Source organism: Microcebus murinus, chromosome 18, assembly GCF_040939455.1.
Source record: "Microcebus murinus isolate Inina chromosome 18, M.murinus_Inina_mat1.0, whole genome shotgun sequence".
Lineage (NCBI taxonomy): Eukaryota > Metazoa > Chordata > Mammalia > Primates > Cheirogaleidae > Microcebus > Microcebus murinus.
In genome coordinates, this window is record NC_134121.1 from 18709266 (window position 1) to 18841662 (window position 132397).

Sequence of the window (132397 nt, forward strand, 5' to 3'; positions counted from 1 at the left end):
TGCTAAACATTTTATAAATATTTGTGATACAATTATACCTTATAACAACTCTGTGACTAAGGTACAATTATTTTATTGTTTTATAGATTAGGAAACTGAGACTCAGGTAGGTTACATAATTTGCCCAAAGTCACAGTGAAGAACTGTCATAGCAAAGATCGGACTCTGGGTTGCTGGCTTGAGAGTCTATTCATAATCACTATCCTAAACCAAAATACCACTATCAGCAGGGGAAAGGGACAAATATTCCTGAGAGTCTGAGAGAGTAAGGCCCAAAGCTGCAATTACAATTTCTTCAAAACCTCATATTTTACCCTTAAACATCATTATAAGTTGTTTTTCTGTGCCATAATATATGCACATTTGTTTTAAAATAAAATAATGCATGGGCAGGCACAGTGTCTCAAGTCTGTAATCCCAGCACTTTAGGAGGCCAAGGTAGGAGAATCGCTTGATGCCAGGAGTTTGAGACCAGCCTGGGCAGCATAGCAAGAATCCATCTCTACAAAAAATAAAAATTAGCCAGGCATGGTGGTGTGTACCTGTAGTCCCAGCTACTCAGGAGGCTGAGACAGGAGACTTGCTTGAGCCCAGGGATTCAAGATTACAGTGAGCTATGATTGGGCCACTGCACTCCAGCCTGAGTGACAGAGTGAGACCGTGTCTCTAAAATAAATAAATTAAATAAAATAATGCAAATTATTTCCCATCAAGCCAAATGACTGTCCCCATTTTTATCCTGGAAACTATTTGTCTCAAGTTGAGAAACACAGACAAAACCAGTTCTCCATTGTCTCTGGCATTCCCTGGTAGATCAACAAAGTCAGACTGTTTTCCTAAGATCCTGGGAGTGGTCAGACATCGGTTAACTCTGGTCTCTACCCTGGTTTCAGTTCAATGGATAATTCTTCCTCTTAAGCACACCAAATGACCTAACCAGTGACAGCTGACAGATCTGCAGACCTGCTGGCCTATGTGTGACATTCCTCAGGCTGGTCTTAGCTGTTTCTGACTTGGTCAACTCCTCCCACAGTCCAGAGCCCACTTTCTAGGAATTCACACACAATGACTGCTGCAATGACGTGGTTCACTCCAGCACACAGTTGTTAAATGACTAGTAAGTGCAAGAATTTATCCACAAAAACTTTGGAAATAGTAGTGATTGTTGCACAACATTGTGCATATAAATTAAAACCATTGAATTGTATACTTAAAAATAGTTAAAATGGCAAATTTTATGTATTATATATATTTCGCTATAATTAAAAGAATAATTAAAAAAAAAAAAAAAGGCAGGTGTATGTGACCCTGTGTGGTTATCTTCCCAATCTCATTTTGTGCTACTTCCCTCCTTGTTTTTGCTGTCGCAGCCATCCTGGCCTTCCTTCTCTTCCTTTGAACATGCCAAGCTCCTTTGCACCCCAGGGCCTTTGCACAGGATTTCCCTTTTGCTTGAAAACCCTTTCCATCTCACTCTGTTCCTAACTCAATCCAAGTGTCACTTCCTCAGAAAAGACCCCCAGTCTGGGTCAAGTTTTATGTTGTAAACGCTTATAGAACCACATCTTCCTGTTATATCTGAAAATCACAGAAACCTCCCCAAATAACAGTGGCTTAAACAAAATCAAAGCCCATTTCTGTATGTTCAGAAGTCCTGAGATCCATGGTGCCTGGAACCTAGGCTTCTTTTAATTCCTTTGCTCCAATACACATGGCTTTCATTCCCAAGTTCACCTGATAGTCCAAGAGGAAGTCCAGCCACTATGTCCACATTTCCACAAGTGGGAGGAAGAAAGGGGGGAAAAGGGCGAAGTTCTTCCCTTTGCAGACATTTCCTAGAAGTTGAACATTCCACTTCTGCATACGGCCCATTGGCCAGGATTTAGCCATCGCCACATCTAGTTGCGAAAAAGCTGGTAAATACAGTTTTTATTCTAGTACTCGTAGATTCACCTGGAAGTCGAAGGTTCTCTTACTCAATGAGAAGGGGGGGTGGACATTGGGGGACCACTAGAACCTCTGCCACAGTAGCACTTGCACTTGTCAATTTTGTAATCACACACATTCATTTAAGGTGCTAAGCTCCACGAGAGCAGGGCTTTGTCTGCTTTTGTTTACCATTGTATTCGCGTGCCCAGCACAGTACTTTGTGCATTCCAGAAAGATTTGTGGACCACATGTGGGAAGGAGGTCTCCATGCCATTTGCGTGGGCCTGAAAGCTATAGTACTTCCTGGCGAGAGTTAATAAAAATAGATAACATGTATCGAGTGCCTACCACGTACTGGACATTGACATCTAATCCTCAGAACAGCCCTGGAAGGTTGGATTATTCTATGTATTTTAGAGGAAGAAGCTGTGGTTCAGAGCTTGAGCTAATGCCTTGCTCAAAGCTCTGGCTCTGAAGTCCGTGTCATGCCCCGTCACGCAAGTCTGTTTCAGGACTAGGCTGCAAGGTGGTAAGTTCCATCTCCCCTTGTCCTCCCTCACAGTCCCAGGCTTGCTCAGTGTCCCCCAGGGCAGCTTTGGCACCTCAGGCCAGATCAGCCTCATTCAACTCAGAGTCTTTCTTTCTTTCTTTTTTTTTTTTAAGGAATTTTATTTATTTATTTATTTTGGAGACAGAGTCTCACTCTGTTGCCCAGGCTAGAGTGCGGTGGTGTCAGCCTAGCTCACAGCAACCTCAGACTCCTGGGCTCAAGTGATTCTCCTGCCTCAGGCTCCCGAGTAGCTGGGACTACAGGCATGCGCCACCATGCCAGGCTAATTTTTTCTATATATATTAGTTGGCCAATTAATTTCTTTCTACTTAATAGTAGAGGGGGGGGGGTCTCACTCTTGCTCAGGGTGGTTTCGAACTCCTGACCTCAAGCAATCCGCCTGCCTCAGCCTCCCAAAGTGCTAGGATTACAGGCATGAGCCTGGCCAACATTAATTTTTTTTATCTTTAATAAAATCATATAGGCACAGCATTTTAAAAAATGCCAAAAAGTCAAACAAGAGAAAAAGGCTTAAAAAACCCCTTCTGCGGCCGGGCGCGGTGGCTCATGCCTATAATCCTAGCACTCTGGGAGGCCGAGGCGGGCAGACTGCTCAAGGTCAGGAGTTCAAAACCAGCCTGAGCCAAAAGCTAAACCCCCGTCTCTACTATAAATGGAAATAAATTAATTGGCCAACTAAAAATATATACAAAAAAAAAAAAAGTTAGTCGGGCATGGTGGCTCATGCCTGTAGTCCCAGCTATTCGGGAGGCTGAGGCAGAAGGATCGCTTGAGCCCAGGAGTTTGAGGTTGCTGTGAGCTAGGCTGACACCACGGCACTCACTCTAGCCTGGGCAACAAAGTGAGACTCTGTCTCAAAAACAACAAACAAAAAAACCCCTTCTGCTCCCTTGCTCCCAACCCAAGCCCAGCTCCTCAGATCCAAACACTTTTAACTCCTTTTTGGCTGTCTCTTGTGGTATTTGCGCCCATATCTCTAATGACAAACATATACTGGTATTTCTTAAAATTTCAGTTGCCCATATTACCCATGGGCTTCCTATTAAGGACCTGGAGGATTTAACTGTCTTACTTTACCTCTTCCCCTACCTTCTCGGTGTCTTTCAATGTAGTTTTAGGTTAAAGCCATACTTAGCGTCTTCCTTATTTACAACTATGTAGATATTGATAACAAGTACATTTTCTCTTTGTTTTCCCTGGAGTGAATTTCCTCTTTTTTTCATGTGCACAGCTTTGTTTAGAACGGTGAGTCTTCCCACCCTCTCCAACAACTCTGCAAATCCCTCTTAATCCAATTTTCCGCACAGTCAAACTTGGTGGGTAATCCCTCGGTTCCATCTTCGCTCGAGGACCCCTCCTGCAGCCCCTCACCCCACCTGAACAGGCTGCTCTCTGGGCTGCAGAGAGAATTATTTCATAACAATTTTTATATTAATATGATTTCAAAGGGCCTACCTCTTCATTGTAGAAAAATTTTGAAGTCGTGAGAAAGAAAATAGAGGTGATGTGTAATTTTTCTACCCAGACATAACCATTAACATTTTGATGTATACCTTTCCAGTCTCTTTTCTACATATCAATATACATCAAAAAGGGGGAAATGCTATCTCCAAAACAAAGCCCTGGACTGCTGTTTTTTCTAGCCCTGGGAGAGCAGCGTGATGATTCTCCTATGGAAGAAAATAGCTCGTTGGGCCCCATAAATTGATGAATATCTAAAGTCTCCCTGCCCCAGAACACCGTTTTGAAAAGACAAGGAGAGAAAATGTTTTTGAAAAAACAAAGAGAGCCATAAAATGCTCTACCAGGAGGAAGGGGAAGGAATTGAAGCATTGAAGATCCACAGTGTGAGAGGGAAGAAGGATCTAGAGCCACGTGGCCCAGTGTGGTAGCCACCAGCCACGTGAGGCTATTTAAATTTAATAAAATTCAAAATTCCCTTTATCAAAAAGTCCCCAAACAACAAGTGCTGGCGTGGATGCGGAGAGAGAGGAAAACTCCTACACTGCTGGTGGGACTGTAAACTAGTTCAACCTCTGTGGAAAGCAATATGGAGATACCTTAAAGCGATACAAGTGGATCTACCATTTGATCCAGCAATCCCATTGCTGGGCATCTACCCAAAAGATCCAATGACACTCTACAAAAAAGACACCTGCACTCGAATGTTTATAGCAGCACAATTCATAATTGCAAGGCTGTGGAAACAGCCCAAGTGCCCATCAATCCAAGAATGGATTAATAAAATGTGGTATATGTATCCCATGGAGTACTATTCAGCTCTAAGAAACAACGGTGATATAGCACATCTTATATTTTCCTGGTTAGAGCTGGAACCCATACTACTAAGTGAAGTATCCCAAGAATGGAAAAACAAGCACCACATATACTCACCAGCAAACTGGTATTAACTGAGCAGCACCTAAGTGGACACATAGGTACTACAGTAATAGGGTATTGGGCAGGGGGGAGGGCGGAGGGGCGCGGGTATATACATACATAATGAGTGAGATGTGCACCATCTGGAGGATGGTCACGCTGGAGACTCAGACTTGTGGAGGGAAGGGGGGAAAGGGCATTTATTGAAACCTTAAAATCTATACCCCCATAATATGCCAAAATAAAAAAATAATAATAATAAAATAAAATTCAGTTCCTCAGTTGCACTAGCCATATCTCAAGTGCCCAATAGCTATATTTGGCTAGTGGCTACTATATTAGATAATGCAGAATAAAACATTTCCATCATTGCAGGAAGTTCTATTGGTCTCTAATAAAGATCAAAACCTTGTAGTGCATGAGCAAAATTTAATGCACACCAGTAAAACATGATGATTAAGAGGGTAGTCTCTGGAGCCAGACACCTGGGGTCAAATCTTGCTCTGCCATTTATTATTCATATGACTTTCGACAACTTAATCTCTGTGCCTCAGTGTCCTCATCTGTAAAATGGAGATAATGATAGTAACTACCTCATAGGTTGTTATAAAGATCAAATAATTAATACCTATAAAGTGCTTAGGAAAGTTCCCAACACATAGTAAGCACTTAGTAACATTTTTTCCCCAGTTTTTAGTTACTAAAGAATGAAGTTGATTATTTCAAAATACAAATCTAGGTTTTTGGCTTTTTTCTTTGTTTGTTTTTGCAAGGCCCTACAACCTTGACTCACATTCCTGCAGTGCTACAATTGGCTAGAACTGAGTCGCAGCTGCCTGGGTAAGATGGAGTATAAACTCTCCAGTTGTCCACATTTGTTTTAGGGGATGTGGGATCAGCCCAACTCAGTGGACGTATTTTTCCAATTTGCCCAAAAGCATAGTATAGGCTAGTGGGCCAGCCCAGGGGAGGTGGCAAACACCAGGACATCAAGAAGTGTCTTAAGGCAAGAGTGGCAGGTGATTATTTAGGACAGTGATATCTAATATTCAATTTTGAGCCATACCCTAGACTGTAGAGTGTTGTCATTCTGTGCCACAAATCTTCAGTAAAGTCTGCGGCACACACAGTTTGAGGTTAATGGTACAGTAGTTGGGGAAATGAAGGAATGAAGTGGTGCATCATGGAAAAAATGTGGGGCAAACAGAATAGGAATTGCAAAGTGAAGACATAATTTCAAGTGTCCAGGGGAACAATGAGCTCCTTGAAAAATCTTAGGAGCTTTTTGAGGGTGGGTACTGGGGTATGTGGAATACAGGCTGGATTCATTCTACTGGAATAATCAGGAAAAGCATGATCCTTGCAGGCTGGAAATGATAGCACTCACCCAGACAGACCTCCGGGTTATAGGCTTACACACAAAGGGGCAGGAGAACAGAGAATCAGACTTTCGCAACTTTAAAATTTCCTTTGATCTCTTAATGTATCGTGTACATCTTTTCATATCATTACTCTTTCACATCAGTGAGGAGGGGAGGCATCAGAACCAAACCACCTAAGTGCTTCTTCAAGCCACACAGATGTATCAGTCAGGGATCAGATGAGGAAACAAAATCACTTCCAGTATTTAAAAACAGGATGGACGTTTGGGGGATGGACACGCTTAAAGCTCTTACTGGAGGGGGGTGGAGGGGCATGGGCAATATATGTAACCTTAACACTTGTACCCCCATAATACGCTAAAATAAAAAAATAAAAATAAAAACAGAATGGATACCCATAATATACTGAAAATAAATAAATGAAAACAGAATGGATTAAACACAAAGATTGTGTGACACACATCATCTATGTAATACAAAGATTGCCAAAGTCCTGGAAGGGCGGGAGGAGTAGGCTCAAGGCTTGCCATCAGGAATGACTCCCAAGACACTCCCACGGGAGCCATTACCTCTGTCACCCTCAAGAACGTTGGCTCTAGGACATGCTGTTCTAGCTACAATCCAGGTACCAGGAAGCTGGAGCCAAGAGGTTGCTCCCACAGCCCCAACCTAGACACTAGAAGGTGGAATTCCGCCACTGCTACCTCCATAGCTTCCTCTCAACATCCGGGAACCAGAGATTTGACACTGGCATCTCATGGCCTTGCTTGCCAGGAAGTAAACAGCCAAAAACAACATGAATATGGCATGGCCTCCGCCTCACTTCCACTTCTCAAGAGTCAAGAAATGCATCAGGCTGGGCTCGGTGGCTCACGCCTGTCATCCTAGCACTCTGGGAGGCCAAGGCGGGCAGATTGCTCGAGGTCAGGAGTTCAAAACCAGCCTGAGCGAGACCCCGTCTCTACCATAAAAATAGAAAGAAATTAATTGGCCAACTAATATATATAGAAAAAAATTAGCTGGGCATGGTGGCACATGCCTGTAGTCCCAGCTACTCGGGAGGCTAAAGCAGAAGGATTGCTTGAGCCCAGGAGTTTGAGGTTGCTGTGAGCTAGGCTGATGCCACGGCACTCACTCTAGTCTGGGCAACAAAGTGAGACTCTGTCTCAAAAAAAAAAAAAGAAATGCATCTATGTGGTGACCTAGAACCCTATTTGCACCCAGAATCCGAGCTGCATGCAATGTGGGAAGTGTAGCTTTATCTTTCCAGCCTCTGCAGCACAGGAATAAATGCCTAGGGTAAACCTACCATATTCAGCAGGGAGATTCTGCTAAGGTCACTGCTAAGAAATCATTAATCAGCTGGGCATGGTGGCGCGTGCCTGTAGTCCCAGCTACTCCGGAGGCTGAGAGAGAAGAATTGCTTGAGCCCAGGAGTGTGAGGTTGCTGTGAGCTAAGCTGACATCACGGCACTCTAGCCTGCGTAACAGAACAAGACTCCGTCTCAAAAAAAAAAAAGAAAAGAAATCATCATTGTCTCTGTTATGGGCGGAGCTATTTTTGCCCTTCCTGCAATCCATGTCCCCTTCTATCCATGCCCCCTTCCTCTAATAATGCTCCCGGGATTTTCCTTTGATGAACCACCTCTCCCACTTGCAATGCACGTGGTTGAGTAAGGCTTTCCCTCAGGCCCCAGTCCTGGGGAAAGAACAATTCCTGGGCAGCTAGTGTACTCAGTCTCTTGTTCTTGCTCAGCGTGGAATTCCTTAGAGAATATGTGAAGGGATGTGATATCAGGTCCCTAGTGACAGCCAAGAAGAGAAAGGACAGCCATTTATCTTGGACCGTTGAGACATTTCCCAACCTAGAAGCTGGGGCAGAATACTATGATTCATTGCCATTTTCTGGTCTAAGATTTGGCAATTGTTTGCCTCAGCAATCCAGATGAGCAAATCATTTGACAGATTTCTTTGAAAATTTGAAACTATCTACAAAGAAGACAGTTCTGATTTTAAATATAGTATTCTGCACTTTAATTAAAAGAAGCATTAGACCACAGTCTCAATATTTTATTGGGAAAGTATGGCCCCCATGACACCATCAGACTCAGCCTAACCCTTGCCCCAACACACACACATGCTCATTCTAGCTCTGCCTCTCACTTTCATTCTTCCTAGGCTTGGATCTCTATTCCTCAGCACCACCATCCACAGAAGCTGGGTCACTTGCCTTTCCAGAAATTGAATGCATGAACATGCCACTAAAATAAGGAAGAAAGAGTGGCAGAGAAGAGCTACCTGCTTACAAAGTTCCTGGTGACTGTGTGTACCTCAAGACACAAGTGTGCTTTCCACAGTGTTCAGTCCTATCTGGGTGAGGGCCTTGGCAATCTATAATGAAAACAACTGTGGGTGGGACCAGAGGTCTAGTTCCAATCCTGAACAGCCAAGTGACCCTGGGTGATCTCTCTGGGCCTCAGTTTTTCATTTGTAAAATAAATGGGTTGGACTCAAAGAAATGGGTAGTTTTGATGGTTACAGTCATATATTGGGTCATCATCGATTTAGGGGTAAGATGACCCAAACCATAAGACAACTTGCTTTATAAATACCCTATTTGTGAAGAAGACAAATAGTATTGTATGAAAGCAAGAGCCCTGAGTTTAGGAGTCAGGAAATCTGGACTCTGATATGTGCTGCCTCATAAACTGAGTATCACTGGGCAAGTCATTTGGCCTCTCTGCTCTATAAAGCATGGGGGTTGGAACAGATGATCTCTAATGGCCTTTCCACCTCTGAGATCCTATATGAATGAGCCCTTGATCCAAAGTCACGAAGAAGATGTCACCCAAAATTGTTTCGTTAGCTGGGCATGGTGGCGCATGCCTGTAGTCCCAGCTACTCGAGAGGCTGAGGCAGCAGGATTGCTTGAACCCAGGAGTTTGAGGTTGCTGTGAGTTAGGCTGATGCCATGGTACTCACTGTAGCCTGGGCAACAAAGCAAGACTCTGTCTCAAAAAAACCAAAAAATGTTTCACTAGGGAAGTAAATCAGAAGGGAATGTGAGGCCTGGCACAGTGGCTCACGCCTGTAATCCTAGCACTCTGGGAGGCCAAGACGGGAAGATCGCTCAAGGTCAGGAGTTCAAAACCAGCCTGAGCAAGAGCAAGACCCCGTCTCTACTATAAATTGAAAGAAATTAATTGGCCAACTAAAAATATATAGAAAAATTAGCCGGGCATGATGGTCCATGTCTGCCATCCCAGCTACTTGGGAGGCTGAGGCATCTGCTGTCCCAGCTACTTGGGAGGCTGAGGCAGGAGGATTACTTGAGCCCAGGAATTTGAGGTCGCTGTGAGCTAGGCTGACACCATGGCACTGTAGCCCAGGCAACAGAATGAGCCTCTGTCTCAAAAAAATAAAAATGAAAAACAATAAATAAAAGAAAGGAACATGAGTGCACTCAGTTGCTAGAAGGGCTGCACTTCAGAGATTTGATGCCTCCTGTATGCATAGGCACCTTCCCAGGCATTTGTCCCCATCTGAGTCCTAAATTTAGGGCTGGCAGCTTACAGCTGGCACATCTGAGACCTGAAGCCAGATAAATGAGCAGGACCTTGCGTTCCTCCCATGGCTAGAGTCCAAGGGTTGAAGACTAGACTTTCCCAGTAGCTTATCAGGGCTTGATACTGGCCCAGCCCAGCTGACTACTTGGCAGTGGACTTTGTTTGATCTATCGGTAAGTACCCCAGAGGTGCCACTTTGGCTGGCACCGTCACCTATGCCAGGCCCCACGCTCCAGGCTACCTGTGACCTCCAAATCTAGCTGTAGGGAAGGTCAGGAAAGGGCAATGCTCCTGGAAGCTTTTCCAGGCTGAGCCACTTAAGAGCTGTGTGACAAAGGGCAAAGCCCACATTTGAGAAGAATGTTGACTAAGGAAACCTGGTTGAGAGAGAATAGGGGTTTGTACAAAGAAGCAGAGACAGTGAGGGGGATGAGAGCTGGAGTTACCCACAAAGGAAGGGCAGGGCTTGAGCTAAGTGAAAGTGAAACGAGGCATGGAGTCCAAGAAAGGTAATTCATTGCAGGCAGATCCTTATGTGACTAACAGATAAAAATGTACAAGATGTCAAAACATTGCGTGGTACACAATCAGCACATACAATTTTATGAGGCAATTTAAAAATGAATAAATAGAGGCCAGGCATAGTGGCTCACGCCTGTGTTCCTAGCACTCTGGGAGGCCAAGGTGGGCGGATCGCTCAAGGTCAGGAGTTCGAGACCAGCCTGAGCAAGAGTGAGAACCCTGTCTCTCTACTAAAAAGACAAACAAATTAATTGGCCAACTAAAAATATATAGAAAAAATTAGCCGGGCGTGGTGGTGCATGCCTGTAGTCCCAGCTACTCGGGAGGCTGAGGCAGAAGGATTGCTTGAGCCCAGGAGTTTGACATTGCTGTGAGCTAGGTTGATGCCACGCACTATAGCCCGAGCAACAGAGTGAGACTCCGACTCAAAGAAGAAAAAAAAAAAAAAATACATAGGCCGGGCGCGGTGGCTCACACCTGTAATCCTAGCACTCTGGGAGGCTGAGGCAGGAGTGCTTGAGGTCAGGAGTTCGAGACCAGCCTGAGCAAGAGGGAGACTACAAACATAGAAAAATTAGCTGGGTATGGTAGCACATGCCTGTAGTCCCAGCTACCATGGAGGCTGAGGCAGGAGGATCAGTTGAGCCCGGGAGTTTGAGGTTGCAGTGAGCTATGATGACACCACTGCACTCTAGCCTGGGCAACAAAGCAAGACTCTGCCTCAAAATGAATTAATTATATTAAATTAAAATATACAAACTAATATTCCAAGTAGCCTGATTACATATGCTCTCTTTCAATGTTTTTCTGACTTTAGAAATAATGTAACATAAGGTAAAAAAAAATATATATGGGAGGCCGGGCGTGGTGGCTCATGCCTATAATCCTACCACTTTGGGAGGCTGAGGCAGGAGTATTGCTCAAGGTCAGGAGTTCAAAACCAGCCTGAGCAAGAGTGAGGCCCCCGTCTCTACTAAAAATAGAAAGAAATTAATTGACCCACCAAATATATATATATATATATATATATATATATATGCAAAAAAAACTAGCCGGGCATGGTGGCACATGCCTGTAGTCCCAGCTACTCGGGAGCCTGAGGCAGGAGGATCGCTTGAGCCCAGGAGTCTGAGGTTGCTGTGAGCTAGGCTGACGCCATGGCACTCACTCTAGCCTGGGCAACAAAGCGAGACTCTGTCTCAAAAAAAAAAAACCAACATATATATATATATGTATATATATATATGAAAGAATAACCAAGAAAAAAGACATCAGCCCTAATCCTACCACCTAGTGATTACCACTGTTAACATGCTAGTGTGTTTCCCTCTGGTGTTTTACTCCATGCATTTATACAAAATACAATTTGCTAAGGGATAATACTGTATATGCTTTGTTCTAACCTGCTCTTTCCACTGAGTACTATTGTTCCGGCAGGTGTGAACAGCTCTTGGCCGAAGAAAAACCCGAGTAGCACACAGAGAGTAGGAGAGTCAGCTTTATTTCGCTGGCGGGCTCAGAGAGGCATATCTGCCACCAAACTCTGAACGCCTCTTTTTCGGTTTCTTTTAATTTTATACCTTTTTGGGGGTTACAGTTAGCCAATGGCAAGTTTTCACAAAAGTCACCTGATTTACATAGTAGTCAGCCAATCAGAAGTATGTCCCAAAAGTTACTTCATTTACATGGTAGTCAGCCAATCAGAAGTATGTTCCGAAAGTTACTTCATTTACATGGTAGTCAACCAATCAGAAGTATGACCCCAAATCACTTCATCAGCTGTGAGTATTAGCAGCTGCTCAATTTAGGAGCGGGATAAGCAAAACAGGTGGGATTTGGTGGAATGCCCTGACACTATATCATGAATATTTTTTCTTTTCCATCAATATTGATTCTTGTTATAATTTGTAATGACTGCATGATATTTTGTCATATGGATGCCTAATTTTTAATCAAAAGTGTAGTTTATTATATCTCAAACAAGAAGCAGTACAATTTTTTTTTTAAGTGACTGCAATCATCTGGCATATTTTTTTTTTTACTTTGTCTTAATTTATTTTTTATTTTTTACTATTATTATTTTTTTTATTTTAGCATATTATGGGGGTACAAGTGTTAAGGTTACTTATATTGCCCATGTCCCCCCCCAAGCAGTACAATTAATCAGAGTATAAGCCTAAACTATCAACACAGTTTTGCCATCTTAACAGTAGCTTATTTATGCCAGTAGCAAAGAAGCCTGGAGAGCCAGTGGTGATGAAATCAGAAAAGGCATTTTCTACAGCTTGTTGAGAATTGAATATTTTTCCTTGTAAGAAGTGGTCCAGGCTGGGTGCGGTAGCTCACGCCTGTAATCCTAGCACTCTGGGAGGCCGAGGTAGGTGGATTGCTCGAGGTCAGGAGTTTGAAACCAGCCTGAGCAAGAGCGAGACCCCATCTCTACTATAAATAGAAAGAAATTAATTGGCCAACTAATATATAGAGAAAAAATTAGCCGGGCATGGTGGCACATGCCTGTGGTCCCAGCTACTCGGGAGGCTGAGGCATCAGGATTGCTTGAGCCCAGGAGTTTGAGGTTGCTGTGAGCTAGGCTGATGCCACGGCACTCACTCTAGCCTGGGCAACAAAGTGAGACTCTGTCTCACAAAAAAAAAAAAAGAAGTGGTCCAAAGCCTGGAAAAAGTGGTAGTCAATTGGTGCAAAGACTGGTGAATATGGTGGATGACAGAGTTTCCAAGTCCAGTTTCTGTCGTTTAAGCAGCATTGTTTGTGTGACATGAACTCAAGCGTTGTCTTGCAAGAGGATTGATCTGTTTCTATTAACCGATCTCGGCTGCTTCATCACAAGCATCCCATCGTTTCATCCAGCTGGTTGCAGTAGACATCAGCTGTAATCGCTTGACCAGGTTTCATGAAGCTGTAGTGGATAATTCAAGCCCTGGACCACCAAACAGACACCAGTACCTTTTTTCATGACTATTCAGTTTTTATTTTTGTTTTTTTTTTGAGACAGAGTCTCATTTTGTTGCCTGGGCTAGAGTGCTGTGGTGTCAGCTTAGCTCACAGCAACCTCAAACTCCTGGGCTCAAGCAATCCTACTGCCTCAGCCTTCCGAATAGTTGGGACTACAGGCTCGCCCCAGCATGTCCGGCTAATTTTTTATATATATTTTTAGTTGTCCAGCTAATTTCTTTCTATTTTTAGTAGAGACAGGGGTCTCACTCTTTTTTTTTTTTTTTTTGAGACAGAGTCTCGCTTTGTTGCCCAGGCTAGAGTGAGTGCCATGGCGTCAGCCTAGCTCACAGCAACCTCAAACTCCTGGCTCAAGCAATCCTGCTGCCTCAGCCTCCCAAGTAGCTGGGACTACAGGCATTCGCCACCATGCCCGGCTAATTTTTTGTATATATATTAGTTGGCCAATTAATTTCTTTCTATTTATAGTAGAGACGGGGTCTCACTCTTGCTCAGGCTGGTTTCGAACTCCTGACCTCGAGCAATCTGCCCGCCTCAGCCTCCCAGAGAGCTAGGATTACAGGCGTGAGCCACCGCGCCCGGCTTTAGGGGTCTCACTCTTGCTCAGGCTGGTCTCGAACTCCTGAGCTCAAAGGATCTGCCCCCCTCGGCCTCCCAGAGTGCTAGGATTACAGGCGTGAGCCACCGCGCCCAGCTACTATTCATTTTTCGACTGTGTTTCAGCACTTCATCTTTACCCAACCATTGTGCTGAATGCTTGCGACTGTCAAAAAGAATCCATTTTTCATCACGCACAACAATATGGTATATAAATGGTTTGCGTTTATGTTGTGACAGCAAAGAAAGGCAAGCTTCCAGACGATTTCTCTTCTCATTTAATTCATGTAGTACCCATCTATTCAGCTTCTTTACCTTGCCAATTTGTTTCAAATGGTCCAATATTGTTGGAATAGTAATGTCAAACTTTGCTGCTAACTCATGAGTAGGTTGTGATGGATTTGCTTCCACTACAGCTTTCAGCTCATTATTATCCACCTTGGTTTCAGGTTGCCCACCTGGATCATTTTCAAGATTAAAATAACCAGAAAGGGATGGGCGCGGTGGCTCACGCCTGTAATCCTAGCACTCTGGGAGGCCCAGGTGACAGAGCAAGACTCTGTCTCAAATAAACAAAACAAAACAAAAAACCTCAAAATACATAGTTCAAATACAATCTGAGAAGTAAATAGACCAAAATGTGAAGTGATGGCCTTTAAGAAGCTGTGAATAATTTTTTTCTTCTTTCTACTTTTCTCTAATTTTCATCTGTGAGCATATATTTCTTTATATAGATTGAGTATCCCTTATCCAAAATGCTTGGGATCAGAAGTGTTTCAGCTTTCGGATTTTTTCCGATTTTGGAATATTTGCATTGTACTTATGGGTTGAACATCCCAAATCCAATGCTCCAAAATCTTAACTGCTCCAATGAGGATGTCCTTTGAGCACCATATTGGCACTCAAAAAGTTTTGGATTTTGGAACATCTCAGATTTTATGTTTTTGGATTTGGGATGATTGACCTGTAATGAGATTTATGCACATGACATATATGTATTATATATGTAATATATACGTATTTAATTATGTAAGTGTGCATATTATTTTCAGCATGGTTTGATCCATGGCCTAGAGCTTTGAAGAGGTTGGAGAAATGGAGGAGAGTAAAAGATTTTCCAGGCCCTGCTTACCTCTGTCTTGCTGAGTTACTTCAAATCAGTCATCACTTGTCTCTTTCTTCTTGCCTAGTAGGTAAATGTTGGGTGATGTCATGGACAGAGTGAGCCAAGAAATGATAGACCATGATGAATGAGAGCCTTTGTCCGTAGAAGAAACAGGAAACCTGGGTACTAGTTTAAATTTTAAGTCAGCGGTTCATTCTCAAAGTGTGATCCTGAGATCAGTAGTCTCAGCATTGCTTGTTAGAAATGCAACTTCTCTGGCCCCAACCCAGACCTACTGAATCAGCAGCTCTGGGGCTGGGGCTCAGCAATGTGTATTCTAACAAGCCTTCCAGGGGATTCTGCTAATGTTTGATGACCACATTCTTTTTTTTTTAGTTTTATTTTTAAAATTTTTTCAATAAACTATTTTGAACAGTTAGAAAAATTGCAAAGATAGTACAGAGAGTGCCATATGCTCTGCACTCAGTTTCTCCTTTTAACATCTTAGATGAATATGGTATGTTTGGAGAAGCACTTTTCAAATTTATAATCACTGAAAAGCTGGCTTTAGATTAGTCACTGGGGTAGCTATCAGTCGGGAGACTGAAAGGAACTAAGAGAGATACTTATTGTCACCTTCACCACCGTGTTGAAGTGGTAATATATTATATTATTGATATAGTATAATCATTTCTATTTCATTTTAGGGTTTTTTTTTTGCTTTTTTTTTTTTTTTAAAAAAGATGGTAGGGTCTCAATCTTGCTCAGTCTGGTCTCAAACTCCTGACCTCAAGCAACCCTCCTACCTCGGCCTCCCAGAGTGCTAGGATTACAGGAATGAGCCACTGACCTGGCCCTTTTCTATTTCATTTTGATTATGTATTGTATTTGATCCTCAATACACATCTGTGAAATAGGCCAAGGAAGTTATCCGCATCTTACAAATAAAAAATTGAGAACCAGAATGTTTAAATGGTTTGCCCAAGGTTGCACAAATAATAATAGCTGATTTTTTTTGAAATTTTCCAGTGAGACAAGTCTTTTTTTTTTTTTTTTTTTTTTTGAGACAGAGTCTCACTTTGTTGCCCAGGCTAGAATGAATGCCGTGGCATCAGCCTAGCTCACAGCAACCTCAATCTCCTGGGCTCAAGCAATCCTCCTGCCTCAGCCTTCCGAGTAGCTGGGACTACAGGCATGCACCACCATGCCCGGCTAATCTTTTTTGTATATATATTTTTAGTTGGTCAATTAATTTCTTTCTATTTTTAGTAGAGACGGAGTCTCGCTCAGGCTAGTTTCGAACTCCTGACCTTGAGCAATCTGCCCACCTCGGCCTCCCAGAGTGCTAGGATTACAGGCATGAGCCACCACTCCTGGCCTGGGACAAGTCTTATTGATAATCTATCATTAATATATTAACAGCTTATGTGTATTAACTCATTTAAACCTCAAACTGTTCTTATAAGTAAGTATTATTATTATATCTTCATTTTATAGACAAGCAAAGTGAAGCACAGAAATACTAAGAAACCTACCCTTGGACACATAGCTTGAAATAAAGGACCCACAACTCAAACCTGAGAAGTCTGACTCCAGGACCTTCATGAATAACCATTCATCTGTGCAGTAAGTATGACGGCTTTGTAATGTATCAACTTGGTCAGGTGGAACTACATTTTCCAGAATTCCGTGTGTGTGTGTGTGTGTGTGTGTGTGTGTGTGTGTGTGTGTGTGTGTGTGTTTACAGTTAGCATTGGCCACAAGAGATTCTCCTGTGAGATTTAGAGGATGGAAGTGAAGCAGCAGCCATACTAGCTGACATATGTTGTTGGTCATTTGCTGTCTCACCTCACTGGCATGAGACAGCAGCCATACCTGTAACTGCTTCACCTTCCCCTGAATCTTCCTTTAGCTTCTCTGATTCCTGGGCACAGAGAAGTGAGTGTTTATCTCTGTGCAAAGAGACCTGGCTTCTCCAGGACAGCAACAATCACCAACATTAGAATGAGCTGAGGCGGGGCGTGGTGGCTCACGCCTGTAATCCTAGCACTCTGAGAGGCCAAGACGGGCAGATTGCTCGAGGTCAGGAGTTCGAAACCAGCCTGAGCAAGAGCGAGACCCCGTTTCTACTATAAATAGAAAGAAATTAATTGGTCAACTAATATATATAGAAAATATTAGCCAGGCAAGGTGGTGCATGCCTATAGTCCCAGCTACTCAGAAGGCTGAGGCAGCAGGATTGTTTGAGCCCAGGAGTTTGAGGTTGTTGTGAGCTAGGCTGACGCCACGGCACTCACTCTAGCCTGGGCAACAAAGCGAGACTCTGTCTCAAAAAAAAAAAAAAAAAAAGAACTTAGAATGAGCTGACCTGGGCTTCACTCTATCTTCATCACTCCGGCTCATGCTTGAAAGTTCCAGCTTACTCTTACTCTCCTCCACTTTATCAACTGCTTGCTCTGTGGACTTCAAGCTCCAGCATCAGATGTGAAGACAACGGCCTTCTAGAAACTGCTTAACCAGCAGTCTTCACGTGGCATGGCAGTGCAGGCCCATAAATATGACTGTGCAAGCTGAAACCATGCAGAGCAATGTTAATAATCAATGAGAAAATACATGATTGTTCTGTGACCTTGGAATATTTTGGTCAAAACATTAAAAACAGGCCGGTCGCAGTGGCTCACGCCTGTAATCCTAGCATTCTGGGAGGCCGAGGCGGAAGGATGGCTCAAGGTCAGGAGTTCAAAACTAGCCTGAGCAAGAGTGAGACACCTGTCTCTACTAAAAATAGGAAGAAATTAATTGTCCAACTAAAAATATATAGAAAAAATTAGCCAGGCATGGTGGTGCATACTTATAGTCCCAGCTTCCCCCCCTTTTTTTTTTCTTTGAGCCAGAGTCTCCCTTTGTTGCCCAGGCTAGAGTGAGTGCTGTGGCATCAGCCTAGCTCACAGCAACCTCAAACTCCTGGGCTCAAGCAATCCTTCTGCCTCAGCCTCCCAAGTAGCTGGGACCACAGGTATGAGCCACCATGCCTGGCTAATTTTTTCTATATATATTAGTTGGCCAATTAATTTCTTTCTATTTCTAGTAGAGACGAGGTCTCACTCTTGCTCAGGCTGGTTTTGAACTCCTGACCTCAAGCAATTAGCCCGCCTCGGCCTCCCAGAGAGCTAGGATTACAGGCGTGAGCCACCGCGCCCGCCCGTCCCAGCTACTTTTGGGAGGCTGAGGCAGGAGGATCGCTTGAGCCCAGGAGTTTGAGGTTGCTGTGAGCTAGGCTGACACCACGACACTCTAGCCCGGGCAACAGAGTGAGACTCTGTCTCAAAAAAAATAAAAAAAATAAAAAAACATGAAAAACTCTCTTGTCATTTGCAAATATATAGGAAAATGGAAAGAAAGTAAAGCTAATATTTATTTAGTATTTTTTATTCATGATAATGGTTATTTAAACTTTTTGTCTTTTTATTGATCAACCACGCCAGGGGTTTAGCAATTAGTCTCTTCGAAATACCAACTGTAGCAGTTTTCAGATATATCCACAAATTCCTTGATTGTTCCTTCTTTCAAAAAATGGAGCCTAATTTCCCTGGCCTTGAGTGTTGGCTGGACTTAGTGGCTTTCTTCTAATTAATAACATATAGTGGAAGTAATAGTATGTGACTACTGAGAATAAGTCATAATTCATCCTTGCTTTCTTGTATTACTCACTCTGGAGGATACTGTGGTCTACCATGATGTGAGGCTACTCAAGCAAACCTATGAAAATGTCTGCATGGCAAGGAACCAAGGCCTTCTACCAACAGCCATGTGAATGAGATATCATAGAAGCGAAGTCCCAGTCAAGCCTTGATATCTAGATATCTTGACTGCAACCTCATGAGAAACCATGAGCCAGACCACCCAACTAAGCTCCTCCCAAATTCCTGCCCTCAGAAGATGTGTGATGTGTGAGATAGTAAATGTTTATTGTTTTCTAAGCTCCTGTGTTTTGGGGTAATTTGTTATGCAGCAAAATATGACAATCAGTAATTACTATTATTAATAACCTAATTATTATTAATACAGTTAGGCTAACTACTCCAATTACGAGAAGAGGATTCTCCAACTGGATTTTAAAAAAAGCATATGCTTCTTACATGTGCTTCTTTTTTTTTTTTTTTTTATTTTTATTCCCAATTCTCAGCATCTAGTTACATGTGCTTCTTATAACAGGCACGCTTTAAATATAAGGATGCAAGTGAAAGAATGCCAAAAGGTATGCTATGCACTCAACGACAAAATAAACCAAGAAACCCAATTTAAAAAATAGGCAAAAGACTTCCATAGATATTTCTCCAAAGAAGATATACAAATGGCCAACAGGTACATGAAAAGACATTCAACATCACTAATCATGAGGAAAATGTGAATCAAAACCACAATAAGATAACTACCTCATACCCATTAGGATGGCCACTATAAAAAAATAATAATAATAATGAGTGTTGGAAAAGATGAGGAAAAATTGGAACCCTAGTGCACTGTTGATGGGAATGTAAAATGGTAGAAAATAGTATGGCAGTTCCTCAAACATTTTTAAACTGTATTACAAACAACTTTATTTCAAATAATTACTACATTTTGTTAAAATGAGCAAATTCTAAGAAAAAGAAAACTTACCAAAATTGGCACAAGAAGAAATGGTGAAAGTGATGAATGTCACAAGAAAGAAATAGTAATGAAATTAAATCCATACTTAGAAGAATTCATACAGAATAACTCTAGGCCCAGATGGCTTTATCATTGAATTCCACCAAAGTTTATTTACTTATATATTTATTTATTTATTTATTTTGAGGCAGACTATATTGCCTAGACTAGAGTACAGTGGTGCCATCATAGCTCACTGCAACCTTTAACTCCTGGGCTTAAGAGATCCTTCTGCCTCAGCCTCCCAAGTAGCTGGGACTATAAGTATGCACTGCCACACCTGGCTAATTTTTCTGTTTAGTAGAGACGGGGTCTTGCTCTTGCTCAGGCTGGTCTCGAACTCCTGGGCTCAAGTGATCCTCTCACCTCGGCTTTCCAAAGTGCTAGGATTACAGATGTGAACCCCTGCACCTGGCCCCGAAATATTTAAGGTAGAAATAATGCTGATTTTACACTAACTTCATGAGTGGGCCTCAGTTTCCTCATTTGTATAAGGCAGGTGTTGGACCAGCTAATCTCAAAGGTCTTATCCAGTGTCAGCCCTTGATATCTCTCTTGGCTTCTTCTGGCAGGCCCAGTCCAAGGGCAAAGTTGAGGACATTTTGGCACCATGAGAAAAGGTTCCAGAATTCTGTGGTTTGGTACCCACCGACCATCACTCTGTAGCCCACAGTCTGTAATCTGCTATGGGTGTTGCCATCTGAACTGAGATGGGTCCTCCCTCAGTGGCCCTATAGTCACCACCACTGCTATTTACTCCTAGGGACACAAAAAGCTTAAAAGTACCCTGTAAGAACCCCAGGATTAAGGGGGCATTGGGTCTTGGGTGTAATATTAATTTCAAAACATCAACTATCCAGAACTTGCAGAGTTACCCCTTTAAGCAGCAAAACTTTTAATTTTAACCATCTTGCTTGAAAACTACCCACCTCTTCTTTCCTAAGTGTAGCATCCATTCTTTAGCTTTTTCTTCAGAATATAGAGTTATAGTGATGAATATCACTGATTATAATCTCAGAGGAATAATCAGCAGGAACATTAAAATAATTATCTGCTCCTACACCAACTGAATCTTTCCAATTTTCTGGTATTTTTGAATTCTTGTCTGCCATTAAGAAAAACCTTGTGTGGGCCAGGTGTGGTGCCTTGCAGCAGTAATCCTAGCATTCTGGAAGGCCAAGATGGGAGCATTGCTTAAGGTCAGGAGTTCGAGACTAACCTGAGCAAGAGCGAGACCCTGTCTCTACTAAGGGAAAAAAAAAATTAGCCAGGCAACTAAAAATAGAAAAAATTAGTTGGGCATGGTGATGGCATATGCCTGTAGTTCCCGCTACTCAGGAGGCTGAGGCAGAAGGATTGCTTGAGCCCAGGAGTTTGAGGTTGCTGTGAGCCAGGATAATACCACAGCACTCTAGGCCTGGGAAACAGAGTGAGACTGTTTCCAAAAACAGAACAAAACAACACACACACACACATACACACAAACCTTCTGTGTACATTTCAGGCCATTTGCAGTTACCTTAGTTATTATGTGTGTGTGTGCTTTTTTTTGTTTTTTTGTTTTTTGTTTTTTGAGACAGAGGCTCATTTTGTTGCCCAGCCTAGCTCACAGCAACCTCAAACTCCTGGGCTCAAGCCATCCTACTGCCTCAGCCTCCCGAGTAGCTGGGACTACAGGCATGCACCACCATGCCCGGCTCATTTTTTCTATATAATTAGTTGGCCAATTAATTTCTTTCTATTTATAGTAGAGACGGGGGTCTCGCTCCTGCTCAGGCTGGTTTCGAACTCCTGACATCTAGCAATCTGCCTGCCTCGGCCTCCCAGAGTGCTAGGATTACAGGCGTGAGCCAGCGCACCCGGCCTTATTATGTGTTTTCCTAGCAGTTGCTGATCAGACTTTTCTAATCTGCTGCTTCTATTTTTCTGTTAAAAGAGATTATCAAGCATGTTAGGACTGTGCATAAACCAGGAGTAAATACATCCCAATGAAGGTAACACGGCAAAATTTTACTGAGATATTAACCATCAGTGGCTCCCTCTCATCCACTGGTGGTCAGTGAGGATCAAACCACAGAATTCTGGGATCTTTTCCAACCCAAGCCAAATGCCCTCAACTTTTCCCCCTTGGACTGGGGCCTGCCAGAAGGGAACCAAGAAAGACATCAAGGGCTGACACTTCCTTGCCCTTCATTCAAGGAGATGATATGTCTTATGCTACAAGTCTCAGGGAGGATTTGTGGCTCCTATAGAAGAAGTAGGAATTGAGAAGAGATGAATTTCCTCTGACCAAGGATATTGGTCTTGTGACTTGGATCCTTGAACTTGGGTGTGAAAAAAAAATTACGTCTTTATTTTCACTAAGTTATATCTGAAATATAGCATTTCCTTCAGTTATGAATGTAGGCAACAAACTACTCTGGTATTAACAGTACCTGAGCCTTTGCCGTCAGCAGAAATCAGACATTTTCGTTATCATATTATGGTTGTTACAGTATGTTGAAATACTGTTTACACTTAACCACTACTTCAAAAGCACGAAGTTATTAGATCCATCACTAGATCTTGATATTTAATGTGCTTTTTTTTTAAAAAAAAAATCATACATCACAATATCATGTTTGTTTTTTAAATATTTTGATCATCAAACACCAGTATTTCCCCCGAGGCTGGTAGAAAAATAAAAAGGAAAGAACAGAGAGGGCTCTGAGACTGAGAGCAGGAGCTTTGGGTCCTCAGAGAGAGCGTCTGCTCAGTGCGTCTAGGGACATGAGAGCCCTGTGTCACCAATTTGGGCATGGAAACAGCTGACACAACCACTGCAACCTGTGGCGACCAGTGCCTGAGAGTCTGATGAGCCTCCTAAAAAAGCACCGCCCTAGCACTCTGGGAGGCCGAGGCGGGCGGATTAGTCGAGGTCAGGAGTTCGAAACCAGCCTGAGCAAGAGCGAGACCCCGTCTCTACTATAAATAGAAAGAAATTAATTGGCCAACTAACATATATAGAGAAAAAATTAGCCGGGCATGGTGGCGCATACCTGCAGTTTCAGCTACTCGGGAGGCTGAGGCAGGAGGATCGCTTGAGCCCAGGAGTTTGAGGTTGCTGTGAGCTAGGCTGACGCCACAGCACTCACTCTGGCCTGGGCAACAGAGCGAGACTCTGTCTCAAAAAAAAAAAAAAAGCACGGCCAATGTTGTACATAACCCATAGAAAGAAAAGACCCCCAAAAAACCCAAGCTCTATTTCCTGCACAACTAGTGTAGGAGTGAAGATTGTGGCAGCTACAAAAGCCTCTCTAGTGACTAGCAGGCATAGCTTTAGCTACAGGACTTCTGTGCACTGTAGTAATAAACAGCATGGAAAAGGTTAAATACCGGCCGGGCGCGGTGGCTCACGCCTGTAATCCTAGCTCTCTGGGAGGCCGAGGCGGGCGGATTGCTCGAGGTCGGGAGTTCGAAACCAGCCTGAGCAAGAGCGAGACCCCGTCTCTACTATAAATAGAAAGAAACTAATTGGCCAACTAATATATATAGAAAAAATTAGCCGGGCGTGGTGGCTCATGCCTGTAGTCCCAGCTACTCGGGAGGCTGAGACAGAAGGATCGCTTGAGCCCAGGAGTGTGAGGTTGCTGTGAGCTAGGCTGAAGCCACGGCACTCACTCTAGCCTGGGCAATAAAGCGAGACTCTGTCTCAAAAAAAAAAAAAAAAAAGGTTAAATACCTGTGCTCAGATTGTAGGATCTAGTTTGGACTTCCTGTGCATGCTGTAACATTAAATAAAAAATTAACCCTCCTACATCTGTATTATAGCCATACAGTCTTATATATGATAAACAATCGAATTATTTCAAAAGACAAAAACCTGTCATCAGATTGCTCGGGGGCCTTTGATGGAATTTCTGAATAGTGGCTATTTAAGATTCAGGCTAAAGTATGGCAGTCATCATGCCACAGCTGGAAAAGGCCATGTCCCTGGCAGAGGCAGTCCTGGGCTCTCCATCTGCTGCATCACAGGTCAGGGACAAAGAGGGGCCCCAGACATTTGGGCACTGAATCCAGTCTCTGATGCCTCCATTAAAGGCTACACTGGCAGCCTCACAGAGCAACTCAGTTCTCTGTCTCACCTCTCATTTCTCCACTTCATAGATAGATTCTCAACTCATGAGCTGAAAGACACACACAAACTCCTTCTCTAAAATAGAAGACCCCTTTAGAAGTGAGGAAGAGTACTGGCTCTGCTCCCTGCGACTCCAGCAGAGAACTTCCTTTCCCACCCCCAACCCCTCCTTGGGCTTCTCTTACCCTCAACCCACCCCAGCCCCTGCAGGGTGAGGGGGCAGGGGCTGAGGGAAAGGTGGGGCTAGTATCCAATTCTCTTGTTATTCCCTGTACCCTGAACTTTCCCCTCTACAGCTGGGCCTAGTGTGGGAAGAAGTGTCCCCGGCCTCAACTTGCCAAGTTGTGCAATGGACCAGCTGACAGGTGAGGCAGGCTCTTCCCGCCCCCAGATGGTGTCAGCCTCATCAGTTTCAATAGGCAGCATCTTCCAAGGGTTGAGTGTTTTGGCCTTGGATGGAGCAGGGGCAGGACTAAGCTAGTGGCTGTAGTTCCTGCCCCCTCACCTCTATGCTTCAGCAAGCAACAGGGAGGCAAGGTGATGGAGAGACAGGAGAATCAGGTTCTGGTACAACACCTGCCACCAAAGAGCTAAGCATCCCTGGCCCGTCCAAGTCTCCTCCCAACTCTAGCCTTAGTTTTTCCATTTTTAAGACATGTGGGTAAAACTAGATGAACTTTAAAGTCCCTTCACCTTTTGATCGTGCACATACATTATCCAAGTCTCAGATAAAATACTCTCTCTCTCATAGGCAAGTCAACAGGCTTGGAGGGGATTAGGGGCCTACCACATAGTCAGGCAGGGGGAGAAGGAGGATTGGAACTCACCTGTTTTGAATCCCAGTCTACTGTTCAAGGTACACCTCACCTCAGGAGCTCTGCTCCTCTTCCAAAAATTGGGTGGCTTTTGAGTTAAGAAACATACAGAGTAAGAACATTCAAGGCCCAGAAGAGCTCTAGAGGAGCTCACAGCAGCTGAGCTCACAAACAATGAAAGAGACCAAAGGAGGCTCATCACCAGGGGTGCAAAGGAAACCTGGAGGCTCAGGCAGACGTGAGACTGGCAGATGGAAAAGAGTGGGTGCTGGGGATGCTTTGGAGACATTAGGGGAGGAAAAGGTAGACACTGGGGCCAACACAGTGGCTCATGCCTGTAATCCCAGCACTTTGGGAGGCAGAGGCAGGAACATCATTTGAGGCCAGGAGTTCGAGACCAGCCTGGACAAAATTTTATAAAAAAAAATTTTTAAAAATTAGCCAGGCATGGGGATGCATGCTTCTAGCTACTCAGGAGGCCTAGGTCAGAGGATCACTTGAGCCCAGGAGGTGGAGGCTGCAGTGAGCTATGATTGCACCACTGCACTCCAGCCTGGGTGACAGAGCGAGACCTTGTTTCTAAAAAAAAATTAAAATTAAATATAAAAAGGAAAAGGTAAACACTGAGGTGGCTTGCTTGTTCAGAAAACAGTGTCCCAAGCATCGTCCTGTTGTCATAAGAGAAAAATGCATTATTAGCTTGGCTGGAAAATATAATCAGCTTGGCTGGGAAATGAGGCCATGACTTTGTGACTGGTACAGTTTATGAGTAACAGACTGGGAAAGGGTAGAACAGGAGCTTGCCCCAGTCTCTGCATGGGGGAGGTGGAGGTGGATTTTACAAGCTTCCATTGGCCTTTGGAGGCCTAACATCTTGCTTCCTGTTGTTAGTGCCTGTTGGAGGAGAGATGGGGAACAGGGGGAAAATAGCCTTGCAAGGCCACAGTGGTGGCCAGGAGATTTTGTCTTTCTCTTGTTTTTTTTTTTTTTTTATATTTTAAATTTTGAAATATTTGATGTCGTCAAAAATACATTTTATGCATTGGTAGTTTGTATGCATAATAAACCAAGACCTGTGACCCCAACACCCAACTTAACAACTAGAACACTACCAGTGCTCCGAAGCTGTCATCCCTGGCCTTACCCAAAGGTGACCACTATTTTGAATTTGTCCCACAACCTTTTGTTTCCTTTATATTTTTCTCCATGCAGATCCCCAAACAACAAATTGTTCAGTTTTGCTTATTTTTGAATTCAACAAGAATGTATTTAATCTATGAATTACTTTTTTTTCACTCATTATGTTTCTAAGATCCATCCAAGTTGATCTGCGTATAGTTCATTCATTTGTATTATGGCTAGTCTTCCATTGTGTAAATATACCACAATTTATTTATCTATTCTCCTGTCCAAAGGCATTTGAATTCTTTCTAGTTTTTCACTGTTTGAACAATGCTGCTAAGAACATCCTGGATGTTTATGTTTCCTAGAAACCAGTAAGAATTTCTCTGGGGTGAATACTCTGGAGCGGAATTACTGAGTCAAATTATTTTTCAGAGTGGTTGGCCTCATTCACATTCCCCTATCAATGTTCCTGTTGTGCCCCATCCTCACCAAGACTCCACGTCATTCTTCCACTTTTCAGTGGCACATCTCTGCAGGTGACCCTAGTGCGGCTCTCACCTTTCCCGGCCAGAGCCAGTAGACATTTTAATGCCCCAGTGAACATACTGAGATATTTCTATGACCCCTGTATTCCTAAGTGAATAACATTGACACAAGGGAGGGGAAGAAATGACAAGTTAGGGAGAGACTAGGGAACTTGGGGTCTTTCTATATGGCTATCAGAATCCCTGGACTTGGAGAATGGAGGCCAGCTGGTGGATTTGTGAGTTCTGCCCCAGCTCTAAGCACACTACAGCCTGGTCCCCTGGGGTGATTGAAGATGCCTAATTAATTTTCCTCCCTATCAGCTCACCATACCCTGTCCTGTTTCTCAGGTGAATACTACTTACCTCCCTCTACACTCTAAGTCAGTGTTTCTCCAAGTGTGGTCCACAGGCCACTGACATCAGAACCAGATACAGATTCTTGGACCATTCCCCAGACCGAATCAGACTCTCTGGGGTGCTGCTTGGGAATGTGCTGTTTAACGAGTTCCCCAGGCTCTTTGCACAGGGAGATTTGAGGGCTGCTGCTCTAAGCAATGCCATCAAGGAGGTCAGGCCAAGGTCATCTCTAGGCAGGTTCAGACACTCCTTCCCCACCCCCCACAGCTCTTCCATAAGAGATAAGTTGAATCCCATCTTTCCCTGACTCTACCCCTATTTCTACTGTCCCCTTAAATTGTAGCATCTGTGTGTACAAGATGTACATCCCGCCATTGTGTAGGGTAAAGAGAAACTGAAAACAGCTCCTTGCTATTAGAGGCCTGATAAAATATATGATAGTACATCTTTCCAATGAAATGATATGCAACTATTAAAAGTGACTTTATGCTCTTATTATTGGATATCCACTTTGATTTGATCTTTTTTTTTTTTTTTTTTGAGACAGAGTCTCGCTTTGTTGCCTAGGCTATAGTGAGTGCCATGGCGTCAGCCTAGCTCACAGCAACCTCAAACTCCTGGGCTCAAGCGATCCTTCTGTCTCAGCCTCCCAAGTAGCTGGGACTACAGGCATGAGCCACCATGCCCGGCTAATTTTTTTATATATATTAGTTGGCCAATTAGTTTCTTTCTATTTATAGTAGAGACGGGGTCTCGCTCTTGCTCAGGCTGGTTTCGAACTCCCGACCTCGAGCAGTCTGCCTGCCTCAGCCTCCCAGAGAGCTAGGATTACAGGCGTGAGCCACCGCGCCTGGCCTGATTTGATCTTTTAAAAAATTATTTTTAAAAACATGTTAAATTTTACAGTTTTAGTATTGTTTGAGTTTTCTCCCTAAGTATATATTATCTGTATAGTCAGAAAAACACAATGAAATTATTTTATTTGGGAAATAAAATACAAAACACAGAAACATCCAGAAGTGTTTGAGATATATATATATATACATATATATATCTTTTCATATATATATGTTTATATATATCTTTTATATATATATCTTTTTTTATATATCTATCTATATATACACACACACAAACAAACACACACACACATACACACATATAGAGGAGCTAGTTGAGATTATTCTTCCAGCTCTGGTAACAAAAATCTGTTTAAATTATCAAAGGAAATTCTATAGGAAGTTTTCCCAGATCTGAAGGATGTGAGTTTCCAAATGGAAAGAGTTTACCAAAAGCCTAACACAACAAACAAAAAAAAGATGCACATATTTGTCATAAAATTTCAGAATAACACCAAGAAGAGAAGATCCTAAGAGCTTCCAAAGGGGGGGGGAGGGGTGGGGGAAACAGGTCAAAGAAAAAGCATGAGGAATCAGAGTGGTATGTGGGCTCCTACAAAAAGCATTGGATATTAGATGGCCATGAAGCTTTGCCTTCAAAATTATGAGGAAACTTATTTCTATACCTATCCTAAACAGCCAAGCATGTGAGGGTAGAATAAAGACATGCTGAGACATACAAGTGCTCCAATATTTCACTTCTTAAGCACTCAATCTTAGGATACTCCTGGAGGATATATTTTCAGGAAATGAGGATGTGCAATGTGAAAGAGGAGGCCGCGGACCCTGGAACTGGATGGAGATCCAGCCCAGGGCACAGTGAGGGCAGGCCCCGCAGGACCCAGGGCTGCCCGGGCCCCAGGCAGGCACAGCTAGTTCAGATTAGAACAGGAGGCAGGGACTCTGGAATGGATACCTTCAGATTCAAAAGGTAAATAGAACCCACAAATGGGTTCAAACTGTGTCTGAGAGTATGGAAAAACTATTGACAGCCATGTGACAGATCTTTTGGAGCATTTGGGGAAAAGGGGTGAAGTAGGCACATGGAAAAGTAAACAAATGAGAATATAACTGATAATTTCAGGAAAACCAAAAAGTAGTACACGGTGGCGCATGCCTGTAGTCCCAGGAGTTTGAGGTTGCTGTGAGCTAGGCTGACACCATGGCATTCTAGCCCGGTAACAGAGTGAGACTCTGTCTGAAAAAGGAAGGAAGGAAAGAAAGAAAGAAAGAAAGAAAGAGAGAAAGAGAGAAAGAGAGAGAAAGGAAGGAAGGAAGGAAGGAAGGAAGGAAGGAAGGAAGGAAGGAAGGAAGGAAGGAAGGAAGGAAGGAAGGAAGGAAGGGAGGGAAAGAAAGTTGGTTGCCTCTTGGGCATGAGTGAAGGACGGTTGTGTTTCATCATAAGCCTTGTAGCGCTGTTTTTTTTAACTACGTGCATTTTTTAAAGTTTCGTTTTGTCTTTAATTAACATAATAATTGTACATTTTTGTGGGGTACAGGGTGATGTTTTGATAAATGCATACATAACGATCTAATCAGAGCGATTAGCATATCCAGCACCTCAAACACTTATTTCTTGGTGGTGAGAACACTGGAGACCCTCTCTTCTGGCTATGTTGAAATATACAGGTAGTTTGAGTCGCGGTGCAAGCAAGAAGTAGGAGGTGACATCTCTGTGTGTGTCTGATTAGCCCTTTCTCCGCCTTGCTTGATTGAGCTGCAGCTGAATCCGAAATGACGGGCTCCGGAAAGGCCAAGACAAAGGCGGTTTCCCGCTGGCAGACAGCTGGGCTGCAGTGACCGGTGGGCCGTATTCACAGACACCCGGAATCTGGGACGACCAGTCACGGCCGCGTGGGTTTGACTGCAGCTGTGCTCAGCGTAGCCATCCCGGACTCCCTCACCGCAGAGGTTCTGGAACTGGCAGGAAATGCATCAACACACTTAAAGAAAGGTGCAGCGTGTCACCCCTGTCACCTGCAGCTTGCTATTCGTGGAGATGAAGAATTGGACTCTCTCATCAAGGCTACAGTTGTTGGTGGTGCTGTCATTCCGCACATCCACAGATCTCCGATTGGGAAGAAAGGACAACAGAAGACTGTCTAAAGGATGCCTTGAGGTCCTTGGTATCTCAGGACTCTAAATTCTCTAACCGCTGTCCAGTGTTGGTGATGCCGGTGGACTGTATCTCTGTGAAAAATACAATTTTGCCTTTTTGTAATTCTGTTTGAGCAAGTTGGAAGTTTAATGAGCTTTCCAACCAACCGCATTTCTGCATTTGAGTCTTAACCATATGTTAAGTGTTACTGTGGCTTCAAAAAAGCTATTGATTCTGAGGCAGCGGGTTTTGATTGAGTTGACTGTTTTGTTTTTAAAAAACTGTTCGGATTTTAATTGCGATGCAGAAGTTAGAGTAACAAACATTTGGTTTTGTACAGACATTATTTCCACTCTAGTGGATGAGCTCAATAAAGGTCATATCCCAAACTAAAAAAAGAAAGAAAAGAAAGAAAGAAAGAAAGAAAGAAAGAAAGAAAGAAAGAAAGAAAGAAAGAAAGAAAGAAGAAAGAAACATTTTTGTTAACTGTAGTCACTCTACTGTACCATAGAATACCAGAATTTATTCCTCCTATTTAACTGTAACTTTGTACCCATTAACCAACCTCTCCCCATCCCTCCCCTACACACCCCCAACCTCTAGTAACCACTATTCTACTCTCTACTTCCATGAAATCAACTTTTTTAGATTCTACATATGAGATACATCATGGGGTATTTGTCCTTCTGTGCCTAGCTTATTTCACTTAACATAATGTTCTCTAGGTTCATCCATGTTGTCATAAATGACAGGATTTCATTCTATTTTATGGCCAAATAGTATTCCACTGTGTATATGTACCACATTTTTTTATCCATTCATCTGTTGATGGACACTCAGGTTGATTCTATATCTTGCCTATTATGAATAATGCTGCAATCATAGTAGTGCAGATACCTCTTCAACATTCTGATTTCATTTCCTTTGGCTATATATCCAGCAGTGAGATTGTTGGTAGTTCTATTTTTAATTTTTTTTTTTTTTTTTTGAGACAGTCTCACTCTATTGCCTGGGCTAGAGTGCTGCCGTGGTGTCAGCCTAGTTCACAGCAATCTCAAACTCCTGGGCTCGAGCAATCCCTCTGCCTCAGGCTCCTGAGTAGGTAGGACTATAGGCATGCACCACTATGCCCGGCTAATTTTTTCTATATATCTTTAGTTGGCCAATTATTTTCGTTCTATTTTTAGTAGAGACGGGGTCTCGCTCTTGCTCAGGCTGGTTTCAAACTCCTGACCTTGAGCGATCCTCCCGCCTCAGCCTCCCAGAGTGCTAGGATTACAGGCAAGAGCCACTGCGCCCAGCCCCTATTTTTAATTTTTTGAGAAACCTCCAAACTGGGAGTGGGGAACCTGTGTCCTTCTAGGTCCTTTTGACTGAACCCACATTTTACAGAACAAATCCATTTATTTTTATTAATACATTTTTATTTGTCTTTTATATTTTTATTTTATTTTTTAAACGAACATATGTAAAATATCAAAGAATAAAATAAGTTTCAATGAAATAATCCTCCCAGATTGCCTGGCACAATTAGAACATTACTAAGCCATAAAGGCTAAATTGACAGCTGCTACACTCATGATTTGGTTCTAACTTCCCTGCCTGACTGGTGCTACTAGTGCACAAGGCTGGTTGGTGAGAGTGTGTGAGGGTTGAGTAGCCAGTCTGTTATCAGTTTTTGATATCAATGCATTGTGTTTCTCTTCTTTTTGAGTTAGAGTCTCACTCTTGTTGCCCTGGTTGGAGTGCCGTGGCGTCAGCCTAGCTCACAGCAACCTCAAACTCCTGGGCTCAAGCGAACCGCCTGCCTCAGCCTCCTGAGTAGCTGGGACTACAGGCATGCGCCACCATGCCCGGCTAATTTTTTCTATATATTTTTAGTTGGCCAATTAATTTCTTTCTATTTTTAGTAGAGATGGGGTCTCGCTCTTGCTCAGGCTGGTCTCAAACTCCTGAACTCAAACAATCCCCCCGCCTTGGCCTCCCAAAATGCTAGGATTACAGGCGTGAGCCACCGTGCCCTGCCAGTGCACTGTGTTTCTGTTTGAAGTGGAATTTGTGAATAGTTGCACAGCTCAACAGTATTTTTTAATTCTGTCTGCTAAATAGCCCATCATGTCAAAGAAGACCGAGACAATGCTGAAGAAAACAGATTTTTTAATGAGGACTGGGAATTGTAATATTATCTTGTTTCTGTTAAAGATAAGATGATTTGCTTGCTTTGTGATACTGCAATATCAACATTAAAGAAATTCAGGCCGGGTCTGGTGGCTCATGGCTGTAATCCTAGAACTCTGGGAGGCCGAGGGGGGCAGCGAGGCAGGCAGATTGCTCGAGGTCAGGAGTTTGAAAACAGTCTGAGCAAGAGCAAGACCCTGTCTCTACTATAAATAGAAAGAAATTAATTGGCCAACTAATATATATAGAAAAAATTAGCTGGGCATGGTGGTGCATGCCTGTAGTCCCAGCTACTGGGGAGGCTGAGGCAGCAGGATTGCTTGAGCCCAGGAGTTTGAGGTTGCTGTGAGCTAGGCTGATGCCACGGTACTTACTCTAGCCTGGGCAACAAAGTGGGACTCTGTCTCAAAAAAGAAAGAAAGAAAGAAAGAAATTCAATGCTCATCAGCATTATAACACTCAGAAGGACCACAGATATTTTAAATTAGAGGGGATGACATGAAAGGTTGTATTGCAGAAATTAAAAGATGAAAAGCAAAAGCGAATACAGTTCTTTCAAGCAGCAATAAGACCTGAAAATAATGCCACTGAAGCAACTTATAAAGTAGCTTTTTTTTTTTTTTTTTTGAGACAGAGTCTCACTTTGTTGCCCTGGCTAGAGTTAGTGCCGTGGCATCAGCCCAGCTCACAGCAACCTCAAACTCCTGGGCTCAAGCAATCCTGCTGCCTCAGCCTCCCGAGTAGCTGGGACTACAGGCATGCACCACCATGCCCGGCTAATTTTTTCTATGTATGTTAGTTGGCCAATTAATTTCTTTCTATTTATAGTAGAAACGGGCTCTCGCTCTTGCTCAGGCTGGTTTTGAACTCCTGACCTCGAGCAATCCACCTGCCTTGGCCTCCCAGAGTGCTAGGATTACAGGTGTGAGCCACCTCACCCCGTCATAAAGTAGCTTGCATACTCGGAGGGGGGAAAAAAGGGAAGCCATTCAGTGATGTAGAAATTGTGAAAGAATGCATTATTGAAGTAGTATGATGCTTACACCTTGATAATATTTCAAAGTACAAACAACTGCCTCTTTCAAGGAGAACCATAACTGATCGGCAGCATGAATTAGCCTTCAACTTAACAGAACAACTTCATGCAATACTTCAAAAGGAAAATATATATTATTCAATCACTTTGGATGAATCAACTGATACTAGTGACTTGGCACAGGTTTTATATTTCATTTCGGTCATAACAGAAGATTTTCTTTGCTATGAAGAGTTACTTTGGGCACTCTTGCAAACAGAACATGGGGAATAGATATCTTTGACAACTTTCAAGATAAATGTCATTCAGTTGGACTGAATTTGATAAATTTAGATGGTGCACCTTCCATGACAGGAAAACATGAAGGGTTTATTGTACAGATTTTTAAAAAGTATTAACAGATCCAGATGCTCTAATTTCTTTTCATTGTATCTTGCATCAGCAAAATCTCTGTGCTAAAGCTTCTATTTTAAGTGATACTTTGCAACAAATTATAAGTATTGTTAATTATATTTGTTCAAAGGCAACATGACATAGTTTCATAACATGCTAAAGTTGAATAATGAGGCATTCGGTGTGGATTTACCCTAACAGTCTGAAGTGCATTGGCTATTGCAGGGACCTATGAGAACAGATAGTTAAATTTTATGAAGAACAGAATCAGAGCACAATGTGAATTATTGAAAGAAGCTTTCTATAAGGATGCAGCATATCTGTATGATATCATGTCAAATCAAAATGACTTGAATATTTCTTTGCACGGTAAACTAAGTCTATGTATGATATGTGGCAAAAAAAAATCCAAGCATTGCATAAAAAGCTATCTTTTTTCAAAACATTTCTTCTTCAAAGGGAATTTTTTTTTTTTTTTTTTTTTTTTGAGACAGAGTCTCACTTGTTGCCCAGGTTATAGTGAGTGCCGTGGCGTCAGCCTAGCTCACAGCAACCTCAAACTCCTGGGCTCAAATAATCCTTCTGCCTCAGCCTCCCGAGTAGCTGGGACTACAGGCATGCGCCACCATGCCCGGCTAATTTTATATATATATATATGTTAGTTGGCCAATTAATTTCTTTCTATTTATAGTAGAGACGGGGTCTCGCTCTTGCTCAGGCTGGTTTCAAAGGGAAATTTTGGATGAACATTTTCCCCAGTTAGCAAAGGTCATTGATGAGCAGGATGATATATGCAAATCATTTGAAGACTACGTAGCTGTTATAGACCTATTAATTGGAGAATACAATGAAAGGCTCACTGACTTTGAGGACCATAACATCACACTCAAATTAGCATTTCAGCCTCAGTTGATATCACCACGGCACCTAAAGAACCACAGATGGAATTGGTTGAGCTCTCAGTAGATTCCATTTTAAAGTCATTGATGCTAAGAAAGATCCCACTGAAATAAGGAAAAATAAAGTAGAATACCCACGACTTTAGCAACATCCCCGAAAAAAATGCTTTCTTGCTTTTCACCACTTATTGCTGTGAATCTACATTCTCCTACCTAACCCAAGTGAAGATGCCCTTAAGGTCACAAATGACTGATACCCATCTGGAGGATCAACTGAAACTGCAGACCTCTATGCTGTGCTGCAACCAAATATTCAAATACTTTCCAACAAAAAGCAGACACAAGAAAGTCATTAAAAGGTTATTTAATTTTAAAATTAACAAATAGGCCGGGCGCGGTGGCTCACACCTGTAATCCTAGCTCTCTGGGAGGCTGAGGCGGGTGGATTGCTCAAGGTCAGGAATTCGAAACCAGCCTGAGCAAGAGTGAGACCGCCGTCTCTACTATAAATAGAAATAAATTAATTGGCCAACTAATATATATAGAAAAAATTAGCCGGGCATGGTGGCACATGCCTGTAGTCCCAGCTACTCGGGAGGCTGAGGCAGGAGGATCACTTGAGTCCAGGAGTTTGAGGTTGCTGTGAGCTAGGCACTCACTCTAGCCTAGGCAACAAAGTGAGACAGTCTCAAAAAAAATAAAAAAATAAAATTAACAAATAGTTTTCATTTTTGAAATTATTAAGTACATAGTACTTAGATTTTTACAAAATAATGCACATTTAAAAGTATATCTAGGCCAGGTACTGTGGCTCACGCCTGTAATTCTAGCACTCTGAGAGGCCGAGGAGGGCAGATGGCTCAAGGTCAGGAGTTCAAAACCAGCCTGAGCAAGAGCAAGATCCCCATCTCTACTAAAAAAAAAAAAAAATGAAAGAAATTAATTGGCCAACTAAAAATATATAGAGAAAAAATTAGCCGGGCACAGTGGTGCATGCATGTAGTCCCAGCTACTCAGGAGGCTGAGGCAGTAGGATCGCTTGAGCCCAGGAGATTGAGGTTGCTGTGAGCTAGGCTGACACCACAGCACTCACTCTAGCCTGGGCAACAAAGGGAGACTCTGGCTCAAAGAAAAAAAGAAAAACTGGAGCGAGATGATATTTCCTTGTAGTTTTTTGTTTTTGTTTTTTTTTTTTTTTTTTTTTTTTTTTTGAGACAGAGTCTCACTTTGTTGCCCAGGCTAGAGTTAGTGCTGTGGCGTCAGCCTAGCTCACAGCAATCTCAAACTCCTGGGCTCAAGCAATCCTGCTGCCTCAGCCTCCCAAGTAACTGGGACTACAGGCATGTGCCACCATACCCAGCTAAATTTTTTTTCTATATGTATATTAGTTGGCCAACCAATTTCTTTCTATTTATAGTAGAGACGATGTCTTGCTCTTGCTCAGACTGTTTTCAAACTCCTGCCTTGGCCTCCGAGAGAGCTAGGATTACAGGCGTCAGCCACCGCCTCCGGCCTTTCCTTGTAGTTTTGATTTGCATTTCCTGGATGGTTAGTGATGTTAAGCATTTTTTCATATATCTGTTGGCCATCTGTGTGTCTTCTTATGAGAAACATCTATGGTCATACCACCTTGAATGCACCTGATCTGGGCTGATCTCGTGAAGCTAAGCAGAGTTGGGGCTGGTTAGTACTTGGATGGGAGAAATGTCTATTGAGATCTTTTGCCCATTTTAAAGTCAGATTATTTGGTTTTTTTGCTAGTGAGTTGTTTGAGATGCTTGCATATTCTGAATATTAACCCCTTGTTGGATATATAGTTTGTGAATATTTTCCCCTATTCTGTAGGTTGTCTCTTCATTCTGTTGATTGTTTCCTTTGCTATGTAGAAGTTTTTCGGTTTGATAAAATCCCATTTGTCTATTTTTGCTTTGTTGCCTACGCTTTTGAGGTCTTATCCAAAAAATCCTTGCCAAGAGCAATGCCATGAAGCATTTCCCCTACGTTCTCTTCTCACAGTTTCATAGTTTCAGGACTTACATTTAAGTCTTTAATCCATTTTGAGTTGTTTTTTTGTATGTGGTAAGAGATAGGGGTCTAGTTGCATTTTTCCGCATGTAGTTATCCACTTTTCCCAGCACCATTTATTGAAGAGACTGTCCTTTGAACAGACTGTCCTTTCCCCAATGTATGTCCTTGTCACCTTTGTTGAAAATCAATTGGCTGTAAATGTGTGGATTTATTTCTGAGTTCTCTATTCTGTTCCATTGGTCTATGTGTTTGCTTTTATGCCAGTGTCCTGCTGTTTTGGTTACTACTGCAGTATCTTTTAAAGCCCAGTAGTGTAATGCCTCCAGCTTTGTTCTTTTTGTTCAAGATTGCTTTGGCTATTCAGGGTTTTTTTGTAGTTCCATATGAATTTTAGGATTTTTTTTATCTTTCTGTGAAAAAAATGTCATTAATATTTATAGCAATTGCACTGAATCTCTAGATGGCTTTGGGTAGTATGGACATTTTAAAAATATTAATTCTTCTAATTGGCCAGGCGTGGTGGCTCACCCCTGTAATCCTAGCACTTTGGGAGGCTGAGGCAGGTGGATTGTTTGAGCTCAGGAGTTCAAGACCAGCCTGAGCAAGAGCAAGGCCCTGTCTCTACCAAAAATAGAAAGAAATTAATTGGCCAACTAAAAATATATAGAAAAAATTAGCCAGGCATGGTAGCGCATGCCTATAGTCCCAGCTACTCGGGAGGCTGAGGCAGAAGGATTGCTTGAGCCCAGGAGTTTGAGGTTGCTGTGAGCCAGGCTGACGCCACGGCACTCTAGCCTGGGCAACAGAATGAGACTTTGTCTCAAAAAATTATAATAAAAATAAAAAATAAATAAAATAAATAAAAATATTAATTCTTCCAACCCACGGACATGGGGTATATTTCCATTTATTTGTGTCCTTTTCAACCTCTTTCATTAATGTTTTATAGTTTTCATTGCAGAGATCTTTCATCTTCTTGGTTAAATTTATTCTTAGATTTTTCTTTCTTTTCGTAGCTATTAAAAATGGGATTGTTTTCTTGATTTCTATTTTCCCCCCTATCCTCTCAGAGATCATGATTTCCTTTCTAAATAGTTTGATGTTGACTTATAGAAACACTACCGATTTTTGTATGTTGATCTTTGCATCCTTGTGCATTCATAGTTTTGATAATAAAAATTGGAACACTTACATACTACTGATCAAATGTAAAATGGTATAGCCATTAACTTTAAAAAGTTAAACATAGAGTTACTATGTGACCTGGCAAATCCATTCCTAGGGAAATATGCAAGAGAACTGAAAACAAGTGTCCAAACAAAAACGTGTACAGTTCAACACTATTCACAATAGCCAAAAAATAGAAACAACCTGAATGACCATCAATTGATGAATGAAAAAGTAAAACATGGAGGTAGGAGGTTCTAGGTGACTTTGGACATCTCCAGAGCTTCGGTGCAGACAGTCCAGGGTTTGCCAAGCAGGTTTGTTTTTCTCCCCTTTTAGACCTGAGGCCCTGCCGCAAACATGCTTTGCCAGATCCTCAGCAGGCCAAGAAACATCTGAGCTTGATCTCCCTCTTCGTATTTATTGGAACTGGCAGTACTGGAGCAGCACTGTATGTCTTAGGTCTGGCATTGTTCAATCCAGATGTTAAGAATCCAGACAGAAAGAATAACCCAGAACCCTGGAACAAGCTGGATCCCAATGATCAATACAAGTTCTACTCTGTGCATGTGGATTATAGCAAACAGAACAAAGAAGGTCCAGACTTCTAAACCAAATGTCTCACTATAAAGTTTCTTAGAATGAAGCCAAAAGCCATCTGCACAATTTTTCACTTAACCAGGAAATATTTCTCCTCTAAATGCATGAAATCATGTTGATGTATTGTGTTGAGGATTACACTGATTAATAAATATCTGAAACTTGAAGGAAAAAAAAAAAAGTAAAGTATGGTATATCCATACAATAGACTATTATTCTGCCATAAAAAGGAATGAAGTTCTGATACATACTGCAGTATGGATGTAACTTGAGAACATTATGCTAAGTTGAGGAAGCCAGACACAAAAGGCCACATATTGTATGATTTCATTTATGTGAAACGTCCAGGATAGGCAAATCCATAGAGTTAGGAAGTAGTTAAGTGGTTGCCTGGGGTTTGGGGAGAAAGAGATGAGGAGTGACTGCTTAATGGGAATAGAGTTTCTTTTTGAGTAATGAAAATATCTGGTGATGGTTGCACAACATTGTGAATATATTAATACCCAATTGCACATTTTAAAATGGTCGCATGGTGAATTTTATGTTATGAAAATGCTACCTCAATTAAAGATACATTCAATTGTAACAGAAAACCCAATTCAAACTGCCTTAAACAATAAAGAGATGTGTTTTGAGTTGAGAGTATTTAAAAACAAAACAAGACAAAACACGGTATGAGCATGTTTTCCCTCTACTCTTCCAGGATTTAAAATCCATGGAACCCCAGGTCCCCTGCACACAGGGCGTGGGAAGTAACTCGAGAGCCCGGCCTGCAGAGGCGCTGGGGAGGACAATACAGCCTGAGAGCCAGGCAGTCCCTAGAGTCTGGTTCTGCCACTTACTGGCTGCAAGACCTGCAGAATTCTTAATCTAAGTCTTAGTTTCCTCGTCACTAAAATGGGGCAATAACAGTCCCTATCTTATCCAGTGGTTGTGAAATTAGAAGAGATAACAAGCCCCAGGAACGGTGCCTGGCCCACAGAAAACACTTAGATCAGGGCTTAAAGCTGCTATTAGACAAACCGCCAAACGCCTCTCCTGCGCTCAGACAGAACTAGGCTTCCTTAAGCACAAGCAGGGCAGGTAGAAGGAGGAGATTTCAGGAAAAAGCAATGACATCTAACCCTTACTGGACACTTATTCGGAAGGCCTTTCCGCGTACTGGCGCGTCGCCCTGGGCCCCCGAGCCCGCAGGCCAGCCCCTGGCCCTGGGAGATGCGGGCGGTCGCGCGGGTGGCCGCAGGGCGGAGGGCGGGCGCGGGAGCGACGCTGGGGCGGTGGCCCGCGCGGCGCCAGCGGCAGCCGGGGGCGGAGGGCGCGGAGACGCCCCGCGGGCTGCTGCGGCCTCAGCCCTGGCCCCGAGCATCGCGGGCCGGCGGGGAGCCCCTCGTGCACTCCCGTCCGGGCCGCGTGCGGAAGGGCCTGGGGGACAACCAGGGACCGGAGGCGGGGGCGCCAGGGCCAGAGAGGGCGGGATCCTGGGGACGCGGGGGTCCGGGGGCGCGGGCACCTGCAGGGACGCGGGAACCCGAGGGGGGTCGGGTGGCGGGGCGGCGTCTCAGGACCCTGCCCCGCGCTCTGGGCTCTGCGCTAACCCACTTGGCCCGCAGGGCTTGGTCCGTATTCATGGGTCTCCTCCTTCGTTCGCGAAGGTGCTTTTCCCCTCCGTTTTAAACAACGGACAAAGCATCCAAACTGTGTCCCTCTCATGGGCTCCTGGAGGGCGGCGCTGATCTTCCATCTCGGAATCCCCAGGGCCCGGCCCACGGTAGGCTCTCAGCACGGAGTGGTGGGATACACCCTGACCCGCTGTGCCACTCGCTGAACTGGCTTTTTTCGCTTGTGGCGCAGGTCTCAGCCCTGGGACTCTAGAAGCGGAGGTGCAGGGCTGTGATTGGGAGCCTCGGCCCAGAAAAGTAACATGTCACCTGCTATAATCCCTTACCTGTATGTAGGACCAGACAATGTCAAAGCTCACGCATTGTTCTTTTCTCTTCTGAGCCTCACACCATCTTTTGGGAAGCGGATGTGGCTAATGCTGTTACTGTCATTTTACAGGCGAGGAAACTGAGGCTCAGAGGAGTAACCCAGGTAGATGTGGTCTACCTGAATGCAGTCTTGTCTGCTTTCTGGGGCCCGGTTTACCAGGCTTGTAGCTATGGATGAGTATAGGGCTGGCATTCTCCTGCTTGTCCCTTTGCCCACTGCAGGAGTCAAGGCTACAGGGGGCAAGAGGAGGGCTCTGGGCTGGGGACTGTGGCCCATAGCAAGGGGTGTGGTGGTCAGGGTATTGTCGTTTAATGCCAGTCCAGGTTTGACACAAGGCAGGTGTGCTTACCAAACCTCTATTGGGCAAGGCATTTGGGAAGGGGCACAATGATGAATGAGACACAGGCCTTGTAGTCCAGGAGCCAAAACTTGGTTTCAAACTCCTGACCCCGAGCAATCCTCCCGCCTTGGCCTCCCGGAGTGCTAGGATTACAGGCGTGAACCACTGCGCCTGGCCCAGGAGCCAAAACTTGGTAGGACAATTGTTTATATATGTAGGCTATTCAGTCAGGGGTTTGTGAGGTTTATCTACAATACCAGTTCTCAGCCAGAGGTTCGCAGAATACCTGTGGGGATTTCTGAGAATTCACAAGCAAAATACAGATGTCAGAGTCTCACTTCAGGCCTACTGGGTTACAATGTCCTATAATGGAATCCAGAAATCCATTTGGATTTTTAAAAACGCTTTTCCTGGATTCTGATGTGCACTCCTGGTTGAGACCTGTTGCTCTAATGCAAAATTGTTGCTGATTGTGGGCCCATAAGAGAAGCAAACAAATAACTACAACAGAAGGCAAATCAGGGTGAAAACCTTAAGAAAGTGACAAACCCAGTGCTATGGATTCCAAAGGAGGGAGAGATCACATCTGGATGGAGAAATCAAGAAGGCTTTAGGGTAGCTCATGCCTGTAGTCCTAGCACTTTGGGAGGCCCAGGTGAGAGGCTTGCTTGAGATCAGGAGTTTGAGACCAGCCTGAGCAAGAGCAAGACCCAGAGACGCTGTCTCTACACAAAACCAAAAAATTAGCCAAGTGTGGTGCCACTCACCTGTAGTCCCAGCTACTTGGGAGGCTGAGGCAAGAGAATCACTTGAGCCCAGGAGTTGGAGGTTGCAGTGAGCTATGATGACACCACTGCACTCTAGCTGGGACGACAGAGTGAGAACTTGTCTCAAAAAAAAAAAAAAAAAAAAAAAAGAAAGAAGAGAAAAAAGGAAAGAAGGCATTATGGGTGAAGTGGCAATTTCTAATGTGACTTAATACATAGGATACGGACCAGTAGAAATTGTGGGAAGGAGAAGAGGAGGACAGTCAGGAAGAGAACCAACTTGAGCAAAGAGTGAGGCAGAAAAGAACATAGAGTGTGTTTAGGCACCAGATAATAGTGAGTTTGGCTGAAGGTGGGTACACATTGGAAGAGAAGGAAGATTGGAACTGTTGTGAATGGTCTTGTATTCTGGAGTGAAGTTTTATTAAATATGAATGGAATAGTCAATATTGTAGAAATACCAATCCTCTCAAAATTGATCTATATATTTAATTGATCTGTATATTTAATGTAATAACAATTTAAAAATCCCCAAAGGATTTTTTGTAGAAAACTTAATAAAATGGTTCTAGAGTTTGTTTAGAAGCATTAACATGTAACAAAAGCCAGGCAAATTCTGAAAAATAAGATTAACATAGTTGCCATATGTGATATTATACTGTATAGTAATAGAAGCTACAATAATTAATGTATGCATGTATAGAAATAGGCAGATCAATTAAACAAGTCTAGAAATAAACCCAAGCATATGTGGGAACTACATAAATTACCAAGAGAACAATTTAAATCAATGTGTTAACAATGGTATTCAATATTCTAGTGAAATAAGCCAGTCATGAAAAGACAAATACTGCATGATTTCCATTATATAGGGCATCTCAAGTTAGTCTAATTCATAGAAACAGAAAGTAGAATGTTGGTTATTAGGGACTTGGGGAGGCCGGGTGGGGGGGGGAGTTGTTTAATGGATATAGACTTTCAGTTTTGCATGATGAAAAAGTTCTGGAGATCTTTTTCATCACAACAATGTGAATATATGTAACATTATTGAACTATACACTTAAAAAAAATGGTTATTATGATGTAGATTTTATGTGTGTGCCTTTTACCACCACAATAAAAAAGCTTTTTGACGACATGCAAACATACAGCTAGTCATTTGGAAAAGGCCATATGTCACTAGATTCCAAATAGATTAATAACAACAATAGTGAACGTTTAAATAACTAATAATGATAATCTTCAAACTTTTCCAAAAAAAATTTAAGAGTCATTTTTCAATGACTTCCAGACTCTTCTGTGGGGACAGCATTACCCTGATACCACAACCAAAGACACTACAATAAAAGAAAACCAATATCCCTTATGAATATTGATGTAAAACTCCTCAACAAGGCTGGGCGCCGTGGCTCACACCTGTAATCCTAGCACTCTGGGAGGCCCAGGTGGGTGGATTGCTCGAGGTCAGGAGTTCGAAACCAGCCTGAGCAAGAGTGAGACCCCGTCTCTACTATAAATAGAAAGAAATTAATTGGCCAACTAATATATACAGAAAAAATTAGCCGGGCATGGTGGCACATGCCTATAGTCCCAGCTACTCAGGAAGCTGAGGCAATAGGATTGCTTGAGCCCAGGAGTTTGAGGTTGCTGTGAGCTAAGCTGGCACCATGGCACTCTCGAGCCTGGGCAACAAAGCAAGACTCTGTCTCGAAAAAAAAAATCCTCAACAAAATACTAGCAAACCAAATTCAATAGCATATGAAAAGGATTATACACCATGACCAAGCATATTCAACATTGGAATGCAAGGATGCAGCAATTGTTCAACATATAAAAATCAATCAATTCCTGAAATGCAAGGAAGGTTCACCATGAAAATCAATCAATAAGTACACCATATTAACAGAATGAAGGGAAAAAAACCCACATGATCATCTCAATTGATGCAGAAAAGCATTTGACACAATTCAGCACCTTTTCTTTTTTTTTTTTTTTTTTTTGAGACAGAGTCTTGCTTTGTTGTCCAGGCTAGAGTGAGTGCCATGGCGTCAGCCTAGCTCACAGCAACCTCAAACTCCTGGGCTCGAGCGATCCTTCTGCCTCAGCCTCCCGAGTAGCTGGGACTACAGGCATGCGCCACCATGCCCGGCTAATTTTTTATATATATATCAGTTGGCCAATTAATTTCTTTCTATTTATAGTAGAGACAGGGTCTCGCTCTTGCTCAGGCTGGTTTTGAACTCCTGACCTTGAGCAATCCGCCCGCCTCGGCCTCCCAAGAGCTAGGATTACAGGCGTGAGCCACCGCGCCCGGCCCAGCACCTTTTCTTGATAAAAATACTCAACTACTAGTACTACAGGGAAACTATCTCAACATAATAAAGCTCATATATGAAAATCCCACAGCTAACATTACATTCAATGGTAAAAGACCAAATACTTATCATCTAGATCAGAAATAAGATAAAGATACAAGCTTTTGCCAATATTATTTGCCAATATATACTATGTAATATATGAATCCACTGTCATTGTAAAACATTCAAAATATGCAGAGAAAATTTAAGACTCTCATGCCCCACCTCTAACATTCCAACCCCGTTTCCCCAAGATAACCAGTGTTATCAGTTTAAGGTTTTCCTTTCAGATCTTTTTCTATGACTACTTTTATATATTTATATTTTCATATTGAAATGTGTTTTGTTTTTGCTTTATATAAATGGTATCAAACTGAACCTATTGTCTCATAATATCCTTTTACCTTATTCTATACCTTGGAGATTTTCCGTGTCCATAGATAGATTTACATTTTTATTTATTTATTTACATACTTTTAAATTATTTTTTTTAAAGAGAGAAGGTTTTGCACTGTTGCCCAGCTTGTAGTTTAGTGGCACAATCACAGCTCATGGTAATATCAAACTCCTGGGCTCAAGGAATCCTCCTGCCTCAGCCTCTGGAGTAGCTGGGACTACAGGCACACCACCACCCCTGGCTAATTTTTCTGTTTTTTGTAGAGACAATGTCTTGATATGTTGCTCAGGCTGGTCTCAAACTCCTGGCCTCAGGTGATCCTCCTGCCTTGGCCTCCCAAAGTGCTGGGATTATAGGTGTGAGCCACCGTACCTGGCTCCAGATTTGCAATTTTTTTTTTTTTTTTTTGAGACAGAGTCTCACTTTGTTGCCCAGGCTAGAGTGAGTGCCGTGGCGTCAGCCTAGCTCACAGCAACCTCAAACTCCTGGGCTCAAGCAATCCTAATGCCTCAGCCTCCCGAGTAGCTGGGACTACAGGCATGCGCCACCATGCCTGGCTTATTTTTTCTACATATATTAGTTGGCCAATTAATTTCTTTCTATTTATAGTAGAGACAGGGTCTCGCTCTTGCTCAGGCTATTTTCGAACTCCTGACCTCGAGCAATCCGCCCGCCTTGGCCTCCCAGAGTGCTAGGATTACAGGCGTGAGCCACCGCGCCCGGCCCAGATTTGCATTTTTAAATAGCTACATATCATTCCATAATTTAGATATACTATAATTTATTTATTCGTTCCTCTGCTGAGGATATTTAGGTTGTTCCCATTTTTTTTCTTTTATAAACAAAGAAACAGTGAACCTTGTACCTACTTCATCCTCACTGTTAATATGTATTTCTCTTGGATATAAACTTAAAAATAGAACAGAAGAATAAGAACACATTTATTTATTTTCAACCTGCATACCCTCGATACAAAACTCAAAAGGTCCAAAATCAATCATGACGGAAGAGCAAGTCTCCTTTCTACTCCTGTCTCCCAGCCATCAGTTCTCCATTCCAGAAGTAATCACTGCCATCAGGTTCTTCCTTTCACAGATATTCTAGGATTGGATACTTTATAGATTTTAATATGTGTTGCCAAATGACCTTTCAAAAAGGAAATTTATATTCGCTATGGTACATTGCAAATGGTGACAGATTCTTTGCTGTTCCTTCCATCCAGAGTGAAGTCTGTTTCCCCACTCCTTGCATCTGGGTTGACCTAGGTCTTAAGAGGTATTGCAATTTACTTCTTGGAATGTTTTTGCCATGTGAATCAATCCAGTCTATCCTACTGTGGGGAGAGAAATAGTATAAAGCAGAGAAGTGTTTCCTAGCTAAGGTTACCTAGACTAGGGGTTGGCAAACATTTTCTATAAATATCCAGATAGTATTAATAAATATTTTTTAGTTTTTTGAGCTATATGGTCTCTTGCAAGTATTCTACTCGGTTGTTGTATAGTGAAAGCAGCCATAAACAATATGTAAACAAATAGGCATGACCAGATTTGGCCCATGAGCAACAGTTTGCTGACCTTTACCCTAGACCAATTAGCCTCCCAACTGCCAGACATGTGAGTAAGATCATTCCAGACCATCCAAGCCACAGTAGAGTCTCCAGCAGACTGTACAATCACCTGAACCAACTTAGACCAGAACAACTGCCCAGCTGACTCACAGAATTGTGAGTAATAATTATGTCTGTTGTATTTAAGCCACTAAGTTCTAGCATGGTTTGTTATGCAGCAAAAGCTAACCAATACATCTTTTCCATCATTGGATAGTTACCTTTTTTTTTGTATTTTTGTTAATCCTATGTGTTAAAAATATTATCATACTTATTTTATTATACCGTTCCATGATTACTAATGCATTTGAGCATTTTTTCATATGTTCACTGGTCAATTATACATGTTGTTTTGTAAGTTTCTTGTTCATATCCATAATAATACTGGATTATTTTCTTATTGATTTATCATTGTTCAAGAAAATGTCTTGGATATTAACTCTTTGTTATATATGTTTCAAATATTTTCTCCCTGTTTATTGTCTGTTATTTATAGTATCTTTTATTACATTATAGTTTTAAATTTTTATATAAACAAATTAAAATATTTTTCTTTTACGGTTTTGAGTTTTGAGTCATTAGAAGGTCTTCCTTATTCTAAACTTATAAATACATTCCACTATATTTCTTTTTTTTTTGAGACAGAGTCTTACTTTGTTGCCCAGGCTAGAGTGAGTGCTGTGGCGTCAGCCTAGCTCACAGCAACCTCAAACTCCTGGGCTCAAGCAATCCTCCTGCCTCAGCCTCCCGAGTAGCTGGGACTACATGCCTGCGCCACCATGCCTGGCTAATTTTTTGTATATATATATTAGTTGACCAATTAATTTCTTTCTATTTATAGTAGAGACAGGGTCTCACTCAGGCTGGTTTCAAACTCCTGACCTCGAGCAATCCACCTGCCTCGGCTTCCCAGAGTGCTAGGATTACAGGCGTGAGCCACCGTGCCTGGCCTATATTTCTTTTAACACTTTTGTGTAGTTTTATTTGTTTTTATAAGTTTTTTGTTAATCAACATGGGATCATTTTATGCATAGTGTAATTTTAACTTTTTCCATAGTGGAAAACATTATTATTGGCTATTCTTGCACATTTCGTTTTCCAGTTAAATATCATAATCATCTTAAGTTCCCTATAAAAACCTCTTGGCATTTTAGTTGTTATTCCTATTTGCTTCCTATTTTTCCAGAGTAGCCTCAAATTTTCTGGTCTGTCAGTGGTGCTATTTCTGGGTTGTCAGCCTGATTTTGAATTTATTATTTAATTTTTAAAATTAATATCTTCTGTTTTATGGGACTTGGAATAGGAGGGAGGGTAGTAGTCAGAAGTACATTTATTTATTTATTTATTTATTTATTGAGACAGAGTCTCACTTTGTTGCCCAGGCTAGAGTGAGTGCCATGGAGTCAGCCTAGCTCACAGAAACCTCAAACTTCTGGGCTCAAGCAATCCTAATGCCTCAGCCTCCCAAGTAGCTGGGACTACAGGTGTGCGCCACCATGCCCGGCTAATTTTTTCTCTATATATTAGTTGGCCAATTAATTTCTTTCTATTTATAGTAGAGACGGAGTCTTGCTCTTGCTCAGGCTGGTTTCGAACTCCTGACCTCGAGCAATCTGCCTGCCTCGGCCTCCCAGAATGCTAGGATTACAGGCATGAGCCACTGCGCTAGGCCCAGAAGTACATTTAGGTCCAATTCTTCCACTGGCTATTAAGTTTTGAAATTTGCTTTTCATGTTCCTGAAATAATTCAGCATCATTTATAATAATGAAAATATGGCATCCTACGTGTATAGGATCACTTGAGTGACCCTCTTAGTTATGTAAATATAGGCTGAGAAATAATCATTATCCTGGAATTAGTGTATAGCTTTTGTAACTTAACTAAGATGGTCCTTAGATCCCTGATGTATTAACTTGATTCCTAAGATAGAGCTGGATAAATTTATATAAGTAGGCCAGAGTCTTCTGGGCTAGAAGAAACTGATACTTAATGATTATTTCCTGAAACATGAAGTTGGGGAGACCTGTGGCTGTTGACTGGCTGGCTCTGGCCAAAGGACAGTGGCAGGTAAGGGCAACGAAGTCCTTGAAATAATTTCAGTAAAGTAGGAGTCCAATCTGATGCCCTCAAAGTTGATTTCAGCCCAGTAGACAGCTGATACTGAAGGCAGGTCTGGTACCTGCTACTCAGTATTTCAAATTTAGCAGCATTATATGTTGTGTGTACAGAATCAGTTTCCTGCTATAAAAAGGCAGCAAGAAGCAAAGGCAGTAACTAATTGGACAGTTATACTGTCCTTGCTGGGGTGTAGAAATTGGACAGACTTCCCTGTCCAGATTAACTGTGGGGATTTGAGAGTAAATCAGGGAGATAGGCCCTAAAAGACAGATGTTGAATATCTTGTTAACCTGTTTTGTACAGTCTCTATATAACTTTCATTTTACATAAAAAAAGTTTTTAACGAGGTGTATTTATTATTTATCACAATATTTGGGAGTAGGTCATACCAGTTGCACTGGAAACAACCTATATCCATCCATAGGGGAATTAGTTTAAAAAAAGTGGTACATCCATACAATGGACTACTATGCACCCACCACAAAGGATACTATAGAACTATATTAATTGAAGTAGGAGAACCTCCAAGACTTGTATTTGAGAATATATGTTACTATTTATATAAAAATTATTTAGCATACATTCTTATGAACATATAGAGGTTTAGAAGTAAAGCTACCCAAATTTGATGGTGATTGGCTTTAGGTGGTGGAATTTTAGATAATTTTTGAGTTTTTTTTCATAACTTTCTGTATTTTTTAAATTGTTTATAAATTTCCAATTATAAAAATGTTTTATGTTTGTGAAATAATTTTTTTAAAATGGAAATTGACTCAAGTTATAAGGAATAATAATATTAGGAGCTTACTATGTGCTAGACATTATGCTGTGTTTCATATTGCATTATCCGATTTTAATTCTCACAATCCTATAAGAATCTTATACTGTTTGCAATATTGATCAAGCCAAGGCTTGAAGAGTTTAAGTAAATTGCCCATAGTCACAGGGTTAGTAAGAAGTAGGGGCAGAATTAAAGTTCCTTAGTTGCAGAGCTAGGGTCTCTCTGGTCCAACCTACAGGGGAGATGAACTGAAGTTTGGAGCCAACAGAAATTTACCAATATCTTAAATACAATTACTTCATCCCCACCAGTCATAACTCCAAGGCCATTTTCTCTTTCACCTTTTCAGAAGAAAGCACTAAATACTATAAAAATAGGCTGGGCACAGTGGCCCATGCCTGAAATCTCCACACTGTGGGAGGCTGAGGTGGAAGGATTGTTTGAGGCCAGGAGTTTGAGACCAGCCCGAGTAACAGCAAGAATCTGTCTCTACAAGAAATAGGAAAATTAGCCAGGTGTGGTGGCACCTGGTCTCAGGTACTTGGAAGGCTCAGGCAGGAGGTTAGGTTGCAGTGAGCTAGTGTACTCTAGATGAGGCAACAGAGTGAGCCCCTATAAAAAACTGTAAAAATAACTAGTATCAAAGCCACTACCAACCAAAGACAGAAAGCTATCTGTGGTATTATTATATTACATTGGTATCCTCAATGAGCCATGCCTTCCAATACTGAAAGGTACCCTAGCAGAGTTCTTTCCCCTTGAATCTGGGATAGCCCTTTGATTTGCTTTAAGAGTATATAGTGTAACTGCTAGTTCTGGACCTAAGCTTCAAGAAGTACCAGCAGCTTCCACTTTTGCCCTTTGGGGGGGGTCCTAAGAAAATGTGAAAGAAATCTGTCTACTCTGTTGGACAAATTACCTCCTGGAAAGGCCACAAGCGAGAGAACTTGAGACTATAGGGAGAGAGACCCAGCTGTCTCAGCTGAACCAGCTCCCAGCTGATGCAAAACAGTTGGGCTAATCACAGCCCAGAATGAAGAACTGTGAGCAAACATTAATAAAAGGATCGCTGCTTTAAGCCATACGTTTTCAGGTGGTTGGTTACGCAATAGGTAATAAAAAACACTTCCTTAGCTTTCCCTCGGCGACTACTGACACGCTTGGTTCTCCACAAAGCTGAAGCCTCCATTCCTTACTCCCTGCTACCTATCTCCCAATTTTATGAAATTGTTTGCCAGAAGCTTTCACAGTAATTTCTAGGACCTAGACAAGCCTTTTTTTTCTTTTATGGAAAAAGATACTAGGTCCAGAAGCTGACTTTAGCCTTAGCTTTCTTACTAGTTGTGTACCTTTTTTAAGTCATTAACTTTTCTCAGTTTTTGTAAAATGGTAAGACTAATGCTCACCCCAATTATCAGAGGGTAAAAATGAGTTGAAAAGAAAATGAAATGCATTAGCCCAGCTCTCGCTCAAGGCAGGAGAGGAAATACAAAGAACGTGAACTTGATGTCATACGAATGTAAAATCTTGAGCAAATGACTTAATATCCCTGATCTTCAGTTCTTACTCCGTAAATGAGACTACTCTTCCCCAACTTCATAGGTTTAACTGCAATGATTAAGACATTGCCTGAGGACAGACCTGTTGCAAAATAAGCCCTAATTGCCATCAAACCTCAAAGTCTCCCTCCCTCATCTTCATATTCCCCGTCCTACTCCAGAGAGTGTGACTTAGTAAGTCTGGAGTGGGGCCTTGAAAGCTTTTTTCTAGACAAGTTACCCTAGCTAATTCAAATACAGGTCCCTTCCTGCCTCACGGCAAAAGGACTCCACTTGCTACCACGCCCCCACTTTCTGCCTGAAGGAGCCACAAACCCCAGGTCTCGCGACAGTTCCTCGTTCCTTCCGGCTTGGCTACAAACGGCGCGATAGTTACTTGTCCAATCACGAGGCTAGATGGTTTCACAAGATGGCGGCGCGCTGGGAGCGTAGCACCTGCGTTTCTAGGAGCTTCGCGCTGCGGGTGGCTTAAGCTTTTGGGGTCGTATAGGCCCACGCCAGACACGACGTCTGGCAGGAACGTTGGCCTCAGAGGTGAGTCTTGACAGCTTTCATGCCGGTTGCGATCATGGGCAACTTAACTACTGGGTTACCCGGGTTCGTCATTGTGGGGTTTTGGGCTCGTGTGTTGCTCATTTCGGGGTCTAGGGAGAGAGACTTGATGTGGGTTTGTGTGTGTGCGCGCGCGCGGGGGTGTTGGGGGTGGGTGAGTGGGAGGAGTTGGCGAATAGAATAGAGACTGGAATTGAAGTAGGAAAGACCCCTGGGGTTTAGGAGGTTTAGAGAGATCCGAAACAGGCGGGAAGACAAACTGGGCAAGATGAGTGGGTGGAAGGAGTGGAAGAGAAGGAGAACTGGCAGTGGCAGAACTAGCGCAAAAAATCGGATTTACAAGGGAAGGCCAGGGGAGAAAATGTAGATTGAGGTTGAGGTAGGAGGAATCTGTGCAGAAGGAATTCGAAGTTATGAAATCGGAATTTATTCTGTTTTACAGGCTTATGTACTAGGAGAAATGGTAGTTGAACAGGGTTAATGGTTAGGAGGAACCAAGGAAACAGAAGCATGGGGATGAGAAAGATCAAAGAAAGAGGAAGTGGCAGTCTCAAGGATCCACTACTTTAGCTTTCTGGACAGACTCAGATAACCCGGAAGAGAAAAGTTCCAGTCCTTGGGCTGAGGTTTTTTTTTTTTTTTTTTGAGGCTCAAGGTGGGGACTGCGTGCTCAGAATGAGAGGGTTCTGTGTTTCAGTGGCCTGGACAGTGTAGAATTCCATCGTGTTTTTCTTCGACAAATTAAGTGCCTATTCTCCCAGACCTTATTTTAGGCGTTGGGAAATGGCAGTGAACAAGACAGACAAAATATTTTCCTTCATGAAGGTTACAGGCAGGGCAGATTTAAAAGATAAGCAAAATGTATGGGGCTACATACTATGTAGAAAACTGAAGGTAAGAGAGGAGACCAGTCTGTTCATTCACTGGACATTTAAATGGGATACTCAGGAAATGCCTCAATGAAAATGTGTCATTTGACCAAAGACATAAACAGGGTGAGCATACTTTGTATGTATATATTTCTGGGGAGAGCAGTCCATGCAGACTGAACAAGTGCAAAAATCCTGAGGCATGAGTGTGCCAGACTTGATAAACAGCAATGATGATAACTGTAGCTAGAAAGAATGAACCAGAAAATGTGGATGTTAGGGTGAGAGAAAAGTGGGGAGTAACAATGCTGATGCGCCAGGTAGGAGTTGACAGCCGTTTAAACCCTGAGGAATGGAATATATTTGGCTAAGAACCTGTTGCCTGTATTGGGAGGCTAATTAGGAAAGAATTGGTTTTATTGATTAATTCTGCATCTGTTCAGACTAGAAAGATTGGGTAATGAAGGAAATGAACTGAATTTGCCATATCTGTGATTTAATTTGCTTCACGAATGTTCAGTGTCAAGTGGCATGTGCACCAGCGTCAGCTATGTAGTCTTTAGAATCTTCCTTGATGTGTTGCAGATCCCTAACATACCAGTGTCTCTTGAAATTACTGTTAGAGTTCCTTTCCTTTTTTTTCTTTTGTTTCTTTATTTTATTTTTTTGAGGCAGAGTCTTGCTCTGTCACCGTGACTAGAGTGCAGTGGCATCACCAAAGCTCACTGCAACCTCCAACTCCTGGGCTCAAGTGATCCTCCTGCCTCAGTCTCCTAAGTAGCTGGGACTACAGATGCAAACCACCACACCTAGCTAGTTCTTCTATTTTTAGTAGAGACCGGGTCTCACTCTTGCTCAGGCTGGTCTCGAACTCCTGAATTCAAGCAATCCTCTCACCTTGGCCTCCTGGAGTGGTAGGATTTCAGGCATGAGCATGGCGACTTTTCTATTTGTTGCTTGCCAGAATCACAAGAAAGGAAAGCATTTTCCTTTTTGATGTTTTCTTGGGGATCAGGGCCTATCCTGGTTTTATGCTTCTCTGTTTCCTGATGGTCTGTAAGGGGTATGTAAATAGTAGGAAAATCAAACTGGTATATAGGGAGTTTTAGGGATAGTGTGAGGGGCAAAATATGGTAACTTAGTGTGCTGAAAAACTTTCAGATGACTAATAATTCTGTAAAATTCTGAACTGTTCATTTACTCAACAAATATTTATAGCATGACAGTTGCTAGGGGTACCATGAATAAGATGGATATGGTTGTAGTCTGGGGTGTGTGTGACATATAAACTAATTACACACATAATAGCTCTGAGGGCAAAGCACAAGGTGCTTTGAAGCATATAGAGTAGGTGACCTGATTGGATGTGTGGTGTCAGAGAAAGTCTGCCTGGGATAATGATGCTTAGGGTGTGATTTGAAGGGTTAGTGGGCCTTGAGAGGTGAAAGGAGATGGTAGAAGGTGAGGAGAGTCTTGCAGGCAGTAAGAATGGCAGATGGCAGGACAGACCACCATGCAAATGGAGAAAATGGAAGAAGACCAGTATGTCTGGAGCATAGAATGGAAAGGGGAGAGTGGCAACAAGTGTGGTTGGAGGGATAGGCAAGGCCTTGTTAATGATTTTGCACTTTATTGGCCTAATAGCTTTGAGAAGCCACTGAAGGGATTTATTTAACGGTAAGAGAATGTTCAGATTTGCATCCAGGGGGTGACTGTCTGCCTGCTAGGTGAAAAATGATTTGCAGGGGCAAGAGTGGTTAGCAGAGAGATCAGTTTAAGGCTCTAACAGCAATCTAAGAAGAGATAATAATGATCTGGGCCAGTAAGGTGGAGTTGTGAAGGGGGAAAAGTTGGGTAGGGTCAAGAAATAATTGGTAGGTAGAGAATATTCAGGACATGGTGTGTGTTCTGAATGGGAGAGGCAGGGTGGAGAATGTGGTAAAGATTTCTGACTTGTGCACGACCAGAAAGATAGTGGTGCATTCAGTGAGATAGGGAAGATTAGGAAAGGACCAGTTAGGGGTGGGTGAAATGATTTAATTTTCGACATCTTATACATGAAGTGCTTTTGAGCTATACAAGTGAAAAATACAGTAGGCAGTTAGATACATGATTTGGAAAAGTCTGGATTGAAAAACAACAGTTTTCACCTTCTTTTTTTTTTTTTGAGACAGAGTCTCACTTTGTTGTCCAGGCTAGAGTGAGTGCCGTGGCGTCAGCCTAGCTCACAGCAACCTCAAACTCCTGGGCTTGAGTGATCCTTCTGCCTCAGCCTCCCGAGTAGCTGGGACTACAGGCATGCGCCACCATGCCCGGCTAATTTTATATATATATATCAGTTGGCCAATTAATTTCTTTCTATTTATAGTAGAGACGGGGTCTCGCTCTTGCTCAGGCTGGTTTTGAACTCCTGACCTTGAGCAATCCGCCCGCCTCGGCCTCCCAAGAGCTAGGATTACAGGCGTGAGCCACAGCGCCCGGCCTTCACCTTCTTTTTGAAGGTGGTTGTTTAATTTCTGGTGTAGAAAGCTGTCAAAAAATTTTCTGAGGCCGGGCATGGTGGCTTACACCTGTAATCCTAGCATGCCAAAGCGGGATGATCAGTTGAGGTCAGGAGTTCGAGACCAACCTGAGCAAGAGTGAGACCCTGTTGCTACTAAAAATAGAAAAATTAGCTGGACATGGTGGTATGCACTTGTAGTCCTAGTTCCTCAGGAGGCTGAGGCAGGAAGGTCGCTTGAACCCAGGAGTTAGAGGTTGCTGGGAGCTAGGCTAATGCCATGGCACTCTAGCCTGGGCAACAGAGTGAGACTCTGTCTCAAAAAACAAAAACAAACAAATAAAAAAAACCAAACTTCTGAAATAGAGTGTTTACATATTTTTTATTATGTAAAATTACATTTCTAACAAAGCTTGCAAAGGAAAGGTGCTTATTTCTGGAAGACTTTATATTAGGAGATATGACTTAACTGGGGACATTAGGGAAGGAAAGACCTTCCTGAAAAAGAGATGCTTGAACTGTGATCCTAAGGGAAAGTAGGAATTCACCAGCTGAAGAGGGGAGAAAGAACATTACAGACAAAAGGAATAGCCTGCGTAAAGGTCCTGTGGCCAGGCTGGGGACAGAAAGAAGGGCAAGGGAAATCCAGTTGCTGGGCACCTTCACCTGGGAAGGGGGACTCCCGCGGTCCTGGGTGCTGGGTGGTACCTAATGGTGGAGCGGCCTAATCCTCACCTAGGCCTCACCAATGGCGCCACTCAGTGAAAGTCTGGCAAAATGGCATTAGCCATGGCCCTCTATGGATGGCTCTGTTTTAAAACAGCCCTGCAATTTGGGCTTAATCCCTTGGGCTATTTTGACAACTTAAAAAAAAAAAAAAAAACGGTTAGCACATTTCGTTGACATATTGTTACAGGGACCAAGCCGGCATGTCCTCTTAAAAATATTTTAAGAGATTATGTTTTGTTTCCACCTCCTTTGAGGAATGACTTAGTCTTGATGGAGTGGGACATAAACAGTCAAAAGCAAACCAGGATAATAGAACCATCCTTCCTGTATCCCCCTCCCCCCAAAAAGGGAATTAAAAATTCAGATGCTAGAGTTTAAAGACCATCATGCTAAGTATTTTCTTATCAAGTTCTTCTACCCCCCCCCCCCACAGAAGCACAACAGTAAGGAGTTTTTCTTTCTCCCTGCCTCCAAAATAAATAAATAAATGAATAAATCTGTCATATAAACTCCAAAATAAAAAAGAGAGAAGAGCTGATGGTGAAAAGATAGGAAAGGCCTTGGTCATGCAGGGCCTTATATATGCTGAAGTAATGAATTTTTATTTTATCCTAAAAGTTTGAGCAAGTAGACAAAGGAAGAGAACATACTGAGATTTGTGTTTAGAAATGATCACTGAGGCCGGGCGTGGTGGCTCACGCCTGTAATCCTAGCACTCTGGGAGGCCGAGGTAGGCGGATTGCTCGAGGTCAGGAGTTCGAAACCAGCCTGAGCAAGAGCGAGACCCCATCTCTACTATAAATAGAAAGAAATTAATTGGCCAACTAATATATATATATACAAAAAATTAGCCGGGCATGGTGGCACATGCCTGTAGTCCCAGCTACTCGGGAGGCTGAGGCAGCAGGATTGCTTGAGCCCAGGAGTTTGAGGTTGCTGTGAGCTAGGCTGACGCCACGGCACTCACTCTAGCCAAGGCAACAAAGCGAGACTCTGTCTGAAAAAAAAAAAAAAAAAAGAAAAAGAAATGATCACTGCAAAGAAAAAAAAGGAATGCTGAGAACAACAGTGGATACAAGAAGGCCAATTAAGAGGCTGCTATAAATTGGGCATGGTGGCATGCACCTGTAGTCCCAGCTACTTGGGAGGATCACTGGAACCCTGGGGTTCAAGTCCAGCCTGGGTAACTTATCGAGAACTCATCTCTAAAAAAAATTAAATAGAGAGGCAATTCTTGCAATCTAGGTAGCTTGTACTGGGCAGATCTGGATTCCTATCCAGGAAAAAAATAGATGGATTTGAGAGGTATTTAGCAGGTAAAACCTACAGGACTGATGATTTCTTGGCTATGAGAGGGAGAGAGAACTATTAGATGACTCCTAAACTTCTGGCTTACATAAAATACTGTTTGGAATGGGGTAGGGAACCTGCAGCCTCAGGGCCACATGAGACCCTCCAGGTCCTCAAGTGTGGCCCCTTGACTGAATCCAAACTTCTATAAAATTTGGATTCAGTCAAAAAGTCACTCTTGAGGATCCAGAAGGCCTCATTTGTCCTTAAGGCTGCAAGTTCACCACCCAGATTCCAGTTTTTATTTCTTGTTTTTTTTGTGTGTTTTTGAGATAGAGTCTCACTCTGTTGCCCAGGCTAAAGTGAGTGCCGTGGTGTCAGCCTAGCTCACAGCAACCTCAAACTCCTGGGCTCATGCAATCCTCCTGCCTCAGCCTCCCGAGTAGCTGGGACTACAGGCATGCACCACCATGCCTGGCTAATTTTTTCTATATATGTATATTAGTTGGCCAATTAATTTCTTTCTATTTATAGTAGAGACAGGGTCTCGCTCTTGCTCAGGCTGGTTTTAAACTCCTGACCTTGAGCAATCCGCCTGCCTCAGCCTCCTAGAGTGCTAGGATTACAGGTGGGAGCCACCGCGCCAGACCCCAGTTTTTATTTCTTAATATAGATACATTAGCTTTTCCCCCTTTGTAATCTGGAAGAAGAAAAAATTATGTTGGCTTTCATTCGGTTTTACCTACCTAGGAACGACAAGACTAAAATTTATAGAAGAAATTGGAATAGAAGATATTTTTTCAAATTTTAGTGACTTTATGATGCACTACTAAATATTCACTCCTTGGAAGGCCACTGTAAAAAAAAACTAATCTCTGATATTCTTTTTTTTTTTTTTTTTTCGGGAGACAGAGTCTCGCTTTGTTGCCCAGGCTAGAGTGAGTGCCATGGAGTCAGCCTAGCTTACAGCAACCTCAAACTCCTGGGGTCAAACAATCCTGCTGCCTCAGCCTCCCGAGTAACTGGGACTACAGGCATGCGCCACCATGCCCGGCTAATTTTTTCTATATATATTACTTGGCCAATTAATTTCTTTCTATTTATAGTAGAGACGGGGTCTCGCTCTTGCTCAGGCTGGTTTCAAACTCCTGACCTCAAGCAGTTCGCCCACCTCGGCCTTCCAGAGTGCTAGGATTACAGGCAAGAGCCACTGTGCCTGGCCTCTCTGATATTCTTGGCTATAGATCATACTGCCTTGTGTTGCTTCAGTTCTCTTAAAGGAATAGTTTTTTAATTTTCTCCCCTTGATTTAAAGAAAAAAAAAGTTTCATTCTATGTTGTATACATTTTTTATTGTAATAAAATATTTATAACTTAAAATGTACCATTTTAACTATTATTAAGTGTACCATTCAGTGACATTAAGTACGTTCACACTGTTGTGCAACCATAACCACTGTCCATCTTAAGAACTTTTTCTTCATCCCAAACTGAAACTCTGTACCCACTAAACAGTAACTCCCATGTCTCTCTCCTCCTAGCCCCTGATCACCTCTGTTCTTCTCTCTGTATAAATTTGTTATTCTTTGTACCTCATGTGTGTGGAATAGACAATATTTGTCCTTTTTTTGGGGGGGTGGGGACAGAGTCTCACTCTGTTGCCCGGGCTACAGTGCTGTGGCATCAGCCTAGCTCACAGCAATGTTAAACTCCTGGGCTCAAGTGATCCTCCTGCCTCAGCCTCCCAGGTAGCTGGCATGTGCCACCATGCCTGGCTAATTTTTTCTATATATTTTTAGTTGCCCAGCTAGTTTCTTTCTATTTTTTTGGTAGAGACGGGGTCTCGCTCTTGCTCAGGTTGGTCTCGAACTCCTGAGCTTAAACGATCCGCCTGCCTTGGCCTTCCAAAGTGCTAGGATTACAGGTGTGAACCACCATGCTCGGGCTATTTGTCCTTTTTAAATTAATTTTCTTAACCAGGTTAATCACTGACAGCAATGTTTGTCCTTTTGTGCGTGGTTTATTTCCTTTAGCATAATGTTTTCAGGGTTCATCCATGTCATAGCATGTATCAGAATTTCATTTCTTTTTATGATTGAATAATATTTAGTGTGTGTGTGTGTATATATATACCACATTTTATTCATTCATCTGTTGATGTACACTTGAGTTGTTTCCTACCTTTTTGCTATTATGAATAATGCTGCTGTGAACATTTGTTGTATAAGTATCTTTCAGTCCCTGCTTTCAGTTCTTTTGGGAATATACCTAGGAGTGGAATTGCTGAATCATATGGTAATTCTATGTTTAGCTTTTTAAAGATCCGCCAAACTCTTCCACAGCAGCTGTACCATTTCACATTCCCACCAACAACGCATGAGAGCTCCAATTTCTTTACATCCTTGCAAAACACTTGTTACTTTATTTATTTTATAACAATCCCAGTGGGTGTGAAGTGGCATTTCATTGTGGTTTCGATTTGCCTTTCCCTAATGACTAATGATGTTGAGCATCCTTTCATGTGCTTATTTGTTGTATACATCTTAAAAATATAATTTCTACTTTCTCACTTGATTGGCAAAGATGTGTTGGCTGTAGCTGTTGACTTGGCATCCATTGCTTTCCCCATTAATTTTTTTTAACTAAATATGCTGATTATTTTTCCTTTTTTTTTTTTTTTTTTAAGATGGCTCTGAGTAAATCAATGCATGCAAGAAATAGATACAAGGATAAACCTCCTGACTTTGCATATCTGGCATCCAAATATCCAGATTTTAAGCAACATGTTCAGATAAATCTGAATGGAAGAGTGAGGTAGGTAACAGATTAAAAATTATTACTACTGTTTCATTCTAGTGGGATCTAAAGGGACACAATGTAGCAGAAAAACCAATAGGACTGATGGAAGACCTGAATGTTAATCATAGACATTTCATTAAAATTCCCAGGCCGGGCGCGGTGGCTCATGCCTGTAATCCTAGCTCTTGGGAGGCTGAGGCGGGCGGATTGCTCAAGGTCAGGAGTTCAAAACCAGCCTGAGCAAGAGCGAGACCCCGTCTCTACTATAAATAGAAAGAAATTAATTGGCCAACTGATATATATATATATATATATATAAAAGTTAGCCGGGCATGGTGGCGCATGCCTGTAGTCCCAGCTACTCGGGAGGCTGAGGCAGAAGGATCGCTCGAGCCCAGGAGTTTGAGGTTGCTGTGAGCTAGGCTGACGCCACAGCACTCACTCTAGCCTGGACAACAAAGCGAGACTCTGTCTCAAAAAAAAAAAAAAAAATTCCTATGTAACCTTAGACAAATCACTTAACCTCTATGGGCCTCAGCTTTTTAATGTATAAAATGAGAGGATTGGACCAAATGTTTTTATATTTCCTTCTGTCTTAAAAATAATTTCTCTTGATGTCCAAATCATTGTTTACCCTACAGAAACCTTGGAGTAAATGCAGAGACTTGGGTTTGTGCTGTTTGATCTAAAACTTGGTGACTAGTGAGGATGTGAAGACACTATTTTAATAAAATATGTGTTTATTTTGATGTGAGGTAGGAAAATAATAATCAGGACATCAAAACCAATTTCACAGATAGTATTAAGATGTTACTAAATTTAAATTTAAAAGTTGGTTCTTAAAAATGAAGAAAATAAATAGTATAGAAGCTTCAGGATATGGCAAAAATGATAATGGTTTGGGAATGAATGATATGTCTATCCATGAGAAGGAACCATTTCTGACTACGTTCCTAAACTTTTGGGGAGTTCCAGAGGGGATGGAAATTCCAAAGCTGCTTGGGAGAAGTGTGGTGAACCTGCTATGGGGAGAAAGGAGCAGGGTTTGAGGAGGAGAGGGAAGGTAAAGGACAATAGGATCACAGGGCTTTACTCCTGGCCATTCCCTTGTGGCTTTAGGAATGGAGGCCGTGGGGCTGGACTTACCTGGGGGCCAAGATACCCTTAAAATCATATAAAAGCTTTAGGAAATATGATTTATGTTCATTTTTCTGGGAGGTGATCTTTAGCTTTTATTAGATTCTCAAAGGGATCTGTAACCTCCCCTTCCCACCCAAGCATACAAAGGTTAAGATCAAATGCCCTAGAACTGTGGTTTCCAAGCTTTTTTGATTTTCTACTCCACTCAATAAAAAAATTGAGCACAGCCCATATGTGAATGCTTGTGCTACTTACTGTGTTACTATATTAAGCACATTTGAAATCATACTTCAAAATAGAAATTAAAAACATTAATTATATTTAAATATGACTTCAATTTGGGGCATATTGAGTCTGAGAAGTTTATGGGATATTCAAGTGGAGTATTTCATTGGCAGTGGAAAATAGAAGTCTCAAGAGAGATGGTGGGAATGGGTTAGTGAAGGCCCAGCTGTTTAAGCTGAATACTGAAAGTTGAGTAGAAGGGGGGAAAGAATTCTGAGTATAGAGAGTGGAGTTTTGTGAAAGGTGTGGTAGGTTTGGAGAACTGCACGTCAGTGGGGGTGGAGTGGATATAGGGCAGCAGGTTAGGGAATAACAGGATGAGACAAAGGAAAAGAAGGAACAGGTCTCTTAGAGCCTTTCATAGCATGCCAGTCAGAATGGACTATGATCATTCTTCAGAGAATGAGGAATCAGGAGGGTTTTTAAAATGAAAATTTTTAAGAAGGTTTAAGATATATATATATATATATATATATATATATATATATATATATATATATATTTTAAAAATTCACTTTGAAGCAGACCAAACCAATCTGTTACAACAATGTATCTAAATGGATTAAAAGTGCCTGGCAACTAATAGACATTCAATAGACATTTGCTGAGTGCTTGAGAATATTTCCTCTATTAAGTTAAATAGAGAATAATTCCTCTATTAAAATAAATAATTTAAGTAGCATACTATCTTAGTCCATTTTGTGCTGCTATAACAGAATACCTGAGGGTGGGTAATATATAAAGAGCAGAAATTTATTTCTCATAGTTCTGGAGGTTGGGAAGTCCAAGATCAAGAATCTGATGAGGGCCTTCTTGCTGCATCCTCACATGAGGGAGGGTGGAATGGAGGGAACCCACTCCCACAAAGCGCTTTCACAACAGCATTAATCCATTCATGAGGGCAAAGCCCTCGTGACCTAAATGCTTCCCATTAGGCCCCACCTCTCAACACTGTTGCAGTAGAGATTAAGTTTTCGATGCGTGAATTTTGGGGGACACATTCAGACATATCTAAAAAAAATTAAAAAATAAAGGGTGGACAAAAATATATTAGGTAAATGAGGGTTCCCCCAAATCAGATAAAGTAGAATAGAGGGCAAAAACAAATCACATACACACACAAAACATCAAATTGGAAAAAGAAGGCTAGAGAAATAATTTTCAATGAATATTTAAAAAATGAACTTTAAAAAATGAACTTTAGCATGTTGAAAAATGTAACATAGAATTATCTTTTTAAAAATGTTTGACATTGGCCAGGCACGGTGGCTCATGCCTGTAATCCTAGCACTCTGGGAGGCCAAGGCGGGCAGATTGCTCGAGGTCAGGAGTTCGAAACCATCCTGAACAAGAGCGAGACCCCGTCTCTACTAAAAATAGAAAGAAATTAATTGACCAACTAAAAATATATATACAAATAATGAGCTGGACATGGTGGCGCATGCCTGCAGTCCCAGCTACTTGGGAGGCTGAGGCAGGAGGATCACTTGAGCCCAGGAGTTTGAGGTTGCTGTGAGCTAGGCTGACGCCACGGCACTCACTCTAGCCTGGGCAACTAAGCGAGACTCTGTTTCAAAAAAAAAAAAAATGTTTGACATAATTTGAGACATTTTCCTTGTTTTTCTAACAAAGTTGACAGAAATAAACAGAGAGCAGTGAACTTAGGGACTTTCAGAAAATCCATGAATGCTATGAACACAATTAGGTAAAGATATTTTGTGTGTGTGATCTTTTTCTTGGGGAGATAGAGTTCAAAGCTTTAACCTGTAATTTAGGACTTCATTTTTAAAAGAGTCATTGACCCAAAAAACATTAAGTACTGCCAACAGAGGATCTAAATAATATAATAATTGATTTAATGATATATTTTGAACTTTTTAGCCTATAAACATGAAAGCACACTCTTTTCAAATAACTTGCATGAGCTTATAACACTAAGAAATGACTGCGCTGGAGCTCCCTCTGGCCCAGAGTCTGTTGCTTCCCTTATTTAGTTTTTTCTTTTCTTTCTTTTTTTTTTTGAGATAGTCTCACTCTGTTGCCTGGGCTAGAGTGCCATTTCGTTAGCCTAGCTCACAGCAACTTCAAACTCCTGGGCTTAAGAAATCTTCCTGCCTCATCCTCCTGGGTAGTTGGGACTACAGGCATGCACCACCATGCCTGGCTAATTTTTTTTTTTACATATAGTTTTTTAGTTGTCCAGCCTCCTAGAGTGCTAGAATGACAGGTGTGGGCCACCACACTCAGCTGCTTCCCTTATTTATTAAAAGAGGTATGGGCATACATTTTAGATATTGCAGATTCGGTTCTATACCATCACAGTAAAGCCAATATTGCAATAAGATGAGTCACACAAATTTTTTGGTTTCCCAGTGCATATAAAAGTTATGTTTATGGCTGAGTGCAGTGGTTCACGCCTATAATCCTAGCACTTCAGGAGGCTGAGGTAGGAGGATAGCTTGAGGCCAGGAGTTCGAGACCAGCAAGAGTGAAACCCATCTCTACAAAAAATTTAAAAATTAGCCGGCCATGGTGGCACCTGCCTGTACTCCCAGCTACTCGGGAGGCTGAGGTGGGAGGATCACTAGAGACCAGGGGTTTGAGGTTTCAGTAAGCTATGTTGAGGCTACGGTGCTTTAGCCCGGGGAGACATCAAGACTGTCTCTCTGTCTTAAAAAAAGAAAAGTTATGCTTATACTGTATTGTCATCTATTAAGTATGCAACAGCATTGCACACTTAGGGTATGTGTAAATTAATTTTGAAATACTTTATTACTAAAAATGCTAATGATCCTCTAAGCCTTCAGTGTGTTGTAATCTTTTTTCTGGTTGAGGGTCTTGGCTTGATGTTGATGGCTGTGGACTGATCAGGGGTGGTGATTGCTAAATGTTGGTGTGGCAGTGGAAATTTCTTAAAATAAGACAACAGTGAAGTTTGCCACATCAATTGACTCTTTCTTTTACAAAAGACTTCTCTGAGGCATGTGATGCTATTTGATAGCATCTTACCTGCAGTAGAAGTTCTTCCAAAATTGGAGTCAGTCCTCTCAAATCCTGTTGCTGCTAAGTTTATGTAATATCCTGAATCCTTAGGTTTCATTTCTTTTTGTTGTTGTTGTTGAGATGGGGTCTCATTATGTTGCCCAGGCTGGCCTCGAACTCCTGGCCTCAAGTGATGTTCCTGTCTCAACCTCCCAAAGTGCTGGGATTGCAGGTATGAGCCATCATGCCCAGCCTGTTGTAATTTCAACAATGTTTACAGCATGTTCACCTGGAGTCGATTCTATCTTAAGAAACCACTTTCTTTGCTCATCCTTAAGCAACTCCTCATCTGTTCAAGTTTTATCATGAGGTTGTAGCAGTTAAGTCATATGTTCAGGCTTTACTTCTAATGCTAGTTCTTTTGCTATTTCCACCACATCTGCAGTGACTTCTTCCACTGAAGTCTTGAAACCCCCCTCCGAGTCATCCATGAGGGTTGGAATGAACTTGTTCTGAACTCCTATTAATTATTGATGTTTTGACCTTCTCCTGGGAATCATGAATGTTTTTAATGGCATCTAGAATGGAGAATCTTTTCCAGAAGGCTTTCAGTTTACTTTGCCCAGATCCTTTAGAGGAATCACTATCTATGGTGGTTATGGCCTTAAAAAATGTATTTCTTTCCTTTTTTTTTTTTTTTTTTTTTGAGACAGAGTCTTGCTCTGTTGCTCAGGCTAGAGGGCTGTGGCATCAGCCTAGCTCACAGCAACCTCAAGCTCCTGGGCTCAAGGGATCCTCCTGCCTCAGCCTCCCAAGTTGCTGGGACTACAGGCATGTGCCATCATGCCTGGCTAATTTTTTTATGTATACATATATTTAGTTGTCCAGCTAATTTCTTTCTATTTTTAGTAGAGATGGGGTCTCGCTCTTGCTCAGGCTGGTCTTGAACTCCTAACCTCGAGCAATCCACCTGCCTCTCCCAGTGTGCTAGGATTACAGGCTTGAGCCACCTTATATATATATTTCTTAAATAATAATATTTCGAAGTTGAAATTACTACTTGGTTCATGGGCTGCAGGATGGATGTTTTGTTCACAGGCATGAAAACAACATTAATTTCCTTGTACATCTCCATCAGAGCACTTGGGTTACAAGGTACATTGTAAATGAGCAGTAATATTTTGAAAGGAATCTTTTCTCTGAGCAGTAGGTCTAGACAGTGGGCTTAAAATATCCAATAAACAGATGTGTTGTCATCCAGGGTTTGTTGTTCAATTTATACAGCATAGACAGAGAAGATTTACCATAATTCCTAAGGGCTCTAGGATTTTCAATGTGGTTGGCTTCATTACCCCTTAATAAGAGTCAGCCAGTCCTTTGAAACTTTGAAGCCACACATAGATTTCTCCTTTCTAATGATGAAAGTCCTAGACCTAGATAGCATCTTCTTCTAATAGAAGACTGTTTTGCCTACATGAAAATCTATTGGTTAGTGTAGTTTCCTTCATCATTTACCTTAGTTAGATCTTCTGGATAACTTGCTATAGCTTCTATATCAGCACTTGGCGCTTCACCTTGCACTTTTATATCATAGAGATGGCTTCTTTGCTTAAACCTCATGAAGCAACCTGTGCTAGCTTCCAACTGTTTTTCTGTAGTTTCCTCACCTCTCTTAGCCTTCATGGAATTGAAGAGAGGTAGGGCCTTGCTCTGGATTGGGCTTTGGCTCAAGGCAGTGTGGCTGATTTGATCTTTTGTCCGGACCACTAAAACTTTCTCCATATTAGCAATAAGGCTGTTTTGCTTTCTTATCATTTGTGTGTTCACTGGAGTAGCACTTTTTTTTTTTTTTTTTGAGACAGAGTCTCGCTTTGTTGCCTAAGCTAGAGTTAGTGCTGTGGCGTCAGCCTAGCTCACAGCAACCTCAAACTCCTGGGCTCAAGCAATCCTCCCGCCTCAGCCTCCCAAGTAGCTGGGACTACAGGCATGTGCCACCATGCCTGGCTAATTTTTTCTATATATATTAGTTGGCCAATTAATTTCTTTCTATTTTTAGTAGAGATGGGGTCTCACTCTTGCTCAGGCTGGTTTCGAACTCCTGACCTCAAGCAATCTGCCCGCCTTGGCCTCCCAGAGTGCTATGGAGTAACACTTTTAATTTCCTTGAAGAACTTTTCCTTTGCATTTACAACTTGGCTAATTGTTTAGTGCAAGAGGCCAAGCTTTTGGCCTATCTGAGCTTTTGCCATGCCTTCCTTACAATGTATAATCATTTCTAGCTTTTGATTTAAAATGAGAGATGTGGGACTTTTTTCACTTGAACACTTAGAGCCCATGTAGGATTATTAATTGGTCTAATTTCAGTGTTCTGTCTTAGTGAATAGGGAGGCCCGAGGAGAGGTAGAGAGAATGGGGGAGTGGCTAGTTGGTGGAACAGTCAGAATACATGTGTTTATCAAGTCTTCCATCTTATATGGGCATGGTTTGTGGTGCCTCCAGTTACAGTAGTAACATTCAAGATCACAGATCACCATAACAGATGTAGTTGATGAAAAAATTTGATATATCGTGAGAATTACCAAAATGTGACACAGACACAAAGTGAGCATGTTCTGTTTGACAAATGGCGCTGATAGACTTGCTAGACACAGAGTTTCCACAAACTTTCCATTTGTAAAAAAATGCAGTATTAGTGAAGTGCGATAAAGTGGAGCACAATAAACAGTATGCCTGTATAAATATTTTTTAAAAGAATTATACTTTTTTTACAGATGGCTTGATTGTTGTGTACTTGAAAAAACATTTGAGAATCACCTAAAAAATAACAAGCTTATTGAATAAAACATATATACACATTTTAAAAATATATAAAAATAATATAAGAAAATCGATAGTTTTCCAAATACTCACTGGAAAGTATAGTTGCAATAAAAGATTCTATCCACAATAGCAAGGAGTAATGACCAGAAACTTGGCAAAAAATATGTAAAGATTTATGTGGGTAAAACAGCAGAATTACATTCAGGGGCCTTGGGGAAGACATGAACAAATCAAGGGACGTACTGTGTTTCTGAATGGAAAGACTCAATGTACTTAAAATGTCCATTTTTCCCCCAATCAAAATCCCTATAAGGTTTTTGGGAGAGGAAGTGACATAATGTTTCTAACGTTCAAAGAAAAGATGGACAAGACAAATGTTAAGAAGGAATAATGAGTGGTGGAGAGGTGTAAAAGGTGTAAACTTTCCCAGATAGTTATTTAAATATATTAAGTTAGAGTGATTAAATCATTAGTATGATATTGGAGCAAGAACAGACCATCTGGTCCAGAGTGCATTTGGAAACCCTTAAGTCTAAATAGCAGGACCCCTTCGAATGTGCACATTAAATGGTGGGCTGATTCCTGCCTGTCCTACTCAGTGTGCCTCCCCGGGGGAGTGTAAAATGGACAGGGTGAGTCTGCCTTTCTTAATCAGTCTCAGCTCCTGTGTGTTAATTATAATGTGAGTGCCTCACAGTGTTATGAATGATTAAAGAAGTTTTTCAGTGTAATTTTGACCGTACTGAATTTTCACTTTATGTGCTTTATTTGGAACCTGACTCCCAGTAAGATCTCATCCCGCTGTTTAAAGACTTTAGAATATGAGTAGCATCTCAGGTCCTTAGGGGGGTGAAGGGTGCTGGGTGATAGACAATAACAATAATGGATTCAAAAACAAATACTAGATTTTTAACCGATGCAGTTGGGATAGCCATGGGGAGGGTGCAATAGATCCCGTTTGTTATATTAATATGTTATGCAAAGTAAACTGGTTTAATGATTTCATTTCTTTTTTTATTTATTGTGGTAAGAACACTTAACACAAGATCTACCCACTTAACAGATTTTCAAGTGTATTATGCAGTATTGTTCTCTATAGGCACAGTGTTATATAGGAGATCTCTAGAATTTATTCATCTTGCATGACTGAAATTTTATACTCATTGTTTAGCAATTCCCAGTTTCTCCCTCCTCCACCCCTACCCCATAGCAACTACTACTCTGTTCTTTGCTTCTTTGAATTTGACTATTTTAGATACCTCATGTAAGTGGAATCATGTGTTATAGTATTTGTCCTTCCATGACTGGCTTATTTCACTTAGTATAATTCCCTTAATGTTCATTCATGGTGTTACATATTGCAGGATTTCTTTTAAAGGCTGAATAATATTAACATTCCATTATATATATATATCACAGTTCATATATCCATTCATTTGTTGGTAGACATTTAGGTTGCTTCCATATCTTGGCTCTGGTGAATAGTGCTGCAGTGAACATGGGAGTGCTAATATCTCTTCGAGATCTTGATTTCAAGTCTTGAATAAATACTCATAAATGAGATTGCCATGAACATAGTAGTTCTAATTTTATTTTATTTTTTGAGGAGCCTCCATACTGCTTTCCATAGCAGTTGTGCTATGGAAACTAGTGCTTCCCACTAGTGCTTGAACAATCCAATTTTGTCAAAATTTGTACCAACACTTGTCTTTTGCCTTTTTTGATAGCCAGGTGCGAGGTGATAGCTCATTGTGGTTTTGATTTGCATTTCCCTAATGATGAATGACTTTGAGTATCTTTTCAGGTAGGTATTGGCCATTTGTATGTCATCTTTGTAGAAATGTGTATTTAGGTCTTTAGCCCATTTTTTAAGTGGGTTTAGGGGATTTTTGCTGTTGAGTTGTAGGAGTTCTTTATATATTTTGGGAATTAACCGTTTATCAGATATGTGGTTTGCACATACATTTCTTAGGTTGCCCTTTCACTCTGTTGATTATTTCCTTTGCTGTTATTTGTCTGTCTTAAGTATTAGGAACAAAATGTACGTAAATGTCTGTATAACTTTGGGTGTGGGAAAGCTTTCTAAGCATTCTGTGAAGGTAAAATTCATAAAAGAAAAGATAAATGGATTCAACTACATAAAGAAAAGTTTACATGGAAGAAAGTGTAAGTAAAATATGACAGAACAATACACATATTTACAGCATATGTTAGGGAGTTAACATCCTTAATATAAGGAACTTTTAGAAGACAGTAAGAAAAGGAAAATAAACTTCAATACATGAAAAGATTAAGATAAACAGTAGAGTCACAAATGAGGAAACACAAATGGACCACATTAGCAAAGATTCAATATTATGATATTCATCTATGGGAAAAATATAGTCAAGTGAGCAGAGTGATAGAATGCTGGTGGAATTGAAACCTTAAAAGTTCTAAAAAGCATACATAAATAGAGTAAGGTATGTTTAAAGATGTTTATCCCAAGACTGTTTATAACAAGGAAAATTGGAGGCTGGGTGCAGTGGCTAATGCCTGTAATCCTAGCACTTTGGAGGGCTGAAGTGGGAGAATTGCTTGAGGCCAGGGGTTCAAGACCAACCTGGTCAACATGGTGAGACCCCCATTTCTACAAAAAAAATTTAAAAATTTGCCAGGTGTGGTGGCACACTTCTGTATTTCCAGCTACTCAGGAAGCAGAGGTAGGAAGTTCGATTGAGCCCAGAAGTTTGAGGTTGCAGTGAGTTATGATGACACCACTATACTTTAGCCCAGGCAACAAAGCAAGACCCTGTATCAAAAAAAAAAAAAAAGAAGAAGAAAGAGAGAGAGAGAGAAAGAGAGAAAGAGAGAAAGGAAGGAAGGAAGGAAGGAAGGAAGGAAGGAAGGAAGGAAGGAAGGAAGGAAGGAAGGAAGGAAGGAGGGAGGGAGGGAGGGAGGGAGGGAGGGAGGGAGGGAGGGAGGGAGGGAGGGAAGGGAGGGAGGGAGGGAGGGAGGGAGGGAGGGAATAAATAATTGGAAATGATCTAAATGTCCATAATGTAAGCTCTTACAATGCATTTCTGTGCAGTAGAATATCATGTAGTCTATAGCATGAATGTTGCAGATTATAAAATGTAATAATTGTGTTTCAAACTAAAACCAAAATACCTGTGCTGATATGCTTTTCATAGAAAGGGACTAAAATGTTATGAGCTGTGAGGTTCAAAGTGGTTGTTTTTGTAATAGGCAAAAGTAATTTTCTTTCTTTTATAAAATTTTTTTTTTTATTTTTTAGTTTTTCACTTAGATCTTCCTCTGAACAAAAGTAACTTTAAGGTATTTTGCAGGGAAAAACAAATGTGTCTGTGAAGAGATGGGAGGATGATAAGGCATTCTTGAGGAGAAACTCCCTTTTTTTTTCATTTAAAGATGGGAACAGCATTTATAGTTGGCAGTGTGACATGTTTAGAAGGGACCTGCTATAGATACAGGAGAAAAGAGACACTTTTTTAGTGTAAATTACCTAGTTGCTCCCAGACTTCATCCCTATTCCTGCTTGCTTGGGTAGGAGTTATTGATGACTGACTGTGTGGATAGAATGTTCTTCAGTTTTATAGTGGCTTTTTATTTAACTCTGTGAGATGTATGAAAGAAGAATTGCCAAAATATAAACTCAACTAATGATGGAAAAGGAATATCAGACAAAACATTAGACCTCAGCTTGGTTGGAGTGTCATTTATTTGCTCAACTCTTTTTTTTTTTTTTATTTTGAGACAGAGTCTCACTCTGTTGCCCAGGCTAGAGTGAGTACCGTGGCATCAGCCTAGCTCACAGCAACCTCAAACTCCTGGGCTCAAGCGATCCTGCTGCCTCAGCCTCCCAAGTAGTTGGGACTACAGGCATGCGCCACCATGCCTGGCTAATTTTTTCTATATATGTATTAGTTGGCCAATTAATTTCTTTCTATTTATAGTAGAGATGGGGTCTCGCTCTTGCTCAGGCTGGTTTTGAACTCCTGACCTCGAGCAATCCGCCCGCCTTGGCCTCCCAGAGTGCTAGGATTACAGGCGTGAGCCACCGCGCCCGGCCTATTTGCTCAACTCTTAAGTGTTCTCTTAAGGAAATTGGGGGTGTTGTGTGAAGAGGGGATCTTCTAAGTGAGTCATCATAAGTACCTGTCTTGAGGGTGCCACTTACCGGTTGTGAGATTTTTTTTTTTTTTTTAGCTGTGAGATTTTAAGTAATTTTCTTAGCTTCAGTGAGACTGAGTCTCCTTACCTAAAAAGGGGGGGGGGTAAAAGGATATATTTAGCATGGTTGTCATAAAGGTTAGCAATAATGCATGTAAAGTGACTAGCACATTGTAGACACTTAGAAAATGATAAGTACTCATATTGTTATTAAGCCTGATATATAATTAAAGGGCTGAGGATTGCTGGTGGGGTGTCTTTTCTCCCTCACTCTCCCCTCTCTCTGTCTCTGTCTCTCTGTCTCTCTCTCTCTCCCTCTCTCCCCTCTCCCTCTCCCTCTTCCTCTTCCCTGCACATTTCACTGCTTTGTTATAATCATATCTGACCATTGCAATTAGATTTTAGTTTGTGTTTTGTTTTTTTTTACAATAACCGGCTCCATAGAGACAGCCTCAATTTAGTTGAGCTCTATCAGTTGAACTTTGAATAGAGTGTGACACTTAACTGATTTGTTTTTAAACCAAAGACCCAGCATCGAAGGACTTTGTGTCATACTGGGTGACTATCATTTTTAGCACCTCAGCTAGGATCTAGATCTAATGACTAGAAACCAATGGTGGAGTGAGGTTGAGAGGCTTTGACCTTTGTTGTTACATAAAGTTCAGCTTCTCCAGTGTTAGAATGATTGTTGTTTCAACTGTGGATTGCAGAAATGTATCCTTCCAAAATCCATCAATAAGGGTAATACTGTATTCATCAGTAGAGAGCTGGAGTCATTCTGGGGATATCGAACATGAGCTTGGTGACAACACGCTGTTTTGTGTTGCTGGATATGTTAAACAAACAACAAAGACTGATGGAATGAATAAATTACTAATATTCACGTGAGAGCTAATTTTAGTTCCTGGGCCTCCCTGTGATCTTGGAAATGAGAATGAAAAAAGATCTTGCCAGTGTTTAGGATTTTTGAATGTCCCAAGGTGCTAATGTGACCTAGATACTTAACTAGTCAAGTCAGATGACTCCACTTTGTCCTACAAAAGGATTTCCAATGCTCAGAACTAGTGTCTGCATTTTCTTAGAAGTAGAAAACAATCACTCATTTTACTAACAAAGTCTAAGAATCAGCTTTTTATTGATTTTCACTTTATTTCTTTCAATTAGACTAGGCTTTGCTTAATGTCTTGTTATTTTTTGGCGATTAGGATACAGTTAGTTACTTATTAGTAAATTGTGTGTTCTAGTTTACCAGAGTGAATATGTATGTATATTTTTGAATAACAAGAATTATTTATGTAAATAACTCTGTTTGAAGGCCCTAGGAAAACATTAATTATATTGCTGTTTCTCTTGCCCCAAATGTCTCATGAAGCTATGTGATGAATGCTTAAGCTGCAGCACTATCTTTTGGTGATTGCTGTCGCAGTGAGGAAATATCCTGGTTTGGCTGTCAACAGAATTGGCCCTCTGTTAGAGAAAACAGGTACCCTGGACCCAAGGACCTGTTTTCCTTCTGTGAAAAAGGAATTATTTTTTATTATACAGACATTATAGGCTCCCTAATGGAAAAATTACGGAAATATGTCCTTCCTAACTACATGTTTTTTGTTTTTTTTTTTGAGACAGAGTCTCACTTTGTTGCCCAGGCTAGAGTGAGTGCCGTGGTGTCAGCCTAGCTCACAGCAACCTCAAACTCCTGGGCTCAAGCAATCCTCCTGCCTCAGCCTCCTGAGTAGCTGGGACTACAGGCATGCACCGCTAATTTTTCCTGCCCGGCTAATTTTTTCTATATATATTAGTTGGCCAATTAATTTCTTTCTATTTATAGTAGAGACGGGGTCTCGCTCTTGCTCAGGCTGGTTTCGAACTCCTGACCTTGAGCAATCCGCCCGCCTCGGCCTCCCAGAGTGCTAGGATTACAGGTGTGAGCCACCGCGCCCGGCCTCCTAACTACATTTATAATGGCAATGTCATATACATAAAAGAAAAAGTCAAAATTCTTTTACCCTAAAAAATGAAATTACTTCATCTGTGTTTCTTTATAAGCCTTTGTCTTTATTCATATATATAATATAGTAATTTTTGTGCTTGTAATTGTGGTATAGATACAATGATAGGTTTTTTCCTCTTCATTTGACATTGTGCTATAAGCATTTTCCATAGTTACAAAAGCTATAATATATCCACAAAAGAGCATACCATGCAGCCATTTAAAAGAATAGGAAACACCCGCATCCATGTCCAGAGGTAGTTCTTACCCTTCTAGACTTTTTTCCCTCTCTGTGCATATATACATACAGGGTCTTTTTGTTTTGTTTTTACTGGAATGCAATCATAATGTACATATATGCTTTTACTCAAACTTATCTTTTTTTTTTGAGACAGAGTCTCACTTTGTTGCCCAGGCTAGAGTGAGTACCGTGGCATCAGCCTAGCTCACAGCAACCTCAAACTCCTGGGCTCAAGCAATCCTCCTGCCTCAGCCTCCTGAGTAGCTGAAACTACAGGCATGCGCCACCATGCCTGGCTAATTTTTTCTATATACATTAGTTGGCCAATTAGTTTTTTTCCTATTTATAGTAGAGATGGAGTGTCGCTCTTGCTCAGACTGGCTTCGAACTCCTGACTTCGAGGAATCCACCCGCCTAGGCCTCCCAGAGTGCTAGGATTACAGGCATGAGCCACTGCGCCCGCGCAGTCTATTTTCTATCTCTATGGATTTGCCTGTTTCTGAGATTTTGTGTATATGGAATCATATGTGGCCTTGTGTGACTTTCTGTTGACTTTTAAACATATGTATGTTTTCCATTAAAAAAATATTAATAAAACGTCTCCGTCAACTCCAAAACTTCTCCTACCACTTCTCTTGCCCAGTCTCTTTTCTCTCCTGCATAACTTAACTTCTTGAAAGAATTATCTATTTTTACTGTCTCCATTTTTTCCCCCACCATACTTTGCTCTTTAGCTCATTCCAGGGTGGTTTCTAATTCTACCACTACCCAAGCAGCTCTTGGAAAGGTCTCCAGTGATCTCAGATCACTAACTCGGGTTTTCAGCTCTCAGTTGCTGTCTGAGCAGCAGGTTGCTCTGCCAGCTGTTCTCTTTCATGGACACACTCTTAACTTGGCCTCCTTGGTGTCATACTGCTGTTGTTTTCCTTCTTCCGCTCTGGCCTCCCGTTGTCTCCTTGTGGAGATTCCTCTGTAATGATGGTGTGCACAACTATTAAAGAAATTTTCAAGGCTTAGTGTCCAGCTCTCTTCCCTTCTCACTTTATATTTTCCCCTGAATCACTCTCATCTGTGGCAGGGCTTCACTTGCTTGTTAGCAAATCACTTACACATTTATTTCTACAAACCTCTTCTCTGGACTCCATACCTAGAGATCACTGCTTATTCAGTATTTCCACATGGATGTCTCCGATACAGCTCAAATTTATGATATTTCTCTTCAAAAATTGTTTTCTACCAAAGTTCTTAACTTCAGTGGGTGGCGCTGTCTGTCCTGTTGAACAGGTCAGAACCTTAGGAGAAGAATGTGAAACACATCCTCCCTCATCTTCCATATCGGTCCATCACCAAATCTCCGAAATAGTTCCTCTAAGATCTCTCTTAATTCCTCTCACTTTTCCATATGTCTGCCATTGCTAGGTTTATCTAGCCTGTTAACCCAGATACAGCAATACTTTCCTAATTGGCACCTGCTTCTATTTTGGTCTGTCTTTATTTCATACCAGACCTAAATCCTTAACATAGATTATAATTATCCTTGTGGCTTTTACTTTCACTTTCAGAAAAGTCCCTGTTGGATGATAAAATTGTATGGTCGCTATAATTATAAGGCCCTACATAATCTGGTCCCTATCTTCCTCTAGTCTCTTCTTGCTTACTTGCTGGCTGCATTTTAGACACTGTGACTGTCTCTCAGTACCTGGAATGCCCCTTAAGTTCCCTCCAGCCCTAGGGTCTTTGTACCTGCTGTTCTGTTTACCTAGGACCCTAATATGCCATGTTCCCTTCCCCCAGTTCCTTTCTTTTGTTAATTTTTCTTCTACTCTCATTTTGTAGCTCAGTTACCTCTGCAGAGAAGCCTTCCCTGACCTTCCTAAGGCGGATCCACTAATTTGGGAGGTTTCATATCACCTTGTACCTATCATAGTATTTATCACTGTTACAGTTTTACATGAATTTGAGTGATTCTTGGATTAATATCTGTCCTCTACTACCAGACTGTCAGCTTCACAAAGGGAGGCTTGCTTACTGCAGTACCCCCAGCATTTTACACAGTGCCTGGCACATAGTTGACACTTAATCAGTATTTGTTGAATGAATAAAGGAATGCATGCCTGTTACCACAACTTCTTAATTCTATTCTCTGTAACTCAGTTGAACAAAGAAAGTAGTGCTCAAAGAAAGTGAAACATTTTTATATAAAACTTCAACTTTAAAAGTGGAGTAACCCATTTTTAAAACCACGTAGCCCAACTTTCTTAAAAATTCCACTATTTATAGTAGAGGGTGCAACCTGTCAGCCTGTAAATTGCATAAGGCTGCAGTTATTGTTTATTGCCCACATTGATTTTAAGAATTGGAGAAATTTCATATGAAAACATGGATTACTGGTTTTGTTGGAAAATACTTATTAGAGATCTGGCAAAACTGGGCTGGCAGACCCACTTGACCTCAACTATCTAGAACTGAGTAGTGGCCATACGCTTTTCTTTTTTTTTTTTTGAGACAGAGTCTCATTTTGTTGCCCAGGTTAGGGTGAGTGCTGTGGCATCAGCCTAGCTCACAGCAGCCTCAAACTCCTGGGCTCAAGTGATCCTACTGCCTTAGCCTCCGAGCAGCTGGGACTACAGGCATGCGCCACCATCCCAGCTAATTTTTTTTTGTATATATAGTTTTAGTTGGTCAATTAATTTCTTTCTATTTTTAGTAGAGACATGGGGTCTTGCTCAGGCTGGTTTCGAACTCCTGACCTTGAGCAATCCGCCCACCTCGGCCTCCCAGAGTGCTGATATTTCTTTGGTTGCATGACTTCAGTGTGTTGATTTACATTCTGGCACAATCTCCTTATCTTGTCAGGGACTGGCATTCGAAGCAGTACCAATAGCTTTTCCTTGTAAATATTTGAGTTTGCTACTCCTGATTTTCACAGTTTATTTGAAACACCAGTGCATAATAACATTCAGAAGTTGTAAGGCAATAATTATGTTAATATGTACTGCTCTTAGGTAATACTGTTCAGGTTTAATTTACAAGGTATCTAGGTTATTAAGTTTCTTTAATAGATTTTATGAAATTTTACATCTGAGATTTTAAGACGTTTGAACATAGATATTATATTGAGATATTTTCCTCTTGTGTGTTTAGCAATGAAGTTTAGTAATAGATTGGGCTACCACTGTAGAATAAAGGACATGAATATATTTGAATGAATGCCTTGGTGTGGTACTCAGATGTGACCTTTCTTTCCATGTGTAAAAATTGACTTTCATTCCTGTGTCATTGAAGGAAATGGAGTTGGCCCATCTTTCTCACTCACTTGACTGATTTCACAGGAATAAAATACAATATTGTTGTTATCAGTTTTAAATGGAATCTTTTGGCTGAGCATGGTAATAATTTATGGGGAAATACTTTGAGACTATGTAAATATCCTATTTCTCATCAGACTTTTACTTCCTATTTTTAGGATCCATTGGTGATTCTTAATTGAAACAATTATTAGCATGGTGATTGCCAAATGTAATTTTCTAACTCCATTACTTCTACATTTATTGTTATTTTATTCTCAGTAAGAGCTATCCCTCCCCCCATTTATCTATTTATATAAATAGGGATTAATATATTCTTTTATTCTATGTGTTATCCCATTGTTAGCATTTTTCATTCACAATGACCCAGATTTGCCCAGTGGGAGCCCCTTCAAGCTGGCTCCAGTGTACTTTTTACTTGTCCCTATCTTCCTTTGAGTGCATTCTGTTTTCTTATATAATAAAATGTTTTAGATCTATCTTATACTTTCCCTACTCCAAACCTATAATAGCCATTTATCCAAGAAACTCTGATTCCTTTTAATGGGGAATGGTACTTCGAAACCAAGGTCTAGGTAACTAGGTACACTCATTGCTATGGGAGTGTCATTGCTTCTAGGCTCTTATCTCTTGAGATTCCTTTATAGCCATCTTTTTTCTGTTTGCCGTAGATTATATTAAAATTGCATTCTTAATCCCTTCCATATTTTCCCCCTATAAATTAGTATCCTGAAGCATTCTTAAAGGTCACAAGAAATAGTTATATTCAGGTATAGAGTGTAATTTTTATATAGATAACAACTCTATTAATATATTCATTAAATCTAATCCTACCTATCATTACTCTATTCACAAGTTCTTTTATTATGAAAGTTTTTGTTTTTCTAAACGGTTTTTTTTATTAAAGAGTAAGTTGTGTATCTAATTACTGGTTGTCTATTATTTCATATATATTCAATTATGTTACTGTATGCTTGTCATAATATAACAGAAGAAAAAAGAATTTGTTATCTGGTCAGACTAGAGGATAATAGAAATGTTTATTGTTGCTTTGGTTATTCTGTCTGTTTTCAGTAAGTGTTTCAACTGCTTTCGTGCCTATAATTTGATCTATATTTAAGTGACTATCATTGTACTAGTTTTTAGTGTTCCTCACAGAATCATAAAATTCCAGCTAGAAAGACCCTTAGATTGTCATGTCTAATCCCTTAAGTTTTATAGATGGGGAAACTGAGATCTAAGAGTTGAGGTGACTTGGTCTAAGTCCATGGCTAATTGATTGCAGAGCCAAGATTAGAATCCAGGTCTCCTGACTTCCACATTAGAACGTTTTTGCTGTGGGTGATGGAGGGTGCTTGGGTTGATGGTACCTGCTTGAAGTTTCCATGGTTGCTAGGTAGATACAGCATTCTTGACACTCAGACATCCAGATGGATATTGAGTTTTTCAAATGGTTGGTCATTTGATGACCAGGAAGGAAACACTAAAGAAGATGGTGTGGATCGGAAGTTGTTTAAAGATGACAGCTATCTGACCATACAATTTAAGGCCAGAATTCTAAGCAGACCGTTTCAAAGCTCTTCCTACCACACAATCCTATTTATTGGCTTTCTGCTCTCCCTCAAAACACTCTGTTTATAGATAAGGCTTGTTGGTTTTCTCTTTTTAATATTTTCTGTTGAGCAGTATTTTTACATCAAAATAGCTATATTGGCGCAAGTTTCTTTAAACATAAATGTGTATCAAATGATCCATTCCTAGGTGTCCACCCAAGAGAAGTGAAAACATATGTCTATACAAAGACTTGTATGTGAAATGTTCATAGCAGCATTGTTTATGATAGCCAAAAAGTAGAAACAATCCAAATGTTCAACTGGTGAATGGATAAACAAAATGTGGTTATCTGTACAATGGAATATTATTCATCCATAGGAAGGAATGAAGTGCTGGTACCTGTTAAACATACATGAACCTTACAAACATTGTATTAAGTGAAAGACTCCAGACACGAAAGATCACATATTATATGATTTCAATTATATAAAACATCCAGAAAATGCAAATCTGTAGAGACAGAAGGTATATTAGTGGTTGCCTGGGGCTGAGGTTGGAATTGAGGAGTGATTTGCAGTTGGGCAAGTGGTTTCTTTTTGGGGATGATGGGAATGTTCTAAAATTGGGTTGTGGTGATGGTTGCACAACTCTGTTAATATACTAAAAACTATTCATTTGTACACTTAGGGGTGAATTTTATAGTACATAAATTGTACTTCACAAAACTTGTTACATTTTATAAATTTAGTATCTATAGTATGTTATAGTTAAGTATCTTATCCTATTTTCATTATTAAACATTTTATACTACTTTCCACTTTTAAGTATGATTTTCAAAAAATGCTAATGTCAAATAATATTAATGGTAACAGTAAAAAAGGGACAGCATTTGTTAAATAGTTCCTATGTACCAGACATTATACTAAGTACTTTTCACAGGTTATCTCATAGCAGGGCTGTGATGTTGGTACTATTATCTTCATTTTACAGTTGAGGAGAGAGTCTCATAGAGGTAAATAACTTGTCTAAAGTGACATAGCTAAGTAAGGGGACAATCAGGAATTTGAACAGAGGCACTGTTAATCTGTATGCTCCATGTATGGATATGCTGTGTTTTTGGTGGAGAATTGTACTACCTTTCAAATGCCGTGACTGTTATATAGCCATGTTTATATGCCTCTGTGCTGAATGCTCTATGACTATTTAGGTATTTAGTTGTGATCTTTCTAGGAAATTCAAATGGATATTTGGTATTGCCTGGTTGCCATAGAGCTTGTACAGCAATGTGAATCTTACTAATCAGTTTTACTTCTTTTTCTCCATCCCCTAGTCTTAATTTTAAAGACCCTGAAGCAGTCAGAGCTCTGACTTGTACTCTACTGAGGGAAGATTTTGGACTTTCTATTGATATTCCATTGGAGAGACTAATTCCCACAGTTCCCTTGAGGCTCAACTATATTCATTGGGTGGAAGATCTGATTGGTCACCAGGACTCTGACAAAAGTACTCTGCGAAGAGGAATTGACATAGGTATATAGTTTTAAATTCTTTTTTGGCTAAACTTAAGTTCATAAGTTTTGCAAGGTCAAATTCTTTGTATACTTTTCTGCTGGGTATTTGTCATTGTGTAAAATAAGCTGGCCACAGATACAGGTTGAGCATCCTTAATCTGAAAATCTGAAATCCAAAATGCTGCAAAATTTGAAGGTTTTTGAGCTCAAAATAAATAGTCAATGGAGTTTTTCAGATTACGTCTTTCAGATTAGCCATGCTTATCCAGTAAGTATAATGCAAATATTCCGAAATCCAAAAAAAAAAAAAAAAAAAAAATTGAGGATCTAAAACACTTCTGATCCTAAGTAAGCATTTTGGGTAAGGGATCCTCAACCTGAATTACTGTTCTTATTTGCTATACCTGAGCTTTTCTGCCATTATTTTCTCTTGAAAAAGGGTTGTTAGCTCCAAATCGGAGGAAGAGGATAGGAGAAGAATGAAAGTGAGGGTCTTGTTCACTTAGCTATTCAGAGCACCACATTGATGTCTGTGTCTATTGGGCATTATTTTTACTCTGAATTATTTGATGTTAGTATAGTATCCTCTTATTGGGATTTTTCTATCTTTTTTTTTTTTTTTTTTTGAGACAGAGTCTTGCTATGTTACCTGGGCTTAAGTGATCCTCCTGCCTCAGCTCCCCAAGTAGCTGGGACTACAGGCATGTGCTACCATGTCTGGCTAATTTTTCTGTTTTTTTGTAGAGACAGAGTCTTGCTCTAGATCAGGCTGGTCTCAAACCCTTGGCCTCAAGTTATCCTCCCACCTCAGCCTCCCGAAGTGCTAGAATTATAGGCATGAACTACCTCACCCAGCCTCTTCCTGCGATTTTGAGGTGGATGGCCAATTAAGATCATGTGGGCCTGAATACTTTCAGGACTCTTTGATTATTTGTAGAGGGTGTTTAATCCAAGATTAAAGGGAGGAAGAGTCATTGAGTTAAAGAAAGATGTTCTGTTAATTATAAACTTTTACAATGGAGAGACTGGCCAGTTTGGTTTATTTGGTTAAGTAGAGATACATACAGAAGCCAGGGTATGTTTTAATTATAAACATATGTATGTTATAGCCAATATTTTCATTTGATAGGGTTTAAAATTGTTTTTAGTCCTTTGACCTTTACTATTCTTATAGCGAAGATTGAAGTAACAGCTCTGTGACTCTATTTCTAAATATAGTACAGTTAATAGCAATCACAATTTCTAGATAGTAGCAAATGTTTAACTTTGACATTTGCACGCATTTTCAGTGAATATTGTCAGTCTTTATCTTACATGACCTTTTCAGCAGCATTTATTGACTCCTCCTTTCTCTTTGTGCATTTTCCTTTTCCCCTTTCATTTCTACTCACTCTTCACTTTTCAGGCCTACCTTCCTGTCCCTGACCATTAGATATTGATAGTCTTTATTTGAGGCTCAGTCTTTAGCCCTTTTCTCATTCAGCACCCTACCGTAGGCAATTTCTGTCACTTTTATGGCTTTATTTCACGCCTCCATGGAGATGAATCACATATTTATTATATTCCTTCAACTCAGTTTACTTTTCTTGACCTTTAGTCTCACGTATAGAAGAAACTTGGGTATCTGAAAAACATCTTAGACTTGACATGCCTAAAACCAAACTCATACTCTTTCTTCCTAATCTTGGTTCTCTTTGTTTCTTATTTCAGTGAATCTACCACAGTCCACTCTGTCATCCTTGACACTTCTCTGCATTCTCACTGAGAGTGTCTATCACTACTTCCTGTTGATTTTTTCTCTTAAAGATTTCTTAAGTCATCTCCTCTCCATCTCAACTGCTAACCACCCCAGTCCAAGTCACCATTGTCTCTTACCTTGTCTGCAGGATAGATTCTCAACTAGTCTGCTTAAAAAGCTTCACAGCCAGCCAGACACCATGGCTGACACCTGGAATCCTAACACTTTGGCAGGCGGAGGCGGGAAAATTGCTTGAGGCCAGGAGTTTGTGCCCAGCCTGAGCAACATAGCGAGAACCTGTCTCTACAAAAAATAGAAAAATAAGCCAGCTGTGGTGGTGTGTACCTATACTCCCAGCTACAGGATTGCTTGAGCCCAGGTATTTGAGGTTGCAGTAAGATCTGATGATGCCACTGAACTCCAGCCTGGGCAACAGAGCAAGACCTTGTCTCAAAAAAAAAAGTTAAAAAAAAGTTTGACAGCCTATTTGGTACTAATTTGATTTTAATTATGCCCCAAACCCTCTAAAATAGCACTTGGAGATGTAGAAGGTTAATGGATTTTAGTTCTTCACAAGGGGCACTGCTTACTGAAATCATATTCATTCTAATTAGAGCTTTTAAAATAAATTCTTCCCCCAGACTCCATCAGTTTGCTCTAATTCTATGATTATATACTTTCCATTTTTATTTATCATTACAAAGAAGATTACCTATTAGAAAATGTCATTCGGCTTTCTAAGGGGATTCTGTTCTGTCCTATAAAGGATTAGTAAAGAATCTTGTTGTATGCTATTAGAAGGCAAGTCTTTGGTCTTGAGAATTGAGAAACTTTTTTTTGGCAGAGGACAGGTCTTTTACCTACATTTATTACCCAAGAGGTAAGTGTACTTTTTTTTTTTTTTAATGAAATTGAAGTATGAAGACAGAAACAATTGTGTGAAAGTCAAGGGCCTGGGATCTGGTCTGGATTTTTTCCCCCTCCAGAACTGAAAATTTTCACTACAACTGAAATTTTCTCATTGTCAGTGACTCTGGATCACCAGAATGGCTAGCAGGAGCTAAATAATTGTAGCTTCTGAATGGAGCTTGAATACCCTATACTACCCCTTCCTAGGGGTTTGCCTAGGATCATCAGGGCCAAGATACTCTTGGGCAAACATGGTAGGCAGTGCACTCATCACTGTGACTGTCAAAGAGCTTAGCTGTTCCTGCCATTAGTTGTCCTATCTTTTACTGGCCTATTCAGAATACCTAATGAGGAAGCAGTATGATGAGCCTGGATTTCCTCTGGGTTAGGGGTATCTCCAGCCTTAACCTCTTCCTGCCAAATCCTTAGAAGACTAGACTGGAACCAGGAAGTGGTCAGGGGAAAGCAGGCCTAGAGTGGCTGGTAATAGGCTGACTACTGTAGGCCTTTGGGAAAAACACTGACTTTCCTTCTCTTGAATATACTTTTTAGAATCTAATTGGCCAAGATTAGTCACCATCATATTATAAAAGCAATATTTGTGGTTGGTGTATGGTCCAGTCAAGGGCTAGGGGTTCTGCATACAAGTTTAGGACCAAACTCAACTTGTCAAAGGATGATTTTTTTTTGCCTGGAGCATTTTGCCTCTGAATATCTCCCTTGAAACTGTGGTGGGGCTAGAGAGTGACTGTTGTATTGGCCCCAAATCAAATATATTCCCATGTTTCTACATCCAAGAAATGAGGTCTCTCTTCAGTTTTGTTTCATTTTTTTGCTTCCAGTTTCTATCAAGTGATAGATAACTTATAGAAATGTAGGGAGTTGGGCAGTTAAACATTATAAAAATTTTATACTCTATTTTCTGCTTTTGGAGAATGGATGTACATTGATCTGTTTTAAGTTATTACTGTGGTATTTTAACAAATAGCATTGATTTCTTTTAAGAAAATCAAGTTTTGTATGAGATTTAAAATGAAGACCTTTGGCCGGGCGCGGTGGCTCACACCTGTAATCCTAGCACTCTGGGAGGCCGAGGCCGGAGGATTGCTCCAGGTCAGGAGTTCAAAACCAGCCTGAGCAAGAGTGAGACCCTGTCTCTACTATAAATAGAAAGAAATTAATTGGCCAACTAATATATATAGAAAAAATTAGCCAGGCATGGTGGTGCATGCCTGTAGTCCCAGCTACTCGGAAGGCTGAGGCAGAAGGATTGCTTGAGCCCAGGAGTTTGAGGTTGCTGTGAGTTAGGCTGACGCCATGGCACTCACTCTAGCCTGGGCAACAAAGTGAGACTCTGTCTCAAAAAAAAATAAAAACAGCCGGGCGCTGTGGCTCACGCCTGTAATCCTAGCTCTTGGGAGGCCGAGGCGGGCGGATTGCTCAAGGTCAGGAGTTCAAAACCAGCCTGAGCAAGAGCGAGACCCCGTCTCTACTATAAATAGAAAGAAATCAATTGGCCAACTGATATATATATATAAAAAATTAGCCGGGCATGGTGGCGCATGCCTGTAGTCCCAGCTACTTGGGAGGCTGAGGCAGAAGGATCACTCGAGCCCAGGAGTTTGAGGTTGCTGTGAGCTAGGCTGACGCCACGGCACTCACTCTAGCCTGGACAACAAAGCGAGACTCTGTCTCAAAAAAAATAAATAAATAAATAAATAAATAAATAAATAAATAAAAACAAACAATCAAATAAATAAATAAATAGACCTTTATAAAGTAAATCAAATTGAGTCTTGACCATTTTAAGTAAGTCATGTATTCCTTGACCTCCAAATATGTGTACTTCATTTTGCATAGTACATACAAAAGAGGAGGACAGCAAGGTTTCTATCCTCTAGGAAGCTCGAACCTAATTATGAGCTAAGATCAACATATGTGAAATGACTAGAGAACACAGCCACAGTATGACAGTATGTATGAGATCAGGTTCCAGCTTGTGATTGAAGTTGTTAACTCTGTAAGAATTCTGAGAAGAATGATGTTTTCGTTATTGTTCTCACCTTTCCCTATGGTGTGTAGAATGTGTTTTGAATTTTCATTTTACTAGGTACGGGAGCATCCTGCATCTATCCCTTACTTGGAGCAACCTTAAATGGCTGGTATTTCCTTGCAACAGAAGTGGATGACATGTGTTTCAACTATGCAAAGAAAAATGTGGAACAGAATAACTTATCTGATCTCATAAAAGGTTAGCTCAACAGAATAAATATCCCCTTCAAGCTTTGTTTATTAAGCTATCTTTTTAATTGAACATATCTCATTATTTTTTCCCTTAATAATGCAGGCTTTGGTAATTTTTAAAAATCTGGCACATTGTAATTGGATTTGCTGTTTTGATACCAGAATTAACTCAGAAAGAAAATAGTAACTGCAGTTGATCTTCATTATTTGTGGATTCTGTGTTTGTGAATTTGCCTACTTGCCGAAACTTACTTATTTATTCATTCATTTTAGTAGATTTTCTTGAATAAATGTTTCTTTATTTGCTATATGCCCTTAGGACCATTTCCAGAGACTTTAGTTGTTTTTTGTTTGTATATTTTAATAGACTTTATTTTTTAGGGCAGTTTTAGGTTCACAGAAAAATTGAGTAGAAGGTTCAGCAATTTCCTGTATATACCCCTGCTCCCACACATGCACAGTCTCCCCCATTATCCATTTCCCCCACCAGAGTGGGACATTTGTTACAGTTGATGAACTTACGTTGACACCTCATTATCACCCAAAGTCCATAGCTTGCATTAGGGTTCATTCTTGGTGTTGTATATTCTGTGGTTTGGGGCAAATGAAAATGCCCTGTCTCTACCATTATAGCAGTATATATAGAATAGTTTTACTGCCTTAAAAACACTCTATAGGCCAGGCACGGTGGCTCACGCCTGTAATCCTAGCACTCTGGGAGGCCAAGGCAGGTTGATCACTCAAAGTCAAGAGTTCAAAATTAGCCTGAGCAAGAGTGAGACCCCATCTCTACTATAAATAGAAACAAATTAATTGGCCAACTAAAAATATATAGAAAAAAATTAGGTGGGCATGGTGGCACGTGCCTGTAGTCCCAGCTACTCGGGAGGCTGAGGCAGAAGAATCGCTTGAGCCCAGGAGTGTGAGGTTGTTGTGAGCTAGGCTGATGTCATGGCACTCTACTGGACAACAGAGTGAGACTCTGTCTCAGAAAAAAAAAAACAACAAAAAACATCTATGCTCCAACTGTTCATCCTTTAGCCCCACAACCCCTTGCAACCACTAATTTTTTTACTATTTCCATAGTTTTGCATTTTCTAGAATGTCGTGTAGTTGAAATCATACAGTATATAACCTTTTCAGATTGGCTTCTTTCACTTAGTAATATTTGTTTCCTCTGCCTTTTCATAGTTTGATAGCTCATCTATTTTTAGCACATTTCTTTTTAATATTTCATTGTCTGAGTGTACCACAGTTTATCCATTCATCTACTGAAGAATAACTTGGTTGCTTCCAAGTTTTGGCAATTATGAATAAAGTTGCAATAAATATCCATGTGCTGGTTTTTATGTGCACAAAAGTTTTCATTCCCTTTGGGTAAAATGCTAAGTAGTATATTTGCTGGATTATATGGTAAGAGTGTGTTTAATTTTGTAAGAAACCACCAAATTGTTTTCCAAAGTGGCTGAACCATTTTGTATTTCCACCAATTAAAGTTCCTGTTGCTCACATTGTCACCAGCATTTAGTGTTGTCACTTTTCTGGATTTTGGCCATTCTAATAGGTTTATAGTGGTATCTCATATGTTTCCTTGATGAAATATGATGTGGAGCATCTTTTAATATACTTGCCATCTGTATATCTTTTTTGGTGAGGTGTTTATCAGGTCTTTGGCCAATTTTTTTTTTTTTTTTGAGACAGGATCTAGCTCTGTTGCCAAGGCTGAAGGGCAGTGGTGCCATTGTAGCTCACTACAGCCTGGGCTCAGTGATCCTCCTGTCTCATCCAACCAAAGTACTGAGATTAGTATATTTTGGATAACTGTCTTTAATCTGATAAATCTTGCAAATATTTCCTTATAGTCTGTGACTTGTCTTTTTATTCTGTTGGCAGTGCCTTTCACAGAGCAAAAATTTTTTATTTTATTTCGTTTTTTTTTGAGACAGAGCCTCACTTTGTTGCCCTGGCTAGAGTGAATGCCATGGCGTCAGCCTAGCTCACAGCAACCTCAAACTCCTGGGCTCAAGCGGTCCTCCTGCCTCAGCCTCCCAAGTAGCTGGGACTACAGGCATGCACCACCATGCCCGGCTCATTATTTGTATATATATTTTTAGTTGGTCAATTAATTTCTTTCTATTTTTAGTAGATACGGGGTCTCGCTCAGGCTGATTTTGAACTCCTGACCTCGAGCAATCCGCCGGCCTCGCCCTCTCAGAGTGCTAGGATTACAGTTGTGAGCCACCATGCCCGGCCTATGTTTTATTATGATAGATTTTGAGTTAATATTTTTGAAGGGTGTAAGGTATATGTCTAGATTCATTTTTTGCATGTGTATGTCCAGGTGATGTTCCAGCGCCATTTGTTGGAAAGGCTCTATAGCTGCATTGGTTTACCTTTGCTACTTTGTCAAAAATCAGTTGACTGTATTTATGGAAACTTATTTCTGGACTCTCTATTCTGTTCCATTGATCTGTTCTTTTACCAGTGCTATACTGTTTTGATCTTTTATAGTAAATCTTGAAGTTGCGTAGTGTCAGCCCATTAACTTTGTTCTTCTCTTTCAATTTTGTGTTGGCTCTTCTGGGTCTTTTGCTTCTTCATATAAACTTTATTTTTACTTTTTAATTAGTTTATTTATTTTTTGAGACAGAGTCTCACTTTGTCACCTACAGTAGAATGCAGTGGCATTATCTCAGCTCACTGCAACCTCAAACTCCTGGGCTCAAGTAATCCTTCTGTGTCAGCCTCCTGATTAGCTGGTACTAAGGAGCGTGCCACCTCACCCAGCCCTCTTCATATAAACTTTAGAATTAGTTTGTCAATAGTTAAAATTTATTTTAACCCCCAAATCAGTATTCATGGTGTCTTTATGGTCACTCACAGACATGTGCAGAGCGGCAATAATTTGAGTCACCCAATGTTTTTGTTCCCAGCTGAGGTTGAACAAAGTGATACTCTACCTTCTTATTTCAGCTCTCATACTGTGAACCAGTGTCCTTTCTGTGGTCTATTTAGTGCCATGTTTTCTGTATTTTTGTATTTTTTCTTAATGATTTTGCTGTTTAAAATAGCCCCTAAAGAGTGCTGTCTAGTGTTCCTAATGCAAGGAGGCTGTGAGGTGCCTAACAGAGAAAACATGTGTATTAGATAAGCTTCATTAAGACATGAATTATAGTGTGTTGGTCATAAATCCAGTGTTAATGAATGAGGAATGTATATTAAATAAGATGTCTTTAAACAGAAACACATACAAGATAAGGTTGCATATCTATCAGTTGATGAAAATGTTATGATCAGAGCCTTGTAGGAACTTAACTTTGTATTTTCTCTAGGAGCCCAGAGGTTCAGTATTCATTTGCTAATTCAGTATTTGTGGCAACTTTATAGAACATAACTAGTGTGAATAATGAGAATTGACTGTATATGAAGTAACCCAGTCACCAAGATTTTAAAAGAAAGTGACCAGATGTGGTGACTCATGCCTGTAATCCCAGTACTTTGGTAGGCTGAGGTGGGAGGATTATTTGAGACCAGGAATTTGAGACCAGCCTGGGCAACATAGCAAGACCCATCTGTACTAAAATTTTTTTTAAAATTAGCTGGTGGTGTTGGTGCATGCCTGTAGTCCCAACTACTTGAGAGACTAAGGTGGGAGAATTACCTGAGCCTAGGAGTTCGAGGCTGCAGTGAGCTATGATTGTGCCACTGCACTCCAGCCTGGCCATGTGATACCCTGTCTATTTAAAATAAAAAGGGGGCAGGGGAAGGAAGCCCTACTGTTGATTAAGTATACCATCTTTTTAAATTTTGGTGCATGGAGCTTGAAACTGTGTCAGAAATAGTCAAATCCCCTATGAGGAGTTACTTTTTATTTTTGTATCCATTGTATGTATGAAGTGCTGTTAATTTTTTCATTAAAGTGATTTTATGTCATTTTATGAAAGAAATAAGGCTTTTCTAAGTGTTAAACATATCAACATAAAGGGAAATACTAATATTTTTAATACATTTGTTTTATTTCTCCATTGCTCTGTAACATTCAAATGTAGCAGCTTTAACAGTAAACATTCATTATCTCATAGTTTCTGTGGGTTAGGAATTTAGGTGTGGCTTAGTTTGGTGGTTCTGGTTCAGAGTCTTGAAGCACTTGTGGTCAAGTTGTTGGCTAGAGCTGCCGTCAACCAAAGGATTGACTGGTGAGAGATTTGCATCCAAGGTTGCTCAATTACATGGCTATTGGAAGGAAATCCTAGTTCATTGCCATGTGGATATCTCCATGGAACTATTTGTGTGTCCTTAAAGCGTATCAATCAGCCTCTCCTAGAGCAATTCAGGAGAAAGGGCAAGGAGGAAGCCATATTGCTTCCTATGACTTGAGACCCCCTGTCACTTCCATTATATTCTGTTTGATAAAGCTGAGTCACTAAGTGCAGCCTACACTTTCAAGGACAGGAAAATTAAACTCCATCTCTTGAAGGGAGTAGTCCCAAAGAATTGATAGACATACAGTCACACATTGCTTCATGACAAAGATATATTCTGGGAAATGTGTCATTAGGTGATTTCATTGTCCTGTGAATATCATAGAGTGTACATACACAAACCTAGATGGTATAGCCTGCTACACACCTATGCTATATGGTGGAGCTTATTGCTCCTAGGTTAGAAGCCTGCACAGCATCTTACTGTACATAATAACACAGTGGTAAGTATCTGTGTATCTAAACATAGAAAAGGTACAGTAAAACTATGATATTATAATCTTATATGCAGTCCTATTTTTTTTTTTTTTTTTTTTTTAGATGAGGTCTCACTCTGTTGCCTAGCCTGGAGTGCAGTGTTGTGGTCATAGCTCACTGCAGCCTTGAATTCCTGGATGTAAGCAGTCCTGCCTTAGCCTCCCAAGTAGCTGGAACTACAGGCATGTGCCACCATGTTGCAATCAGAGCTCACTAATTTTTTAAAAAAATTTGTTTTTAGAGAGGGGAATCTCGATGTGTTGCCCAGGCTTATCTCAGACTCTTGGCCTCAAGTGATGCTCCTGCCTCAGCTTCCCAAGTTACTGGGATTATAGGCATGAGCCACTGCACCCAGTGTTGCAGTCCATTGTTGACCAAAACATCATTATGCAGAACATGACTATATTTTAAAACCACCACAACATTAATTATAGTTAACAGTTCCTATTTTTTCTCCTAGTGGTGAAAGTGCCACAGAAGACACTCCTGATGGATGCTCTTAAAGAAGAATCTGAGATTATCTATGACTTTTGCATGTGCAACCCTCCCTTTTTTGCCAATCAATTGGAAGCCAAGGTAAAATGTCTTCTGCTTTAAAGTAATTGAATACTTAATCTAAATGTTCCTTGTTTGCAGAAATAAGAGCAAAGAGCAGCTTTTATTTTCTTAATTAAAAATTTTATTTTTTTGAGACAGCATCTTACTATATTGCTCAGGCAGACCTCAAGTGATCATTGCACTTCAGCTTCCCAAGTAGCTGGGACTACAGGCATGTTCCATTGTACCTGGCTTTTGGAAGCCATATCAGTCAGGATGCTTTTGGTTTTGAGGTACATTTGACCCTCCATATCTGTGAATTTTGCATCTGCAGGTTCTGTCTGTGGATTTAGCCAACCACAGATCAAAAGTGTTTGGGGAGGGAAGAACCAATGGAAAATAACAATACAACAATAAAAATACAAATAAAAAAGCAATACACACAGGTATTTGTCACAGGTATTTGCACAGCATTTACATTGTATTAGGTATTATAAATAATCTAGAGATGATTTAAAGTATACTGGAGGATGTGTGTAGGTTATATGTGGATAATGTGCCATTTTATATAAGGGATTTGAGCATCCGCATCCACAGATTTTAGTATCCAAGGGGGTGTCCTAGAACCAAGTTTATTGGCTTACATATCTGAGAAATCCAGCAATAGTTGGGATTTCAGGAATGATTTGATCAAGGTGTTCATAGTATTAAAAAGGCTCTGTTTTTCTCTTGGCTCTGACCTGGTCCTTGATTGTTTTTGTTCTTAGGCTGGTTTACTTGTGGCACAATAATATTTATGGGGTGGGAAGATGAGGAGTTTTTTTCTTTCCTAAACCATTGAATATTTGATTTTCTTCTGATCAGACCAACTTAGGTCATAGTCCACTCCTAGACTACACTTGTTGGCTTATGAAGGAAATCACTGTTTTTACTGCCACCTATCATTTGATAGTAAATAAATGTCTGGTTTACTCTCTCCAACTTCAAATGAAAAATGTATTTGCTCATGAATATGGGTAGAGATGCACTGGATAAAAAGAACCTATTGAAAAACTCAGCGTGATAAAATGTGACTGATTTAACCTTAGTTTTCCTTCAGCTAATAACCCTTTATTAATAATAAAAAGTGAGTAATATTAATCAGAAGAAAATAATAAGAGTGTTTGTGTTTAAAACTTTAGAGATAATAAATTGCTTTTAGAATCACTCAGATACCCTAAAATTTAGTACCATTTCCATGCCTCACAGCAAAATCTAGATGGATTAAATTTTTTGGTGGAGGGAGAATAGATAAAATATTATTAACAATGCCAAGATTCCAGATTGGAACATAAAATGAAACAAGATTTAGAAGTCTAAGTTTTAGTCTTCAGTGCAAATAAATTATATGAACTAAAATAACCACATCTTGGAGTACAATTTTTTAAAATATTGAGCTACAACATATATAATCTGCATAAAAGTACACGTCACAAGTGTAGACTGGATTTTCCAAAGTGAACATTTCTGTGGAGCCAGCATCCAAATGACGAAATAGAACATTACTATTACAGCAGCAGAACTAAGTTCCCAGAGTTGTGCAGCCATCACCACAGCCAATTTGAGAACATTTTCATCACCCCAAAAAGAAATCCCTTACCTATTAGCACTCACTCAGTTTCTCCACAGCATCCTTAGGCTGAGGCAACTGCCAGTCTACTTTGTTTTTATAAATTTTGCCTGTTTTAGACATACCGTATAAATGGAATGATATGTCATTTTTTGTGACTGGTATCTTTTACTAAGAATAATATATGTTTTCAAGGTTCATCCATGTTGTAGCATGTATCATGTTTCATTTCTTTTTCTTGCCAAGTAGTATTCCACAGTATGGATATGTCACATTTTGCTTACTGTTCATCAGTTGATAGAATGATATGGGTTGTTTCCACTTTTGGGGTCTTAGGAGTAATGCTCCTGTGAGCATATCTGTACAAGTACTTCTGTGGACATAGGTTTTCATTTCTCTTGGGTATATATACATTTCTGCTGGGTTGTATGGTAACACTATGTTTAATTGTTTGAAGAACTGCCAGACTTTTCCAAAATGACTATGCCATTTTACATTCCCACCAGTAGTGGTTTATGAGAGTTCCAATTTTCCAAATCTATATCAACACTTATATGTCTTTTTGATTATAGCCATCCTAGTGGGTGTGAAGTGGTGTCTCTTTGTGGTTTTGATTAGTATTTCCCTAATGGCTGATGATGTTGAGCGTCTTTTCATGTACTTATTGATCATTTGTGTGTCTTGGAGAAATGCCTATTCAGATCCTCTGCCCATTTTTAAGTTGGGTTATTTTTCTTTTTATTATTAAGTTGTAACAATTCTTTATATATCTTAGATACAAATCCTTTAATAGATAATGATTTGCAAACATTTTCTGCAATTCTGTGGGTGGTTTTTTCAATTTCTTGATGGTATCCCTTGCAGCCCCAAAGTCTTAAATTTTTATGAACTCCAGTTTACCAATTTTTTCTTTTGTTGGTTATGCTTTTGCTGTCCTAGCTAAGAAAACATTGCTTACTTCAAGGTCATGAAGATTCACTCCTGTATTTTCTTCTGAGAGTTTTATGGTTTTAGTTTTTACATTTATGTCTTTGATGCATTTTGAGTTAACTTTTTTGTGTGGTGGGAGATAAGAATAGACTATTTATTTATTTATTTATTTTGAAACAGAGTCTCACTTTGTTGCCCAGGCTAGCGTGAGTGCCGTGGCGTCAGCCTAGCTCACAGCAACCTCAAACTCCTGGGCTCAAGAGATCCTGCTGCCCCAGCCTCCTGAGTAGCTGGGACTACAGGCATGTGCCACCATGCCTGGCTAATTTTTTCTACATATATTAGTTGGCCAATTAATTTCTTTCTATTTATAGTAGAGACGGGGTCTTGCTCTTGCTCAGGCTGGTTTTGAACTCCTGACCTCGAGCAATCCGCCCGCCTCGGCCTCCCAGAGTGCTAGGATTACAAATGTGAGCCACTGTACCCGGTGTAGATTAAATATTTAAATGTAAAAAGCAAAACTGTGAAAGTACTAGATGAAAACATAAGTAAATATTTATTTAATCTTTGGGTAGATTTTCTGTGCATGAAACCAAGGCAGAAAATATAAAGAAAAAGTGACAGACTGGGCTATATACAAAGGTAAAATTTTTTTGTTTAATCACAAAGATGGAAGGGAAGAGACCTGGGAAGGAATATTGGCCTGAGTACAGTTGTTTAAAATATAATATTGTAGCAACTATGTGATTTTTAAATCTTAAATCTAGCATAATATTTGGGAAATAAAATTACATCTAAACATTCTTATTTAGAGCTGGAGTATATTCAAAGATTTGGTTCTTGGCCGGGCGCGGTGGCTCACGCCTATAATCCTAGCACTCTGGGAGGCCGAGGTGGGAGGAACGCTCAAAGTCATGAGTTCGAAACCAGCCTGAGCAAGAGCAAGACCTCGTCTCTACTATAAATAAAAAAGAAATTAATTGGCCAACTAATATACATAGAAAAAATTAGCCAGGCATGGTTATGGTGCATGCCTATAGTCCCAGCTACTCGGGAGGCTGTGGCAGGAGGATCACTTGAGCTCAGGAGTTTGAGGTTGCTGTGAGCTATGCTGACGCCATGGCACTCACTCTAGCCTGTGCAACAAAGTGAGACTCTGTCTCAAAAAAAAAAAAAAAAAAGATTTGGTTCTTTGGTTCTATATTTGGTGCTTAAGGTGTGAAAATCTTTCACCAGGGTTCTTTATTGTTGTTTTTCAGGGAGTAAATTCTCGAAATCCTCGAAGACCTCCACCTAGTTCTGTAAATACAGGCGGCATCACAGAGATCATGGCAGAAGGAGGTGAATTAGAGTTTGTTAAAAGGATCATTCATGACAGTTTACAACTTAAAAAAAGATTAAGGTAAGTTAGTTATTACAACATAGGAATATTTACCCCCTGTGTAACTCCAAAAGAAACCATGTCACTCAGAGGAGATGTCATCACAGTGGTCTGAAGAATAAACAAAGATTGCAAAGGTAGTGGATCCTACAATCTGCAAAGACCCTGTTTCTGAGGATGCTCTCATGCCTTTAATTGATTTGTGTTTCCTGTAACCATCTCTACTACACAGATAGAAAAGAGGAAAATAACATATGATTGTATTGCTCCCATTAGTGTGGTCCTGTGATGGAACAAAACTGACTCAAATATGGCTTTTGATTAGAAAACAGATGGGTTCAGATATGTCTCATGAACCAGAATAAATTTGTTGCCTAGTCCTTGAAGCAATTTATGTTCTTGGAATCAGTCTCCCAAACAGTGACAGATGTGAAGACATTGAGCTGTCACAAACTTAATGAAGGGAAACTGAGATCACTAACCAGTTCCAGAGGAGGGTTAAGGCTATTCCTTTTAAAAGCTAATTATCTTGGACAACACACCTGTCATTAAGCAGCATAAGGTACTCAAAAACAGCTATTTGTCTCGCTTGACTTCTCAGCCTGCCACATGTTGTTGAAGTGATGGATAATGTGGTAGTTTAAAACTAAAAGAGCTTTCAACCCTAGGATTTAGCTTTGGGACATAAGGAGGATTTTTTTTTTTAATTGTGGTAAATACACATAAAATTTACCATCTAAATTTTTTAAGTGTACAGTTTCAGTAAATAGTGTTAAGTACATTCACATTGTGCATTCTCCAGAACTCTTCATTTTGCAAAACTATAACTTCATACCTGTTAACAACTCCCCATTCTCCCCTAGCCCATGGCAGCCACCATTCTACATTCCGTCTCTATAAATCTGACTACTCTAGGTACCTCATATAACTGGAATCATACAGTATTTGTCCTTTTGTGAGTGGCTTATTTCACTCAGCATGTTTTCAGGGTTCATCCATGTTGTAGCATGTATCAGGATTTCTTTCCTTTTTAAAGCTGAATAATATTAACAGTCCATTGTGTATACACCACATTTTGTTTATCTGTTCATCCACTGATGGACACTTAGGTTGCCTATACCCTTTAACTGTTGTGAAGAATGCTGTGTGAACATTGATGTATAATATAAATATCTCCTTGAGACCCTGCTTGCAGTTTTTTTGGATGTATACCCAGAAGTAGAATTCCTAGACAGGGAAGAATCTTTCCCCCCACCCCCTTTTTTTTATTTATAGGTGTTTACAGCTGCTTATTTTAGTAAAATGCCAATTCCCAAATCAGCAATTATCCTGGTTTGTTAAATGTAAATTTATTTAAGTATTTGTGGAAAGCATCTTAATTTATTGGATGGTCTGCCTCTCAGAAAAGTTACACATTGCTAAAGCCAAAGGTTGATGCATCTTGCTTTAAATTGATTTCTTCAAAGACATGTTAGAGTCTCTTGAGGAAGAAAGAAACTAAAGAAACTTGAGTAGAGTCTGAGTTAGTAAAATTAACTTGAAGAATATAACAGCACTGAAACTCATGAAAAAAGGTAACCAGCCATGTGACCGTTTCATTATCTGTTGGCTTTCATGGGAACTATAGTTGGCTCTTCTAGGCTGCAGTATTCTTGGAGTTGTTTTTAGGAGGCATTTAAACAATAAAATTCTATTATTTTCAAAGTCCCACTTGAACTACAAAAACATGTTTTAAAGGAACACCATTCTAAGGGCTAGAAACCAATTCAATATGTTTCATGTCTGCCTGTACCTGGCTCTAGTGACCCTTAAATTGAATGAAAGGTATAAGTTTGCTAGCAAAGATAAATTGCAAAACCCTATCATGTCTCTGGAGAGTTGACCATTTTGAGCGTGGCATCATATATGGGAAACATTACCCAGTTATGATTTATTTAAAAACGGGTTTTTTTTCATTATTGTGTGAACATCTAAATAGATAAATAACTGGGTTCAACTGTCTGCTCTGTTGGGCCTCAAGTAGGTTGAGAGGGAGATGAAAGGACAAGGGAGGAAATGAAGTGATTTTTATTGAAGAAAGAATAGAGCAATGTTTTGTGAAAGAGTATTGCTTGAGAATACTGTTTTCAATTTCACATCCTACTATAACTGACATTTGTAAATATTACCAGTTCGTGTCCTCATGTATATTTTTATAGTTGACATTATAATGTTTATACCAAATATGAGTTATATGGGACTCTGAATGCTGTGCAAATTGCTTATTTGGAAGCTCTAAGGAAACCAGAGATTAAAAACAAGTACTTTAACCCTACCATCTGTTTCTTATCCCTCTGAAATGTTTTTCTTCTTGTCCCTGAGGAAGCACAGAAACTAAGCAGAATTTGTAACATGATGGGGTGAAATAAGTTAAATTTGTTGGACTGATCTCAGGATGGTGCCTCGCCTCCCCTTCAAGATCATGTCTCTCCTAAGTCATGCTTACCAGCTATTACAATTTTGTCTTGTATCTTAAGGAATTTTGCAGCTGGAGGGAGCTTGGGAGGTAAAGTTATTTAACCTCTTAGTTTTACAGATTAGAAACGGCAAACACAGATCTCCTGATTCTAGTCCAGTGATCTTTCTGCCACCCCTTCTGCCACCCCCTGCTGCAGCTGCTGCAGCTCTAAGATGCAGTTGGATTTCCAAATCAACAGCCTTTCTAGTATTGATGAAGATTTATAAGTGCTTGACACCTTTACTTTGACCTTTTGTGTCTGTGACTTTAGTTTACTTACTAGCATTTGAGGGGGGGAGATTCCCCCATCTAAACCTTATAGATAAATTACAAGACTTTCTTTATCAAACTCCTCAAGGCCTGAATTCCACTGTTGTCGTTGGTTATTAGTTCTGTAGCTGATGCCTTTATAGCAGTAATTTTATGATTTTTCTAGGAACCAGAGGTCTGTATTTTGTAAAGCATCAACTCGATACTGTTTTTACCCATTCTTTCTATTTTTGCCTTTTCCTTTCTGATCCCTACCTCCTTCCAAATGATGGATACTTCTTGGATTTGGGTATATAATCCAAATTTTGGGGGTGGGCAGTAAGTTTAATAAATCAGGGCCTTTGGAGGTGATTCTTTGACTTATGATTAAAATTCTGGTTTTTTTCTTGGTAAAATGGGAGGATAGTAGGTACCTCATAGGGTGGTTAAGGAATTAATTGAATACATATTTAATATAAATAATAGTGATTATTGGTGTCATTTTAACTCTGGACTGTTCTAGACTGCAACATGCTGTGAAATGTTAGATAATATTATTTATAATTTTGTTATCTCTTAAATAGCATAACCACATTTATAGGAAATTAGAAAATGGAAAAGCATTGATCCCAGTACTTTGACACAACTGTTAGCTTATTTGGGGTGCATTTCCAATTAATTCCTTCCCTTTTTTTATTCATGTGGTTGTTACCATGAATACAAAGAATTTTATCTTCTGCTTTTGATTTTAACTTTACTTTTTTTTATCCCTTTCTTTCTTTGTAGTTAATGGTATGCATAGCAATTATTTTTAAATAGCCTAACAACAGTCTGTAATTGCTTATTTTTGGATATTGGATTTCTTATGTTCACTATTGCAAAAAATGTGTCACTTCTCTGTTTCTTACTATACTGCCATCTTTTGAGACTATTATGAATGGTTATCTTTGACCTCTGGTTTCATCTTTCCTTGTTTGTTTTTGTTTTTGAGACAGAGTCTCGTTTTGTCACCTGGGCTAAAGTGCAGTGGTGTCTTCATAGCTCACTGCAACCTCAAACTCCTGGGCTCAAGCACTTCTCCTGCCTCAGCCTCCCAAGTAGGTATTTTTTGTAGAGATTGGGTCTCATTCTTGTTCAGGCTGGTCTTGCACCCCTGGCTTCAAGAGATCCTCCCACCTTGGCCTCCCAAAGTGCTAGGATTACAGGCGTGAGCCTTAGTTGAATTACCTTTGAAGTTTGATATGGCAAAGTCTCGTTGATTGGTGTCTGCTCTAAGGCTTTCGGAGAAAAGGTTGGATCCAGTAGCTCTTCCCATGATGAGCTAGCTGTATCACCTTTTTTTGAGATGGGATCTCTGTTGTCCAAGGCTCAAGTGACCCTCCCACGTCAGCCTCCCAAAGTGTTGCAATTACAGGTGTGAACCAGTATACCCAGCCTAGCTGTATCCTTCTATAAGAGGTAGTACTGGTTGATTCTACTTTAAGTAGTCATAGAAGAGAGTTCTCAAAATCAACAATCATGTATTTTCAGTCCATTAAGCAATCTAAAAGGGAATAACAAGGAATTAAAAGCCTTGGTTCCACTTGCTTGTTACAATGTGGTGTTTCTTATCCATATACAAATGTCTGTGACTAACAAAAGTCACTTATAATTTATAAGAACATAGGAAAAAGTATGTTTTATTTATTTTTGTTTTTTGAGACAGAGTCTCACTTTGTTGGCCAGGCTAGAGTAAGTGTTGTGGCGTCAGCCTAGCTCACAGCAACCTCAAATTCCTGGGCTCGAGCAATCCTCCTGCCTCAGCCTCCCAAGCAGCTGAGACTACAGGCATGCACCACCATGCCCAGCTAATTTTTTCTATATATGTTAATTGGCCAATTAATTTCTTTCTATTTTAGGTAGAGATGGGGTCTCTCTCAGGCTGGTTTCGAACTCCTGACCTCGAGCAATCCGCCTGCCTCGGCCTTCCAGAGTGCTAGGATTACAGGCGTGAGCCACCGTGCCCAGACAAAAAAGTTTATTTTTAGCCATGAAGATTTGGAACTTATGATAGTTTAGTACATTTTGAGATCAGGCAGATATTAGAGTGCATTGGTGAATATCTAGAGGCATTTATCCTGGTTATTTATCATAGGCAGCAAGGTACTGGCATTTACTACTTAGAGAAATTTTTAGAGTAGGATTATAGTTGCTTATACCCCAAACCTCTGCTTTTATCTGTTTTTCTATATTATGCTTCAGTTTAAGATATGGTTAAAAGTTTCTAAATAACCATTCCCCACTAAAGAGAGTTCCTTGGAGAAATCGTTAATTCCAGTGCTGAGTCAGGATAAATATAAGATGAGCCTGGAATATCTTGTAGTACCAGAAAGTAATGAAATGCTCAAAAAATGACATGTCTAAAGGACATAGAGCCAGCTTAAGCCAAATCTGGGACAATATGAGTTTCAAAATGAATAATGACAATAATGGTTTATAACCTATTGAATAAAATAAAGAGGGGTAGAGTAAATGCCAACAAATAAATAGAGAATAATAATGTTAGAAAAATCACCATTTTGCAGCATCATACTAATAATCGATTCATGGGAGAATCAACAGTGGAAAGTTTGAAGAAGAATTAAGATAATTACCTGGTTTCAAACTATTTCCCCACAGATTACTTATAATTACAAAGAGAAATGTGGGAACTTTACTATGGAAAAACCGAGAGGGCACTGCTGTGACCCGGTGATCATCACCTGATGCTATTATGTACCTAGAAGGACACAGTGGCACCTCTGTGCTATTCACACCAAAAATGTGCTGAGTCTAATGATGTGGAAACTTCAGACAAACCAAATTGAGGGATTTTGTAAAACAGTTCTTCAAAAATATTAAGGTCTTGAACATAAGAAAAGACTGAGGAACTATTTCAGATTGAAGGAATCTGAAGGGACGTGACAAATGAAACGTACAATCTTAGATTGGCTCTTGCATCGGGGGAGGAAATTGGGATAATTGGTGAAATTTGAATGTGGACTATATTCCAGATGATAGTATTGAATGAGTGTTAAATTTTTACCAATTTGATAATTGTTCTCTGGTTACAAGAGAGAATACCCTTGTTTTTAAAATGTATGTGCCGAAATATTAGGGTTGACAGGTATGATGTTGTCTGTAGCTAATTCTCAGACAGTTTAGGAAAAAACACAGAACAAGCAAACGGGGGAAGATGTTAATTGGTGAATCTGGGTGAAGGAGATACTGGGTGGAGGAGATACATTTGCAGTTCTTCTGAAAGTTTGAAATTATTTCAAAATAATTTTTCTTGAAACCTGCCATCTCAGAGGAATTCCTAAATGTTGTAATGAATCCAGTGCTACTTTCATCATTAAAATAGTATAATGGGTTCAAAGTCTCTTGGGTAACTAGATCGTCCTTTTGTTCTTTTTTTTTTTTCACTTACATTTTGATTAGTTGTCACAAGATGCCTGTTGAGTAGCTAGGATCTAGTGGCAAGCATTTTTTAAATGTGCAGCTAAAATAGGATTTTTAACATATCCAGTGACTTCTGCTTTTTCTATAAGAAATAACTTGCTGAAAACATTAAGTATGTTGAGATTAAATATTAAAAGATTCACAATATCATATTCAGCTTAATGCAGCGATTAAAAGAAGTATGAGGGTGGGTGAGGTGGCTGCTCAAGCCTGTAATCCTAACACTTTGGGAGGCCGAGGAGGGAGGATTGATTGCTTAAGCCCAGGAGTTGGAGACCAGCCTAGCAATGTAGTAAGACCTCCATGTCTATAAAAATATAGAAAAGTTGGCTAGGCGTGGTGGTGTGTACCTGTAGTCCCAGATACTTGGGGGTGCTGAGGCAGGAGGATTGCTGGAGCTCAGGAGTTTGAGGTTGCTGTGGGCTGTGATAATGCCATTGCACTCCCGCCTGAGGGACTGAGTGAGACCCTAGAAAAATAAAGAATAGAAAAAAAATGAACTCTCCCAAGTTTATGTTAAATATCAATGACATGTTTACTTATCTAAGTTATTTATCTCAATATTTGCTTTCCTTCATCTCCTGAAGAATCTTATAGTATTTTCTTTTCTTTTTTTGATACAGTCTCACTTTATTGCCCAGGCTAGAGTGAGTGCCGTGGCGTCAGCTCACTCACATCAACCTCAAACTCCTGGGCAAACTCAAGCAATCCTGCTACCTCAGCCTCCCCAGTAGCTGGGACTGCAGGCATGCGCTACCATGCCCGGCTAATTTTTTCTATATGTATCAGATGGCCAATTAATTTCTATTTATAGTAGAGACGGGGTCTGACTCTTGCTCAGTTGGTTTCGAACTCCTGACCTTGAGCAATCCGCCCACCTCGGCCTCCCAGAGTGCTAGGATCACAGGCGTGAGCCACCACGCCCGGCCTCTTATAGTATTTTTTTTTCCCTCTTCTGGACCCTTTCTTGGTTTCTGGTGACACTAATTAATCTGTTCAGGAATGCTAGTTTTAAAGGAAAAATGTTAACTTACCTATTTTATACTGTTACTAAGTGAGCACTAATTGCTCCTAATTTCTCTTTCTTCAACTCCTAACCTTGAGCGATCCTCCTGCTTTGGGCTCCCAGAGTGCTAGGATTAGAGGTGTGAGCCGCTGCGCCTGGCCCTCTTTCTTCATCTTTTTCCTAACATACCCAAGGCTTTTAATTCCTGATTAATGATTTCTCTATTTATACCATCTTCTTAAAGGGAGCATATTATTTTTCTTCCAAATATTTTAAAGCCACCAAATGAAATTGATTATGCCTAAAAAAGATTTGCCTGGTTTTTTGTTTTTTTTGTTTTTTTTTAAGTAGTTTAGGTAGAACAATTATTTCTTTGTATTTTCAAAGGGAAAACGGATTGACTAAACTATTAGGTGCCATCATCTGTTGTTGACCCCACAAACAAGAAAAAAATATTTGTTGATGCCCACTATTTCTAAAGCAGTACAATAGTATTTGTCATACTTTTAAAATTAATAAGATTTTCATTTATATTATTTAATGTACTAGCTTGACACATGAGATTGCTAGTTTTCAATGGTTTAAAACCTATAAAAATGGCAAATTTATATAGTTTTAAGCTGATGTGTGATTTTAGAGACTCTTAAGTTCTCTTAGAATTTTAGTCATTTTAAAATCACTTTCATAGTAACTGTTTTGTATATAAACAATTAAATGTTGAATGTATATCCCTTAATCTGAAATTTCCCTCTTAAAATAATGTGCAGTCAGATGAATTTTGAGTGACAGGAGTAATTGTGATGCTTGGTAAGAGCAGGAGACAGGATATATATTGTTAGTGTGACTATGTTATAAAACAAGAAGCAAATATACAAAATATAACCATATTGACTATTTTTTATGTATATTTGAAAGTACAATATAAACACATTTATAAATCAGTTTTATTGAGGTAAACTTGAATAGCAGTAAAATTCTACAGTTTGGAAGAGTTCTGACAAATGTGCATATTGCCATCACCATAATCAAGACATAGGCTGCAGTGACTCAAGCCTGTAATCCTAGCACTTTGGGAGGCCGAGGCAGGAGGATCACTTGAGGCCAGGAGTTCGGTCAGTGTAGCCAGATCCTATCTCTGCAAAAGATTTAAAAATTACCCAGGTGTGGTGGAGGGTGCCTGTATTTTCAGCTATTCCAGAGGCTGAGGCAGGAGGATTGCCTGAGCTCAGGAGTTTGAGGCTGCTGTGAGCAATGACCATGCATCTGTACTCCAGCCTGGGTGACAGGACAAGAAATTGTCTCTTTAAAAAAAGATAAAGAACATTTCCATCACTCTAAAATGTGCCCTAGTGCCTCTCTGTAGTCTGTCCTCACCCACTCCTAGCCATTAGTTGCCACCGATGTACTTTCATTGCAGTGGTTTTGCCTATTCTAGACTTTTCATTTCAGTGGAATCATACAAAATGTAAGTTTTTGTGTCTGGCTTCTTTCATTTAGTATATCCTTTTTTTTTTGAGACAGAGTCTTGCTCTGTCTCCCTAGCTAGAGTGCAGTGGCGTCACATCATAGCTCACTGCGGCTTCCAACTCATGAGCTCAGCTGTCCTCCTGCATCAGCCTCCTAAGTATCTGGGACTACCAGTGCCCACTGTCATGCCAAGCTAGTTTTTCTCTGAGTGCATGTGAAGGCCTAGGATATTAGCGTACACTACTGCAGACTTTATAAACTCTGTACATATAAGCTACATTAAATTTATAAAAAAATAAAAATATTCCTTATCTAATAACGAGGGAAAAAAATAAAATAAAAATAATTGCACTATGACAGCAATAGCATCACTAGGCAATAGGAATTTTTCAGCTCCCTTATAATCTTATGGAACCTCTGTCATATATGTGATCCATCGTTGATTGAAATGTTACGTGGCCCTTGACTGTTCATTGTGGAGTGATTAAATCAAGCTAATAGACATGTCCTTGGCCTCACCTGCTTATCATTTTTTTGTGGTAAGAGCATTTAAAATCTTTTGGCAATTTAAAAATATGTAATATGTTATTATTATTAACTGTAGTCACTGTGCTATGTAATAGATCACTAAAACTTATTTCTCTTGTCTAACTAGAACTTTGTACCCTTTCACCAACATCTTCCCTTTCCCCTCCTTGTTAAGGATTTTTATATCTTATGTTCATGAAGGCTACTTACTGGCCTATAGTTTTCTTAGAATGTCTTTGTGTTTGTCAGTGTAATGCTGGCCTCATAAAATGCTTTGGGAAATGTTCCTTCCTCTTAATTTTTTTGGAAGAGTTTGTATACAGCTGGTATTATTTTTTCCTTAAATATTTAGTAGAATTCACCAATGAAGTGACTTGGGCCTGGAAGGGTTTTAATACAAATTCAATTTCTTTAATTGACATAGAACTATTCAAGTTCTCTACTTCTTAGCAAACTTTGGTAGTTTGTGTTTCTTAAGAAATTTGTCTTGTTTCATCTAAGTTGTGAAATTTATTGGCTAAAAGTTATCCATAAATATTCTCTTCTCACCCTTTTAATGTCTGTAGGACCTGTGGTTATGTCCCCTCTTTCAAGCCTGATATTGATAATTTATGTCTTTTCTTTCTTTTCTTTTTTTTTTGACTTCAAAAAATTTGTTCTCAAAGAACCAGCTCTTGGTTTCATTATTCTTCTTCATTGTTTGTTGTTGTTTTCTCTTTCATTGGATTCTGCTGTGATCTTTATTTTTTCCTTTCTTCTTACTTGGGTTTAATTTGCTGCTGTTAATTTGCTTTACAAATCTTAACCACCTCAGTTTCTCTGAACTTCGATCTCTGTCTCATCAATTCAGCAAGACTGTTGGGCTATGTTCGAATGTCTTTTCCTGGCACCGCAGCCTGGAAATTTCCTTCAAGCAGTAAGCTTTGGCAATTGTAGGGCTCACTTTATTTGTTTCTGTCTCTGAGATCATAGAATAATAAGAAATAAATTCTATCACTTTACCTTTTAACCAGTTCACTCCACACTTTCTCTTCTGGGTTTGCATTTACTGTAGAACAAATTGATACCAAGATCTGCTCAAACTCAATGCATTGTCTATCCTTAAATTACTTGCAGGTGGAGACATCTCACAATCACAGGTTCATGCTGGATTTTATAAGTTCTCTTAGTATGGTATAGTGGGTGTTTATACACATTTTTGTTGTTGTTATTGACTAATTTCTGTCCTAGAGCTAAATGGCCTTCAGTGACAGATGAGACCTCTCTCTTTGACTCCTTTACAAATATATACAGCCCGGAAGTGTTGGAGGGGCTAAGTGGATTTTTGGTTTTTTTAAGATATTTTGGGCTTGTGTTCCATCACTAGATTCAGTCTTTGTCTAAATATATTATGTGCAATTCTTATTATTGTCACTTGTAACTTAATGTTTGTTTGCTACTATTCTCAACTTATTCACTGGAGTAATTCTGAGTTTGAAAATACAATCATGTAAACAATGTTTACTTGCCTGGTTTTGTTTTGTAGGTGGTATAGCTGTATGCTAGGGAAGAAATGTAGCCTGGCACCTCTGAAGGAAGAGCTTCGCATACAAGGGGTGAGGCTTTGTCGTTTCCGTACTGGTGTGTCTACTTTTTTTCTTTCTTTTTTTTTTTTTTTGAGACAGAGTCTCACTTTGTTGCCCAGGCTAGAGTGAGTGCCGTGGCGTCAGCCTAGCTCATAGCAACCTCAAACTCCTGGGCTCAAGCGATCCTTCTGCCTCAGCCTCCTGAGGTGTATCTACTTTTGATGGCAGTTTTAGTATAGAATTTTCCTTTATAACCTGAAACTCTAAATGTGATGCTGTTTTTGTTTTTTCCTTGTTTTTTAAATTTTGTAATTTTAGGGCAAAAGGGACTTTTTATAGATTATTTTAAAACAAGGTCTTCTTTGACAATTAAAACAAAAAAGAGGTGGAGGAAAACAGATGGGTAGGATGTCAGAGAAAAACCAGAAATCAAAAAACCTGATGTCTACCACTGACCTCTTATCTGACTCCTTTTGTAGGTGCAGAACTGAAGGCTAGATAGTCAAAGGGCTTATTGCAGGCCACACAGCTAGTTATGAAAGAATAGCTAGAACCAGAAGACAGTGTCAGGCCATCGTGCTTCCCACTAGGGTGACAGTCCACATGAGTGCAGTCTTCTGCTCCTGTTCTGAAAGGCAAGTCACAAATAAATACTTCCCTGACCACTTCCCTCCCAGTTTATGGTGTTTGGCATGAGTAGGCATGAGTAAGACGACTTTTCAGCAAAAGGGGTTAGATGTGGCTCAGTAGCAGAAACCAAGCTTCTGACCTCTGGGTTCTCTCTGATATTCTACTCATTCTGTTTTCCCCACAACACCATTTCCTTGGTAAGTTGTAAAAGCTACAAAGTAGTTCCTTTTTCTTTTCTAAAATCTGATAGAAAGGGAGATCACACAGCTATGTCTAGCCAGCGTTGGTTGGCTCTCTTTCTTAAAAAAGCAAACAAAAAACCACTTGAATCATTTTACAAATGATTCTCTGAAGAGCTGTGTTTTAGATGTTTCAAATATTTGAACCTTCAAGCCAGATCTATAAATTCTAATGTTTTATGGAAGGAAAAAAAAGACAACTTTGTTGAGAGATAATGTATTTATTCATTATTAGGCAGCTGTGTTTACCTGGTTTTTGATAATAGTGTTTGTAAGCTGATTATAGAGAAAGACCAACAGATATTTAACGTGAGGCAGCAGCCAGAAACATATTGGTGGAATAATGTCAGTTTGACAAGATGCCATGTTTGTCGGTTTCAGGTTCCAAAAGTCACCTACACTGAATTCTGTCAAGGTCGGACAATGAGATGGGCCTTAGCTTGGAGTTTTTATGATGATGTAACAGTACCAGTAAGTAGAGACTTTGCCTCAGCTTCTCCAAATGCCAGCACATGGTGGGTTTTAGTGGGTCATAAATGAACCCACTCTGTATTGTCTTGTTTCACTGAAGTGTGCCCTAAATGCTTATGTCATAATGGAAAGTGCTTGTAACCAAGACAGAGTCCTGGAAGGCTGGCAGTGGTGCCTGTGGAGCCTTCCCTTGAAGGTTTTTGCAACACAGTGATTCTTGCTCAGCAGACAGAAATGCATCTTTTAGGAATCAGAAGTTCAGATAATATAACCTGTAGAAACATGTTGCATAATTACTCTGGTGGACATTCCTCAAGAATTGAAGTCTGTTTCTTTTCCTTTCCCACTGCTGCTTTCCTAGAATTACCGCCTCCTGGGGTTCCTGTGAATTTAGAAATTGTCTTTTGGGGTTGTAGGCTTTCCATGTGTGACACTTAGAGATTGTTCTAGTGAAGGGTTCTAGCTAGGCCTTACGATCAGCACTAGAATATTAGCCATTTTTGAAGCTGGATGATAGGTCATTATCTCATTCTCTCTACTTTGTGCATGCTTGAACATTTTCTGGAATAAAGTTTTTAAAAATGATTTTTTCACAAATGTCTCTTTGTCCTCTGTGCTGCTGTATGTAAAAGAAAAATGCTTCTAAGCTGGCCAGACTGAATGATTTTCTGGGCTGGGCTGAGAGGTGGTGACAGAATGGCATCTGTTTGTTCTCACAGTTCCCTCCCAAGAGTGATTGACTTCCTGTTGCCTGGAGCCTCCTACCTTCAGTTTCTGAACACACTGCTCTGCACGTGTTCCTTCTTGCCATAGTGTTTGTGGCAGCCTGGTACCTGTGGCTCCATTTCTCTCTCCTCAGTCCAGATGGCAGGCCTGTTCTGGGTTGTTCTCTCCTAAGGTTTTAGCTGCTGTTGGTCTCTAAAGTCGTGGTGAATGTGACTGTGTCTCTGAGTCTCTCTTGCTGCTCTTGTAGGGCAGAAGAATAGAGACGTGTGGAAGCACAAGGGGATGATTTGCAGATACTACCTTGTTTCTGAAAACTTGAGCTCAAATTTGAGACTGAGCCTGTCCTTCCTCCACTCTGCAGCTAGGTGTGCTGCTGAGCTAAAATACGCTCCCCAGTGCTGTTTGAACGACCTTCCCCATGGAAGCCTAGATAGACTCCTGGACAGTGCTGTAGAGTGTTTATAGGTCTGTGTTTGAAATAGTCACTAGTTAAAAAGATGTTCTTGCTTTTTTGACCATCCCCCTTCACCCTGCCCCGAAGGATTATTCTTTCTGTCATCTGGATACCAGGCTTTCACACCAAGTGGTTAAAATCATTAGTAAATGCTCTAAGTTATCCCCATACAGACACTAACAGCTGCAGGAAAGTAGAACAGCACCTGCTTCCAAATGCTTTCTGCTTAACCTGCTTCTACATTTGTTGGCGCTGCAGGTGGAAGAGCTGATAATGAGCCCCGGCGCTCCCCATGCCAGCTCAGAGACCACAGTCCAGCTCAGAGACCAGAGTCACCATGGCTCTCTTGGTTTAGTGGCCATGGCAGATCCAAGTATCAAAGGGCACTGTGTTTCCGTGTTTAAAAATCAGCTTATTTTGAAAGGAGCCCTAAAGCTACCCTGGCTCCCTCTTTTAGAGCATCCTTCCGTTCTGTTCATAGTTCTCAAGCATCAAAGAATGCCTCTTGCTAAGGGCCTCAGATTTCTCCCGTGCTAGAGTATTCCTCCCTCCCCGCCACTACCCCCAACCCAAGCCATTAACAATGCATTCCCAAGTGTTCCATTAGATGTACTTAAACTGCTACAGGAAAAGTGGCAATTTCTGATTTGTAGTAACCCAGCAACAGTTTCTTAGTACTGGTGCCCTTGATTAGCAACTGCTTTCCCTGGGGGTAGTCCCAGGGAGCTCATGAGGTTTTTATTTGGCTATCCTCTTGATTCTCCTCCCCATCCCCTGCTTTTTCTGAAAAAATCACCTAGCTTTGCCCTCTTGCTCCTGTTGGTGCTGAGGCAGGAGGAGGATGCTGTTTGAGACAAGGAATAGAGCTAGTTAAGCAGAAATACTGACCTACTTCCCCACCCCCACTCCCACCATTTTAGGGTAAATGTGCAAGTTACTATGGCAACTTCTGTTTTCACTTATCTGGGGCCTACTGACTCGTTTCTGTTGGTGCTGAATGCTGAAAAATTCTAATTCACTGGTGATTCAAGTGCCTACACTAAGCCCATTGCTGTTGTCTGGATTTATTTAAGCAGCAAAAAGACAGGTCCTAGTGTTGATAGAATTTCTGTACCATCATTTCTGACTGATGATGAATAGAGGGAAGCATATTGTGAGGCCTGTTCTTTACAGAATTCTACCAAGCCACTTAGAAAGCCTCTTTGTTCCAGTTTTCCTCTAATTGCTCCAGGCATTATTTTAGCTTTGCTTTGGTTTGACATTTGTTAGAAGAAAAAGGAAAAAAAAATGTGGCTTTAGTAAATTGTGCACTCTTAGTATGAGCATTGCTCAGGAACTATGGTTTCAAAAAGTATCCCTTTGCACTTAAGGCATTTGCTTTAAACCTGGGACTTTCCTGTCTAGGGAGTAATGACTGGAGGGCACTTCAGAGAGCAGATGGAGGGGAAAGGTCAAATTAATTAGGTAACTTTGTTTGGGGGCAGCTAGGGGTCTCCTGGCAGTAGAGCTTCCTGCCCCATAGGTTTTCTTTTCCTTCCTTCCTTCCTTCCTTCCTTCCTTCCTTCCTTCCTTCCTTCCTTCCTTCCTTCCTTCCTTCCTTCCTTTCCTTCCCTTCCCTTTCCTTCCCTTCCCTCCCCTCCCCTCCCCTCCCCTCCCCTCCCCTCCCCTCCCCTCCCCTCCCCTCCCCTCCCCTCCCCTCCCCTCCCCTCCCCTCCCCTCCCCTCCCCTCCCCTCCCCTCCCCTCCCCTCCCCTCCCCTCCCCTCCCCTCCCCTCCCCTCCCCTCCCCTCCCCTCCCCTCCCCTCCCCTCCCCTCCCCTCCCCTCCCCTCCCGTCACCTGGGCTAGAGTATAGTAGTATCAACCTAGCTCCTGGGCTCAAGCCATCCTCCTGCCTCAGCCTCCCGAGTAGCTAAGACTACAGGAGTACACCTCCACGCACAGCTACTTTTTCTATTTTTAGTGGAGATGGGATCTCACTCTTGCTCAGGCTGGTCTCGAACTCCTGAGCTCAAGTGATCCTCCTGCCTCAGCCTCTCAGAGTGCTAGGATTACAGGTGTGAACCACTGCACCAGGCCTCAATAGGTTTTCAAGCTGGTTCCATATAGCTGCGGGGTTCAGTGTAGGTGCCCCAGGAGTTGACAGTTGGGAGCAGACATCAGGTTGGTACTTCAGACCTCATGTTCATTTTAACCAGAGCTGATCTGCTTTTATCAATTTTATGTGTTGATTTTATTTGTTGAAAGGGTTAGGAAATGATTTGAAAATCAGCACTATATCAGGCTGTGCATTATGCTAGAAAACAGATGTGATGATTAGGAAGCTGAGTTCTTTTTTTTTTTTTGAGACAGAGTCTCGCTTTGTTGCCCAGGCTAGAGTGAGTGCCGTGACGTCAGCATAGCTCACAGCAACCTCAAACTCCTGGGCTCAAGTGAACCTACTGCCCCATCCTCCCAAGTAGCTGGGACTACAGGCATGCGCTACCATGCCCGGCTAATTTTTTCTCTATATATTAGTTGGCCAATTAATTTCTTCCTATTTATAGTAGAGACGGGGTCTTGCTCTTGCTCAGTTTAGTTTTGAACTCCTGGACTCAAACGATCCGCCCGCCTCGGCCTCCCAGAGAGCTAGGATTACAGGCGTGAGCCACCGCGCCCGGCCGGAAGCTGAGTTCTTGAGCAAAACGAAAGCTGAGGACTCTCCTCTTGGTTACTTTTCTTATGAAATGTGGTTTTCCTCATGATAACAAATAAGACATCGTTTTCTGTCCCTACAAATTATACATGAAAGAATTGATACAAAATCGTGTATGTTAGGTGATAGAAGAGGCTTGGGAAACAATCTGCAAAATTGTATATGAATAAGTGCTGAAATGACTGTGGGCAGGGTGGTCAGCAGTTCAGAAAGGGAATGGCTTGAACTGGACCAGGCAGAGACAACTTTATAGAGGAGGAATTATCAATGTATGACTTGTAGGTAGTTGGTACTCCATAAATATTTGTTGAATGTTTAAAGGAATGATATAGGACTTATTTTTATTTATTTATTTATTTTTGAGACAGAGTCTCACTACTAGTGTTGCCCGGGCTAGAGTGCTGTGGCGTCAGCCTTGCTCACAGCAACCTCAAACTCCTGGGCTTAAGCGATCCTTCTGTCTCAGCCTCCCAAATAGCTGGGACCATAAGCATGCGCCACCATGCCTGGCTAATTTTTTCTATATATATTTTTAGTGGGCCAATTACTTTGTTTCTGTTTTTAGTAGAGATGGGGTCTCACTCTTGCTAGGGCTGGTCTCGAACTCCTGACCTCGAGCGATCCACCCACCTCAGCTTCCCAGAGTGCTAGGATTATAGGCATGAGCCACTGCGCCCGGCCGATATAGGACTTATATTGAGAGCAACACCATTAGCAGGACATCAGTAAATTTAGTAGATTTGAAGCACTAGATAGAATCTTTGTTGTTGTGTGAATGTGTCACATAACTCATACCATTTTATTTCAACTTTATAGCAAGCAAGTGAAGTAGATACTTTTGTCTCCACTTAATAGTGGGGAAACTGAAGGCTCCAAAAAATCAGGTTGGAGCTCAGATCAGTCCCGTTTCACAGCCTGAGTGCTTGTCATCACTCTGACACTCTGCTCCCTAAAGTGCTGCCCCTTTTTTGGCCTGGCCATGATAACCTGATCATCCAGGCCCTCATGATCTTGCTTATGGACCATCCCAACAGCCTCTCCTCTACAAGTTACTTGGATTCATCCTAAGTTTACGATTCTGCTCAAAATGGTAAACTTTTGGGCTCATTTGGCTCCTTGGGCCTCCCGGATCCACCCTGACTTTTCCTTCCATCCTAGTCACTCTCTGTTTTCCTGACTATACCATCTCCTACCATAGTACCCTCAGCAGACTTGCCATGGTGCCAAAGTCAAAGCTGACTGTGTATAGCCTTTGCTCACATCGTGTTCTCTGTCTGGTCCTTCCCTCTGCCTTCCCTCCACTGAGCCTAGCCTAATTCCAACTTGTGCATAAAGCTTTCTTAACCATTCAGCCCACAGAGATCTCTCCCTTCCTTTGGACTTGTATTTATCTCTTTCAGTCACCTGTACTCCATGTAAACTACTTTATGGCGGTGTTTTGTTTGGCTCTGGCACAGTGTATCAACGCCAGAATACATTTCACAGCATGTAGGAAAGGCCTTTCGTGAGCTGGCCCCTTTCTGGCTTTGTGTTGAACAGGTTACTTCTCTAAGTTTCAGTTTCCTCAGTTGTAAAATTGAAAGTAATAATAGTGCCTGTCACATAGGGTTGTTCAGAGGATTAAATGTACTTCATACAGTACCTGGTATGTAGTAAGTGCTCAGGAAGATATATTGCGCTATCATTTCCCACCATTTTTCCCCCTACCCCATATTTGATGCTTCAGTAATGTTGAGCAACTGCTCCGATCCCTCTGCCTGGAGATTTCCTCCTCTGACAATCAGATTCCTCATCTGTCATGTCTTGGTTCAGATACTACCCCCTGTGGAGCTAGCCCTGACCCTAAGCTGGCCTTAATGATCCTCCTCTTCTGTTTACTGTGCTTTGTCCCTACACCCATTATTGTATCTTTTATGTAGCATCGCCCTAGCATAGCATCTGGGGCAGAGGCCCCCAAATAATAATTGTTGAATGAATGGAAATGAAGAAATAAATAATGTGGTACAGTTGCACCCAAGTACCAGCTATAGCAGAAAACAGTTACTGAGAAACCCCTAGGTATCAAGGTGGCAAGAAAGACCTTCCCAGGAAGCACCCTGTGCTCGTGAAGATGCCTCTTTTCTCTTTAAAATCCCTTTGAACTTTGTATTCTATTCCAAAGTATACATTTCTTTTTATTTTTTCAAATGTAAAATGATTTAATATTGAGTCAAATTGACCTTGTGAGAAGATACCCTATATTTATCATTTGATTCTATTGTTATTTATACAGAATATGACATAATAAGGTTTCTATAAATCATAAAAAGGTTAATTCAATATTTTTATATTTTTTAAATTTAGTTTTACCCTTTCTGTTTCCAAAAATGTGTTAAATACATTATTAAATACAGAATTAAATATAAGAATAGATTTGTAGGTATTTTATTTTGGTTTTGGCTTCTAATTTTTTTAATTCCTAAAGGAACTGTCCTTTGGAGCATGGAATTTTGTTAAAATTGCTTTCAGAGCACATATGGCTTATTTGAAATGTTCTCAAAAAAAATTTTTTTTTTTTTTTTTGGCTCATAACAGACCCGGAGAAAAAAAATTTTGTTGAGATGGAGTCTTGCTCTGTCAGCTGGGTTAGAATGCTGTGGCATTAGCCACCTGGGCTAGAGTGCCGTGGCATCAGCCTAACTCGTCGTAACCTCAAACTCCTGGGCTCAAGTGATCCTTCTGTCTCAGTCTCCCAAGTAGCTGGGACTACATGTATGAGCCACCATGCCTGGCTAATTTTTTCTATATATATGCTTTTAGTTGTCCAGCTAATTTCTTTCAATTTTTTTTTTTAGTAGAAACAGGGTCTCACCTCTTGCTCAGGCTGGTCTCAAACTCCTGACCTCAAGCGATCCTCCCGCCTCAGCCTGCCAGAGTGCTAGGATTATAGGCATGAGCTACTGCGCCCGTCCTAAATACCTTTAAATACCATGTCCCAGTAAAATAAAACCAGAGCTCCTTGAAGAAATGGTTCGTTCTAGATCTGGGATAGGGAAAAATATGAGCCTGGAACAACCTGTGATAGTAGAAAGCAAGGAAGCTATCAAAGACTATAATGAATATTATAAAAAAGATTCAGGAGCCAATTTGAGTAAACTCTCCATAACCAAAGATGGGACACAATCTGTATATCAGTGAAGAAAATAAGTACAATGGATTGGAAAATATCAAACAAGTTTAAATCCATGAGTTCATAATATTCCCCAAACAAAAAGCAAACCACCCTCTTTGATCACTTTTAGAAGATGCTAGGGAACCACCAACTCATTATTTTTAAAACTGGAAAATAAAGCAAAAGAATCAAGCAATGGGTGTGGTGGCTCACACCTGTAATCCCAGCTACTCAGGAGGCTGAGGTGAGAGGATGGCTTGAGCCCAGGAGTTGAAGACCAACTTGAGTGATAGAGCGAGACCTCGTCTCTAAAAAAAAAAAGAGAGAGAGAAAGAAAAGGAGAAAAAGAATCAAGCATTTATCCTGCCTTTACTAGATAAACTGTACCTCAAGGTAACCAAATAATCATAAGGGGAAGTTTCCCTTTATAGAAGTACCTCAGCTAGTAAATGAAGGAGGAATGACAGGTTTGGAACATCATTTTACAATATAGTGAGACCTCATCTCTAGAAAAATAAAAAGCTATTTTTCTTTATGTTATTTTTTGTAGAGACAAGTCTCACTGTGTTGTCCAGGGTGATCTTGAACTCCTGGCCTCAGGCAGTCCTCCCTTCTTGGCCTCCCAAAGTGCTGGGATTACAGGCGTGAGTCATCTTGACCAGCCATATTTGCAGGTTTTTACTTAACTTCATCAATTGTCCATCTATCCCATTCAAAAATCTCATTGAGATCTAGAAATTAAAGTGAGGATTTAAGAAGTTTGTAGATAGCTCTGCTAGGTAAAGCAGATTTTAAAATTTAAGAACTGTTTTTTGTTTTGGGGGGGCGGGGTTTGCCTGATTTATGGCTTCCATCTAATGTGTTTTAAATAATGCAACAAAATAACACTTGAAGCTCATCCCTTGTTGATTATCATCCATTAAATTTACTAGCAATTAAAAAGATGTAAGATCTGGCCGGGCGCTGTGGCTCACGCCTGTAATCCTAGCTCTTGGGAGGCCGAGGCGGGCGGATTGCTCAAGGTCAGGAGTTCAAAACCAGCCTGAGCGAGACCCCGTCTCTACTATAAATAGAAAGAAATTAATTGGCCAACTGATATATATATAAAAAATTAGCCGGGCATGGTGGTGCATGCCTGTAGTCCCAGCTACTCGGGAGGCTGAGGCAGAAGGATCACTCGAGCCCAGGAGTTTGAGGTTGCTGTGAGCTAGGCTGACGCCACGGCACTCACTCTAGCCTGGGCAACAAAGCGAGACTCTGTCTCAAAAAAAAAAAAAAAAAAAAAAGATGTAAGATCTATATCCCCTGCAACTCCTCATCAGGCTTCTTTCACACTGTAATTTGTAATTTCGGTAATATATCTTCTAATCTAAAATCAGTTGTAAAGTCACCTTATAGTTCTTTGCATTAAACTGGATTAGGCATTGTAAATGATTGAGGTTTTTTTTTTTTGGTAGACTTAAAATGTTGGATTATTTATGTATACCTTGCCTACTAAACTAGATTATGACAGTTTCAGTGTAGCACTCTCCATTTAAAATATTTGTGGTTTGTGATTAGCAAAATAAGATCATTTCAGTTGGAGAAAAACAGCTTCTATTTACTAGTATTTGTGGCAGGATGTAATAAAATCACCTAATACTAGGGGCCTGTGAGGTTGAATTTAACTATTAATTTCTTAAGACCTGATCTTGTATTTTACTGTAGCCCTGAATTTATATTTACAAACAAGAGGGAGAATGAAACAATTGCTGTAATCCACACTTAAGTTAATCTTTAATCACTTAAGAATCTGGCTTGAGAATTTCTGGATTATAAATTATCTGTTTCTTAAGTGACTAATTTCTATAGTAAAGTAAAACTAAATTCAAAACAGCCCTGAGATTGCATATGCATGTGTGTGTATTAAAGCAATTCATTTGACTGACAAAACTGGGGCCAAGGTGCAAGGTGGAGGAGCCATAGCTGAGATGGGGAAGTTTTCATTTTGGTCCCAGATAGCAGGGTAATCGTTATCTATTGTGTGGTTTCTGACTGCCTCAGAACTCTTTTTTTTTTTTTTTTTTTTTTTTTTTTTTTTTTTGAGACAGAGTCTGGCTTTGTTGCCCAGGCTAGAGTGAGTGCCGTGGCATCAGCCTAGCTCACAGCAACCTCAATCTGCCAGGCTCAAGTGATCCTCCTGCCTCAGCCTCCCAAGTAGCTGGGACTACAGGCATGTGCCACCATGCCCGGCTAATTTTTTGTATATATATATTTAGTTGGTCAATTATTTTCTTTCTATTTTTAGTAGAGACGGGGGGGGGGGGGGGGAGAGACCTGCCTCAGAACTTTAAAAGCAGATCCTTGATGGAGCTCTTGTCAGGTTTGGTGAGGATCTGTTTTCTCTGTTAATTTCTAGAAATGACGAAGAGTCTATTCTTAATTTTGGAGAAAGAGTTTTGTGGGTCCTGTTTAGCATGACAAATAAGAAACAACAGTATCATCACTTTGCTGGTTGGAATTAGTAAGCACGAATGATTGCTACCTCTGTGAGAAGAGAGGTGAAGCGGTCACCTTTCAGCGATGCTTGCAGGTGACTTTTGGTGTGCTGGATGGTGTCCCAGTCCAGTGAGCTCTCCATGGCAACAGCCTTGGGTGTTAGGAGGGAGAATGGGGGGGTCTGATTCTTGACCTCCATCATGCTCCCCCACACCACCATTTCTTCCTTTCCAGCTTAGTCATCTTGTTTTAAAAAGATTCTCAGTAGTCTGTGGAAATTATGTTTCTTGTGCTGGGTGATTGAGTAATAACAGTACTACTGTCTCAATGTCAATAGGAATTTGTCTCATCTTGTCTGAAACATAATTGAATAAGTTCAGGTTCAGACAGGTCTTAAAGTCCACTATTCATTTCTCAAGAGCAGGTTCTTATGCAGAGACACACACACACACACACACACACACACACACACACGCGTGCGCACAAGTGTGTCCTCCCCCCACACACACACCCTTTGTTTTTGGTCCTTTTCTTTCTTCTAAGCTTGTTTTCTAGCTTTTATTTTTATTTTTTTTTTTTTTGAGACAGAGTCTCGCTTTGTTGCCCAGGCTAGAGTGAGTGCCGTGGCGTCAGCCTAGCTCACAGCAACCTCCAACTCCTGGGCTCGAGCGATCCTTCTGCCTCAGCCTCCCGAGTAGCTGGGACTACAGGCATGCGCCACCATGCCTGGCTAATGTTTTCTATATATATTAGTTGTCCAATTAATTTCTTTCTATTTTTAGTAGAGATGAGGTCTCACTCTTGTTCAGGCTGGTTTCGAACTCCTGACCTTGAGCAATCCACCCGCCTCAGCCCCCCAGAGTGCTAGGATTACAGGCGTGAGCCACCACACCCAGCCTCTAGCATTTTTTAATTTCTGATTTTTGCTAGTTTTTGGTATGAAGAGAAAATATGGATTGTTGTTTTAGAAATATCATTTCTGATATTACTTTGTTTTCTAGCATAGAATTAACTGGCTATTTTGTTGTATACGTACACAATATGGGGCTGCTGGTTAGACCTTGGAAGGCCCCACGCAGTGATTGCAACTTGCTCTGTGTGTGTGCATGTGCTCTGTCCGTGTTGCCAGGTAAAATTGGAATTATCAGTAGCACAGTTATCAGATTCCTTTTCTAGGAAAGGATCTTCAAACCTGAATGGGTGTTTTCTCTTTTCGAGCCTTTTTCCTTACTCTACTCACCTGCTCATTTTGCTCCTAACTTTAGAATTGTCTTAGTTTTTTTTAAAGTTTTGATGTGTTTTGTCAACAAGTATAAATCTGTCTCTTAAAGCAGTGTCCATAGTGTATATGGTCTTAGCAAAGAGTCATTAAAAAATACTATTTAGAAAATTTTTGCTTTAAATAAATAAATTTTAAATACAGTGCTATCATTTGGTTTTTAAAATGGAACTTGAGTCCCTCTAGTGGGTACGGTGTAATTCACCTTCAGCTTGAGATAGAAAGGAAGGTGACAATCTTGATTCTAGAGGAAACTGCTTTCAAATCTAGTATGCTTACAGATACAGGCTGCTGTCAAGAAAAAAAAAAAAAAAAAAAAAAAAATCTAGCATGCTCATTGGTACTGGTACCCCTGTCCCCAGCTGACGGGCAGTGCTTAGGTAGTCATTGGCTTTGCCCTAACATCAGCCAAGATTTAGCAGTCCTCCTCTTCTGCCCATGTGACCTTAGTGGCTCTGGTCATTCCTTGCATGTGATCTCATAAGCTGTGGTTGACCAGCTGCTTTATTTCAAGCCTCAGCAAGTATAAATTCAAAGTACTAGTTGGTGATTTTTATGCCATATAGTTCTTCATAGAAAAGAGCACAGTGTCCCCAGGGTCCTTGAGTTGCCATGAAATAAAGAATTGCACAGGCCTGCTTTGGGCACAAAAGGTACATTAAGAATATTTAGCAACTGGAGGAGTTATATACTCATAGCCAGAAGAGAGGCAGCATGGTAAGGTTGGAAAGAACCTGGGTTTGGGGTTCAAATCCTAACTTCAGTTACTAGCTGTGTGAACTTGAGCTGTAATGACATAACCAGCCTTTATGTATTTTTATTTTCTCTTTTGTAAAATGGGGAGATGATAAAACTACCTTGCAGGGTTGTTTTAAGTATTGAAAATAACACATGCAAAGGCCTTCGTGTTTTTTTCTTTTTTGCTCTATGATTGGTAGCAGAAGTCATGGAAGTTTCTCTAGCTGAGTCTATTATGATGCATGGGATTTAATTATCTGGATAACTTTCTTCTCTTCTCTATGCTTTGTTTTTCTTTCAGTCACCACCAAGTAAGCGAAGAAAATTAGAGAAGCCAAGGAAACCCATTACGTTTGTAGTGTTGGCATCTGTGATGAAAGAATTATCCCTCAAAGCATCTTCTTTGGGCTCTGAGACAGTGGAAGGCATAGTGGTTGTCACGACATGGATTGAAAAAATTCTCACTGATCTGAAGGTATCTGGCAATCACATTGACAGAGTACTCATAATAATCTTTTTTCTTTTTAAAGGGAGTTTGAGGAGAAGGGAAAAGTAATTTCCTATAAAATTCTGTTTTTCCTCCAAATAGGTCCAGCATAAACGAGTTCCCTGTGGAAAAGAGGAAGTTAGCCTGTTCCTAACAGCCATAGAAAACTCTTGGATTCATTTAAGGAGAAAGAAAAGAGAGCGAGTGAGACAACTGAGAGAAGTTCCTAGAGCTCCTGAGGACGTCATCCAAGCCTTGGAAGAGAGAAAGCCCACCCCCAAAGAGTCTGGCAATAGCCAAGAATTGGCCAAGGATCCCCGGGAGGGCGCCCTGCTTGGGCCCGCTCCGCGGGAGGGCGAGCCTGCCGCCGTTGAGGGCCATTGCCCAAGCCAGGAGGAAAACCCAGAACCCATGGAGGATGAAAGGAGTGAGGAAAAGGGAGGGATGGAGGTTTTGGAAAGTTGTAAAGGCTCTAGCAATGGAGCCCAGGACCAAGAGGCTTCTGAGCAGTTCAGCAACCCCGTGGCTGAAAAGAGCAAACATCTCCAAGGAGTGGCTGGACAGTACTTGTTTAAGTGTTTGATAAACGTTAAGAAGGAGGTGGACGATGCTTTAGTTGAAATGCATTGGGTGGAGGGCCAGAACAGGGATTTGATGAACCAGCTTTGTACCTATATTCGTAACCAAATTTTCAGGCTTGTGGCTAGTTAACTCCAGACTCCTTGCACAGCTGGAATAGTATAAAGCAGCTTGCTTTGGAGTGTCCTGTAGGGTGGCAAGAGGAATTCCACTGTTGGCCCATTAGAAGCATTATGTGGAGTTTAAAAAAACAAAAACAAAAAAATGCCAATTAATTCATTTTTAAACCTCTCCCCACCCTGCCCAGCTTTTTTTTTTTTTTTTTTAAGGTTACAGGGAGTTGTAGTATGGTAGTTCAGGAAGAAGAATTATATCAGTAATAGCAAAAAACCATCAGTAAACTCCTGAGGGATTTAAAGCCGACTTAAGCTGGTCCTTTCAGCTTTGGACTGGTTGTCTGAGGCCAAAAGGATTGTTCGTGGAGTCTGGCTTGGGCAGCACTGCCCAGAGCATCGTGTTCTCTGTCACCCAAGGGTGCTTCTTGAGGAGGGGTGGCTCTCGTCGCCTACAATTAGGTGTACACCCGGGCAGACAGGCCCTGATTCTCTCTTCTAGGTCACTCACCCTTCAAGACTGTCACCGGCTCTGGGTGCATATGATTGATTAACGCTGTGTCAGTCCTGAGAAAGGAACTGGCCCAGTGGGAGAGTCGAGGAGGAAAGCTTAGTAATGCCAGAAAGAAGGGCAGATGTGGGGAATGGCACGTTCCTAACTCAGGCTGTTTTGATGTTGTTTATTTCAGAAGCAGAATGAGGTAAGCAAAGCTCCTAGGTGTGACTGAGACACAGCAGAATGCACCCGATACCCCCACCCCCAGCCTGTCAGAAGCACTGTTTTATAGCAGTTTCACTGCTGTGTGATTTTTGTTTTGACATTTGAAGTGAAACTTGTTTTGCTTTTAATATAAAAATATTCAAAATTGAAAACTGTCAATCCTGTTTGAATCTTGGGGTTAGAGAAAATATTTTCTTGGCTCTGAGTGGGTAAGTGATGATAGAAATAAGAAATGGAGCAAGAGAGTATGTGCAGTAGGTAGCTCATGAAAGTCACATCTATTAGCAGATAATTTGTTACTGATCAAATTCTGTGTTTTGTGGCTTCGCTTATAATCCTCTCTGTGCTTACTCACTCACACTGGGGGATTCTGAGGCCTGGGTCACCATCCATGTCCTTAAAACATGCTTCTAATGGGAATGCCAAGGCTCAGCAGAAATACCTCTGGAAAAGGAGTCTCGTTTTTTTGGTCTCTTGGTAACCTTCTGCTGTGCTTGACTTTTATGGCTTGATTTTACATCAGCGGCCTAGGGTTCTATTCAGACTAAAATGTTTTAGTATAGTGCCAGAGCTCCTTGCCGCCTAGAAAGAAGACTGGTACTGGGGTTGCTAGGCCACCCTTTTGAGAGGTGGCTGTTGGTTAGGGCAGAAAGCTGATGACCTTGGCAATATCTTGGCAACAGCTAGATCAGGCCCTCTGTAGAGATACAGGAAATGGAACTAGTTAGTATGCTTCCCTCTGGCAGTGGAGCTAGAGCTAGAGAAGAGAGCATATTGACCAGTGTTCTTAACCTGGTCTGTGGACCTCCAAATAATCTAGAAGCTTTCTGGAATTATTTCTAAAAGGCCTGTGAGCATCTGTATTTTGTTATTACCCCCTCCCCCCCAGAGAGAGGGTCTATGGCTTAGGTCAGTAATCCACGAAGGATTAAGAACCAGTATTTTAGTCCAACCATTCATTTGACAGGATGAAGGCACCTACACCCAGGGTCACACAGAGCTAAGATTCAATCCAGGGCCGTGGATTCCCTAGATCCAGTAATTTTCTGCTCTATCAGCCCATACCATCCTGGTGTACTTACCTCTTTTTTTTTTTTTTTTAACCACTCTGAGTTACCAACTGAAACTTACCTCTGATCAATACCACATTGGTGTCACATGCTGGACCCAAACCTAGTTTTCTTGACATAGTTTTAGAATAATTCAGTTAAGTGGCAACTGTTCATTCAGTGTCAATGAGAATTTATTGTTTGATTGTTTATTTTATTATGAAGGAGTAGCACATGCTCATTAAAGAAGATTTGGAAAAATGAAAGTCAAAAACTACAACAAAACCACCCCTAATTTCAGCTTTCTCTCGCACAGCCACTATTGGTATTTGTGTGTTTCTGTCCAGGCTTTCTACAGATGGGGTGTGTGAGTGAGTGGTTTTAACTTTGGTTGTACTCAAGCTGTATACTCAGTTTTATATTATGCTTTGTTTCATTTAATGTTTCGTAGGTATTTTTCCATGTTATAATAGTAGTATATTTATTTACACTTCTTGTCTTTTCAATATGTCTGGCACAGTATTGGCCTTTAAGTATAGATCTTAGCAATTCCCAGAGAATACTCTGTGTAACTGGAGGCACAAAATGTGTGCCTGTGTCTGTATGTATTTTAGTGCTTAGGTTTAAGGCTTGGTGTTATGGAGGAAGTATTATAGCTAATAATCTTAGAATTTAAAAATTATGTGACAAGGGAGACTTCCACAGTCTTGGAAGTACTAGAGCTATGAGTGCCTTTCTTCATTTGGATGTCTTCATTTCCTTTTCTGGGAAGAATAGTTTATTTCTTAGACTATCTAATGAGAGAACATTGAGAACATCTTAAAAGAACATCTGCAAATTGTTTTGGTCATGCATATGCTTTATGAGTGTGTGATGTGTGATAGCATGTATCTCCAGTATAGGTGGAAAGGATCTTTTCTTTAAAGAAATAGGTTATTGACCTACTTATCATAATGTTGAGTGATACTCTCAAGTGTCTAGAGGTCGAGTTCATGTTGGCGGATTGGCATGAAATTAAATCCTTGTGATATTATCTTAAATTCTATTCTGGCCCCCAGAATTGGCTTCTGATCTCTTGATAACTAAAGTGGGAACAGAAGCAGAGCTTGTTTTCTGAGGTGGACTAAAGCTACTTTTGTTCCTTGGAATCTGCTTTGCCTCCATCAATTTGGCTCCTTCCCCCCACATCCTTGCCCGACGGTTCCCACACCAGAGCTTTGCTGCGTGTCCTTGCAGGGTTGACAGCTCTGTGGTGGCATTTCAGCTAATCTCAAGGCTTCACGTAGATTAGTATGTATTTTTAAAAACATAAAACGTCTCTTCTCTTGATGGAAATCAAAGCTTATCATGTGAGCACTTGAACCTCTAAGTTCTGATAGGAATGATAAAACTGCAAGGTGTGGGAAAGATGCAAAGCCTCTGGAAAATCCGAGATCTTTTAAAAGAAGAGAGTTGGTGAATTCTTGGCTGGTTGCTGGAGTCCCCACCTTCTGCAAACCATAGCACTTCCCTCTGTAGCCACACGGGGGCATCTTTGGCCTTTTTATCAAGTGCCTTACCCACTGTGGGGATAAAATTGTGTCTGTAGTATTTTCTTGAAATAGCCAATTGCTACCGAGATATTTGTATTTTTGTGTAAACAAGTACATTTTCACATAAACAAAATGTGAAAAGTAAAAAAGAAAACACTACCGATGGTCTTATCTGGCATAATCCCTTTCAACCTTTTGATGTTTTTTATGGTCCTAGTTGACTATTTTTTCTTTTCTTTCCATCTGCCCTTCTACTCTAGAATATATCTAGGCTGGGCCAGTCCTTTGGATCAACTTTTTATTGGTGTTCCAGTTAATGGGGATACTGGAGGGGGGACGTTTAGTTATCTTAAAACAGTAACTTCTTAAAAGCCTTTTGTTTCCTTTCTCTTTGTCCCCATAAAATTAGCAAGCCACTTGGCCTCAGTGCTGGCACCTACCTTCTCTTTCTTTGGGGTGCCATGCCATCTGTCTCTCTCTTATGTCTCTCTTCTTCTAAGAAGATGAAATAAACTTTTTACATATATATATATCCTAATCCCTGCGTGAAAAAATCTTTCTCCTGCTCCATGAACACCTAGTGAGTTTTCCACCTTTACGGTTTTTCGTGGTCCCAGTTGACTATTTTTTCTTTTCTATCCATCTGCCCTTCTACTCTAGAATATATCTAGGCTGGGCCAGTCCTCTGGGTCAACTTTTTATTGGTATCTAGTTAATGGGGATAGTGGAGGGAGACCGCTTAGTTGTCTTAAAACAGTAACTTTTTAAAAGGCTTTTGTTCCACAGCCTTTTTTTTTTTTTTTTTTTTTTGAGACAGAGTCTCACTTGTTGCCCGGGCTAGAGTGAGTGCCGTGGCGTCAGCCTAGCTCACAGCAACCTCAAACTCCTGGGCTCAAGCAATCCTGCTGCCTCAGCCTCCCGAGTAGCTGGGACTACAGGCATGCACCACCATGCCCGGCTAATTTTTTTATATATATATTAGTTGGCCAATTAATTTCTTTCTATTTATAGTAGAGACGGGGTCTCGCTCTTGCTCAGGCTGGTTTCGAACTCCTGACCTCGAGCACTCCGCCCGCCTCAGCCTCCCAGAGAGCTAGGATTACAGGTGTGAGCCACCGCGCCCGGCTGTTCCACAGCCTTTTGTAACAGAGAATTCAAGAGAGAAACTGTCTTTAATGTTCTTCTGTCGATTCTTGTTTGGGTTTATCTGGCTGGCTGACTAACATGCATGTAATTTGTTGTTTAAATCCGAAGTCGGTGAGGGTTCTGTGTGCTGTATATTATATAGGTTATTAATTGTTTCTCACGAGAGGTGTTTCTTTGTAGAGTATGTGTGTTACGGACCTTCGGGTCTGTGCGGGCTGGCACAGGATCTGATGTGCATGGCCACCCAGCAGTTCTGCATATCAGGGGGGAGAAGGCCCAGTTTGGAAAACTAAGTCAGGAGCCCTGTGGAAGAAGGAAAGTAAAAGGTGCAGTAGTTTTAAGGCCATCCAGGGGGTACCCTGAGGAAAGGGATGTGACCACATCGTTTGTCAGGAAGTTGGTGCTCAGATTTGGTTTGCTGAATGGGCATTAACCTCAGTAAAACGCAGAAGAGGCTTAATTGAATCAATTGGCTTCTGCCTCACGGAGCAGGGCATTGATGGTCCCGAACTTTTCTAATAATGCCAAGTACACACCTCTCGGTGCACTGCCAGCACAGTGTTAGCCCTGCATGGGGCTCACCCCACTCGCAGTGGGGCGTCACACACACACCGCAGAGTTCCTGCTCTGCTCTGTGGAGACGTTCAGATCCTCTGCTGTGACTCACCCAAATGACTAAAACAGCGGTTGATTTTTTTAATTGCTGGTTGGAACAGCTAATGCTCCGTTTTGGAACAGCTAATGCCGCCTGTTGGAGGCTGTGCTTTTTAACTCTAGGGAACTGTGTTGTGACTGAGCAAAGCCCTTGCACCTCCGAATGCCCTCTGCGGTGCAGCTTACCCGCCTATCTCAATCCACGCAGAAACATCAGGGGCCCGGGCTTTCCTCAGGGAAGTAGAGGATCATGGGTGCTTATTTTGAGCAGGGAACTGAGCGAAGAAGGGGTGGAGCAGACAGCGCAGTTAGTTGTGGCAGAACTGGCTTGTGTGTTATGCTCTGAAGAGGGCAAAGCCTGTGTAAATCCAGGATACATTTCCAACCACCCTAGGGGAGCGACAGGTAAGAGCACAGTTTGCAGTTCATCAGATCTGAGTTCTCACTGCAGTTCCATTCCTCATGTGGGTAAGCCAGTTGCCCTAGGCCTTGGCTTCCTCATGTAAAAGATGAGGGAGTCTTGCTTCAGAGTCATAGCTCCACTTAGTTTTGGTCAGGAAATCTTGTAAGTGGACTCAAATGAAAAGGCCCAGACCTCAGGTATATAACTGCAGGTGTAGCGTACCACCTTTTGACCGGAAGCAAAACCCATACTTCCATGTTATAGAGGGAGGAACAGGGGGCCGATGTTAGTTTGTCCACCGTCTATGTGGATTGTCTCATTTGATAACCCTGTGAGGTGGTGTGGTGTCCCTGTGTGATAGCTGAAGGAAATGGAAGCTCAGAAAGCTCCCATGACTTGCCCTAAGGTCATCCACAAATCTAAGTCATAGAAATGGAATTTGAACCCAGGTCCAAGAAGCTGAGCCTGGGATCTTGTGCCACATGTCAGAATTCTATGACAAGTGCTGCACTTAGGATGGAAATGTACTTCCAGGCTCATCTGACCCACCTCTAGGGAATGAGATTCAATTATGTGACACAAGGAGAGAAAAAGCATCTCCTACCGAACTTCACAATTTAGCACTTTAAGGTAATATTTTCCAGCCTGTGATCAATGAGTAAGATTCAGTAAGTGAAATTACTTATAATTAGTTTTTAATTCATGCTACCAAATCTTTGCAGAGTTTTGTATTTGGCAGTAGTGCAGATAATTAAGTAGTTAGTAAAAGCACATGTTGGACCAGAATCAATGTGAAATAACTGATAATTAGGTAATGACTCCTTGACAATACATAATTGTATAATAATGGAAAAGAGGTTTAATTCTTTTTTTAATAAGGGAGCTCCAAATATTTCACTTACAGAACTACACAAAACTAATGTGCTTTTTGAGCTTGCCGGAGAAGGTAGTGATTGTCAGAAAAGCAGCAGTCCTCTTCCCCAGGTAGGGCGTGTGAACTGGGGAAAAGCAAAGACGCCCTGCCATCTGGTGGGACCCACTCAGGGAATGTGGCCCCAGAAATCTAGAAACCAGAGCCAAGATATTCCCGGCTGGGGGACTTGGCTGGTCCCAGCAGCCATTCAGCCCCCGGGGAAACGGGAGCTTGTGCTGCTGCTGTGCAAATAGAGGCAGCTCTCCAGAGAGCATTACAGAGCGGGACCCCTTCCCGGGACAGCCGGTGCCACAGGGACCTGCTCCCATAGACTTGCCATTTGAAGACTTTATGTTTCTTGCTGAGAAAGGGGGAGTCCCAGTCTGCTCTAATGTGGGATCCTTATTTCAAATACATTTGTCCCAGGATTCCTGCCTTCGGGGCCACATTTGGGGACTCTGTGGGCCAAACTCTGGCCAGCATTTCAGTGAGCTCTGGAGCAGTACAGATAAGGACTTTCTCATTCACGAAGAAAAACATTTGCTCATCTTCTTCACGAGGGGCCAGGCAAGAAGGGAAAGAGTTCATGCCCAAGCTTTTATTCAATACCTGCTGGTTATTGCCATCCTAAAATCAATGCCCAGCATTGTTGGATATTCTGATTTTTTGAGGGAAGCCAGAAATCCAGATTTATGAAAAATGTTCTTAATTGTGAATCCTGACCACTGATTAACAATTCTGTAAGACCTATGGTAAACCATTAGTTTGTGACCTCTTCTCCCATGGGGTGCTAGAACTGGGGTCTATTTGCTGCCTCCACCTTGCTCAGTCACTCTAGCTGCCAGCCTGGTTGGTCCTGTCCTCCTTTTCCAGGGCTCTTCCCATCTCTTAAAGGGAGAGTCCCAAGGATTCTATTCATGGGCCTGCTTGCTCTTCCCCCGATTATGGCTGACTGCGTCCACCCCAGCCACTTCAGCTGCTACTCACCCATACATTCCTCGTCCCCAAATGCAGACCTCTCCCAGACTTCCAGCAACCACCCACCTAACCACCTGCTGGCCATCTCCCTCTGGACCCTGGCTGTATGACAGTCACCTGACTTGCTATACCTGCTTCTATGTCTTTATTTTTTATTATTATTATTATTTTTTTTATTTTTTTAGTGTATTATGGGGGTACAAGTGTTAAGGCTACATATATTGCCCATCCCCTCCTTCCCCCCTCAAGTAAGAGCTTCAAGCGTGTCCATCCCCCAAACGTTGCACATCTCACTCGTTGTGAGATGTTGTATATACCCATCCCCTCCTCCACCCTCCCAACACCTGATAAATGTTACTCCTATATGTCCACTTAGGTGGACACCAATTTGCTGGTGAGTACATGTGGTGCTAGTTTTTCCATTCTTGCTTCTATGTCTTGATCACCATCCACCCCGCTGTCCAGATGAGAAGTCTCTGCTCTTCCTTCTGCTTTCCCACCCAGGACTTAAAGTCTTCCACTAAATCCTGTCAATTCCGCATTAGAAATCTCTCCCGTCTAGCTCGACCCATTCACCCCTCTTGCCACTGCCTTAATGTGGTTCCTCATGGCCCACCTGGACGTAAGAGTAGCCTTAACGGTCTCAGAGTAAAGCATCAGAATGGGCAGATTTGATGTCCTGGGGGGAAACAAGATGAAGAAACCTGCTTTGGGGGCTGAACCAGGAGCTTTCAGAAGAAAAGCTAGGATGGGAAGTAGACCCATATACACAGGTGAGTTAGCTGAGATCAAAGAATGGGAGGTCTTTTCTGGTAAGACACAGGCCAACCTTTTCCCTGTGTGACAGTTTCATTTTACAAAAGCAATACTTTTCATTATAAAAAAATTTAGAAAATAATGAATAAAACTACACTTCAGCTACTCAAATAATTATTTTATATTTTGTCTTAGTATTTTTATATGCATATATATATTTTTACACAGCAAATGTGGAATCATTGTACATTATACTGTTATATGATCGTTTTCATTTAGCAATGCATTGTGATGACTTTTTTCTGATCATAAAACCAATATATGGTTCAGAAAACCTGTGAAAAATAAAAATGACCAGTGATCACACTGCCCGAAGACAACCACTGTGAATATTTTGATGCACTAACAACCCTGTCTTCCTCATGAGCTGTAATCTCGTTTGAGCATTGCTTCACTAAGCCAATTGTTCGTAGTTGGAAGTTTAGATTTTCTGGTTTTCACTATTGTAAATAATGCTTCATTGCATGTTAAAAAAAAAAAAAATAATGCTTCAGTGAATATTTTCATATAAAAATCTTTATGCAGTTTTTCTCATTTTAGGATAAATTTGTATAAGAATTACTGAGGCAGACCTTAATGACTTTTTTTTTTTTTTTTTTTTTTTTTTGAGACAGTGTCTCACTTTGTTGCCCCTGCTAGAGTGAATACCGTGGCATCAGCCTAGCTCACAGCAACCTCAATCTCCTGGGCTCAAGCGGTCCTACTGCTTCAGCCTCCTGAGTAGCTGGGGCTACAGGCATGTGCCACCATGCTCTGCTAATTTTTTGTATATATATTTTTAGTTGGTCAGTTAATTTCTTTCTCTTTTTAGTAGAGACGGGGTCTCGCTCAGGCTGGTTTTGAACTCCTGACCTCGAGCAATCTGCCCGCCTCAGCCTCCCAGAGTGCTAGGATTACAGGCGTGAGCCACACTATGTCTGTCCCTTAATGACTTTTTTAAAGGCTCTTCCAATATACTGCCAGTTTGCTCGCTGCAGAGCTTGTGCTGCTTCACATTTCCATGAGTGCCTGTTTTTGCCACGCCTGTGATAGCACTAGGAAGCTAATTTTGAAAAATTCTTATCAATTGGTAGCCAAGAAATTATCTCATTGTTTGGATTTTATTATGGTTGGCAAGGTCAAACGTTTTCACATATTTATGCATATATATTAGTTCATATATTTATTGTTTTAGAAACTACATTTCTGTTCTGTTCCTTTTTCTATTCAAGTGTTTTTTCTTAATTGCAAGGGCACATCTTGCTAAGACTTCCTCCATTTTTTCATTTTCCTTTTCCTTTTTTTAAATAATGATTTTGTTTTTACTGTTAAGAGCTTTTAGAGTAATCAAGTCTATCCCACTGTGCCTTTATATTTCTTTGTTTGCCATTATGGGTAGAAAACTCCTTCACCACCCCTAGGGCATAAACATGTTTACCTGTAATTATGGCTATTTTGTTTTTGTTTTTTATGTTTTGCACTTAAATTTATGTTGGTCTATGGTATGAACTCTAAGGACCTATGTTTAACAGATGGTTCAGAGTTATCACAGAGTAACTCTCCAGCGAGATGGCTGGTAAGCACTTCCCTCTGGGGTGTCTTTGATGGGGACGAGACTAGAGCAAGCTGAGGGATGGAGTATGTCCCCTCAGCATCACCCAGTACAGATCTCCCCGTGGGTACCAGGCCCTCGGTAAGAGGTCTGATGGTGCATGTGGAGCTGAGCCCTGGGTAGATGGCATCTACTCTGGGCAGTCCAGCTAGTGACAGGCTACTGCTCTGGGCCTTGCCTAATCTGAGAGAGCATCAGTTACTGGCATAGGCAGCTGATCTGTTGGGTTTTGGAGACTCAATCCTATAGCCTTGCTTGTAGGTATGAACTTGGGTTGCTGGGACAGTAGACCTTAGTCCTTTCCTGGGGCACTGATTGCATTCCAGGCCCTGTGCCCTGGGAGGGGCCTTCCCTATCAGCCTGCATGATCCAGCTGGCTCTGGACACTACTTGCAGGACTCCACCTCTCTTTACTCATAACTTCTGCCCTGTCCTACTCTTTTGACCTGAATTAATTGACTCTCATAAAGCCACCTCTTTTTCTCTTCAGAGACATAACCAAAGTTGTCATTCTTCCCCTGGTGCCTTTCTACTCGATCAGCTTCCTCCTAACCCAAGGCTCTGACCCACTGTCATCCACAGCCTGCACCCCCCCCCCCAGCTGCTTAGCGAGGCTGGCTCAGAGGACGTGGCTCCTCCCTTTTTGCTTCTGAACTGCATTTCTTTCCTTATTACTCAGTGTCCACACCCACAGTAGATGCCTGGATAGAAATCTGCCCCTTTGTCCCAGTCACCTTTTTAGGCCAGACATAGGCACCAGTGAGGAATGGCTGCCTACCCAGCCCGGTTAGAAGCTCTCAATTCCTCAGAGTGTCCTGAGGCAGAATAGTGTCTGTCCCCTGAGGTCCTTGATCCCAAGTCTGATTCTCTTTGCTGCTTTTTCACTCTGCTAAGCTTCTTTGTTGGGCACCAGTATGCAAAGTGAATGATTATTCCTGTCTTTAGCTAGGAGGGGAGGAGCTCTCTCTCCATCTGCACTCACTTTTATGAGGCTTTCAGGAACTCTGAACTTCACATTGATAGCACTTCCCCATACTGGGTTGGCCCAGATAGTCAAAGAAAAGGACCAGGCCACTTCTCAATCCAGCTGACACTTGGCAGCTTTGTGACCTTAGATAAGACACCTTCTCTTGGGCAGTTGGACTAGGTGATCTCACCTCTCATGGTGTGAGGCCATGAAGAGGGGAAAGTACATGAATAGGAAGGTGGAACTTGATTGTCCCTGTGGTCTGGGTTTAGGAGACTCCTCTGACAACTCACTGGAAGGTAGGTGAAGAGTTCTGTGGAAACTTCTGGCTCTGGGGAGCCCATAGTGGGTACCCTATGGAGTACACCTCTGTCAAGTAATTCAAAGTCCTGTTCTTCATTCACTCTGGGATTGTGAGGAATCACCTAGCCTCAAATCCACTTCATTTCTTTTTATCTCTTCTTAGAAAGATATGATTACACTCATTCCTCAGTATCCAAGGGGGATTGGTTCCAGCACCCTGAGGATACCAAAATCTGAGGTTGCACAAGTCCCTGATATAAACTGGTGTAGTGTTTGCATATAACCTACATATATCCCCTTGTATACTTTAAATCATCTCTACTTCTAATGCCTAATACAATATAAAATGCTATATAAATAGTTATACTTTATTGGTTTTTTAAATTTCTGATTTTAAATTGTTGTATTTTTAATTTTATTTTTTTGCCTGAAAAAAATTTTTTTGTTGTTTTGAGATAGAGTCTCACTCTGGCTAGAGTGCAGTGGAGTCATCATAGCTCACTGCAACTTTACACTCCTAGGCACAAGTTATCCTTCTGCCTCAGCCTTCTGAGTAGCTGGAACTACAGATGTGCATCACCACACCTGGCTAATTTTTCTATTTTTAGTAGAGACAGGGTCTCGCTCTTGCTCAGGCTGGTCTCGAACTCCTGAGCTCAAGGGATCCTCCTGCCTCGGCCTCCCAGAGTGCTAGGATTACAGGTATGAGCCACCTTGCCCAGCCATCCCTGAATATTTTTAATCCTTGGTTGAGTTCATGGATGCTGAACTCACAGATACAGAGGGCCGACTGTACCTTCTGAAATGAGTAAATCAGTAGCCTTCTGGGTCTTTATGTGGTCATATTATCACTTGAGCTGCACCCAGCATGATTGTAGAGAGCAAAACTAGCCTTTCCCAAGTATTACTGTGGAGTTGAGTTCTGCTCTGTGGCCTTTTACCCCAGTCTGGCTTGCCAAAGGTCACCTGGCCTTGGCTATAATGATATCTAGCCCAGTGCCTAGCACATTTTAGGTGTACAATAAGTATTTGTTGAATGAATGTTGTCTGGTATGTCCCTGTGCATACTAGTCTTCTGTCCCTACCTTTTCACTCCCCAACTGACTTTCTCCCTTTGGTCTTGTTCGAAGTATCATAAGTGAAAAGCTCTTAAAGCCACTTGCAAAAGATAGGTCAGGCTTGAAGAGTTGGGACATCTAGGATGCAGTGTGAATATCTGTACTTCCGGCTTCACACCCTTTCCCCCATTCTCATTACTTAGGTTTTAATAGGGGTCAGGGAACTGATTTTCATAGCTGTATATCTAATACTTTGCTGGGGTGAGTGGTGCTAGGATAGAAAGGCAGTTTCACTAAGGGAATGTCTCCAGCTCAGCATATTAAAAAATTGGGGGACATTATGGAATATGAACTGGGTGTTGGGGTGCACAAGACTTGAGGAAGACTGAGAACAGAACCCTCTCATGAGAACAGGCTCAATGATAGACACCAGGTTTTCTCCTGCCCTACAGGTTCTGAACACCTAGAAGCAATTTAAGGAACAACTCCTTGGAGATGGCTGGTCTTTGGATCATTCCCAAAACCTGCTGACCTTTCTACTGAAACCAAAAAAACTTCTTTTCTCTTTCTCTTGTGAATACGACTAGCACCCTCTCCCCCTCTTGGAACAGGAAACTGGGGCTAAAATGTGAAACAGCCCTCCCATTCATGCCCCTCTCTATAGATACTTATAGGTATCTCCGACTCCCACTGTCTATTCCCCAACCTTCGTTGATAAGAAATTCTTTTTGGCCATTTTCAGGCTCCTGAAGGCAACAACAAAAGGCCCAGAAGCAGCCTCCTTTCTAAACCCTTCCTTTTGCCTAACATCCCCTGGCTGCTGTCCCCATATGACCCAAATAAACAGATGATCATGTGAAGCCAGTAAGGCTGTTTGTTTTAAATAGCAAGCATCTCCACTAAGCTCTGGAGCAGATGGGGTATTGGGGGCAAGGGAGAGGCTGATATTCAGATCTGTGTTCACCCCACTTTAGCTCCTGCTTCCCCACCTGAAGGAAAAGGTGTCTTCAGAATACTACTTTTCAGAGCAGTGCCTACCTAATGGGATAGAGCTGGCTCTTCACAAGAAGAGTGAGAAAAATTGGACTTCAGTCTCTAGCAGAGACTCTGGGGCCGTGTGAGAGCCATGACTGCTGGAGGAAGGTGGGAGTAGACACTGGATATAGCACTCTGCGCAGAGTGCTCCCGTGCTGACCCCAAACAAAATGAGAACCTCAAGTCACTATTTGATGCTCCTTGACTTAGGATGAGTTTTAGCAGACATCGCCCTATCCTAAGTTGAGGAGCATACTGAGTGCATAGCGTACTGAGTGCATAGCGCTTCTCTGCACTATTGTAAAGTCAAAAATCTTAAGTTTCATCACCGAAAGTCGGGGACCATCTATGCTGCTTAGGGTCCTTCCACCACTGCAGCCTATGTATTACCTTTAAATTTCCCATTTTCTCTAGCGGTGCAGAGTGGGCCAGGCCCAACCATACTGGTAGCAAGTGGCAGACACCTTAAAGGAAGCAATGTCAGGGCCAGCACAGATGTAGGAAAAGGGTACTCATTCCACGGAGAAGAACTGGTCTGTTGTGTTCTAATCCCCATCTGCTCCAGCTCATCATAAGCACAGTCAGTGGCACCTGGACGTTTGTATGTGTAATGAGCTCTCCACGCTCAACTCCAGGTGTTGGGGCATTAGACGTCCAAAGATCAGATCCTATAGACTGGTGTTGGCAAACAACCCCCTTCCTCCTGTTCACTAGGTTCTTGATTTCATGATCTTCTCTGCAGATTTTCCTTTCATTAGGATGCACTATGATGCCCTCAAAGAAAGAAGCAAAGCCAGCAAGCATTTGTGCTAACTTGCTATGCTTTCAGCTAGTCCCTGAAATAGGAATGTACCCCTGTGAGTGCACAGTGTGTGTGGATGGGATGGATTGGCAGGGTGCCCTGCCTCTCAGCCATCCCCATAAAAGTTTGCTTTTTGGCTTTGTGTGACGGTGAAGCCCATGCTTCCCTAAAACCACTGACGTGGACTGCCCCACTCTTCTTGGACTGGTTAGCAAAGAAAGGCATCTGGGGCCAGAACTGAGGGGTCCTACACCTAGCATTGGGACAGCAGAACTGGACGTGCTCCAGGGTGCCCCAAATATGTCTTCAGCTGGCCGCGTCTGTCACTCCCAACTCTACCAGTGAGGTTTGTGTGACTTCCACTGAAGCAGAACTGCTCGGCGCTGGGTTTCAGGTGAAGGAGATTTTTGTTGCCCCAATCACACAATGTGTCAAGTGGTCAGACGCCTTACAGGGTGACCAGTTTGATATTCCTCCCTGGCTTTTTTCTAATTGCGGGCCCTACCCCAGAACTGGCTTCAAAGAGTGGTCCCTAGGGTCAGAGATAAATGTTCCTCCCCACCGGGCGAGGAGCAGCTGGAATACTCAATAACCTTGGACTAGTCCTTTCCAGTTTCTGGGCCTCAGTTTCCTTATCTGTAAAGTGAGAGGACTGGGGCAACCTGAAAGCTCTAACTTTCTGATTGTACTCAAGACACCCCTAAACACCAGCGCCAGTAAGGAGCAGGCGGGCAGGCGCGCCAGCCGGGCTCCCCGCCTGCCGGGGGAGCGCGGTTAAAGCCTGACACAGCGGCCCCGCCCCGCGCCCCGCCCGCTGCCTCGGTCACCCGCCGCTGGGAGGGCCGGGCTTCCGCCCTCCACGTTGTTGTTCCCGACGTGGGCCACGCCCCCTTGGCCTGG

At 41.2% G+C, this 132397-nt stretch overlaps 1 protein-coding gene and 1 pseudogene across 1 annotated transcript; both read left to right on the plus strand.

Moving 5' to 3' along the window:
- Positions 1-28801: 28801 nt before the first annotated feature.
- Positions 28802-30046, plus strand: LOC142861860 (histone H2A.Z pseudogene; annotated as a pseudogene).
- A 20224-nt stretch (positions 30047-50270) lies between these two features.
- Positions 50271-117960, plus strand: METTL16 (methyltransferase 16, RNA N6-adenosine). Its single transcript, XM_012740782.2, has 10 exons — positions 50271-50404; positions 58497-58624; positions 78433-78632; positions 83371-83511; positions 88704-88819; positions 92579-92721; positions 103453-103522; positions 104743-104832; positions 116652-116825; positions 116940-117960. Exons 2-10 carry the CDS (start codon positions 58497-58499, stop codon positions 117546-117548), a joined length of 1671 nt encoding a protein of 556 aa, XP_012596236.2. The 5' UTR covers positions 50271-50404; the 3' UTR covers positions 117549-117960.
- Positions 117961-132397: the final 14437 nt, after the last annotated feature.

Coding starts and splice junctions, on each gene's coding strand:
- METTL16 (XM_012740782.2), top strand. CDS start 58,497: ATGGCTCTGAGTAAATCAATGCATGCAAGAAATAGATACAAGGATAAA. Junction 92,722..103,452: donor CAACTTAAAAAAAGATTAAG/GTAAGTTAGTTA, acceptor TTTGTTTTGTAG/GTGGTATAGCTGTATGCTAG. Junction 104,833..116,651: donor ATGATGATGTAACAGTACCA/GTAAGTAGAGAC, acceptor TTTTTCTTTCAG/TCACCACCAAGTAAGCGAAG.